Here is a 130,014-nt window from a genome sequence, read left to right on the forward strand (position 1 = left end):
AGGAGATAAACGAAACTGTTAACATTTATTGGGAAGGGGAATAACTGGAAACCTTCAGTTTTCTGCTTTGTATATTTTTACATTGTTTAAAAATAAGCATGGACTATCTTTATAAACATGAAAATCAATAAAGATATTTTCATGATCATTATATTTGCATATTGGTATAAAATCATAACGTGCTGGTAATTTAGCTGACGGCGTTGTTTACAAAGCATAAGCTGTTATTCTCCCTCCCTCTGCTGGCTGACCAACAGGAGCAACGAAGCATCCTTCGTCCCTGCCACATGTTCAAGGAGACTCTGGTGGGGAACGCAGCAAAAGCACCTCCTCATTAGAGGCTGTTGATTGCAGAATCAGGACCGCACTGCCTGTCATTTCTTGGTCTGGAGGCGACCAGGTGACACGGTGGAGATGGTTCTTCCTGGAGAAATCTTAGAGCAAAGGCAATTCAGAATATGTCACCTGATGTTCCCCTAAGTCCCACCAACAGTATCTCATGTATGGCTACCTTTAACCTTCAATTTGATAGATAGATTAATAGCCTCAATTTATCAAGTGACAGAATCTCTGGTCTTTCCTTCTTGTGTCTGCTTGGAATTTTCCAGAAAACAGAGAGTGTGTTGCATGCAATTAGCACCAGTTCATGGGTTGCTTTGTGCCAGCAGATGCTCTGCTTTCAGGAAAGCCATCTGCCCCAGGATTTCCAGCACCTTCAACATGCCCACAGGCATGCTAGACCTATGGGGTGGTGACTCCAGTGTGATCTCCTGGGGCCCCACCTTCCCTCCCAGATGCCAGAGCTCTTCCTTCCAGCCTCCAGGTCCCTGGACTTTAAATGGTGCTGGCTGCCTCAGCTAAGGTATGTCCACGGCCACTCTGATCAGGACCTGGCCTGTGTTACCCTGCAACACCCTTCATGCTCTCATTCATGCTGCCTCCTGCCTAGATCCTGTCTGTCTGCAATACACCTTCTGATCCCCAGCGTTAACTTCTCTCTCTGCTGGTTGGAAAGCATTGCCCTCTCAGTCTGTCCAGTTCTTTCAAAGAGAAGTCCTCACAGCAGAGAAGTAGCCCCAGGGGCAATTCGTTCTGTTCATCTCTTTCCTTCCTAGTGCAGCCTCACAGGTTGGAAAATAAACCACTCAAGCACCATTAAGGAGCCTAACTCCTGGGCAGTTTAATTACTACTGGGAATTTCCCCCAAAGGACCCTTTCATCCCTCCTTGCTATCTGTCTTTCTTCACATCTATACTCATCATCCCTCTTACCCCACTCAGTCCGTCCATTGGCATTTCTGCACTTGACTAAACCCAAATTCTGAAGTGATTTCAAGGTCTTTTGTAGGGATGTTATGCTAATGAGAGCATGTGGCTAATTGCCTTCTAACCTTCTGTGACAGGGAAGCTTTGAGGATGTGTTTGGCAATGTACATAAACACCCTCCAGAAAGATGTCAGCTGTGGTCAGAGGTGGATTTATAGATTTACCGTGTTGTTAATGGACCTTAATCTTTAGGGCCTCTCACTTGCACCCTTTCTGAGGCTAGCTGTGTTCTCCAGGTAACCAGGGAAGAAGTGGCCCTAGCCATGAGCAGTAGGCAGGAAGTACTGCGCAGCCTGGCGATCACCCTCTACAACCTGGGGGTGGTACTGGGATGGCAATGGGACTAGTAGGCTGCCAGGCATACTTCTATATCATCCTGGGCCCCCAGATATAACCTCAGGCTTCCAGATCCTATCTTTGACCCCAAGGAGAAGGGCCAAGGAGATGTCTCCCTGCCTGTGGGCCACTATGCCATGATTCAAGAATATTTTCTGTCCACCGTCTCAGGTACTGCCCAGTGGGAAGACAGGGCAGCAAAGATCTAACCAAAGTGGACCATCTGCTGTGGCAGGGGCCCTCAGGGTCCATACCCAGTGTCAACAGGCTGGACTTTTCCCATGACTTTCCTGATCACTGCCTGAGTACGAAACTCAGATGTGGCATTATGAGTAATGAATGATGAAGTTGCAAGAAAGCTTTCTAGTCACTCAACTTCCATCACTCATGGTAGAGGAAAGATGGGACTACATTTCTAGTCTTTCTAGAGAAAATACGACAAAGTGTTTCATATGAAGAGATAAAGTGTGTTCAGCCCAAAAAGTAGGAAAAAAATTGTTATAGAGGTGTTAGGCAGACCATCATTGTCATTATCACTAATTATTTTTCTAGATTTTGTGATGTTTGTGCTAATGTGCTTTTTAAAGAAATTAAAATTTTTTTGTGATTTATGTCCTCATTCTAAGCAGTTTCATAGCTAATTTTGTATTCATAATTTTGTGTTCTTTGTCTTAAAGAAGGCCCACCCACTGGGCTCTGGTCTGTCCAACACAAGCTGTTGTCTGCTTCCTACTCAGGCTGTGACTTAGCAACGGCTAATCCTGCAGTGACAGATGCAGAAGGCACAAAAGTTTTTAATTTTGATGAAGTTCAAATTAATTAAATCAATTGACCATAAATGTAAGGACTTATGTCTGGATTCTCAAGTCTCTTCCATTGATCTATCTTCCTATTCTTGTGCCAATACCACGTTGTCTTGATTACTATGCCTTTATAGGAAGCTTTGAAATCAGGTAGGATTAGTCCACCAACTTTATTTTTCTTTTTCAAAGTTGTTTTGGCAACTCTAAACACCTTTTGCATTTCCATGTAAATTTTAGGATCAGCTTGTCGATTTCTACAAAAATTCCTACTGGAATTTTGATAGAGATTGCATTGAATTTATAGATCCATTTGGAGATGATCACCATCTCCCAATATCGAGCTTAGATACAATAAATACAAAATACATCTTCATTTATTTAGATATCTTTAATTTCTCTCAAGAATATTTTATAGTTTTCAGTGTACAAGTCTTGCACTTGTTTTATTAAGCTTATTCCTGAGTATTTTATTTTGATGCTAATGTGAATGAAATTATTTTCTAATTTCATGTGTAGAATGTTCATTGTTAGTATACAGAAGTAAGTTGATTTTGTATACTTACCTTGCATCCTCCAACTCTGCAAAACTCACTTATTAGTTCTAGTAGCTTTTTTGTAGATTCCATCTGACTTTCTACGTAAATGGTCATGTCATCTGCAAGTAATGACAATTTTACTTCTTCATTTCCCATCTAGATGCCTTTTATTTCTTTTTCTTGGCTTTTTGTATTGGCGATAAACACCAATACAATGTTAAATAGTAGTGGTGAAAATGGGCATCTTTGTCTTATTCTCAATCTCAGGGGCAAAGCATTTAGTCTTTCACCATTGTGGATGGTATTAGCTTTGAGTTTTTTGAAGATGCCTTTATCAGGTTGAAGGAGTTTGTTTCTCTCCCTAGTTTGTTGAGAGTTTCATCACGAATGGGCGTTGGATTTTGTCAAATGCATTTTCTGAATCTATTAAGATGATCCTGTGGTTTTTTTGCTTTATTCTATTAATATGGAATGTTACATTCACTGCTTTTAAATATTAAACCAACCTTGCATTCCAAGATTATATTTTTAATGTCTATCTTGTTACTCTAGTCTTTCCTAATTTTTTTTTTTAATTAGGATTACTCTTTATGAGCAAGTATAGAGCTAGAGTGACAGGGGTTCCTCCAAAATTGAGACTAAGAGGCATATGCTATGGCATTTGCAGGAATATCTCAGGTCCAGATAGGTAAGTACTGTGCTGCCACAGTGATACAGGGCAGTCATTCTTCCCAAGATGACTTGACAACAGCAAATATTTTATAAGCAGCTCCTCTAGAAGCATTAAACAATGATCCTATCATCCTCCTGAAGATGTAATAGAAATACAGATAAAGTGGGATGGTCTAGTGATTATAAGTATGGTCTTTGCAGGCAGGCTCCCTGGGTTCAAATTCTGGCTCTAGCACCTACTTGCTGTGTGACTTTGGGTAAATTACTTAAACTCTTTGAGCCTTAGATTCCTCCTCTAAAATCCATCTGTGGTAAAATGGGGCAATAATACAACCTATCCCAAAGGGTTGTTGGGAAGATTACCAATAAGTGTAAGTAAAACGTGTAGCCTAGTAGCAGGCATGCAAAACTCAACAAAAGGTAGTAATTATTGGCTAAGATGGTTTTAAAGTTCCCCTCAGCTTGACTGAACTTTAGACAGGTTTCTTCTCCACTATGGGTGCCCCCCACCCCCACATACCTCTTCTTTCATTGCACATTTGCTTCAGAAAACTTGCAATTATAAATTCTTTCTCTGTCCCTTTGAGATGTAAATCTTTTACACCCCAAGAATGTCTTTCTCAAGGACCTGGGAGCCATCCCTTTGAAGCATAATCACCAAGAAAGATAGAGTCCTTATCTCCCAGTCTCTGTGGGAAGGTAGGAGCCTAACCTCAACAGGCACCAACCAGCAAACACAGACGGCCTAACGACATTGACCAACCTCCTCACTAGTGCCCTCCTGTACATTTCCATTAGGTCACCTCGGTGCTTACAAACTCTCCCACCTTTTGTCTCAGTGGAGTTGAGTGCAGTCTCCCTCTCCCTTTGCAAGAGTCCTGAATAACGTCTTTCTTGCCTGTTTAGCCTGCCCAGTGCAATTTTCCTTACATCATGATGGTTATTATAAGGAGAAAGGAGCAGGAGTTCTCCCTCTCGTGGCTTCAGCTGTGGAACTGAAGTCAATACCCACTGAAGAGTGTCTTAATAAAAGGAAACTATTGCTTTGCTGGTTAAAAGGGAGGGACCTAGGGAATGGGTGACAGAATGTTGACGTAAACTAAGAAGGATTGTGGTTCAATTACAGTGTTCTCATTCTTTGTGAGATCCTCTAGTTGTATATTATAATTTAAATGGAGACGACTACTTAGCTTTAGTCCCTTAAAATATTGCTACTGAAAGGCTATTTGTCCTCTCCCTGTTAAGTGCTTTTCCAACAGGCCTCAATAGTTTTAAAGGCATTACGAGGGCAAAGAAGCTAAGCGTCTGAGAGAACTTAGCATAACTGATGATGCAAAGGAAAGCACCACGTATTAAACAATGACTTAAATGCTATTCAATAAATAAAATTGTGCCGCTGTAGGATGTGTTTGCCTGTGTGAGTCTCTCTGTGCTTGTTTCTCCTCAATAATTGCTTCAATAAAAAAGAATGTCTTCCAAATAGTATTGTCATTCTCTAAAAGACAATTACACCATAAAATTTAGATAATTTGAAAATAGTCGTAAGCAAAGAAACAAAAACTAAATAAAAAGTATTGAAAGAAGGTAAAAATTGAGATTTTTTGTTTCCCTCAGTGAACGTAATGTTTATTCTTGCTTTAAGATCTCGATATAAGTGTTTTCCAGTTACTGATTCATCCAAGAAAAAAGAGTCAATTTCTTTTTGCTGTGTTCCATAGAGCTTGAGGAGATTTTTATTTTATTTTATTCTATTTTATTTTTGGTGAGGACGATTCGCCCTGAGCTAACATCTGTTGCCAATCTCCCTCTATTATGTTTGTGGGATGCCTCCACAGTGTGGTTGATGAATAGAGTTGGTCCACGCCCAGGATCCAAACCTGGGAACCTGGGCTGCCGAAGTGGAGTGCATGGAACTTTAACCACTCAGCCATGGGGCCGGCCCTGACATTTTCAGATTCAAAAGAAAAAGAAGAATACAAATGTCATATTGGAATCATTAAGCAGGAGCTATGGTTTTTAAATTTTCTCTTAAATTTCTAAAAAATCTAAAACAATGATTAAAAATAAAAAGGTTAAATCATACTACTTTACAAATCAGGAATAGCTTTGGAAATTAGAAAAGAGTAGACCTTTAACCATTCCTCTTTATTTAGTCAAAAATACCTGGCCTAACTTCACCCTACTTCTCTGAGGCACATTACCAGCAAGTCTTGGACAAGCAAGCCAGCAGAAGGCCTGAGCCGTGAATCTCAGTGACCCTTACACACCTGAGTGTCTCCTCCCATCATGTTTAATCTAAACCAAATATTGTAGCGTACCAAAATAAGACCTGCTTTGTTTTTCTAAATCCCGTATTTCTCTGTCATTGTGTATTGTATTTGGGATTAAAGGTTGCTCCTTATTAGAACTATTTAGGAAGAAAGTTCAGTCTAGAGGACCCCAAATCAAAGCACGCTCTTTGCTGTGAGTGATCAAATTCCTCTCAGAATAACATTCTTCTCCTCCATCTATATTTTGGAAATTACAGAAAGATTAATAGATATTTGTAATGCAGTCAATGCTGAATTATTACCAAGAGGCTAAGTATGCGCTTAGGGCAACACCAAAGCAGACGAACCAGGAATGACTAAGAAAAGTTGAACTGTGATGAATTTATACAGCATTTCAAAACAAGAAAATCTAGAAAAATTAATTTTAATTTCAGTACTTATATGAGTTTTATGACCTTTTGAAAAAATAAATTTTCTTTTGAATTACATACAGGGTTGTCATCACAATTTTTTCAGTATTTGGAGCTTCTAAAATTCTCAGTCCAGCCCTGCATATAAAAACTTTAAACACAGAGACTTAAGGCATCAAAGATGAAAGCTAGTACACTTACAACTATTTATATTGCAAAAGCTTTGCCGTTCTGCAAGAACACGCAGTTTCCCAAACACTGACCTCCCTTTACAGGGTTATGCTTATTAGCTGGGATTTGTAGCTCAATAGCAACACTGTTCATCCTTGGTTCAATTCAGATTGTAATTTCTTTTTAAACTACCTGACCCTTATAATCATATGGTGAGTAGGTGTGATCATTCATCTTCCAGAGGCCAAGTACTTGGCCTGAACACAGAGTCACTTGTGTGTCTGAAGCCTTGCAGCATCATGATGATTGGGGTAAAAACTGTCGATTGAGAAAAGTTTGAAAGAAACCTTTCATACGACGTTTTCATTGTCTTGTTCTTTTCCTGGAACTAAAATTCCTGATTGAAAAAACAAGTCTTCCTAGATACAAGGATGAAGCTTTTAAGCGATTATCTTTGCTTCTAATTAAGTGGGTAAGCTATCAGCTATTTCATTGTCCCCAGTGTCAGAATTTGCTGAATAAGATTCTGCTTGTTCTCAGGGCCCAGCATTTACTGAGCACTCAGCATACTGAATGAATTGAATGAATGACTACCCAACCTCATGTCTATGTGCTGAAGCTGCATAGCTCAGGGCGAATCCTCCTCAGGAAAAGAAAAAAATGTTGCATTAGCGCCCGGCTTCACATCCAGAGCAGTAGAGTTCATGTGTTGCCCAAACTGGATGGGAGGTTGGAGGAGAGTTAAGTCCTGAGCTGATTGCTTAGACTGGGTTTCTGTCTACCCCTGAACCAATCACTGAGGCGAAAGGAACGGGATCAGGCTGACTGATTTACGTGAAGTAGTGCCCACCATCTCTGGAGTTCGGATGGAATCAATTCCACAGCACATGGCCGCTACCCGATAGACAAGAGAGAATATCCCAAAGGAAAGTCTGGGAACATTAAGAACTGATGAGGGTGGCATGGCTGGTAGCCAGCCAAGAAATAGTGACTATGTGATTTCTATTTTCAATATGACTCAATGAAAAACTGATGAGTATAACTTTTATGGTAGAAGTAGTTCCTTATCTCTTAAAATGTAGAAAAATCTCCTTTAAATTGGTTTTAAAAAAACGTAAAAATTTTTAGTTACATTTGACACCATGCTCTTGTTCTTAAGAAAGGGAGCCTAAGATAGAATATCGTCTATTGAGTACTGGAAAGAGTTTTAGATTTTAATTAGACATTGATTAGCTGACTGGCCTTGACTGCTTCTTAAATAGTTAATGCTATCTGGAGAGAGGTTTTAAATAAAAAGTGCTTGATTTTACACAGATTATGGTTAATATCTTCTGCATATTTTCTAAAATATTTTGCTAATTAGGGGTCACAAAAACATTCTTCTAACATTTTCCTTCTAAATTTTTTATGCATGCTTGAGGGAAATGTGCATTCTCCAATTTTTGGGTGCATGATCCTTTACACATTAAATCAATTTTGTTTATTATGTTGTGCTAAATATTTACTTTTTTGCTGCTTGAGCTAATAATTGAAAGGTATATGAAATACAATATAACAGGTTTCTCCATTTTTCTCTGTATTCTATTAATTTCGGATTTTTCCACTTTGTTTAGAACTGTTATCCCTGCCTTATTAGTTGAAATTTTTATTAAGACACTTTTTATCCCTATTAAGGCTTTTCACTTAGTATTTATAAAATTCACTTAGTATTTATAAGGGCTGATATTGATATAGCTACCCTAGCTTGGTAGATTTGCTTGTTACATTATTTCTTCTAATTCTTTTTTTCTTTCTATAACCTCATGCCTTCCCTCTTTGTAAACTGTATATTGGGAGATGGAGCCTTCTTTTGTCCGATGTGGTAGGCCTTTTATATTTATTATAACTTTTGATCTATTATGCCTTCCATTTCTTTGTTTTTTCTATGCTCTTTCTCCATTATTGCATTCTTTGGTCTATCAGAGATGGGATTTTTAAAGAAGGTTTTTTTCTTATTTCAGAATTTTTTTCCTATTGGCTTGGAAGTTATACTCTGTTGTTCTTCAACGGTTATCCTTGAAAATTTACAATGAATACTTAGGTCAACAAAGCCTAAAGTTATTCACTAGCTTAATTTCCATCTTAAAGGGTCTATGGTTCTTGGACCCCTCACAGTGATTTGCAAGTGCTCCCTCCCACCTTCCCTACATACATATTTCCTGGCTTACAGGCCATTTTGCTAGCATTTTAATTATGTTCTTTTTTAACTCCACAAATATTTTTTAATACAGGCAGTTTTTATTTGCATTTCCGACACGTTTGACATGATCACCAGTTTCTTAGCTCATCGTTCCTTCTGGCATCTCAGACCTTCCTTCATTTTTCTCTACCCTAAAATTCATCTTTATTCTTTAAGTGAAAGTCTATTGGCCATAAATTCTTTAAAAAAAAAAAATTTGAGTATGTCTTTATTTTGCCCTTGTTCTTGAAAGATAACTTCACTCATTCCAGGATGACAATTACTTTCACTTAACACCTTAATGATGTTATTCCACTATCTTTTGACTTCAGTTTTTGGTACTGAAAAGTCTTCTGTCAATTTGTCATTCCTCTGTAGGCAGATGTTTAGTTATTCTGGCTGCTTTTAAGATCTCTCTGTCGTTGCTGTTCTGCAGTTTCCTTATAAGGAAACTACATTGGCGTCCTTTTACTTATCCTGCTTGATATAGGTTTTGTTTTTTGTATATGTGGATTCATGTTTTTGATTCGTTCTGGAAATTTCTCAGCAATCATCTCCTTCGTTTTTCCTGCTCTCTGAGACCACAATTACACACATATTAGATCTTGTCATTCTATCCTTCAGCGTCTCATAATCTGTCATTCATATTTGCTGTTTCACTGTCTTTGCTGCATATGTGTTATTTTCTTAGTCAACAAATGATTCCTTTAGTTGTCATTAATCTGCTCTTAAACCATTGAGTTATATATTTCAATTATTATATTTCATACTTTAATTTCTACTTGGTTCTTTTAATATCTGCCTTTTCTTTGTACATATCTCTTATTTCACTTTCATTTAAATTCATAGTTATTTCTTTAAGCATTTTATAATTGGTATTCCACTTCTGCCAATCCTAATATCTGAATTCCTTGAGTGTACAAATCTTCTGTTTCTCAATCAAAATGGCTTATTTCCTTGGGTGTTTGATTAGTTAATCTAGAAGCATTAATTAGAGAGAGTTTCCTTCAGAGAGGATTTTCATTCACTTTTTAGAGTCCACCTACCCGGGGCCACTTTCACATGTTAAAGGATTCCTGGTTTTATGCAGGAGTCAGGTTCAGCTTCGTTACTTTGCCTGGTATCCATAACTTCGTCTCAGAATCACAGCCTTTCCCTGTTTCTCAACTATGGTGAGTTTAACTCACTTTCATTTGTAACAGCCCTTAGTGATTAACTTGCTTTCTAACGTGCAAGGAAATGAACTAAATATTATACGAGTTGTACTTCCTCCAAGAACTAATTTTATTTTAGCAGAAGAATCACCAAGTGTACCTAGTCAGAACACTACAAAAGAGAGAAAGCTATAGATCCATATCCTCCATGAATACAGATACAAAAACACTTAACAAAACATTAGCCAATAGAATTCGGCAATACATAAAGAGAATTACACACCATGACCAAGCAGGGTTTATTCCAGGGACATAAGGCTGGTTTAATATTCAAAAATCAATCAATTTGTAGCTACCATATTAACAGGCTAAAGAAGAAAACACCATAGGATCCTATCAATTGACACAGAAAAAGCATCTGACAAAATTTAATGCCAATTCATGATAAAAACTCTCAGAAAAATAGGAATAAAAGAGAACTTCCTCAACTTGATGAAGAGTATCTATAAGAAAGCTGCAGCTAACATCACACTTAATGGCGAAACACTGCCTCCTTTCCCCCTAAGATTGGGAACAAGGCAAGGATACCTCTTCTCTCTGCTCTTATTCAATAGAGTGTGGAAGGCAAGGAAATAAACAGCCCACAGATCAGAAAGGAAGAAATATAACTATTGCTATTTGAGGATGACACGATTGTCTATGTAAAATATCCCAAGAAATCAACAAAAACCTCCTGAAACCAATAAGTGAATTCAGCATGGTCTCAGGATACAAGATAAACATACAAAAATCAATTGTATGTATACTTGCAATAAACATGAGAATATGGGAATTAAAACACAAGATCATTTACAATCTCGAAAGAAATGAAATGTTTAGGTGTAAATCTAATAAAAGCATGTATAGAAGTTAATATGCTGAAAACTGCACGATACTGACTAAAGAAATCAGAGAAGATCTAAATAAATGAAGAGCCATCCTGTGATCATGCATTGGAAGACTCAACATAGCAAAATGGAAAATCTCCTTAAATTGATATACCAGTTTAACATAATTCTTATCGAAATCCCAGCAAGATATTTGTGTAGATATAGATAAGGTTATTCTAAAACATGTATGGAATGGCAATGAACTAAGGTAGCTAAAACAATTTGGAAGAAGAACAAAGCAGAAGCAAGCAGTCTGTTTGATTTTAAGACTTATTAAAGAGAGTAATCAACACTGCCTGGTATTGGTGGAGGTACAGACACACAGCTCAAAGGGATATGACAGCTAACCCATACAGATGCACACAAATATATCCAATTGATTTTTTTCCCATTAACTCAGTTTTGTCCAACTGGTTTTTGGCAGAGGAGCAAAAGAATTCAATGGAGGAAAGATAGCCTTTACAACAAATATGGTGTTGGAACAACTGGACATCCATATGCAAAAAAATGAACCTATATCTGAGTCTCACATTTCATGCAAAACTAACTCAAAACGGATCATGGACTTAAAAGTAAACTGTAACCCTATAAAACTTTTAGAAAAGAACATAAGGTAAGAGAGAAGAGCTTTGGGATCTAGCGGTAGGCAGAGAGTTCTCGATCCTAAAAGCATGATCCATAAAAGGAAAAAACTGATAAAGTGGACTTCATCAAAATTAAAAACTTCTGCTCTGTGAAAGACCTTGTTAAGAGGAAAAAAAGACAAGCTACAGACTGGGAGAAAGTACTTGAAATCGACTTACATATCCAACCGACGACTAGAATCTAGAATACCTACTGTTAAAGAAAAGCACTCACAACCCCACAGTGAAAAATAAACAGTCCAACTAGAAAAAGGAAGACGGGAAGAAACACGTCACTGAAGAAGAAACACAGTTGCCAAACAAACACGTAAAAAGCCGTTAGTGAAGTATAAATTAAAACCACAATAAGATATCACTAAACACCTATCGGAATAACTAAAATAAAAAATAGGGACACCATCAAATGCTGACAAGGAAGTGAAGAAATGGTATTATTCAAACATCACTGGTGGGAATGTAAAATGGTATAGCCACTCTGGAAAAACAGTTTGGCGAATTCTTAAAAACTAAACATTCAAATACCATATGATCCAGTAATTGCACTACTGGGCATTTATCCCAAAGAAATGAAGACAATGTTCACACAAAAGCTGTACACAAATGTTTATAGCAACTTTAATCATAACAACACCACACTGTCCAGATGTCCTTCAGCAGGTGAATGGTTAGGCAAACCATGCTACACCCACATTGTGGAATTCTACTCAGCACTGAAAAAGGAACTCTTGATACCTTGATATACTCAACAACCTGGACGAACCTCCAGAGAATTACGTGGAATGGAAAAGCTAATCCCAAAAGCTTACACACTATATGATTCCAGTTATATAACATTATTGAACTAATAAAATTTTAAAAATGGAGAATAGATGATTGGTTGCCAAGGGTGGAGGAGGGGTTGGGGAAGGGAGCAAACTGGGTATAGTTATAAAGGGCAACAGGAGGGGTTTTTGTGCTGGGAAATGTTCTCTATGGAAATGGATGGAATGTTCTGTATATTGACTGTATCACTGTCAATATCCTGGTTGTGACATTGTACAATAGTTTTGCAGGATGTTACTATCGGAGAACTGGGTCAAAGGTACGTGAGAGGAGTCTGTTGTTTCTTAGAACTGCACATGAATCTACAGTTATCTCAAAATAAAAGTTTAATTTAAAATACCAACATTAAACATATTTTATACTTTAGGGAGAATGGGTTCTTTCTCTTAAGGGTCCATGCCATTCCAAAGGAGAGCAGTGGTCAATTGCCTCCATTCCAGTTTACCGCAGCATAGAAGACTCCTAATAAAAATATTTGATCATAAATCAGGAAAAGGCAGACAACAGAGTACCCCTAATTTAGAAAAAATAATATCCCATCGCATCTGAGACAGAATTTAAATGATACATGATGGTTACCTTACTAAATTTTGGTATGTACCCCACCACAAAATAATAACGTTAAAATCATAGTAACCTTCAGGGAGATTAACACATTAAATTTGGCACTGCAAAGAGGTCGGATATGGTCAGGTCCACTAAAAATGCCTTTAAATGAACTTAAAATAACACAGAATCTAGGTTTAGAAAAATAATGAAATAAAATCTAATATTCTCCACTAAATTATAATTCGGCGTTTTGTTTCTAGAATCATCACTGACAGACGGTTCAGCTTTAACCTGAAAGTTTTTCATGATCAGGTCTTCAGCTATGCAAGTTACTAAAAGCGGGCATCTTGCTCAGGTTAAACCTTCTGAGGTGTAAATGTGGTTCTCCTATCCGGGTGTGACTAGAGTATTTCAGACCTACCACTAATCATCTGAAAGGAAACTTTCAGAAGGCATTAGAAACTGAAAGTAGTACCAGCAAATTTTCTGCGAGGCTAAACCATTGCATTTCTCAGGTTTCCACCAAGGCTAATAGGTTTTGGAGTCAGAGACTACTGTCTAACAGTACTTACAGTAAACACTTAAAAATTTGTACTTTGGGTTTGCCAAACTGTGAATTAATACCCTTTCAAGTTTATTTAAAGACTCAGCTCCATTCTAGCAGACTCCCTCTACAACAAGCGAGGGTGTTATGCGTGTACCGACGGCACAGGAAGTCTGGTTTTGCTTTCTACCACTTACATTTTAAGCAGAAATGCCATCACTACACAAAACCTACAGGAACCCCACTGTAATTTAAGTGACCAACCTCTTAAAAACCTGCCAGAAGCAACAGTGTCTATAAAAATCTATGCAGTGTGTCAGTTCCTTAGTTCTATTTCTACATTTAAAATCAGGATTATTTGGAGAAAAACATTACATAATTTCCATGTTAACCAAATGACTGCCCAAAAAAGGATTAAAATGGACATATTGACACAGTATTTGAATTATGAGAAAATGGCTTACCACAAGGCATTATGAGGGTGTACTTTATTCCCTTTTGTTACAAAAAAAACTTTGCCAAGGAATAGGATAGGCTTCAAAGCATTCTAAGGTACAGTTTACCAGGAGTGTATGTGATGCACTGGCTTTGAGAGCATTCTGAAGAAATATAGATTACAAATGTCCCTTAACTCCTTTTTCCAATGCTCTGCCCTCTATCGGGAGCAATAATTTTGTGAAAGTCCTATAAATGTCAGTCCTGACTATCAGCACACCCTAGCTCTGAATCCAGACACCGTCATCAAAAGAAGAAAGGCTCCTTTTTGGAGACATTACATACAGATCACCTTTCAGATTAGTAGCTACTCTTTAGCAAACTATCAATTTTCTAGTAGTCTGTAAACTAAAAAAAATCAAATTGAGTTACTAAGGGGGGAAGAGAATAAAGAGAAAGCCAGGCCTTCAGAGTGAACGGTCCCCAGTTCTGAGGTGCCTGGTGGTCCGAAGGGTGTGAATCCCTCCTCACACCCCCCTTTCCTCCTTGTCTCCCCCCTCCTCAGCCACTGGGGGTTTCTTATTCCTAACACATCAAGTGCTTTTTACATAGTGAATGCTGAACTACAAGCTCCCTGCGGGCAGGGACCATGTCCTTTGGGTTCACTCTTATACCCTCAGTGCTCAGGCATGGCGCAGCCTGGCACAAAATAGGTGCCAAATTAAGTTAACCAAGCATTTATTGAGCAACTATGGGGGGCAAACGGGGGTGGGGGGTAGGACTGAGGCCCTGGGGCTCCAGAATGTTCATATATAGAGATTTTGTTCTGGTTGGGAAGAGTGACTTTCCATTTAGAAGCAGTGCTTCTAAGATTTTTCTATCAAAGAGCTCCTACTGGAAGAGAACTTGGTGAGGCTTTCTGCTTCGTGTGGTTTGTGCTCCCTCCACATAGCAGTGTTCACTATTGTGCATGGGCTCAGCATCACTGACCCCTTGTTCTGCAGTGCCCTCTGCATCACAGGGAAGCCAGAAACGACATTTCCCAGAATCTCCTTCGCTCTCCAGTTCTAAGTCACAGTGGACCAAGGAGAGTCTTTTCCATGACCTTGGGAGGTTCCTCACAGGCTGCTGCAACGCAAGTGTGGGCTGGCAGCAGATGTGGGCGTCACAGCACCTTCAAGATCTCTTGCAGATCACCTGCCCCGGTGCAATCAATGGCCGTGGCAGCTCCTCGAGACTCACTGGCGTCAGTGCTGCAGGCTGAGACGACAGGAGCTTCAGGATGTTTCGGGATTCACAGCAGCTCCTGGACCAGCTCCTGAGATCCACCTGAGAGGGTGCTGCAGATTCAGCTCCCTGGCTCACCCCACCCTTCTGATGCTCACGGAAGCTTCTAACTCCCCACACTGAAACCCATTATGCTTCTATCAAGTGGCTGTTTTCCTGGCTGAACCCTGATAGAAATGTTAAAAGTTTAAATTAGCATTAAGGGAAGACAAGTTTCCCACAGGTCTCCTTACCTTCGTGAATGAGATGCTTCTTCACTGAATCTGACTTTGAGAAACCCAGCTGAAATGAAGGAAGATGACCCTGCAGGTTTACATCCAGGCAATTTCTTTCCCGTGTTGCAGTATTTTGAGGACACAAACTCCTAAACGTGGGGAAAATGGTTTTATCTTCACTGGCTTATGAACTCTGTCTGGACAGTTGTTAAGGAGAGATGTCGTGTGTTCTGTCACACAAGTGCACACTGTAATACTCCTAGGCTCCTGCTGGTGTACATTTTGCTAAGTGTTTTCCTTGCTGAGAGGTCAAGCTGCTCAAATCTCAGGGCAGACCGAGGCGGTCTGGGACCCACATGTCAGTTTTTGTCGCGTTAAGTGAATCACGAAAATACACAAACAACTGTTTTGTTTTGTTTTTTCAGGAAACGAAGATGCCTGATGATGTTCTTTACCAGGAAATGAGGAATTTTCATCATATTTAAATGAGCTAAAAATGTCATTCAACTCATAACTTACCCAAACAACTCTCTGTATCCCATTCTGAAATTTAATTTTTACTGCAGCAGCCTGGTCATCTGTAAAAAATACAGCCAATTGTGCCTTTCAAAAAGTAAATGCCAAATAAGTTATCCTGGTGAATCGTTCTTTACTATTAAGGTGGACAATGACTTTTTTTTCTTTACACAGGCTTTATCTTTTATTATGACGTTCTTTTTCCTACACGAAGAAACAAAAATCACACCAACTACAAAAACTATTCTGTGCTTTGCTAAACCACAGACTAATTTTGTGGAACAAGAAGCCTTCAAGTCATTTCTTTTTTCATTATAAATCTGTCTAAAAAACTTCCATATTCAAAACACTATTTTTTGTGTACAAAATTTTACCATTTTTTAACAAAAGCAGTGAAGACGTCGCAAAACCCAGGAGCAACCTCTTCAAGGTGCTGTGTTCCCAGTCCTTGATGTGGAAGCTGCTGCTGGGCATCCAGCGTGTTCACTGGGCCTGACTCCAGACGCGGCACCCATACTTTGCTGTCCTAGATCAAGCTCCACCTGCGCCCAGACCTGTCTTTTTCAGAGTTGATCCCCTGCCTACTAAAAGGCATTATGTTGCAATAGCACCAGTTACTCTTTTACCATCAACCATTGTGCAAAACCAGAACTTTCCATAATATTTAATAAGCAATACAGGGCCAAACACTTCACACCACACTGTCATTCACTTTAAGCACAGAGGCTGGTTAATCTCAATCGGTGTCATTCAAGTACATCTTTGGAGCCACTAAAATGAACAATGTGTCACCTGATAAGGAATCTTCTTCAGTTTAAGACTCAGTTTGACTCAAACAGGTTCAGACACGTTGACAGTCACGAAAACAACTCTAATTTCATTTTCCATGGTGTAAGCTTTGCCTTTCAAAACGATTCTAAAACGGGGCCGGCCCCGTGGCCGAGTGGTTAAGTTCGCGCGCTCCGCTGCAGGCGGCCCAGTGTTTCGTTAGTTCGAATCCTGGGCGCGGACATGGCACTGCTCATCAGACCACGCTGAGGCAGCGTCCCACATGCCACAACTAGAAGGACCCACAACGAAGAATACACAACTATGTACCGGGGGGCTTTGGGGAGAAAAAGGAAAAAAAAATTAAAAAAATTAAAAAAAAAAAACGATTCTAAAACAAACCTAAAGGAAAACTAAGAATTTTTAAAATTTGGCTGTTGTACTTTTTTTTCATTTTATCTTTTCTAATCAAGACTACTCTTTGTGTTCCAAATACTGTGTATAAATTATTCCTGCAAAATTAACGTTTCTTAAAAGAATGCAAGCCACTGAGGTTCCTGTTTTTAACCACTGATCTATGTCCCAGTTAAAATAATTTATAAAATACCACATTTTAAAGTTGCTAAAATCATGCCAAAATATTAAGTGCTTTTGCTGTTATAGGGAACTTACCGTGAAATAAATAGAAGTAAATGCATTTGCCTGTATGAAAATAAAAGTCATCAAGTACAATTATGGCAAAAAATGGAAGTGACTTGTGGAAGCCACTGGGATTTTTATACGGCCATAAGCTACTGGCTCATCACACGAAACAGCTCTTGCTCTGTGCACTTGCAGAGGAAGAACAGGTCCAAGCAGGCCTGCCGGGCTTGCAGTGACTCCAGAACAGCTGGTATCTGTACGACTTCTCCCCGCATCGCCCATTGTGTTCGCAAAAGCAGGCCGACTCTGGTAATACAAAGTCTCTAATCATTCACTCACAAAAACAGTTCCCCATAGTCTCTTCTGTGGAAGAAACTAAGTTTTGCTGACGTGCAAAGCAGCTTCTACCTTTTAGCAGCAACGCCTTTTAACACCGCCAAAATAAAAACTTCTGAGTAAACAGGTCCTCCAGAAAGATGCAGAACGGCTGCCGCATGGCCCCCTCTCCTCTGCTGAGAGTGCAGGCGGCACAGCAGCGAAGGCGTAAGGTGTAAGTGTCAGGCCCACGGAAGAAGAGTCCTCACGAAATAGAACCATCCAGACACTTTTAAAATCACCTTTATTTTGGTTGCAAAGATACAATTTAGTTAGTTACTTAATATTTTATTTGTTCCCATTTGAAGTCTCACAGCTTGCCATGTAAAACATTGCCTTTACTATCAAACCGCTATTTAAGAACATTATAAAATACAAACTATAAACTAAGGTAATCCCCTTTACAGTTTTCAGGTTAGTGCATTAAAACAACATTGATTAAAAAAGGTGAGTGAGTTAATTGGCAAACATTCAATTCCTTTTCTATGAAGGATGGTACAAAACGGTACCCAAGGTAAACGCTAAATTTTAAGGGTTAGGTGCTGAAAAACGATAATTGTGTGAAAGTAACTTCTCAAAAGTAATCTGACCCAAGGATACAAATGTAACCATGATTCTACAGGACATAAGGAAGGTAATTAACTTTCCATCATAACAGCTGTGGAATACACAGCAAATAACAAGCTGGGACCTTCAGAATTCTAACACAACATTGTATTGATTTGTCATACTTTTCCTCCAAATTACATCAGACACTTGCAGTGACTACACGTTCCCCAGCAAACGTCAGACTTACACAGAGCCTATATAGAAACCGTCTACCCTTAGAATTTTACCAGGCAACCTCCAGCAAATGCTTCATATATACACATCAGGAGTATGAGATATACTAGGAAACCATTCACTGATTTCATTCAGAGAAAACAAGTCTTAAGACAAAACCAACAATGAAAGTTAAATAGACAATTTGTGCTGCTATGAACCAGAAAAACAGTACCACAAACAGATATGTTAATTTTTTTAAGTTACTGACAATATTTCCTCTGCTGGCCCAAGTCAAAATTAAATTTGAGATTTTTAGTCTAGGTTAACACAAATCTGGGTGCCTGTTACACTGTGACAGAGAGAGGCACACAGAACACATGTACCTTTAAATTTACTAATTCCGGAAACTAAGTCAAGTGGATAAATAAATTATACATGGGAGGCATACACAATGTGGGCAACAGCCTAACAGTTAGATTGAAAAGTATGGAAGTGATGCCAGCAGTGATACTTAGAAAAACTTTCTCTATTAGAAAACATCAGATCTAATCCAAAGGAAAATTCCCCCCAAATAATAACAAAATATGGGAACCATCGTTTAAAAAAAACAAAAAACCACAACACGATTACAGGCATCTTCCTACATAATTTAGATAATGTAGTGCAATAGTGTGCTCCTTTGTAATTTTAGCGGCTTGCTCCCCATGCGATGAGACTGATAATTACAACTCCGATGACAAGGATAGAAATGATGATGCACAGGGTTTTTCTGGATTTGCGCTGTAGATGCAAAAACCAAAAACATGTTTACAGGTGGAGTGGAGCATCTCCATAGCAACTGAAAATCATCTGGTTCATTTCTAAAGTAAAATCAATGGTAATTTACTGCCCTCAAAATGCTAGCTGTATTTTTTTGCTTCTCAAAAATCTCTTCAATACATATGACACTTTTCTTTTGAAAAATATTCTTCTTGAATTAATGGTATAATTCAGGGAGTAATTATTCAACTTTTGTTGGTAATTTTTCTGGGGGTGTGTTTGGGCTTAAAAAAGAAGACATAGAGAAATAAAAATTACTGACTTAGGCAACAGACTGAGGTTACCTATGTATGAAAACAAAGAATAGATTAAAAGTTTATATATTTTTAAACTTTCATCAAATAGTTGCTCTTCAAAATGAGTTATTTGAAAGTGTCAGAAAGTCTAAGTGTCTGGCAATTTTTCCTAATGTAAATTTACTAGTTTCCAAAATCATTCCCATTCTTTAATATTAATGCAAACTGCATTCAAAATCTCAACACACAAATAAAAAACAAAGTTAAAAAAATATTATAATACAGTCATTTAAAATATAAAGGTTTAGAGTTCTGTTCTAGTCTTCACTCCCACCCAGCTGTAGATTTCTGTAATGGCTTGTGTATCTCACAGCAACACGCAGGAATCCTTTTTCTTACAAACTACAAACATGTGTAAGTATTTCAGTTTCCACATCTCACATCTACATATTTCCCTGGAGCCCAGGTGGTCTCTGCTCGTTACCGTGTGCGATGTACGTTTACGAGCGCTGTGGCTCTCCACCACAGCTTCTCTGTTGCCCAGGGCGCCCTCCCTAGTGGGGAGCAGTGAGGTGCCCGGGTGCTGCAATGAAAGGCATCTCTCACCTTCCTTAACTCTCCGGGTCCACCCAACCCCTTTGGAAGCAGCGTATTTGCAGAGGCATAAGCTTCTATCAAGGCTTCCCCTCCCGGCCCAGGATGGCTCTCTTCTCATCCCTCAGGGCCTGTGGGATCCAGTATGGGGGCAGCTCCAGCTCTGGAGGTGCAGCTTGGGAAGATGTGTTCCTTTCCCCAGGTTGCTCTGGGCTTGCCCTTCCACAAGGAAGAGGAAAAGCAAAACCTGGCGATATGTCTACATCCCTCCAAAATCCAAAAAGCAAAACTAAACAACATGTAAGCCCACTCACTGATGAGTCCTACTCAACACTGTGCTTGAGCAGTTACAACTGTTGGCCTTTACAGATTACTGTGTGTGTGTTTGTGTGTGTGCATTCAACTGCTCTTGAAGGATGCCCACAGTGCCTGACACAGTGACATTAACTCTGATGAGGTGCAGATCTGAATTTCATGCACAAAGATGGTAGACACGAATTACTCCATGGTGAAGACAACTGGCTTGTAACTCAGCACTCTCTACACCACTTCACTGTTCTCTCTGCATCAGTGAATGTATCGTGACTCGTTCAGTGAAAAATGGCATTGAAATTATAGAGAACTTCCAAGGTTAGTGAGAAAAGTGAAACGCAATTTAAATATCTAAGATGATGACAATATCTTAGATATTTTATAAGAAGGTAAGGTCTGAGAAAATAATTATCAACAACAACAACAAAAATGGAGTTTTAAAAGGGAAATCAAATGCTAGGGTGTTTAGGGGTTCCCAGAGAGCTTGGCCTTATCCCTGCTGAGCATCAAAGCACATATGATGAGACACATTAATAGTTTGTGGTCCTACTACTTGTATAGACTTATACACTTTACATTTGACACACACATACGGACTCCCTCTATTAACCTGATTCACTTAAGAAATCCATTCATTCCTGGTGAAGGGTCTGCTGAACGCTGACATAGGACCTACTGGTCAAGGACACTCCAAGAAAATATAATTTCCACAGGACCTAAAGACATCTCTCTAGGACAAGGATCTTTGCCTTAGTCCAGAGTGTCACCAACAAAAAAGAAAGCAGAGAGAGAAGGGAACAGCCAGAAACGGGGGGAGAAGGCTCTCCCAGAGGTTTCTGGGTTGGGATGTCACAGAGACATCGGAGTCTGCAGGAGAGCCTGGAGCTCTCCACTGACCCCTCAGGACTTTAAACACCAGACTTCCAGCCCTGGGGGCCAGGGTTCTGGTTCCGTCCTGAGAGGAGACAGTCTACACTCAGTTTTAAACTGACTGGCATACTTCTGACCTGTCTTCCATGGAATATTAAAATTCAACATCTCCAGCCACTTTAAACCTGGTCACACACGCACAAACACACAGTTAAAGTCTAAGTTATAGGACAATTGATTATGTTCCACATTACCTGATAGTCCGCCGCCCTGGACAGCTGCTGGTTTGCTTGCTGAACGTGCACCTCTGCGTTTTCCACATTGGCTTCTATGCTGTCTTTAAAATAAAACACAGCCACCCACACACACGGGAAACTGTTAAACACGTGTTGATGCTCCAGTAATAGAGCTGCACAGATCACTAGACTGCATTCAAGGTAAGACTAAACATGTTCACTATTCAAAGGTTAATATTAGTGGCAGACGGACAGAGTTGAAATTTTTTTAAGCTGGCCATAATTCTTCCCTATATTATTTCTTGGGTAATCCAAAGATGACATAAAAATCTGAAGAAACGAAACTTGATCATCTTCATTACAAGCCTCGTTCTACCTGGTAACCCCTGAAAAGTACTGTCACCTGGCTTGAGTTCTCTGACAGCATCTCAGCTTTTACTTAGGGTAAATATAGACCCCAAAACCACCCTCACTCTGTGGCCATCATCAACCTACTTCTGTGCTGAGACTCAGCCCTCCTCGAGGACCCATGCAGTCTTCTCAAGTGAGTTTTCCTCCCCACCCTCCTCTGGCCTGGGGTGGAACGGGGGCCGCTTTGCAGCAGCAGAGACCACTCCTCCTTCCCACCGAATCTCAGTTTGAAAGCTCATGCTATCAACCTCACCCAACCCTCCCTGTTGGAGACATCTACAGATCTCACCGTCTGCTCTCCTCATCCAACCCTCCTCGTTGCAGACATCCATAGATCTCACGGTCTTTTCTCTCCTCATCCAACCCTCCTCGTTGCAGACATCTACAGATCTCACGGTCTGCTCTCCTCATCCAACCCTCCTTGTTGCAGACATCCATAGATCTCACGGTCTTCTCTCCTCACCCAACCCTCCTCGTTGCAGACATCTACAGATCTCACGGTCTGCTCTCCTCATCCAGCCCTCCCTGTTGCAAACATCTACAGATCTCACGGTCTGCTCTCCTCATCCAACCATCCCTGTTGCAGACATCCATAGATCTCACGGTCTTCTCTCCTCACCCAACCCTCCTCGTTGCAGACATCTACAGATGTCACCGTCTGCTCTCCTCATCCAGCCCTCCCTGTTGCAAACATCTACAGATCTCACGGTCTGCTCTCCTCATCCAACCCTCCTTGTTGCAGACATCTACAGATCGCATGGTCTTTTCTCTCCTCATCCAACCCTCCTTGTTGCAGACATCTATAGATCTCATGGTCTGCTCTCCTCATCCAACCCTCCTTGTTGCAGACATCTACAGATCTCATGGTCTTCTCTCCTCATCCAACCCTCCTTGTTGCAGACATCTATAGATCTCATGGTCTTCTCTTCTCATCCCTTGAATATTTTACCCGACTTGCTGACATTCTCCTCCACATTTCTATTAAACATATTGGCGACTTCAATCTCTAACTGCTGACCCGCTAATTCCTTGGCCTCTCAATCCCTTGAACACACAGTTTTCAAAGACTTTGCCCGGTACCCTTTCTCAGCCACCTGCCTCCGTGATGACACCCCCACCTGTCACGACCAGTAACTGCAGCTTCTCCATAATCTCAATTTCAGTCTCACTACCTGTTATCCTTACAGTTCACTCCTTCTAAGACCCAACTTCATTGATCTCCACTTCTTCATTGTCCCTCAAATACTTCATGTTCTCTCTTCCCTCCTTACCTGGCTTACATCCCAAGGCAATCATGCATCGTCACTTTCTTGCATTCACCCTCAGCTCCCCTGTCCCCTCTACTTCAGTCATATTTACATGACAAAGCCCTAACCAGTACCCATGCAGCTGAACATGGATGCAACAAAGAATCTCCTAGGCTGACTTACTTCACTTTAAATTCATGACTGCCAAGCAAGCCTACCTCATTTTCCCAGCTCCTGGAAGACCACGTCATTCTTTCTCCTTTCTCTTCACACTTCTCATGACTTCTCACACAGAGTCATTCTCAGCCAGTGACCTTGACTTCCAGGTCACTGAGACAACAGGAACAATCAGAAGACATCTCTACATCCTCCCTCGACCTTATCCACCAACTGCATGCAACAGCACCGGTGCTCTGCCTTCTCTCCTGCTGTCCGGGAGAAACAGTCCACACTCCCAGCAAGAACCCACCTCTCCATCCGTGCACTTTCTCCCATTCCTTGTCTCTTAACACAAGGACCTCCACCCAGCAATTTTCCTCTTTCTCACTCATCAGCAATATTTCTTTCCCTCATGAATCATTCCTAACCATCAATACCTACTATCTTAAAAATGAACCGAAAAACCCCTTTTGTTTATTCCACATCTACTGGCAGCTGTGCCCTCATGCTCTGGTCCACTTTCCAGCTTGACTCCTTCAAAGAGCTGTGAGTACTTGCTGCCTCCAGTCGCTCTCCTCTCATTCTCTCTTCCTCATGCTTTCACCTACACTATTTCACCAACACAGCTCTTGTCCCAGATCACCTACATCCTACACACTATTAAAGTCAGCAGTCAACTCTTGGTCCTCAGCTTACTTAACCTACAGCAGCATTTCCAACAGCTGACCAGCCAGTGCTCTTGAAGCACTTTCTCCACCTCATTCCAGAACAACACACTGACTTGGTTTTCCTCTACATCACTGACTATTCTTTCTCAGTCTTTTTTGTTGGTTCCTCTTAAACCTTCTGGGCTCTAAATCAGGAGTCAACAAACTTTTTCTAGAAAGGGCCAAATAATAAATATTTTAAGATTTGTGCTTCATATAATTTCTGCCATAAATGCTCAACTATGCCTCCGTCGTATGAAAGTTGCCATAGGCACAAACAAATAGATGTAGTTTGCTGACCACACTCTAAATATTTATAGGACGCAGGGTGAAGTCCTGAGAGCCCTTCTCTTCTCTGCCTACACCTGTTTCCAATGTGATCTCACCTAACCCACAGCTTTAAATCCCCCCCCGTGCAGATGATCCCCAGATTTATACCCCTAGCCCGGACTTCTCCCCTGAACTCCATGCTCACCTTCCGATGCCTATTAAACCCTCATTTGGGTGTCAACTGGCCCCTCAGACTTAATATATCCAGGAGTTATCGACTTACACCTAGCCAGACCTGCCCCAGTTAGAAAGCTCCCCATCTCAGAAAACGGCAACACCACAACTTTTGTGGGCCAGGCCAAAACCTTAGAGTCATCCTTGAATTAACTTTCTCACCCCATATGCAGCTGGGCAGTAGATTTTTTTGGCTCTACACTAAAAAAAAATCCAGAATTCCACCACTCGTCATCCACTTCACTGCTGCCATCCTGATCCAAGGTAACACAAGTGCTCACCTGGATTCCTGCAATAACCTTTGAAGTGCTTTCTCTGCCTTTGGTCTTGCCCTCCAGAGTCTGTTCTCAACCTAGCAGCCAAAGTGAGCCTTTGAAAACCTAAGTGAGACTATAACATGCTTTGCTCAAATCCTCCTGTGGCTTCCCATCTATTAATAATGATAAAAGTCCTTGTAACGGCTCAGGATGCTACATGATGCCATCCCATGACCTCTGACACTGTCTCCATCTTCCTCTTGCCTGCATCACTCCCCAACGATGCCAGGCTTCTGCCTGAAGGTCCTGGTGCCTGCTCTTCCTCTCCTGGAACACTTTCTCCTACTTGTTCCCTTACTTCCATGAAGTCTTCACTAAAATGTCACCTATCAGGAAGGCCTCACTTGCCTGCCCTACACAAAGCAGCAACATTCTCCACCACCAGCAGTCCCTTCCCCTGCCCTGGCCTCATCTTCCCCACCACTTATCACCATTTACTTACTTTTCTCTCTCTTTTTTTTAAATTGTCTCTCTCCTCCCATTAGATGATAAGAGCCACAAAGGGAGGGTCTTTTATCTGTTGTTTAATTTCAGCTGAATCTCCAATGTCTAGATTTGTGCTCAGATATAGCAGGCACTCAATAAATATTTGTTGGATGAACGAACGGTTTTTGAAATTTTACCCTGTGGCCTAGTGGGGCTACAGAGCAGGGTAAGAATGGACAAATAAGAGTTATATTAAACTATAAGTCCAAGTATTTCAACTGAACCAAATACAGGAAATATAGTAAATGTATCTTTAGACATAAGCACAGGTATCTTCATATTTCAAAATTACAAACATGATCAGGATCCTGATTAACATTGACAATTATACCTTAAACGAATTACTATTACATTTAAAACTTAAAGGGAGTCTCAGTCACTGACTTTTTCAAAGAATTTTTCTAAAGGAATTTTTATCACCTAAGTAATGCTATTAAATTAATCTACCAAAAAGCTATTAGAATGAATGAGCAGAAAAATGGCTACCTATTCCTTCTAATCTAAAAGACAAGACAACATGCACAATTACAAATAGCACACGTTTCCCCAAAAAGTCCCTGGTGTGATGAGAATTAAACCAGGACAAGACTGAAATCAGAGGTCCCAGAAACAGCCAGAACGATGCTGCACGATGCTCTCCATGATCTCAGCGGCAGGAGGCCCTGACTAAATCTGTGGCTCCTGAAATAAATGAGGGGGTCCTTTCAATTATTAGGAGCCAAAAATGAGATGTGCTTCAGCTAACGCCAAGGATGATGCTTTGCATGTTGTAGAGACTGTGCTCCCAATTCCCGGGGGACCGAAAGAGAGCAGGGGAACAGCCTCTCCTGCTGGAGAAGATGCCACAGGTCAACTGCGTCTAGCTCGCTCCCACCTCACGAAATCTAATCAGCAGGGCTTACCTATCATATCTCCTTGCTCATGAATCATCATTCCCAAATCTTTAAATATTTCATTAATATCCATAATATCAGCCTAAGAGAAAAAGGTACATTTTATTATAATCAGAAATTCAGTCCCCAATCCACAAAAGGGGAAATTTAAAAAAACCCAAACCACCACCCCATACACAGGCAAACAAGCATCCAGACTTCATACACAAATGTTGGAAATACTAGGAAACTATTTAACTATAAACAATCCCAACTAAAGAGACCTTGAAAAACAGTAACTTGTTCTCTAAGATAAGTTTGTGACATTAAAAGTATCAGGAGAGGCAGGATGGAAATGAAGGCTCTATCCTAGAGAGGGGCCCTGGGTCACTGAGTTTTGTCATGCAATCAGATTAGTTTTGTTAGCACAAGCAGTATTTCCTCACAAGAGTATAAAATATTCTTTTTTTTGGAGGAAGATTAGCCCTGAGCTAACTGCTGCCAATCCTCCTCTTTTTGCTGAGGAAGACTGGCCCTGAGCTAACATCCATACCCTTCTTCCTCTACTTTATATATGGGATGCCTACCACAGCATGGCTTTTTGCCAAGCAGTGTCATGTCCAAACCTGGGATCCGAACCAGTGAACCCCGGGCCAGCGAGAAGCAGAACGTGCAAACTTAACCGCTGCACCACTGGGCCTGCCCCTAAAATATTCTTGTTATGATATATTTCTAGTAAAAATTTATACATCAACTTGACAGCTTAAAAGAATAAAATATTAGGTGTAAATTTAAAGTCCCACATTAATAAATTTGAATATGCAATGGAATAGTGACGGATAAAGAAGTTATAAATTTACTTTTCTTCAATATATGATAAATATTATTTTGTCTGATTAAAGAGTAAAGTTTAAATATTTTATTCAGAAGGGGTGGGGCAATTTACATATTCATCCTGTGCCTTAGTTTCCCCATCTGCAATGATTACGACATAGTTAACCACTTCACGGAGGTTTTATGAGAACTAAAGGAGACAGTTGACATAAAGAATTCACCACATAGTGCTTGGCACACGGAAGTCCTCGATACACTGTAGCTGTTGTCAGCTATTATCAGCCCACCTTCTAGGGAACAGGTGGGTTCCGTAAGAACTAAGGCTTACTAAACCCTTCAGATTGCTTTGATGTCATAAAAATACTAGAGAGCAAAAAAATACTTTTAAAGCCCTCGTAAAAAGTCTTATTCACACAGGTGTGATGTGTATCATGTGCCAGGGGAGCCATCCAGACTTGCTGATCAGACAGTTATCTCCAGACTCCTATTTTCTCAATGCTAAGGGGACCTGAGAACAAAAAAATGTTGGGAGTGTAGGGAAGTATGTTCTCTCTTCATAGCACAAATTCTAAAGAGACTGTTTTTTTTTAAGAAAGAGAATAATTCTAATTTATCTAAGAAATGCCACCAAATTGATGTATTTATTTCGTTTTCTTTCTCGATCCCTCTCCGAGTATTATCTAAGCATCTTGAGGACAAACTCACTAAGATCAGAGCAGGGGCCCAACTCTACAATGTCAAGCTTACTTCAAGCTGCCGAATGGAAGACTCTCTCTCGTGAATGAGGCGGAGGTCATCTTCCGTAATTTCTTCATCCTGCACCTGCACTTGAGGTTGAGTTTGGCTAATAAAAAGAACATGAAAAAAAGACTGTTATTAAAACAATGGACTTTCTTCCTATTTAAGAAGTACTTACTGAATAGAATATTTTTTCTTCAAAGTCAGAGAACTGTTCACTTAAATTCCCAGAATATAACAGAAATACTAATCAAATTTCATTCATGTTTCATTTCACTGATATTATTTTTTAGAGTTATTATTTAATTACTGGAAACTCTATTTGGCAGCTAGGTATTTCTTCTCAGTTGACTTAAATCTCACACAGCCAATAATCTATATTAAATAACACTTAAGTCAATAATATTTACCTGAATAAATAATTATCAAGTATTATTGCAATACTGGAATATTTCTATATACTTATATACAATAAATAATTATTTTGAAAAATTTTCAAGTTTATTGTTTTCTATTTATAAATAACTTAGGATAGTCATGACATAACAGACTGAAAGCTTTAATTCTGTCTCAGGGACCACAATGTATAAAACGTATTTGAAAAACTCTCTTCTGATCTGTATAATGTTTTATACTTCTTACCTTTCCCAGGACACAAGATTCTTTTCTTTTGAGCTCTCCTCAGGAAAACCACCCTGAATAATTTAGTAAGAGAACGGACTGAGAAGGGCCAAAGAAAAACACACAGCACTCACATTTTCCCTCATTATAATCTAACCTGATTAATGTATGCACGGCAGTGTTCTGTGTAGAGAAACAGAGAAAAGTTCTTGTTGCAATATTTTAGGCCAACTACTTCAAATAATAATAACATTATATCCTAAGCTGACCAGGAAGCAATTCATTAACTATACTCAAGGGCCAAATAATAAATATTATTTGATTAAAACATAATAGAGTCTTGGAACGTCTACACTAAGGAACAACTTGTAATAGTTTCTAAGGGAATTTAAAATTAGGTTAAGTCAAAATTCACTCTAACTTATCCTTTCGTTGATTTTCTCCAGGTGTACATTGATATGATATATTCACAATGTTCATTTCATCACTGTCACATAAGCAGGAGTAAAGTGCTCTCTAAACTAGCAGACGCAAAGTAACAGCCTCAAGTTCAAGCAAATGTGGGAATACCATTAAAGATTTGACCCTCGATCTCTTCAGACAAAACATTTCTATATTTTTATATAATCTGTAATCCTTTGTTCCAGGACATGGACAAAACAATCACAGTAATACATAACTATTACCCTTAAAAACTGAGAACTTGAAAATAAATATTCAAATACTGATTTCCAAGATACTCACAGATCTTTCATGATTTAAAATACATGCCTAGGTAGTCTTTTCAGGGACCCTTAGAGAGTACTGTTCATTTTTACAATGCCTTTTTAAATACTTACAGATACTCTGGAACTGGCTCTTACTCGAGCAACAAACTCTTTCTCTTTCTCAGCTGCTTGCCTCTGGACCTTCTGAAAGTTTGTCAGCGACGTTGTGAATTCATCTACTAAGCGGTCCTTCTGTATTTTCCTTTGACGCTAGAGAAAAGTGGGGGGAAAACCTACTAGAATCAAGCTGTGAAGTTCCACAGAATTTGCAAAAGCAGGTTCACCACTAGCTGGCTCTTTATTTAATGCTGAAATTTTCACTCACTCTCCAATGACAGGGCCTTACTGAGGAATTCTCAATAACATTCTGACAATATGTTCAAATACTGTGTATCTTTACCTTGAAGCAAAAGGCCCATAACGCTGGATTTTTCACCTGAAATTGTCATCCTAAAAAGTGGGCCCTTATTTTAAAGTAATTCTTTTTTTTTTTTTAGGCAAATAAAACCTTATGCTCTTACCTAAGTAGTAACTTCTGCTTAGTAAGCAAGGAAAGAAATATGCGCCCCTAGGGACCCTCACATCTTGAACTGCGGGCGCCCTGTGTGAGGTCAGTCCTAGAAGGTCAGGAAGCAATCACGCAGGAAGCGCTTTCTCAGCACTGACTTCAGTAGGGGTCAGGGCATTTGCATGGACATAATCTTTGCTTTACTGAACCACCGGATACTACCTGGGCAATTAAGCATAGTTTTGTGTTCTGTGAACTAATCTCAAATAAGAGTTTATCCCCCTAAGTTCCTTTCTGGCCTAACAGTCCAGAGATCCTGCAGCACATCTGCTTTCTCTCACACTCACGGCACCAACAGTGTGTCTCACAGCTCGATACCTGTTCACTGGGGGTGGTGGGCAGGGATCCAAACTCTTTAATGTACTTGTCTGTTTCTTTGGCAAGCTGGTTAGTGTACTGCTGCTTCTGTTGCCTAAAGTGAGAGAAGACACATTATAGACAAAGAACTAAGATATTTCTTTAAGCCACGACTCTGCCACTTGACTCAACCCTGATGAATAATTTTATAAAAATCGCTTTTTTACAGACTGGCTCCAAATTTTCTCTATGAAAATAAAATTTTCCAGGTTCTATTCTTTGATAAATATTGAGCAAAGATTACAGGGAAGGTCCTTTCTCACACGGGGGGTAACCAAGTTTTGAGAAATACATAGCAGCTATTTAGAAAGGAGGACGACTCAAGCCAACTCAAGTTGAGCTTGTGAGGCGTCCGATGTTTGAGACACTGGGGGTGTGGGAGCCTTTATCTACAGCCCACAACGGGGAGCTCAGTGCATAAGTAAAGAGGATTTGCTGCCTTGCACTGTGTCCAGTTCCCAGATCTTTAGGGCACATCCAGCCACTCATATTTCTCTACCTTAGGGGCATTTATAGCTGATAGATACTTAAAAAAAAAAAGAAGAGAGAAAGGAATTGGCAGTAAGTAACAGTACAAATTTACTATTATTTAAGTTTGGTGTGGAAAAACGTAACAGCATTTCTCTGTAAAGGGAACAGAACACAATAAAAGAGGTAAATTACATCGGTATTGGTATCTATATTGCTAGCTAGCTTATAAAGTAAAAAGTAAGATTTCTAACTAAAGAATTTGACACTAAAAAACACCTCGCATTATTAATGTGATGCTTTACAAGTGACAACATCAGTACCTCTCATACACAATCTCTCATTTCAAACACATGCTGCTCACACTTAGGGTTCTTTAAAACAAGCAGATACTATGAAACAGTTTGTTTACATCTGTATTTGACTGATAAGGAAGAATTATAACCTACTTAAATCTACTTACCAAGTGCTCTGTCTTTAATATGCCTCTTTAAATCTTTAGAAAAAGTAATATAATTAAAATTCTAAAAAGACTTTAATGATGTCTACATTTTCAGAATCTCCACTATTAACCTTAGCAAAATATTGTAACTATTAAGAATTATGTGTTTCTATTCCATTTTATTTTAATAAGTCATGGTTTATTATTTAGATTTGGGGCATTTTTACCACTCTGACATGTATCTACTGCAGAAAAATATAATATAGATTAGAAATAACTGTAAATTCTTCAAATTGTACTTCAAAAAAATATGAATTACCATTACCTATCTTTTAATTTCTTCTTCTTTGCAATTTCCCCTTCTACAGCTAACACTGTTTGGCATATCACTTATTACAAATATATTACTTGAAATTTAGAGCTGTAACTAAGACTGAAGATTTAGATTCAGAATGATGGATGAATCATCAGACCCCCAACAGACATGTTTTCCCTACCAGCAAAATGGAAATAGTTCCTTGGATCGCTCTCACTCCAATGCTGTCAAGTTCAGATGAGAAAATGTGTGAAAACACTGTAAAATCTCTAACACTACACAGTATTCTTGATGTTCTTCTAACAGCATATTAATTTACTGAAACGTATTACATAATGTCATTATAAGATTTTTTTTTTTTTAAACAGAGGCTAATGCTTCTGAAATTCAAGGATGCAGGTGTGAGCTTTTCGGAGGATAGTTCCCACTGGATACACAGCGGATCTAAAACAAGGACAAGTCTGGCCACTGTAGGGCCTGCTGGCTGTGGGAAGTAAATCACACCAACAGAGAAGCTTAGAGAACCATTGTTCAGAGCCATCAAAAACAACATACTTAAAAGCTACAAGAAAGCAACTAAAGAAGTTCTGCTTTGACGGAGTAAGCCAGATCTATTTTATTTTAAAATAAAGAAAAACATCTGCCTTAGACTCTGGACAGGGAGAAACCTACACAAAAGCTTGGTACAAATAAGGAAGCAGAAATACTGTATTAATTTTCCACCATTTTCTCCAGTAAACATAACACTACCCACCATCAAGGAACATTACAACAGGTGTTTTTTCTCTTTTTTCTTTTTTGTTTAATTACATACTTACAGCTGTTGCCTCAATTCTGGTGAATCCTGAGGTGTCCCAAGCTGATTCAGAGTCCTCTGTATTTCTGCAGCTATTATGATGGAAAATAAATGTATAATTGTTACAAATGTTAGAGCAACAGAAATTAGTGCAAGCAATTGGGCAGTTAGAAATTAATACAAGCAACTGGGCAGTTAGAAAAAGACAGAAAAACAAAGAGAGAGAGAGGAAACATTACTTGAAAAAGAAGAAAAAAGAAACGATTTAAATCTAGTTAGTGACAATGGATTATTTATTTATTTTTTCCCTGAGGAAGATTCCCTCTGAGCTAACATCCGTGCCAATCTTCCTCTAATTTTTAGTATGTGGGCCGCCAGCACATCATGGCCACTAACACAGCAGTGTAGGTCTGTGTCCGGGAACCAAACCGGGAAGCTGAAGCAGAGTGCACTGAACTTAAGAACTTAACCACTAGGCCACCAGGGCTGGCCCCAACAATGGATTAATTTTCAAGAGGAAATTGTGTGGGGACGTTAACATGAAAAACTGCACTTATGATCCATAAATAGTCACTTCTTCTCTATCCATTAGAACATTTGGTACAAAGGCACATGGACTTTCAGTTAACTCTACTGGCATAAGAATCAGGAGGAAAATAATTCTAACAATTACATAATTCATTGGAATATAAAGTAAATAAATTACAGTTAATAAATGAGGGAGGAATAACAGAATTAGCAATAATCACTTTTCAACTATCTATGTAACAGGTGATTCTAGCAAGGATCCTCAAAGGAGGCTAAAACCACAGGACATTCACACGACCTCCAAGTGTCACCACATGGACGACATTATTATAAGAGTTAACTCTACCACAGACGAATGTGTTGCTTAAAACAAAAGATCCGAGTTAGCGCCACAACGGTACAAAGTCATGAGCACCCTGACATGATGCAACAGCAAAGTCACAAGGTGAGCCAAGCGTTTCTCCTGCCAAAGTATTTAACCTGAATCTAACCCTGGGAAAGAAATCAGACCAACCAAGACTGTGGGATAATCTACATAACAACTGGCTGGGACTTTTTAAAATGTCACTGTAAGAAAGGAAAAAAAAATGAAGGGTGAGGTGTCGTCTAAATTAAGGAAATAAAAAACTCCAAATAGTAAAACACCCAAAAGGCAATGTATGATTTTTGACTGGATTCGGAATCAGAAAAAAGAAAATGCTGTTAACAAAAATTGTGGGGACAGTTGGAGAAGCTTAAGTTTGAGCTGGAGAGAGGGATTAAACAAAGGCTGAACATGCCAACCGCTGGTGAACCCGGTGAAGGGGGTACAAAGAGTGCACTGTCCTACACTTTTACTTTTCTGTAGGTTTAAAACATTTAAAACCACAAGCCAGGGGTTTAGAATTCATGCTAAGCTCAGGATCCAGAAGTCCACGGCCACGGCAGTAAAGAGAGGCTCTTCACCAAAGAGGAGTCTGTAGGTTTGTGCACGTGTGTACACAAACCAAATGCCAGGTGGAAGTAAGCTGAAAATTCACCTCAGGGTAAGGAACTTTCACACTTCCGAGAACTAGAGAAAAACGATCCAACCCATCCACTCGTGTCATTTAAAGTAAGTGGTTTATTTACACAGCTTCAATGCGTTTAAACAGTCATTATTTATTTACAGAATCAAGGGAATGACTGTAACCAAAACACAAGACACCTTCTGCTCATGGACGATATAGTGAACACTGCTGCCATGTCAAAGCTGAGCAATATAAATACTGGAGAGGAATCACGGAGCAAATAGCAACCGTTAACCCTTCTGCTAGTTTCAAAGAATTTCTTTTTGCTTCCTTTTTGATAGTAGATTTTTGTAGGGTGGAGAAATTTTCTTTGCTGTTTTTAACTTATGGCTGCTTGTAATTAGTTATATACTTCCTTCTCAACCTCAACAGATTTTCCTGGACTACCTTACAGGGGTTTAAAGCTTTTATTTTCAAAAAAAGTTTACTGATAAGACAAACTGTGGTGTGGCCCCCTCTAGGACAGAGGCAGGCAGCTAGCTCACCTTAGGAGGGTTCTCGTCAGAAAAAAGTCCTATCAAGGGAGGAAAAAACAGACTTTCAATAAATGACACCAGGAAAACGGACTAACCACTTGGGGGTGAAAGCAGAGAACCGTGTCTTACCTCATACAGCAAAATCAATCTGTGATAAATTATTAACTTAAATACTAAAAGTTGGAACCATTTAACTGCCACAAAAAAGTACACAAATGTATTTATTACATGATCTTATTTACGATCTTTGCGTGAGGTATAAAATGTTATCTAAGTATGATACAAAACTAAAAACATGGGGGAAAATATGACAAACTGACAAAACAAAATTTTTAATGTTCTATGAAAAATATGTATCTATATTACAATTATATATAAATAATGTGTGTTTACTTATACATGGGAGAAAATATCTGCAGCATATGATGACCTAAGGGGTTAATATCCATAATATAGAAAAAACTCCTACAAAACGGTAATAGAAAAATAGTCCAATGAAAAATGGACAGAAGATATCTTGAAATTTACAACAAGCAAATGAACGTATGAGAAATTCAACTTCACTGATAATCAACTTTTCACATATCACCCTGGTAAAAATCAAGAAAAACAAGCAGGTAAGAATACAATCACAATCAAAAGCCCTAAGAAAACAAAAGGTAGAGACAGAGATAAGAAAGAAGGAACAACATCCACATGATGAAGAACTAGAAACAACTGAGAAGAGGTCAGACAAGCCAGTACAAAAGCGGATTGAGAACAGGAACTTTAATAATATTCACTGAAAAAATGAATAGCAATACAAGATTGAAAGTAGGTATCAATCCTGGAAAGGATAACTAACTTCAATGTATGAATGTTCAGCCATGAAAAAGAATTCACTAGAACTGCTTCTGAGAAGCCCAGTGGGAGCATAAACCCACTACGTGGTTATTTCCCTAGTTTGCTAACAGATACACTACCCTCAGCAACCCCACTTTTCATCCTCTCTGAGTAAGGCTCTTACAGAAAGAAGAGACAACGGAAAGCCGCTGGGGCCCTGCACACTAACAGAGCAGTAAACCAGAGCGACACCTACTCCTGTCGCATTGCTCAGAAACACCACCACAGACCTGGCAAGCTGGGAGTGGGGACGCCTCTCCTATTCCCATTTAACTGGCCTGGCTGGAGGCTACAGAAAGCAAATAGTCATGACGGCCATCAGAAGCTTATTCAGATGGTGACTCCAATTGCAATGCTCCTCAGAACGTGATCTGTGTACTGGAACAGATGGCCACAATCTCTGGCACCTTGCATAAACCTGCTGATCCATAAATTCTTTTTGCTCTCTCCTAAAAAACAGAGAGCATGAGACGGAGTTTGCTCTCAATCGGATGGGACAGCAGAGAGCCTTCAGTCTTCTCTCACGGTCCCACACACTCTGTACCTCTGTACCGCAAGTTAGTTCTCAAGGATACCGATCATCTCCTGAGGACATTACCCTAGTCCAACGCCCTGCTTACATCTGCGTTTAGGATCTGAAAAGCAAGAAACAACATGTGCTCTTGGGTGTCTTGAAGGATTGAGCATGCCAGCAGGTAGAAGATAAAGTCCATGAAAATCCAGGGCCCTGCTCCCAGTGAAGAATCGCGGTCCATTCATCTGTATGGACTGTTGACACACTCCTGCAAAGGAAATCACAAATTGCTTTTCTTTGCCGTCTCAAATAGAAACGGGGAACAACGCTTGGTGAAAATTTTATGCTGCTCCAACACATTTTACTGAATGCCCCAAATGTTGCCAGCCCTCGCTGCAACTCCCCAAAAGAAAGGCTATCCAGGAAATTCAAGTGGTGGGACAAGCAGCTCTACAACCTGGCTTTAACAACTGGTTGATGCAACGGTAACTCAAACGCCTGTGTAATATCAGGATGCTGCACAATACCAGTGGTGAGTCCCAAGAGGAAAACCATAGGAGTCCTTAGGAATCTTCGAGCAAAATCATGCTCTCTTTGGCAAACCAATGTTATCCTTTTGGGGAATAGTTCTGGTCTTGCTCTCCAGCCCTAGATAAAAAGTAAACAATGGTGTTCTAGGTAACCTGGTGACCTGAGCTGCCCACTATGAATGAGGTGTTATGTTATCTTGTTGGTGTATCTCTCTCTCTGTTTTGTTCTATGTATGTCATTCAGGCTGCCCCTCACCCCAACTCCTCCAGCACCTGTTCAATGGGATAATAAACTAGCAATGGTTATAGAAATAAAAGCCACACGAAGGCTCACCAACATGGACTTACCCTTTCTCAGATGAACATGATTACTGGCAATGCCATGGTATCAATTTGCAGCAAAAACAATCAAAAGTAAATATAGTCATGCACCACATGATGATGTTTCACTCAATGATAGACTGCATATACGACCTGCTCCCATAAGATCAGTACCACAGAGCCTAGGTGCGTAGTAGGCTATACCGTCTCTTTGCGTAAGTACACTCTATGATATTCACACAAGGACAAAATTGCCTAAGGATGCATTTCTCAGAACACATCCCTGTCTTTAAGCAATGCATGACCGTAATATGGCGCCATTCCTGGGGGTATCAGCCAGCCACCCAGTGGCAAGCTGACTGCACTCCTTCCATCTTGGTGGAGGCAGAACTTCATGTTCACCAAAATAGCAGGACTATGGATCTCATTACGCTTACTCTACTCCCCTCCCCGCATGATTCTACCAGCTTCCAATCCATGTATTAGTCACAATCATGGGATTCCACAGACCAGTGGTTCTGATCAAGATATTCACTTTGCAGAGAAAAATATTAACAGACTTTCCAAGGACAATGGGATTCACTGATCTACCAGAACTCCATTATCTAGAAGCTGCTGCACTGGTGGAATGTTTAATGGCCATGTGAAGACTTGATTACGGTGTCATCTGGGAGATAACATCTTGGGAAGCTGAAGTGCTAGGTCTTTAGGCTCACAAAAAGCCACTGCTCCAGGGTGCCATTTCATCCAAAGTGAGAAAGAAAACTTAGACTGGGGAACTCAGGAGTGCAAGTGAAGAGAGATACTTCACATTTACACCTAATTACCCACTTGCAAATTTTCTTCCATCCCTTGAGCTGATTTAGAGACAATATCCAAGCGAGGATGATAACTGTGTCTCTGCCTGAGAAGCTGAGGCCACATGTGACTACCTGGGGCCAAGATGGGATACGGCGACTGAGCTGACTCTTAGGGGGATGTAGGGGTATGCCCACACCCAGGGGTGGGGGGCGTGTGAATAAAGCTCAGGACATGAGCTGGAGGGAACCAGCTGATACTGTTCAGTCATGAGCGTGAGTACCATATAGCATGTGGCAGGAGCAGCAAGGCCCCAGGGTTGAAAGTCAGGGTGACTCCAAACAGCCGAGATGTTGAGAGAAGGCAGAAGGAACGAGGAGGGGCTACTAAGGAGAAAAGCATTAGTACAGACTCAGCCTTGTTTCCAGCTGCAGAGCGACGACGACGGCACCTGTCAATATTTTCCTCCTTGCTCTGGGATGCATGTATTTAGACAATTTAACTCTTGTCTCCTTCTCTATCCACATCCTTCAGTGCTTTACACAGGGTGTGCTGTTCGTGGTTACCCTTACATGCCGGTCCGCAAGCTAAGGACCCTGTGATTCAGCCTTGCAGACGCTGAGGACTGGGCTGGAAGTCACCCGCGAGCCCTGGCAGTGGGTGCAGGAACTACAGAGGCCTTGGTTTCGCCCCTTTTGTGGAAACAGGAGAGGAGCTCAGGCTCCACGATGGACAGCAGCACTATGTGAGACAGGGGCTTGCTTTCTTTTTCAAGCTCAAGTAAGCAAAAAAGGGAAACATATTCACTGTAGGAAACAAAAAGGATGAACTGTAACAGATGTTTACTTTTGGCCACCTGACACCCAGAACTCTTACTGCACTGGGATCTTCTGGGTCATCACGTCATGACTGCTGGGAAGCACCATCACAGAAGCGGTCGTAGGAGAAAAAGCCGGTTGTTGAAGTAACGACACTACTCCAAGAGTCTGGGAGCCTTGCCTATCCACCGTGAGTAACACAGGTGATTCCCTATGAGTGTCCCGGGCACAACTGCGCAAAGAAAGGCCAGACTCTGAAGCTGGTTATAAGCAAAAGCTAGATTTACTTAGTGCTATTTAGGTTTTATTGATACTGAAGTTCCTTACAAGTCAAATGCTTTAGCTGATAACCTTCTTTTCACTCTGAAACAATTATCTCAATAACACAGTATCTCATAAAGTGAAGTTTCTTAAGAATGGAACCACTATGTGATCGCCTAATAGAATGCATTTAATTAATGAGTGCTGGATGCTTTTCATAAATACGAATGTAAGACAAAGCCCCCTTTACTCAAGCAGCATGTAATCTAGAAAAAAAAAAAAAAGACATCATATAAATCCAGAAAGGAAGCAGTAGCAATAAACGCTATGAAACTGCTTCAAACAAGGACCTGCAAAACAGGTGTTCTATTGGAGGACAATCCAAAAAGCCTTAGTGGAGGTGGCACCGGTATTGGTTTTGAGGTGTAAGAAGCAGGACAATTTACTTTGGAGACTCCAACCTCTGATACCACACTCAGACATAAACTGAAATGATCAGATTACCTACTGGTTTCCTCCACCAGAAGGTAAACTCTGTAAAGGCAAGGACTAGGTCTTGTTCATTACTGCATCTCTAGAACCCACTATACTGTCGACACTCAACGAACATTTTTAAAACTGAACCACAAAAGAGCATTAGAAAGATCAAATCTTATATAAGAGGTGACATGTATTTCTAAGACATAAGGTATACAGAAGGGGAGAGTCAAGAAAGATAGATAGGGGTGCTCATTTATTGTTCATTCATCCACAAACACTTACTGGGCAACTGCTATGAACCCGGCACAGGGGAGCAGTTTCGGACATCAGCACCGATTCATCTGTGTTCCTTGAATTTGTACAGCTCTAAACTTGAGGATCAACAAAGGGTTATCATCTGATCGGGTGACAAAGGGCCCATGGAAACATAAATTTGAAATTATAGAATCAAATTTAGCAAACATATTATACGGCATTAGTTCAATCCTATTTTATAAATGAGGTTGAGAACCAGACAGGATAACTGACTTGTCTGAGAAACCGTACCTATTTACCAGACAAGCTGGGCTTAGAATGCAGATTTCTTGGTTTTCAAACAATATTTTTCTGTGTGCTAAAAGAGCTAAAAGACTTGCAAAAAGATTATTCTATAATCCAGGTGTACGATAGCTGCCAAAGCAAACAAAGGAAAAGTAAGTTCCTAATTTGAAGGAGTAATTTAAAGAAGCTGAGCTGCTCAGACGTACGTTTCAGGGCCCACCAGTGATCAGGAGGACCCTTCTGTTTGGCTGAAACTGATCAGGAAATAACTGCCTGTCCTTTCTTCAGGTCTCATGAACTGGCAAGATTCCAGAGACATTTTACATAGGACTAGCTTTATCCTCTTACACCAGAGGTCAGCAAATGATGGCCTTTAGGGGCCGACAGCCTGGTTCTGTATAGCCCTCCGGTTAAGAACGGTTGTTACATTTTTAAAGAATTAACAAAAAACAAAACAAAAATATCAAAAAAGAAGAATACGCAAGAGACCACATGTGACCTGCAAAACCTAAAATATTTACTATTTGGCTCTTTACAGAAAAAGTTGACTGACCCCTCTCCTAAATTAATAAAAATTACTATAACTTTGTATTTACAAACTCAATTCAGCATGTTACTTGAGTTAGTAAGTACTCATTACATTACTAACTTTATCTTGTACAAAATTTAACAATGTTGCAAATTTTCCACTGAACCTGCAGGCGCACTGAGTTGAATTTCTCCAATATTCAGAAAACATATGTTATCAGTACATCATCCGTGCTGGTGTGTATGGGTTATCAGTTTCAACTGCACCTTTTCTCACTTTAATTTAGAAACAGAATTGTGGTTACTTTTTGATTGTATTGGATGAACATTTTTGTAGAGCAATTGCTGTATTGTTGGTGGTCTGATGGCTAAGATCTAGCCCTCTCACCGGCGAGACCCAGATTCCTTCCCCGCTCAGGAACCCGCACCATCTGTCTGTGGGTTGCCACACTGTGGCGGCTGTACATTGCCGTGATGCTGAAAGCTGTGCCACTAGGATTTCAAATACCAGCAGGGGCTCCCAGGGTAGACAGGTTTCAGCGGAGCTTCCAGACGGAGAAAGACTAGGAAGAAGGACCTGGCCACCTAACTTCAAAAAAGTCTGGCCATGAAAATCCTGTGAATAGCAGTGGAGCATTGTCTGACACAGCATGGAAGGCAATAGATGGCACAAAAAGGGACCGGGCAGGGTTCCCTCTGCTGTCCACAGCAGGGCTAGGGGTTGGAATCCACTCAGCGGCAATAACGACAAACTGCTGTGTTGTTATCACTCTCTTATTTTATTACTCTCCAGTCTGGGGCTACGTCCTAGTTCTTTTTCTTCTGGAAGATCTGAATAGTAGGATAATGGTTCACTGGCTCTTTTGCCATGTCCAAGTTGACTATGTTCAAAAATGTTTAAGAAAAATTAGTTTAGAGAAAGGGAGACAAAGAAAGGTTTCTAAGTAGATGACAAACAGGATGGTGATCTGGAAAAAACGATAATCATTCCTAGTTTCTCCCAAGTCGGTTCTACAGAATTTCATTTCATTATCTGGCCTGGGGTACTGTGAATTTACAGGACAGCCACAGTCAATTTTAACTGGCATACGGCCAACTTTAAAGGACAAAAACCTCATAAAACATGAAAATTAAGGAATGAATTCTTTACATGACCATAAACAGTTTCTTGAAGAAAAGTTCACCTCATATACGGAGATACAATTAAATTAGGATGCACCTTTACAAGAGTATAAAGAACAAATTACTTTTGCATATCTACAATTTAGAACTATTTGCATCATTACTTCTACAGAGGTGACTTTAAAGAATATATTACACTTTTCATAACATAAGGGGGACCTTATTTCCTACACATCCGAAAAGGTGTATTATTATTTCCTCAAAACCAAAACAGCTCGCCTTCTGGTTCTTCATCATCGTCAGTACCAGACACACTTTCTGTTCCACACGGGTCTGCTGCCATCTAGTGGATTACTTAAGAAAGAGTGCTTCATAGCAAAGAGTATTTTTTTTGTCATAAAACCACAGGCGGCCATTGGTATCAGCAGCTACGTAATGAACGGTGCCACCTGTCAGAGCTCACAGGCTGCGGGGGGCACCCTGCACCAGCCCTAATAGGCACACAGAGCACCTTCAAAGAACTGTCTCCAAATAACTGAGAACACAATACAGCTATCTTCTCTTTTAGCACAAAACATCTCTTGCTCAACCCAAAATACCTCAGAGTTGTAATAGCCAATCATAGGGGAAAAAATGGTTAGTAAGATCCCTGGACAAGTGATTTTGAGGTTCTGACTCAGCCCCACCCACATCACACTGAGGAAGACGCAGAGTTTACTGCTGACCAGCAGCAGCCTTGGAGCCAGACAGCCTCATCTGGAAACCTGACCTCACTCTTCCTGGCTGCTGACCGGGGGCAGGTACCTCCTCTCTCCAGGCGGTAACTGTCTCCCAAGTCAAATGGAGAGAAAATCCCCTCTCTCGTTGTCATGAACTTTGACTGAGAACAGTGCCTGTGGGCACCTTGTACTGGACACAGGAAGAGCCCAACAGATGACAGCTGACATGCGAAGTGGTTCTCGTTCTTCTCCAAAGTCAGAGAGAGACGGTGAGAACATTCTTACTGATGTATCTTAACTAACTAATGTGAACCATGCTTTAGGAGGGTACTGAACCTTAATAATCTCAATACAGTTATGAGACTTGCAGAGAGAATGATAAATATCAATTGACACACAATAGTTATAACCCACAATTAGGAGGGAAGAGTCAGCTACTGCCTGACAGTGACAAGCATCTAGCAGTCACATACAAGTCACAGAATTGAAACTGAACAAAAAAACCCACAACTAAATATTAAAAAAAAAACTCTGTTGTAGACTTTACTCTCTCCTCATCTACTGAACCCTCTGTCTGTTTTAAAGGGAGGTTTGGAAGATGACAGGAGGTGACATTTATGAGAACATTCTGGAAATGGCAGAGATCTCTATAGAACACGAGATGCTGTCACTGGTAAGTTGATTGTAATTAGAGTTAGAATCCTTAGCTTAGGTCCATTACAGAGTACAAGGTGTGTAGGATAATGGGTCATGAGAAAATATCTGTATCAGCTAGTTGAAAATAAGTAACAACACAAAAAGGTTCTAAGAAAAAAAATCAAGTGAATTAGTCTATTTCATATATCAAGAAAAAATAAAAGTCTACTAGAATTCTGAAAAGCACATCACAAGTGGAAAAACTCCCAAGAGAATTGGAAAGAAAGCGACTAAAATAACTGTGGGCTTTTTTCCAATACGCTGCCTATCTCATGCTCTGTCTTGTGACCCGAACGAGGAGCTTATCTCCCTTGTGGGAAAGAGCTGCTGTGAGCTGTGGAGAGGAGCCGGGCTGGGCGAAGAAGGGCCTCCTTCCCACAGGAGGAGTCCCGAGAAGCCGGGGGAGCCTGCGCCCCAGGGCCACGCCCACGGCGGGCGCCTCTCCTTCCCCGCGCTCGACACCCGCAGGCCCGTCTGCCTCCACGAAGCAGCCCCAAGCGTGGAACACACGGAATTTCCAAATCTCTCACTGGTTTTCTCCCCAGATACCTCAACCGTAGACAGGCATACAGGTTAACCAAGTGGAAGCTGAGGGCATTTTAAAGCTACTGTAGATTAACAAAGGGGTAAATGTGAAAGCACGGTTCTTAAAAATCAAGTACAGAAACAAATCATTGGAAAACTGCATATAACAATACTTCGGATTTCTAAGACGGGCAAACATCGCTAGCTCTCTCTTAGCAAAGCTGTTCAGTCCTAACATTTATCACAGGACCTGCTGTTTACCTGCTCTGAGAGAGGCCAGAATCAGAGGAAACAAGGCCCAGAGGAAGACGCGGCCCCTTGAGAAGGTGAAGCCAACAGCAAACACAGGCGAGGACTTGCCCACGGGGAAGCTTCCTCCTTCCAGTCCTCACCTTCCTGAGCCCTCCTGGCCCAGCTCCTCGACGAGCTTCTCTCCTCTCACCTACCAGCTGGCCCAGTAATTCTCCTGCTCCAGAGGCAGCTGAGTACAGGCCATGGCATGAGGCTCACCTCCAGTCTACACGGCAGGGATTCTCACACGGTTTCCTCAGCCCCAGTTCCTGATCGGTCCTCTCTGCCAAGACACTGAGACCCAGATGCTGCTAAAACACTGAAAACGGATTGCTGCTGCCTACAGGAACACACTAGAAGTTTGTTTCTGAATCTTCCCTTTTCCTCCTGCCTCAAGCCATATAGAACAAAGAGGGAGGAAAAAAGAAAACCCACAGAAGTCCTATTTTCAGAGAAATTAAGACCAAAAAACCTAAAAAATATGTACATGTGGCCAAAAGCAACAGAGCAGATCCTGAGTGGGAAGCCATATGGCTGGGGTGGGGAATAAGGGGCACTGCAGAGGGGAAGAGGAGGCCGACTCCAAGACGTCAGCAGCAAACACCCACTTGCACAAGAAGATGTTGGCTCCCTGAGTGGGGCCGGGCTGACAGCACCGGGGGCATAGCTCAGAGGTGCAGGCACTCTGCTGGGCGACGCGGGAAGGGGAGGCTGGGACCACACCCAGGGACCCAGAGGCTGCTGATCTCTGAAAGAACCCCTCTCTCCAAGAGGAGGCGGACGCCTCAGAAAGAGGTGCATCCAGGGGCCAATGGAGCAAGTGGGGGACATCAGAATGGAGGGGAAGCCCTTCTACACCAGGCTAGGCTCTGAGAGGTGGGGGGGGGGGGGGGAACAGTGCCTCAGGGCAGGACAGAGAGACAGGAGCTCTCTCCCTTCACAGCAATCCCGCCAGGAAAGTCAAACTCATTCCACTGAACAGCAAAAGAAAAGAGACAGCAACTACACAAAAGACCATAAAAAAGCTGTCAAAAAGAACAGCAAAACTCCCTACAAAGAAAATACAGCAGGAAAAAACGTTGCCACAAAGTGGATCAGGTGGAAATTATAACCCAAAATAGCGCCACAAATTTTTTTTTAAAAAACTCAATGAGGCAATTGCAGTTTTAAAGGAAGATCATGAAAGAACTCATAGATGAGATGGTCAGATTATAGGCACTGGCGAAGAAAAAGTGAGAGGAACTCAGGAAAGAAGGAGAATGACAAATTCAGAAATGAAGACTGAGCGACAAGGAGCACGAGACAGATCAGACACACGGAAGCAGGAGACCCACCATCATGATCCATTGCAGCTGAAGTCGCTTGGGGTCGCTTAGGCCACACCCCCTCTTTCTGATGGTTTTAGCTCCTGGCTCCTGTATCAATTCTTGGTGATTTCAAGACACATCGATGGTCCTTCCACCATCCTGGCCTCAGGTCTTTGCAGACCTCTCCACTGATCTCCTCCTCCATCCTACCTTAGTCACACACTTCAAGATCATACCAAATGCCTTCTCATTATCTATAGCTGTAACTCCTCCAACATCTCAGTTTCATACACGCCACTTACAAATGACCACCTCCTGTATGTTCAGCTCCCTCCCACTGGTACCCTGACTCCACAAGCCTCTGGCCCACCAGGACCTACCACCTTTGGTCCCATGGCTTTGCCATTTCCCCCCATGTCTTCACTTGCCTCCTGACCCAGCATGAACTCCACCGTCAGTCATCGTGTTCACTCTCCTGCAGGTATCCTCAAGCCCCTCTCTCCATTCATCTTAACCACTTGACAGATCCCAAACTCTGGCTGCGCCCAACACCATGCCTCCTCTATTAATGAACGTGCCATACATCATTTAACCAAACCTCTGTTAGTGGACATTTTATCCTCAGATTGTATGTTGTAAAGCTGGGGAACTTACCATTTAGCTGCCTCCACAAATGAATCCTTCTGAGTGCGGGACAGATAGAGTGTGATGCTAACTATATGATACAGTTCTCATATCTCTGCTTCCACACTCCATTTATTTAAAAGCTCAAAACCCTTGTTCGACTCACAGTAAAAGCCTGAGTCCCTACAATGGCTTACAAGGCCCCACCCAACCCAACCCCAGCTCCTCCTCTCTCCTCCCTCTGTGCTCACTGGCCTCCTCACCACTCCTCTAATACCACAGGCATGCTCCCACCTCAGGGGCCTTGTACATGCCATTTCCCCATCTAGAACATTCTTTCCCCAGACACTGAAGGATGCACTCACTTCCTTTAGATATCTGTTCAACTATCCTCTCTTCTGTAAGGCCTAGCCTGGCTCCCCCCGTATCCCATTTACAAATGCAATCCCCTCCAAGGATACCAGACCCACAGTGTATGTTTTTTGTCATTGCTGCTTTTCATAACACTTAACATCTCCTTCCAGTACACTATATAATTTACTTATTTTATGTCTGTGTTCTCTCACTAAAGGTTAACTCCATAAAGGAAGGTATCTTGTTTACTTTATTCACTGACATATCTCCAGCAGCCAGACAGGGCCTAGCACACCATACGTGCTTAATAAATCCTCATGGAATGAACGACTGCACATAGAAGCACAAGAAATGCCCTGGGACAACATGACACAAGACCCAAAAGCACAGTGGTCTGTGACTCAGATCGTCCCAGGTTCAGGTACCAGCCTCCCCACGCAACAGCTGCACCAACAGAGTAAGTGACTTAACACTCAAACCGAAATTTCCTCACCTGACAGGGCAGGCTGGAAGGCCAAATAGCAAGGTACAAAATACAGATACAAAATCCCAATACAAGGCACAGAGGAAACAGTTAATAAAAGAGAGTTAAAAGATACTAACTTACAAACCTTCCAGAAAGAGATGTTTGAATAAGGCAGGGTGGACGGGCAATACTACGCAGGTGAAATCACTGGCTGTGCGGGGCACCCCAACCAGCTCCTCCTGAGCCCCAGCAGGAAGGCAGCGCTCTGGGTAGTCACAAACAAGCGGCCGCGGCTGGATTTTTAGTTAAAGGCTTACACACTCCCCACCAGGAAAATGGCAGTCCACAGGCCTGCAGGAGGTCTTGCTGATGTCTGTGGGCATTCTCTTGGCCTTTAAATGGGATGAAGACCAAATTATCCAGAGAAGTAGGAGGCCATATTCAATATTGATAATATGCTACTGTAACGATCAATGGTTTCTTCTAATAATGACCGTGATATTGATACTCTAACAACAAGGAAGACTGGAAAAAATAAATGTACCAAGACTCACAGAACACTACTTTGGACAACCTTCAGGTTCTTTCAAATAAATTAATAAGCAAATCACTTAATACCTGCTTTAAGGAAAAAACTAATCTGGAATAAGTATAAAAGGCAATCAAAATATTACCAAAAATATTAATCAAATGTATTGCTCAGTAGCTAGTGAAAAACAACAAAAAAAGAGTCAAAGAATGAAGACAACAATTGTCTAGACCATTACAGGAAACAAAAACTAAACCAGCCCAACCTAACTCCTGCTGTCCAGCTCGGACATCAGCACCGGGCAACTGAAATGTGCAGACAGGCAGCATCATCGGGTGGCTGAGCAGCTGTGACACAGTGAACCATGAACTCTATTTTAATGAAAGAGAAGTCACTCTGTAATACAGTTACTAAACATATTAAATATATTTACAGTGAAAAAATCTAGTAATTATAATAATTTCCAAATAGGGTGTGGAAACATAGATATGAGAATTTTCTCATATACTCAGCATCACACTCTATCGATATAGAACTCAGAAGGATTCATCTGTGGAGGCAGCATAAATGGTAAGTTCTCCGACTTTTAAACATGGAATCTTCGGAAAAAATGTCCACTAACCGAGGTTAGTTAAATGATGTACGGCACATTCATATAACAGAAAATTATGCAGCCAATACAGAAGAGAGAAAAAGCAAGCAGCAAAACAATATGTAGAGTATGATCTCATTTTCATAAAAAAATGAAAGAATATAATTATGTGTAAATACTTCTGTAGCCATTCAGATTTATTACTAAACAAAAGAGTATGTAAACTGACTTTAAAGCTGTTTTCCTTATGTTGCCAATGAGTAGAAACACTGTAACAGGCAAGCGATGTTGGTATAAAAGCATTGAAAATTCAACTGATTTCACATTATTAGTCTTGGCTTACCTTTATAATCATTATCAGTAATGGCTTTAAAAAGAAGTAAATGTTATACTGAACGCATGTTTAATACAGGTATTTCTATATTTAACTACTCTTCTTATTAATGTGCTATTTAGCAAATGGAAACATCCTCTGGAATGCTGAGTTTTTCATTAAAGTCCCAAAAGTTAGTATTCTCTCATTCTACATCCTGTGATCAATAACATCTTCCCAAGCACAGTAATGCACATTCCTTTTTGAAATACACTAACTTACAACAAAGTGTAGAATCTCAGGGTTTAAAAGCAAACTTCAGCATCATCTGGGTTTCCCATAACTTTAAATCCCAGGGCAGCAGGCCAGGGGGCACAAGGCTGTGTCAGTTTGTTGGGGCTGCCGCAGCGGAACCCCACAGACCGGGTGGCTGAACCAACAGAATTGGATCTTCTCACAGCTCCGGACGGAGGCTGCAAGTCTAAGGTCAAGGGGCCAACAGGGTGGGCTTTTCCTGAGGCTTCTCTCCTGGGCTTGGCCTCCTTCTTGCTGTGTCCCCACGTGGCTTTTTCCCTGTGCCTGTGCATTCCTGGTATATCTTACTCTTCTTATATAGACAACAGTCCTACTGGATTAGGGCCCTACCCTGATGACCTCTTGTAACCTTAATTACCTCTTTAAAGGCCCTATCCCCAAATACAGTCAGATGGAGTGTTAGGGCTTCAACATGAATTCTGGGGCGGGGGGGGGGGGGGGGCATAATTCAGTCCACAACAAGGACCTTCACAGAGCTTACGTGAGGGGAAAGCGAAAAAAAGTTGTAATGAATAAATTAACATACCTGTCAAGTATGTTCAGTCTAAGCTCAAACACCTCTATGAGTGAGTAACCTAGGCCAGTCCACAGCATCCTCAGACAGCCATGCTGGAAGGACCACTCATGACCGTTCTAACTTCCTTCTGCTGGTCTCCTGTTGTACTCCTCAACGCCACACAGAATGAAAGACCCTCTTCCAGAGGAAGCTGCAATCCTAGCTGCCTGCTAGGTGAAGCGTCCCCAGAACTTTCAAAATGCTGAATGCATCAATGTATCATCATTTGATTTCTTTACTCTTCTCACTCCATCCTTCACTCTTAGTAACTGTTTCTCTTTAAAGACTGAGCTCACAGGCATGCAATGGGCCTTTCCTTTAAGACTCCTTTACATACTTGTTTCTTCTTCATTGACATAATTTTACATTGCAGTCAGGGTATCTGAGGGCTTCCCATTTTATTAAACTGTCTTCCTTCCTTCCAGTGTCACATCTTGGAATCACAACATTCTCTTTTCTGAAATTTTCTGCTCTAACCTTTGTCAACCAACAGTACAGCCTCTGGATGGAAAGCCCTCGAAGAACACAGTTATGCATAAAGACTGATCCCCAGCTAGAGAAGAGATGATAGAGTGGTTAAGGAAAAGAACGTTTGCACTTAGGAAAAAATACAAGGACAAAAGATGAAACACAAAAAAATCCACAAGCCAGCATCTGAATTACCAAATGAGTGAGGAGATGGCTGCCATAAGGTCAAAGGAGAGGAAAGAAATGAACATCTATCTAACGGCTACTACATTTCTAGGCACACTCACCTCTACTTTTCGAAAACAGAGAAACACTGAGTAACCCATGTGGGCTCACTCATTCCACTTTTACTAAGGGCTGACTCACCAGTACAGACAGAGCCGTGAACAAGACACTAAGCCCTTTCTCCCAGGGAGCCGACATTTTAGTAGGGAATGCAGAAAAGAAGTAAATAATTTTAGCAGTTTAATTTACTGATAAGAGGCATTATAAAAACAAAACAAGTTAATGAGAAAAAGAATGAATGGAGGAAGCAAAATGGCCGGTCAGGGAAGACCTCTCTAAGGAAGTAAGCTTTGGGCTGAGACCAAGAAACCAATCACGTGAGGATCTGGGAAGCTGTTTGAAGCAGAAGACTAGCAAGTGCAAAGACCCTCAGGTAAGAATGAGCTCGACTGTTAGAGCAGCAGAAGGAAGGGCAACGCAGCTGGAATGCTGCAGCTGCAAGGGGGAGGGGGCAGGAGACGGCACTGGGGGCAGGGATGGGACCCCGGAGGATGCTGTGGGGCACGGCAGGGGTCTGTACTGGACTGTAAGTGCCACAGGAAACCACTGTAGAGTTTTCAGCCGTGGGATGATGACATGATATGACTCACAGTGTGAAAAGTCCACCCAGGACGGCACGTGGAGAACAGACTGTGGACAGGCAGGAAAGAGGCAGAGAGGACCATCTGGAGGCTGCAGTCACGCAAAGACACCACAGCGGCAGCTTGGACCTGGGTGGTGACAGCAGAGATGGAGAGAAATGGACAAAGGCGGCAGGTGGAACCAATAGGACTTGGACTGAGACTGACCTTGGGGGGTGAAGACTCATAGTCCTGGGGTTTGGGGTTGGGGGTATGGTAAGAAAGGTCACGTTCAGGGCAGAGGCATGCAGATGGTGCACAGCCAGGAGCAGCGGGTGCTACAGCTCCCTGGAGCACCCTGGAACCATATCCTCTGGTTTCAGTTCAGAAAACAGACAGAGTTCACTCACACTCGGTCATAAACAGCACTCACGTTCGGTCATGCAGGGAAAGTCACCAACGAGACGGGAAAGCTGTCGCTCTGTTAAAGCTCCCCTAGACAAGACACCACCTTCCACACTGTCTCTGTCCTATGTCAACACCTTAGGCAGGAAGAAAATCACAACCATGAAACCGAAGCGCCTGAAGTTTTTCTCCTCAAGGGGAAAAAATCCAAGGAAATATTCTCAGATGTGTGAGGTTAGAAGTAGATATCCCAAACAGCATTTTAGGAGAGAGAGGGAAAACACACTCTCAACTCCTTTTACTCTACACACTGCCTTCACATTCAACAATGCCCACCCATGGACCACCTCAGAACAAAAGGAAACATCCTCAATTCCTGAGCTAAGACACAGTTCCAGGAAACTCATTAACTTCTGGCACTGCAGCTGTTTGCAAGCAAAACGTGCCCTGGCACCAAAAAAGAGAAGTGGGTGACATGCGCTTCCCTTTTGTGCAGTCATGCATTCAAACGCAAAAACAAGCGTCCCTCCACCAGACTCTCATTAAGAACGGTATTCATTCTCAAAAGTCACAAAGGGGCCCACCTGTTTATACAGACTTTATTTCATCTCAAAGTCCTAAGAACCTCATGGGGACAAGAGCACTGATCCTTCTTAAGGAACAAGGAAAGTACACACACGGAATGAGAAGCTAATTACAACACAGAGAAACCAGTAACATTCTTTCCAATTCTAAACAAGCCTGTGTTGAACTAACAGCTTTAATCTACCAGAGATAAATGATAAAAAAAAAAGAAAAACCCGAAACAATGAAGATTCAACATAAACATTTTTCAGTCACCTTCTCTTAACCTTTATAACATGGGCTGTTCACACATTTTATGCCTCCCTAGAAAGTCCCGCCTTCCCAAATCTTCTGGGAAACACAGACACACAAGCCCACGTGATAAATTATGCATATTTTAGCAGATACCTTCTGCACTCATAAATTCATATTTATTTATAGCTTATGTTACCAATGGATTTATTTTGTTCATTTTCCAAAGGCTAACCTTTAGCCTCTCTCTATCTTCCTCTTTCAGATTATCCTTTAAAATAAATTCAAATGCCAGAACTCTCATTAGCATTGGTGGTAAGACTTACTGTAATATGCACATATGGGAAAATTTTATCTCAAGGACTATGTTTCACGGTCAGCTGTCATTTCTACTCATCAATTTTCTCCAACTCATAACTTAGTTAATTCTGACATGATTCACACCAGAATCTCTTGTGACTGCACCTCTCCCATCTCCTAATACTTAGAAATAATATGTAAAACTCTCAGTGGAACTTTAGCTGGTCTTGTGAATGACCGTTTCCATTATGAGATTTTAAAGTACGCATTGCAGGTCCAGATATGGCAATTGGTCTCTTAATAACAAAGAAAATAATCCTGCATATGTTAGAACAGCTTGCAGGATTCTTTAAAATTTTGGTTAGAATTATATAGCCTGTTAAAGTTGGAAGAGGCCATAATCCAGCCCACAGAAAATATATATAAGAAAATCATATCCTGGAAAGTGAAACAGCTTACTCAAGGTCACACTGCCATTCAGATCTGATTTTGGGAAATGCACATGCACACATATATGGTTTGCCTAATTAGAAAACTTTTCCTATTGTCTCACTGATTTTCCTAACTCAGCGACGTTCTGAAAAGTCTGATTCTAAAAAGGGAATTGCAATATAAATCACAATGAGATACAACACTGGCTAAAATGGGTAAAATTTAAAAGACTGTAAACGCCAAATGTTGGCAAGGATTTGGAGCCATAAACTCTGATACACTGGCTGGTGGGAGGACAACCTGGTACAAGTACTTGAGGCAACTGTTTAGCTGTACCTACTCCACAGCTGGGCATATACATATCCTGTGACCCAGAAACCCAATTCTTAGGTGCACACATGCAACAAAAGAACGTACAAGAATGTTTAGAGAAGTGTTGTTCATAATAGAAAAAAAACAAAAACAAAGCAAAAATCCAGAAACACTCCAAATGTGCACCAACAGTAGGGAGAATAAACAGACTAGTAGGTGTGCATATGGAATAACACACAGCAATGAAAACAAATGACCTAAACCGCATGCAACAACATGGATGAAGTGCACAAACATAATGGGAGAAAGAAGTCCAACAGAAAACGTGTTACCTGATCCTATGACAGTTAGAACAACTACAACAATTAACCAGGCCACGGGTTATCTCTGGAGAGCACGGAGGGGCTGGAAGCACGGGGAGGGCTTCGCGGGGCTGTGATGTTCTACTTCTTGACACATGTCGTGCTGTGATAGATAACTCATTGAGCAATACATGCAAAATTGGTGTACTACTCAATTATACACTATACTCCTATTTTTTTAAGTTTAAAAAAACCCCAATCTTTAATTATGTGATGGATTTCAATGTATTTATTCTGCTTCTTTCAAGGACATGAGTTCTCTGTGTGTCCTGAATACACTTGTCTATATGGTGTGTTTGTGCAAGGACGAATGGCCCCTGTGAAATATCCTGCTCTGGTTTACCGTATATAAAAAAAAGGCTCAGCTTTTTGAACCCACAGAGGCTTGCCCATCCTTGAACCATACATCACAGGCAGGAGTTTGTCTCAAGGAAAATACAGACAGATGATAAAGGGTCAATGGGTGGATATCTCATTTCCAGATACTGCTGATAAAAATGTTACTTTTGAGCATCTCGATCCAAAGCTTGAGAACTAAATCGGAGCATTTCTTTGAAGCATTAGGACCCTCTGGGGCTGGGATAACAAACAGTTTTATTTGCATGCTAATTCCAGTCTACTGGGAAGGATGGCCTGGAGCACTGGGTTGAGAAAGACTTGATGCCATGTTAGGGACAGTGACAGAGAACACTGTCTACACCACGGGCAAAGGATGGGGCTGTGGAGACACAAATACCCTGCTGTCTGTGACAGAGTCAACAGAACACTCTCTTCCCATGGGATAAAAATACGTTCTCAATCATTTCAAATGCTCCACAGATAAATTCCTAATAAAGTCTTAGTTTGTTATACCTGTTTATTACTTATTCTTAAAAAGTTACATTATTTTCATATAATTCTATGTCTAAGTATTTACGACACAAATATTTTATGTTTAATATAAATTACATGATTGCAATATGGTTTAAGTACTTCACTAGTAAAGCAAATCGGTAAGACTATAGACTATTTTTAACAAAAAGTTTAATGGAAAAAAACACACAAGTTTAAAAACATTTTGTTTCATCTATCCTATTCTTTGCAAAATGGAATTGTCAGAATATAATACTATTTTAGGGCCAGCCCCATGGCGGAGTGGTTAAGTTTACGTGCTCTGCTTCGGCGGCCCAGGGTTTCACCGGTTCGAATCCTGAGCGCAGAAATCGCACCGCTCATCAAACTATGCTGAGGTGACGTCCCACATGCCACGACTGGAAGGACGCACAACTAAAAGTACATAACTGTGTACCAGGGGGCTTTGGGGAAAAAAAGGAAAATTAAAATCTTAAAAAAAAAAAGAACCAAAAATCTTGTTGGTTGCTATTTTCTTTTTTTGTATAAACTAAACCATACAACGCAATATTTACAAATTTTCACTGACCTTAATCAAAACTAATATGGAAATGAACGCTGCCCACTGCAGTGCTCAGGAAGACCGGAGCTTAGCTGAACAGATGCTCATCTTCTAACCACGAGGGTGATACCTTACTCACAGCCATGTTCTCTTTAGATTTCTTTAAAACTAAATAATTTGTACTGACAAAAATTCAAAAGATGTAAATACCGTGTGAAGAGAAGCACCTAAATGTGGTGCAAAGTACCAGCTTATTCACTCATATCCAGTATTATTAGCATTACCGGATGGGAAAAAAGTGAACTGAAATTTCACACTTCTGTCTTTCACATCCACGTGATTTCCACGCAGCCCTCATCAGTAACACACACTGGTGGTAGGTTAGACTTATAACAATAAGTTACTCTGTCTAAATCATTTAGACATCGAATCTGAGAATCAGAAAAAACACATAGTGATGACATTCTACATTCACGACCCAGAATCTCAGATGAGTAGTTAACCTGCCACACAACTCTTCTCCACTTTCCCCGTATGTTCCATTCCCTCGACTGTCAGAACCACAGGTAGTCCATTTTCTCTCCTGTCTATTATGTTTCCGACAGCCTCCCATTCTCTATCCGACGCCCTTGCCTCCTATTTTGTTTAAAAGTAGACCCACTCAGGAACTCTCCCATCTTCACCCACCACACCTACTGTCCGCACCACACTCGCCTCGACTCTGTACAGTGGACGAAGGACGAACCACTCACTAGCGATCCATTCCCCTTCCCCTCTGGCCTCCAAACACATTTTTTGCAACTATACTCTCACTAGAATCTCCCTTTGGTAGTGGAAAAATGCAAGCCCTTCTTTGACCCTCTCTACTTCTTGTAGAATCTGCTAGTTGCCTACTAAATATTGACACCTCCCTTCTCTCACAAATGGAGCATTCCCCAATTTTAGTGAGCACATTGCAGGGCAGCTCAAGGATGCTGTCAGCCTCCCTAGCAGCTGGGTGTGGCCATCTGACTGTGTCTAAATTCTGGTCAGTAACATAAGCAGAGATGACTGGGATTCCAGGCAGTCTCTTTAAATGGAAGGGCTAGGTCTTCCTCCCTTTCTTCCTCCATCTACACTTGGAACATGGATATGAAACCACTCTTTTCAAAGTCACCAGATTGCCAGATCCAATTCTCTGCTTTCATCTTAGTCCCTCGCGGCAGCATTAGACACAGAGGATGCCTCACTCATTCTTGAAACACTCTTGTTTTGATTGCTGGAAATCTACCACATTCTGATTTTCTTCTTACCCCACTGGGCACTCCTTCTCTGACTTTTTATGCTGTTTCTCCTTCCCTTCTTGACTTCATTTTTTAACGCTCCAGCCCTCTTCTCTTCACTCACTCCTTTGTGACTATTTTAGACTTATGGTATTAATACCATTTATACTCCGATGACACTGTGAACTCCAAATTCACATATCTAAATTAGATGTCTGACATCTCTACTTAGATGTTTAAAAGACATTTCAAAATTTACTTGGCCAAAAAAACCCTCCCCACTTCTTCTGAACTACGGTCCTTCCCACCCCAGTTCATCCTTGCTACCACCCACTTGGTAGCTCAATGTGAAAACCACAGATTCATCCTGGCCTCCCCTCTTGGCTCTCATCCCACTCACATTCACCAGCAAGTCCTGCTGGCTCTGCATCCCCAGTATAGCCAGTGCTTCTCTTTGTCTCCAATGCTACCACCCTGGTGCAAGCCAGCATCTCCCTCATCAGACTCCCTTGATGGCCAATGTGTCCCCTTCTATTGCCCCAAAGTCTATCTTCTAAGCAGCGGCCAAAGTAATCTTTTCCAAGTGCAGATCTGGTTGTGTCTTCCCTGTCTCTTAGAATGAAATCTCAACACCCTAGACGGCTTCCAAGGCTCTAGATAACCTATTCGGCCTCCTCTCTCATTTCATCTCCTGCCACTCTTGCCTCAAGTGCTCTGTTTTAACAGCAGCTGCAGCCTCCACCTAAATGCTCTTTCCCAGTATTTTCTCACTACCAGCCCCTTCTCATCCTTGCTCAGGGACCATCAAAGCGAAGGCAGCTTCTCCCCAAGTCACTTGTGCTCACATCACTCTCATTTTATTTTCTTCATAGGAAATTACGTTGTTCATTAATTTTTTCCTTTTTTTTTTTTTTTTTGGTGAGAAGGATTGGCCCTGAGCTAATGTCTGTTGCCAATCCTCTTCTTTTTCCTTGAGGAAGATTGTCACTGGGCTAACATCTGTGCCCACCTTCCTCTATTTTGTATATGGGACGCCGCCACAGCACAGCTTGATAAACAGTGCTAGGGCCACACCTGGGATCCGAACCTGCAAACCCCAGGCCACTGAAGCGAAGCATGCAAACTTAACCACTACGCCACCAGACTGGCCCTTATTTTTTTTTTTACCATCTGTTTCTCCTTACACTATAAACTACAGGAGAACGTAGCCTTGTGGATCTGGTTTACTGCCATATCCCCAGGGTCTGGAACTGTGACTAGCAAGTAGACGCTCAGCAAATTATCTGATGAATGAATACAGACAGAATATCAAAATTAAAGTCACTTTATCTAAGCCATTATTCCAGTGTTTAATACTCTTACTAACAGACCTGAGAAACATCTGACCACCACAAGTGGTCACTTAGGAACAAAGATCGCACTCCTGCTGAGGTACCCAACTCCATCCCTGACCAGCTTGGACGCTTCCAAAGCCCTTATTCCTTCTCAAGTTGACGTCCGATGACTGCAGCTCCTGTTCATTTGTGGAGGCCTTTACGATCACACAGAACACACGTCTCGTTTTACATAAGACAGTGCTTCAAACATCTGAAGGTGATGGCTGTACCCTCTCCTGACTGTCCCAGTCTTCCCAACAACTCGTCCCAAGGCACAGCTGGGGGTCTCACTGCCACCCTCCTACACATTCCAAGACTGCCCCGAACTGCAACGTATTCGCTTACTTAGCTATCGGCTATGCCGCAGATATGCAACACTTGCCCAATTTATCACTTCTCATCTGGCTGGACCAACAGATCTCTTTCTCAGGGAGCATGACCTGACTTAAGCTACCTCCTTCCTCCTTTCGTTTCAAGCTCACACTCAATCGCCAATCCACATCCTTTCGTACCACCAAGAGCCTACTGCTCCATAACCTGAGTGCATTACAGTCATTTCTCATCCTCTTCCCAGAACTCCTGACCCCATTTGGCTTTCCCAACACAGGATACCTGTCCTATTCTCTGTAGGAAGGCCTGCTGACCCCCTTTTTTTTGTATAAAGGTCCTGGTTTTCTACCCATGTAAATTAAAATTATAAATTCTTCTAATTTTCACACAGGCAGCCTGAGGCAGACCAGCACTATTCTAACCAGCAGCAAGGGAGCCATAAAATGAGGCCCTGCTGTGGCCACCATCAGAACAGATCTGAAGCTAGAAGAGCAAGGCAGAGCCAACACTGGTGCTCAGGGACAAACTGGAACACCCTTGCTGTACCCTCATGTACCATCCTTAACGCACCATTCCAGTAGCCCCTGCTGTGGACAACACGAAACCTCCACATCAGTCACTTCCTTGATCCTCTAAGCATAGCTGGAAAAAACAAGAACTACCCCAGATCAGAATAAGCATTATTTTCCAAAGCTGTTCATGGCGGCACCTTTTTACAACTATCTGTTCTCTAATTTTACTCCCTTTGCCTTCAAAACACACTGACATCTCAGTTAAATCTTCTAGGTAGAGTAGTAACTGTGGGGAAGTTAATGATTAGCTAAGGAAACGCAGTTTGGTCGTCTGAAAACATTCTTTACTTCAGCAGTGTGCAAACACATTCGAGTGAAGGAGTAGCCTTAGCAAAGCAGGCTGGCGAATGAAACTCTATGATCTTGCTCTGAAAGAGCCCAGGTAATGGCAGAGGGCCCAGACACCGACAGCAAGATGACCAGAATGATCCCACTATGTGATTAGCTGTGACTGAGGAAGAAAAAAACATCTATAGGCTCAAATCTACTACAGATTTTTTCCTGAGAATTAATAAGCATAAGCATTTTACAGGCCATGGTATTCTGTCTTTGACAGGTGGAGCAAAGGATAATTTGCGGGGAATCTGGTAGTTATCTTCTATATCTGCCCCCGTTAGATTAAAATGTCTCCTCCTTAGTTCTCCCTTGCTCCAGAATACTGTACCATGTATTCACCCTTTACAAAATTAACCTAAACCACATCCAGTCAGACTTTACTTTTAACAAACATACGTCCCATAAGCTCTTGGTAGCGTTCCTCAGTTCCAAACCTACGACATTTTGCCAACAGTCTCATTCGTCTTATTTAGAACCAGATCATTTTAAAGCAATTAAAAGTATCTATCCTTTCAAGTCTTTATCGCATTAATGAAATAATGCACATTACTTACTTTACAGAAAAATGCAGTAAGTGTTATCTCTTCTAATATGTTTCTTATATTCATTCTAAAGAGTTCTAACCTTTATAAATCTCCTCTTGTAGGAATGTCCTCCCTCTTTGCATCACTAGAGTTGTCCTTTTATGCACCTCCACCAAGTTCAGTTACAAATTGAAAACAGGGACCAGCCTGGTGGCGTAGCGGTTGAGTTCGTGTGTTCTGCTTTGGCAGCTCAGGGCTTGCTAGTTTGGATCCTGCAGACCTACACACCGCTTATCAAGCCATGCTGTGGCAGGCATCCCACAGATAAAAAATGGAGGAAGACGAGCAGAGATGTTCGCTCAGGGCCACTCTTCCTCAGCAAGAAGAGGAGGATTGGTGGCGGATGTTAGCTCAGGGCTAATCTTTCTCAAAAAAACAAACTTGAAAACAAACAGTGAAGTCAATTTAAAACTCAACTCACAACATTGTGTGATCTTCTGGATGTTGGATGAGATTCGCTGGGCCAGCTGGGCGGGGTCACCACCTATTCCCGGAGTATAAGACATGGTGGACGTGCTTGTTTGCCAATTTCATCAGATGATGGTGGGCTGTGCAGTTTTCTAAGCAGTCACCTAAATAATATAAAAGAAAAGTCACATAATTGTACTTTAAAAGTTACTGGCTTACATTTTCCAAATTATCAACCTAGGAGGTTATAAGTACAAACCTGATTTACCTAACGGGGTTGAAATCTAGCAAAGGAACACATCAAATAGTAGAACTCTCATGTCTATCAAAAAAACTGAACTTTAAACGACAGAGTTATGCTAAACTTGTTAAACAATTAAAATAAGACTCAAATTGTACATTCTCTTTGAGAACTTCTTTGCTCTCTCTAAGGATGAGGTATTAATTCCCTTTTCTGGGTATAATGTTAATTGCTTATATATTTTCTCCTTAACTCAACCACGAGAAAATACATGGCAAGGCCCAGATGCTATTTATCTCTTTTTCTCCAACACTTAAAGTAATTCCTAGCACAGAATAGGTATCTAAATATTTATTAAATGGAATACAGACCCCAAGCTATCCCCAGAAATTTCATTATATTTAATTTAACACACACTGGAGCACCTCAGGAACATATGACTAATGAGGCCCAAATTTTAATGGGGAAGAAGGTCAAATTTGAGAGAGCAGAACCTACGAAAGAGAAAAAAAGGAATGACCTGTAAAATGCTCATCACACACACCTTCCTGACACAGCAAGAACAACTCCCGTCTGCCAGAAGCCGGTGCTTTATAAGATAGGAAGCAGACTAGTCCTGCTCCAGGAAGCAGGGAAGATGAAATCCTTTTCTTCTTCACTCCACACCGCACCACTCAGGGTTTAGAAAGAAGGATGAAAAGGGGTGTCCCTGCGTCCAGGACCATGCACAGCAAAGATTTCAACTAATCCGACCTCCTCTTCCCACTGAGCGTGCAGTGAATGTTGCAAAGGTATGGGCAGGGAATTTGTAAGCCAACTCTATTCTAAGAGTCTGTGACATGCTCAGCACTCAACTGAGCACTTGGGAGTTGCAAGGAAACAAACAAAACATCAGGGATAAAGGATCTGCTTAAATCGAGTTTGTCATTTAGGACAAAGGCTGAAATTAATAACGTGAGACAACATCACCCTCATCTACGAAGAATTCATGAAACTGAAATGTCAGATCTGGATACCTGGGTATGACTGGTCTAGAAAACAACAGAGGCGAAGACATGAAGCCCAGGACAGGGCAAACGCAGTGTGTCCTTTACCACAGGAAGGGGGGTTCCTGGCCAGCCCCAGGTCAGATGACTCACGGCTAGGACAAGCAGGAGACAACATAGTAAGGGAAAGAGAAGGATGACCTGACATTGATCACACATCTGTGAAATGCAAAGCACTTCAGATGGAATGTCTAATTTTCCCGTTTAAAGCATGGAGTAGCAAATAAACCTTGTTTTAATGATGAGCAAACTGTGGCTTACCAAGATTAAGTAACTGGAAAAGTAACCCAACCCACCCACCAGGTGGAGGTGGGATTCAGTCCCAGGGTTCTGGTTCCAAAGGTACCCCTGCTTGCTGCAAAACTAATGGCATAGAAGGGGCCAGGCCCTGGTAGCCACGTTTAGTTTGAACGTGTCGCAATAAGAAACCACTGGAGATTTCTGGTAGGGGAGAAGAGGCAACAAGGAAATGCGTGTCTTTGTTCTAAGGGTCAGTACCAGCAGGAAGTACAAGAGCTGAACTGTTGAGACAGGTGGAAAAGACCTGGCTCCATGCCTGAAATTCTGATGCATCGTGGAATGTGCCTGGCTACCTGGAATTCCTGGGAGCTTTCAGATGCTCTCCATTCTTTCATTGATCTACTGGTCCAGTTTATCTATTCTGGGCCCTTTGGACCTCAGCAAGTCCTAGAGACAGACCCAAAACTAATTTCATAAATGGGTAAACTCAGACCTCAACTCAGACAGCTGAACGGCGGCAGCAAGGTGGCAGAAATAAACTTCCTTTCAGGTCACCCTGGACTTGGGCCTGCAGCCACCTGAAGAGCTGGGGCCTACACAGAACAAGACTGGACCTGGGGATCCAATGAGACCAACACTATCTCAAACATCCTGCAAATCAGCAATCGGATCTCTAAATGCTGCATTTTTTTTTTTTGGAAGATTAGCCCTGAGCTAACTGCTGCTACCTCCTCTTTTTGCTGAGGAAGACTGGCCCTGAGCTAACACCCATGCCCATCTTCCTCTATTTTATACGTGTGACACCTACCACAGCATGGCTTTTTCCCAAGCAGTGCCATGTCCGTACCTAGGATCCGAACCAGCGAACCCTGGGCCGTCGAGAAGCATGTGAACTTAACCGCTATGCCACCCGGCCGGCCCCCCCCCTTTTTTTTTCATCAAGAGTTTTACTAATTCACATACCATACAACTCACTTATTTAAAGTGTACAACCCAATGGTGTTTTAAAATATTCACAAAGTTGTGCCACCATTGCCACATCACTTTTAGAACATTTCATTATCCCCAAAATAAAGCCCATATGCATTAGCAGTCACTTCTTGTTTCTCTCTAACCTCCCCAGCTGTAGGCAACCACTAATGTACTGTCTGTCTTTTTGGGTTTGCCTGATCTGTACACATCATATCAATGGAATCACACAATCTGTGTTCTTTTGTGGCTGACTTCTTTCTCTTAGCACGTTTTCAGGGTCCATCCATGTAGTAGCATGTATCAATACTTCATTCCTTTTCATTGCCAAATAATATTCCACTAGATGGATAGAGTCAATCTTCTCCTGGCTCAATGGCATCTTTCTTCCTCCTTCCCCTCTATCAACCAGATTTCTAGAAAAACTGGCTCCCAGCCAACACAAACACATTGAATGAGGAAATGTTCCTTTCTCTTATTTATGTACGCTCTTAGGAGGACTCCTCCATCCACATACATAAATATACCTATACACAAATGAGTCTCACACCCAAGTCACACTCAACTCTCTTTAGTGTCTACGTGTCTTCGAAACTACAGGAACCCGCCAACTGCCTTCTCAGCTGCCAATGGAACTGGTAACAGGAAATCTCCACTTTGGGCAAGACACTTAGCACGGAGGCCTGCTGCCAGGATCAAAATGAGATAACCCATGTCCAGGGACGAAGAGCTTTTCCATTGTGCAGAGGAAAGGTACCATCTGCTCTTGTATCTGCAGGGCCAGCATCAACAGACAATGACAACTTGCTTGCATAGAGCAACCACAAAACCACGTTATTCCCCAAGGCCTACTCTCTCCCCAAGACAGGAGATACAAGTGAATCACTGAGTCCTGTCGCCTCGAGCTTGGTATTTCGGCATTTCCCTTAAATCTCAAAACTCACGCCAGCCTAGCCCAAGCCTTCTCACCATTTCCTTTTCAGGCCCCCCTTTTCCCTCTTCAGAGAATCAACCAATTAGCTACAAACACTACCACTTTCCTCATCCCTTTACTCAAGCAACTAAATTTGGGAAAGTTCCTGTTGGTGACATAATTAGGTTTCACACATCCTAAGAGCTGCTGCCGTTGGAGTGGTGAGAATTTCCTTAGAGAAAGGGCACAGCCGTGTTCACCTCAGCTCAGCATCGACTGACGAACGAAAAGAAATTTGCCAACGATGGAAAAGAAAGATACATAAAAACTCAACAACATTAACAATGGCTAACTTACTATTTCCTAAGCATTGGCTTTAGGACTTTTACACCTTTTTCTCAGCTGATTCTTACAACAAGCCTATGAGGTAGGTACAACTATTATTCCGATTTTTCATATAAAGACACAGACATAATGAGAAGAAGTAATTTGCTAAATGTAAGAAAAAAGCTAAAATTTGAAACTATATCTTAGAGCCCATATTTTCAAAACACTAAATCATGTTGCCTCCCTCTGCAACAAAATCAAGGACACGTGAGCCCACTCAATTAGAAAAAACAAATTTACCACCTTTCTGCAGACCCCATATGAAGTTTTGCTAAGCCCACTCCTAAGATGGGGAAACAGGCTTGGGATAAGTACCTGCGTGGATCAAGGTAACATAGCTGAAAAGTTTACTCCTTTTCTCTCTTATTCTGCTAGCAGTGGTATGTAAGGCCAACAGTGGCTGGCTCTTCTGATAATGAGATATGAGAAATAAAGGAGCCAAATGATGAACTTTACTGTAAAAAAATATACATACACGGATAGACAGACACATAGCTAACTATAAATTGACTTAAAAGTTTATCTTTGTGTACAGGCTTAATCAACCAAGTTATTCTGGTGTCTGCTTCCCACATCGGTCCCCAGCACCTGGCCCAGAGCTAATATGCACTAAAGTTCTCTTGCTGAATACTTCTGAAAGCCAATTCAGAATTCCTAGTTTTACTGCTCAGAATAACAGTAACTCATTATCTGTACTGCACTACCACGTGTTCAAATATCACATGTATGGCCAGTGACTTGGACAGCTCACGCATAGACCATTACCATCACAGCAGAAAGTTCTACTAAACAGTGCTCATCTAAACATTTCAATAATTGTGTTCCTATTAGGATATATCAACCCCATAAAGACAAAGGAGGACAGAGAGGATCAAAGTGCAAGACAGTCCTCTGTCGGTGTCTCCAGAAGATTGGTACCAAGATCTGGGGATGCTCAAGTCCCTTATATAAAATAGCACAGTATTTACACATAACCTACACACATCCTCCCATATACCTTAAAATAGCTCTAAATTACCTATAATACCTAGTACAATATAAATGCTATGTAAATAGTTGTTATACTGTAAACTTTAGGGAATAATGACAAGAAAAAAAAGTCTGTACATGTTCACTACAGATGTAAACATCGTAGGCCTTTAGATTCACTGTTGGTTGAACCTGCAAATGTGGAACCATGGATATGAAGGGCCAACTATACTCATAACGAGCATCTTCTCAAGACTGTTTCTAAAGAGAACAAATGAAAGAACAAAGGAAATTTTAATATGGAATCTTGAGTGTCAAACACCACTTCCAGTTACTAGCGGACATGTGCAGAATCTTTAAGAGTCCCATGAAGCATAAACCTCATGCTCTATAAATCTAGCATGGACAAAACAATAGAAACAGTCTTAATTGTGAGTAGCACCGTAAAGCACTAGACTTCCCTCCACGCCGTGCTCCAAAATGTTAGGTTCCCAGAGGGGTAGGGGTTTTTTTCCTCTGTTTTGTGGACTCTCTATTCTTAGTACCTGGCTATATAACAGGTGCTTAACAAATATTTGTAGAATGAATGAATAAATGTACCTATTTCCTAAGAACACACACCTAGTGTGAGGGTAAATATGACCATTTCTAAGACACTGAATTCCAGTGCCTTCTTTCAGATCTTGGATGTTCCAGGCCTACTGCTGCCTTGGGACTTTGCTGGGTGCCATTTCCTATGCCGAGAATGCTCCTCCCATGATTTCTGAGACAGGCTCCTTTTTCCCAGCAAGCTCTCATCACAGGCTAGAGAAGCTCTCTGGGACCACTCCCATGTGAAGTGAGAGGTCACCAACCCTGCCACTCTCTGTTGCTCTGTCTAGCTTACTGCATCATAGTGCTAATCACCACTTACAATGACCCAGTTAGGATACAGTTTATTATCTATCTCTACCTCTGGAAAATAAACATGAGAGAGAGAACCTTGTCACCTTCTGGAATCCACAGATGTTCCATGAATGTCAGCGCCATCGCTCTACAGACATGAGCCTTCTCTATGAACTACACTACCTGCACTCTTTAGCTCAGCTCCTCCATCCATTAACCTATTATACTATTTGGGTTTAGTTCACAATACCAAGGATTTTTCACCCTTTCACATAGTAAACGTTCAAATTAAATGGAATCACAGGCAAACTTTACTCAGACGTACTGCAGGTGTTTTATAGAATTTATTTTTCAAACACCAGCACGTGGCTCAAGTTTGGGATCATAACCAAAATTAGGATGGACCTTGTTATTGGGAGCAGATGCAACATACTTGAAGAAAAATTACATAGATGTTAATGAGTTAATACACTATCGTATTAACTTTCACAGAAACTTTTAAAGTAGACTATAATTCTTAGTCACAAGTCAGACGAACTTCTCAAAGTGGCCTGCAAAGCAGAGGCTTGTCCACATCACGAGACACAGTTTAACACCGCTATCAGTTATTGCTCGGGCCACCCCCCAGAAACGCCCAGCTACAATATTACCAAACAGCGCAGCATTTCCTCATTCCTCGTCCAGATTCCGTGCAAGTTTTACATTATACATATGTATAGTCCGAATACTTTGATCTGAATTAAACAAAAAGGAATGTATGTATATAAGAGCCAAGCAAATCTAAGATACCCGAGAGAAAAAAAATACAGCATCAGACCCAACGCTTTTTTTCTCTTTTGGTCTGAGTTTAAAGAAAGTAACAACCTAAAAAACAAGGGGGGGGGGGCGCCTGGAAACATTTTATGTATTTTTAAAGGTCCTTAGGTAAACCCATAATGAGATGGACTGAGATCAAAGAAAGTTGGCGCGTTGTCACAGCCATCAGGCCCATGGGGAAACGACGCCAGGGCGCCCCGGGACGCAGGCGCGCGCCCCCGCCCGCAGCCCGCATTTTCGGTTCCCGGAGCCGCGCCGGGAAGACGCGTCTCCGCCGGGACTCGGAAAGAGGAAGAGCTCAGCTCGCGCCCCGCGCCCGGCGCCAGCTGGATCCGGAGCTGCCCGAGCGGCCCGGCCGCCGGCCCCACCCGGAGCGCGCGGCCCGCGGGGCAGGCGGGAGGCCGGGCCCTGCTGACCGCGCCGGCCCGGGCCGTGGGCCGTGGGGCGCGGTGCGCTCCCGAGCCGGGGCAGCGCCCGCCGCCGCCGCCGCCGCCGCCGCCTCCCCAGCGCCCGCCGCACAGCGCAGGGCGGCGGCCACCTGACCACGCGCAGCGACACGGAGGCGCGGCAGCCGCGGGGCCACGCGCCCCTGGGCGCAGCGCCCCCCGCCCCTGGCCCCTCTTACCCCGACCTCCTCGGCCGCCGCCACCTCCTCCTCCTCCGGCCGCGGGACCCCCGGCCCCACCGCCCGCAAGCAACGCTCTCAGCTGATGGGCGGTGGCGTCCGGACGCCCACTGCGCATGCCCGCTGTACGGCCTGGGAAGGAGGCGGGCTCGCTCCCCTCCCTTTGGCCCGCGGAGCTGAGTGACAGCGGCCCTGTCCCGCCCCTTCGGGCTCTAAGCTGAGGAATGGCGGTTGGGGGGGACCAGCAAAATTGCCGAGGGGTGTTTGAGGCGTGGCACGCAGATGGTGAACGCCTCGGCCTGCGTGCGAAAAACGAGAGGAGGGAACGGAGGGGGGCTGTCGTCTGTATCCATGGGTGCCCTCCTCCCTAGCCTCGAGTCTTCGGCCCGCCGCATCAGCTCGTGCCTCCTGTTTGCTAACCCTCGGCTCTGCAGGAGAGTATTCGCGGGTCCATTAACAAGTGCGAACGCAAATGCGCAATGCCAGCAGGAACAATGCAGGCATCAGGGAAGTCACCTCCGTGTGCTCACTTGGTAGACGAGTTTTCGTGGCACATACAGGTCATCCTTGAAGGACAGGGCGCAGTTTTCACGGGGTTTGAAGAGAGCAGAGAATGTTCTCGTAATAAATACAGTATTCAAACAGAATGTAAGTGTTAAAACAGCATCAGTTGCTTCAGGTGAAAGAAATGCCTCACCAAATGAGTTAGAAGATAGATTGGCTTGGCTTCTGCCGGTATTAAGGCAACACTGTTTTCTGAAAGGATCATCAGGACATCAAAAGGCCAGATGCACTTAGAAGAAAAAACAAGAGTATTTTGAATTGAGCGAATTCTAGGTTGTTTGGAATTATACATACATATGTACATAAAAGTAAGGTCGGCCAGGGATAAGAAACACAAGGGTCTTTCAGTTTATTTTTCATTTTTCTACTTTTAACAGATAAATGGGAACAAGAAATATTTCTTTCTCATCTTTACTGAAGAAAACTACAGTGCAAGTGTGATAAAAAGCAGCAACTTATACTCTGCCTCTGTGAAGAGGGGGTGATGGAGTGAGGTGGGCATATTGGCCAAGCAGAAGGCACACACCCCATCTGAAGGGGCAGCGTGATTCACCTAGAGCCAATTGTAGACTTTTAGGAATACTGGCCCAATACCCAGTAGTCAAATTTTCTACTTTGTCAAGATACACTGGAAATTCAGATTTTCATGTGAAATCTCTCCTTTCTTCAGTATTCTTAAATTTGTATAATATATTCTGTGATCAGACAAAATATGTGTTTCAACCTCTATAAAAGGCAATAGTGTCAACCACAGAGTATGAAAGCTGGGGAGGCCCTTATGGAAAATCTAGGTCTACTTCCTCGTTTCACAGATTAAAGAAACTAAAACCCAAAGAAACTTCATCAAAATCACATAGGTAATTATAAGCAACACATGTCCAACTGACCTAATTCGGAATCTTGAGATCTTCCTACCATGTCACTCATTCGGCAGCTGTTCATGGAAAATCTGTCATACGTCAGGTATTGTGCCAGGCGCTGCAGGTTCCAAGATGGGTAGGGTATAGTGTTTTCCCTCAAGGAGCTCCAGAAGTGATCCTTGCCACGACACTATAAGAGGAGCTGTGATAAAGATTTGTACGCAGCGCAGTGGCAGCCCAGAGATGCCGACGCCTTACTGTGGGGTCAGGGACCATTCCAAAGGGGAAGTGTACACAGAATCTTGAAAGATGTGTAAAGGTTCACTGGGAAAACAAGATGGGAAAGGACATTTCAGGCAAAAAAAGAAGCACATAAAAATTTATAAAATCATAGGCAAGTGCAAACTCTTAGGGATCTCTATATAAGTTTACTTAGATAGAGCATAGCCGGCGGATTGGCAGGGTATGAGACTGGAAAGGCAAATGGAGTTCATATAACAAAAAGCCTCTATATCACGTTAAATGAGTATCTAATAGGAGTTAAACCATTAAAGAATTTTAAGCAGAGGTGTGATGTGTTGGTAATTCCATGCTATGAAGAAAACTCTGAGAAGTGAGGGAAATTAAAAGGAAAGAACACTGAGACTAGAGGGTGGGAGGGTGAGAAGGAGGGAGAGAGAGGTTGCAACCACTAAGGAGGCTGTTGCAATAGTAGCATCCCCCATCAAGAATCTCCCCAATATCCGAGATATTGAAGGACTAACTAAAGCAAATACATTGGAGAAAAAGAGGTGAGGACAGCTTTGAGAAATATTTAGGAAGACTTGGAAATCAAATAGATATGGAGAATGAAGGAGATGACTCACTCTTAGGACACGTGAAACTGAGCTGAACGTGCTGTAGCCAACTGGGCTCGGAGGTTGCTAATAAAGCAATTGCAGTTTGAAGGTGGAGGTGGTCAAATGAGGGAGCAAAGTGACAATAAGTTGAGCTTTGGACGTGTTGTCTTTAAGATCCTGGGGAAGGGAGATCCAGTTTGAGATGCTCAATGCCCTACAGGTACCTGAAAATGTGAGCTAGTGTTCAGGATAGAGCTCTGGTTGGAACCCTGGGAACAGATGAGCTCACTAACTCTAAGGATGGAATGTCATGGACTTTCTGTGTTTAAGGGAGGGCAGAGAAAGAGAAACTCTGGAAAGGTTTAATCAGAGAGATAGGTAGTAAATCAGGAAAAGGTGAACTAGAGAATGAGGGATAACACTTCCAAAAGAAGCCGTGGTCTATGATATCACATGTCACGGAAAGTTCAAGTAAATTAACAACTGAAAGTTGCGTCTTGGACTTGAGAACTAAGAAGTGGTTGGTGAATTTAGGAAGAGGGATTTCCATCAATCCAAGAACTATCATGCAAAGAACTTACATCTGCATAAGGTCTGCTGCACTTTCCAAACATCCTTCCCTGTTACCTTTGCTAGAACCCTGGGCTGTGGGAGGGGAAGTCACCTGCACCACAGTAGAGCCTGAGGCTAGGTACCTCTCAGGTTATCCTGCTGGTTATTGACCGAACTGGGACCAAACCTCAGCTCTGAATCCTCCTCCTGGGCTCCTTCTTATTTCTCAAGGTTTAAAACACATCATGAGTGGATTCATTCCAGGTCTTTTGAAAATCTAAGAATAAGATTTCACCCCTTTGTAGTCAATTGAAAAAAGATAAGTGTAGTTTAGGTAAACCTACAAAATTTAGAGGCGCAGAAGACAAATGAATTCCAAAAGAATTCATTTATAGCATCCCATCTTTGCATCTGTCTGCTACTTAGTGAAATTCAGCCAGGTGCTTTCAACCCAGGCAGAGCTCAAAAATTCTGCTCATTCAGCAAGTGATCATTTCATTTCTCCCCAAACAAATCCTTTACACTGCAGGAGTTACCTATGTTTGAAGGCTTGTAATTTGGCCTTCCAGAGCCGGTAATTTTGGGGATTTTGGTATTCTTCAAAGGTTTTGAAGGGCAATCAGAAGTCCTTAAGTGATAATTATTAATAATTAAATAAATAATAAAATAAGTAATTAATAATTACTTATTTGTTCAAATTAAAGTAGTTTCAGAATTCCTAACTCATACTCCTGTGAGAAAAAAAATAAAAACTTGAGTACAGTGTTTATGGAGAATTCTTTTTGTCTTTAGCCTTACATTATCGAGTCAAAAGAATGTTTTCCAAAATTAACCAGATCAGTTCTTTTTCCCTACCCCCTTCAGTGGAGTTATGTTATATGTTTGTATTGCATTTAGATTCATTTATCATGTGTCTGCATTCTATCTGGCATTCTCAAAACACATTGGTTGATTTTTTTTAATTTGCATAAAGTTCACTCTGTGGCATGTAGTTCTATAGATTTTTGACAAATGCATGGAGTCATATATCCGTCACCCAAGTATCATACAGGACATTTTCATTCACCCTGAAGATTCTCTTTTGCAGTAACTTTTATCCAACCCCTCCTCCTCCCCCAACTCTTTGCAACCACTCATGTTGTCCATGCCTGTGGTTCTGCCTGCTCCAGCATAGTATACAAAGTGAATCATACAGTATGTAGCCTGTTAGGTCTGACTTCTTTCACTTACTAGAATTTAAGATATTTAAGGCACATCCACAGTGTTGTATGAATCAATAATTTGAGGGTTTTTTTTATGGCTGAGTAGTGTTCCATTGTTTGGATGTAACAGTCTATTTATCCATTCACCTGTTAGTTTTTTCCAATTTTTGGCAATTATGAATAAAGCTTCTATAACTATTTGTGTACAAGGTTTGATAAAAATATAAGTTTTCAATTCACTTGGATAAATATCTACAAGTGAGATTGTTGGGTTGTATATGTTTAATTTTATAAGGAACTACCAAATTGTTTTCCAAAATAGCTGTGACATTTTGCATTCCCATCAGTAATGAATGGGGATTTCTGTTGCTCTAAATCCTTATCGTCATTTAATATTGTTAGATTTTATTTTTTACTTTTAATTCATTCTAATAGATATGTAGTGGTATCTCATTGTAGTTTTAATTTCATTTCCATAATAATATTGAACATCTTTTTATATGCTTATTTGAAATGCATATGTCTTCTTTAGTGAAGTGTCTTTTCAGATCTATTGCTCATTTTTTATTGAGTTGTCCTCCTGTTGTTGAGTTTTAACAGTTTCTTATATATTCTGGTGCCTTACAAACATGCCATTTGCAAATATTTCTCCCATTTTGTAGCTTATCTCTTCATTTTCCTTACAGTGTCTTTCACAGAGCAAAAATTTTTAATTTTGATAAAGTCTAATTTTCCAAATTTTTCTTTTATGGATCATGCTTTTGGTGTTGAATCTCATCACAAAACTCACTACCAAACCCAGAATTACATAGATTTTCTCCTATAATTTCTTCCTAAGGTTTTGGAGTTTTACATTTTACATTTCGGTCTACAATCCATTTTGAGATGATTTTTGTACAATGTATGAGGTATGTACCAAGGTTCTTTCTTTCTTTTTGTGGGGGGGGCGCATATGAATGTCAAGTTATTCCAGCACCATTTGTAGGAAAGACTATCCTTTCTCCATTGAATTGCCTTCGCAATCCATTCAAAAATTTGTTTACTGTATTTACGTGGGTCTATTTCTGCTCTCTTTATTCTGTTTCATTGATCTAGTACATAGACACATAGATCACCAGACTGTCTTAGTTATAGAAGCTCTAGAATAAGTTTTGAAATCAGGTAACTTCTTTTCCAGAATTGTTTTTCCAGAATTGTTTTGGCTATTTCAGTTTCTTGGCCTTTCTTCATAAATTTTAGAAGCATCTAGTCAATATCTATAAAATCTTGCTAAGATTTTGATAGGTATTGAACTGAACCTATAGAATGTATTGGGGAAAATTGACACCCTAATATTTAGATTTTCAATTCATGAACACAGTATATTTCCACATTTATTTTGATTTTCTTTTATTTTTTTATCAGTTTTATAATTTTCAGTATACAGATACTGCAAGTATTTTGTGTTATGTAATTTCTGCATTTATTTTGGTTTTATAATAAGTGTATTTTTTATATTTCAAATTCCATTTGTTTATTGCTGATATATAGGAATGTGATTGGCTTTTCCATATTAACTTTGTCTCCTGTGATCCTAACTAAACTAATTGATTAGTTGTAGGAGTTTTTTTTGTGTATTCTTTGGGATTTCTCTACAAAGACAATGTTATCTGTGAATGGAGGCAGTTTTATTTTTTCTTTTCCAATCTTTCTGCATTTTATTTCTTTTTCTTGCCCTGTCAAACTAGGTAGGACTTCCAATATGATGCTGAGTAATAATAGCGAGAGAGGACATCTATGCTGTGTTTCTGATCTTAGGGGGAAAGCGTGCAGTTTCTCACCATTAAGCAGGACGTTAGCGCTGGGTTTTTGTAGATTCTCTTTATTAAGTTAATCATACACCGGGGGTTTTCTTATTTCTGTGCTTTGCTCATGCATGTCCCTGTAACTAGAATATGTCCTCTCTTCCTCCTCATTTTTTAAGTAAACTATTTCAAAATAATTATAGACTTGCTGAAAAGTCACAAAGATAGTACAGTTTCCTTTCTACTTATAGTTTGCTGAGAATTTTTATAATTAATTTATGTTGAATTTTGCCAAATGCTTTTTCTCCGTCTTTTGAGATAATTGTGAGCTTTACTTATTTAGTCTGTTAATATGGTGAACTATATTAATTGATCTTCCAATATTGAACCAGTCTTGCATTTCTGGGATGGAACTCATTTGGTTGTGATACATTATTCTTTTTATATATTGCTGGATTTGATTTGCTAATATTTTGTTGAGAATTCTTATGTTTGTATTCTTTAGGGCCCTTCTCTATAGTTTTTGTTTGTTTGTTTCTTCTTATAATGTTTTTGTCTGGTTTCAGCATTAGGATTATTCTGGTCTCACACAATGATTTGGGATGTGTTTCCTCCTCTTCTATTTTCTGGAAAAGATTTTGTAGAATTGGTATTATTTCTCTTGAAATGTTTGGTAGAATTCACCAGTGAAACAATATGGGTCTGGAGTTTGGTTTTGTTGGTTTATTTGTTTGTTTTTGAAGGTTTTTAACTATGAATTAAATTTCTTCTGTAGATATAGAACCATTCAAGTTACCTATTTCTTTTTGAGCTTTGATAGTTTCTTTTGATATCTGTCCATTTCATCTAAGTTACTGAATTTATGTGTATAGTGTTTGCAGTATTTCCTCCTTCTCCCTTTAATGTCTCAGAGATCAGTAGTGATGTTCTTCTTTTATTCTTGATATGGGTAATTTGCAACTTCTCCTTCTTTTTCTTTTTTTTTCTTGATCCATAGTGTGAGAAGTTTATCAGTACTACTGCTATTTTGAAATAACAGCTTTTGGTTTTTGTTTAGTTACTTTATTACTTCCCTGTTTTCAATTTCATTGACTTCTGCTTTAATCTTTATTATTTCCTTCCTTATACATGCTTTGAGTTTAATCAGCCTTTTTTCTTGGTTTCTTACGTCATAAGCTTAATTTACTGATTTGAGATCCTACTTCTTTTCTAATGTAAGCATTTACTGCTATAAATTCCCCTCTAAGAACTGCTTTGGCTGCATCACATATTTTGATATGTTGTATTTCCATTTTCATTTAATTTAAAAAATTTTTAAAATATCCTTTGAGAAATCCTCTCTGACCCATGGATTTTTTAGATGTGTTAATTTCCAAATATTTATTAAGTTTCCAGATATTTTCTTTCATTAATTTTTAGTTTAATTCCTTTATGGTCAAAGAACATACCTGGTATGGTTTCTGTTCTTTTAAATGTGTTGAGGTTTGTTTGATAGCCCAGAATATAATCTATGAATATTTCATGAGCCCTAGAAAAGAAAGTGTAAGTGGACTGCTGCTCTTGGGTGAAATATTCTATAAAAGTTAATTTATTCAAGTTTGTTGATAGTGTTTTGGAGATTTAGCTGATTTTCTGTCTACTTGTTTCATCAGTTACAGAGAGAGAAGGGTTGAAGTCTTCAACTGTAACTGTGAATTTGCCTACTTTTGCTTCCAAGTCTATCAGGATTTGTCTCATATATTTTGAAGCTCTGGTGTTCTGCGTCCACAAATTTAGGATTGTTGTGTCTTCTGGGGAATTGAACCCTTTATCATTATGTAATGTCCTTATTTATCCCTGATTATTAAATCCTTGTTCTTAGGTCTACTTTGTCTCAGGTTAATGTAGCTACTTCAACTTTCATTTGATAAAGGTTTACCTGGTATATCTTTCTCCATCATTTTATGTTTACCTCATCTAGGTCTTTCATCTGAAGTGGATATTTGATAGGCAGCATACAGTTGTGTCTTGTTTCTTTATTCTGTCTTAAAATCTTTTCCTTTTAATTGTGATGTACAGATCACTCACATTTAAAGTTATTATTGATATGTTTGAATTAAAATATGCCATCTTGCTTATTGTCTAGTTGTTCTTTCTTTATTCTTTTTCTTTTCTTCTTCCCTGGCTTTAATTAAGAATTTTAAAGTTATCCTATTTTACCTCCTCTTTTGACTTATTATTTACACTTGTTTTAATGATAATTTATACCACTTTTAAAATTAATCTGAATCTCTCTTCAAATAACGTATTTATAAGGACATTATAACAATATATTCCCAATCCTCTCTCTCCTTCCTTGTGCTACTATTGTCATACGTTTCACTTTTACGTATGCTATCAAAACACAATATATTTTTCTGTTTTTGCTGTAAATAGTCATCCACCTTTTAGACCAATTTAAAATGAGAGAAGAAATTTATTTTACCTTCATATATTCCATTTCCAAATCTCTTCATTTCTTTGTATAGATCCAAGTTTATGACCTATATCATATTCCTTCTACCTGGATGATTTTCTTTTCATCTTGGAGTAAAAAAGGCAAGGGAAGCAGAAACGTTAAACAGGATGATTTGTATTTATGACACAACTAGAGGAGGAAAAAAAATTTATCCTCTACTCTCTTACATTCATAGTCTGGGATTTATGAATTAAACTAACAAAAGACAGATTAACAGGAGAAGAAGGTTTATTTTGTACACATATGGGAGCCAACAAAGGAAGTAGCTGGCTTATCAAATGGTTAGAGTTAAAGGCTTATGTATCTAAATTAGTAGGAGAAAGGAAAGGAGGGGAAAATGGTTCTTAAGGGAAAAACAGACAGGTTTCTTCAGGAAAGACAAATGGGTTTTGAGGAGAACAGCTGGGAGATAGGAAAGCTTGTGATAATGTCTGTACGGGTTTGAATGGTCTTAAAACTCCCCTGCAGAAGGGATTTTGGATACGTTTTATATCCGTCCTCCTTTCTGGGAGTAGATCTACCCCAAAGAGAAATTTTTCAGCCGTCTAATTTCCCAGAAGTTGCTTCTTTTAGTCCTATAACAGAAGCTTTGAGAAGGTGTTTTTGTTTATTTGCTTGTTGTTTTGTTTTTTTTTTGTATCTGTTGAATCTCAGATGTCTTCGGCTTAAAAGAATCTTTATGCCAAAGTGGTATATTTTGGGGTGACATAGTCTTATTCCTTTTACACAGAAATTTATAATTTATTCCTTAAAATCATAAACAAAGTGAAAGAGAATGACAAATGAAGAGAAAAAAACACTGAGGACTGTGACCTGGGGCATCTTCCTGGCAGGCCTAGTAGGACCACTGTGCCTTGCAGCGCAATCTGAAGGGATGTGAGTGAAAGCGGGAAAGAGAGAGCTGTTTCCTGTTGCTTCCTTCACTTTCCTTGGCTCTCATGGATTGAAGTTCACCTCATGGGGAGTTAAGTCCCCTACCCTTTCAGGTTGTGTTACCCAGGTTTTCTGGAAAGTCAGATCCCAAACCAGAACTATGCATTGCTTAGGTGGAAAGTGGAGCCATAACTTCTGTGCGTACGATTGGTTTGGAACTGTATGCTGGCCCCACTGTGGCTCACTCAGGGCATACGATGGAGGCTTTGCAGAAACACAAACTCGTGGGAGGGAGGCTGAGAGACCTGGGGTGTTGGACAATAAGGCAATGTCCCTGGTGGCTGGGATCTCCTGGGAACAAATGGCTGAAGTCTTGGAGACCCCTGGGACTGAGCAAATCTGTATGAGAATGAGCAAAAATAGCTAATAATCACATGTGAAAAGCCCACAAAAGTGTGCAAAGAAAAGTGAAACAAAACAAATAGTTTGGTTGTTGTTTTGACCCATCAAATAAGAAACTAACCTGGACTCAGTCAGGACAGACTTTATTGGAAATTTATTGCGATGGGGGGAAGGGACTGTTGTGGGTGGGAGTGCCCTTTGACCACAGATCTGCAAATCTCCCGAGTTAGGAAAAAGGACTTTTACAGAGAGGAGTAAGCAAGACTAGAGACAGTTGAGTGTGAGGACATGGGGTGAATGGGAGTGACAAAATCAGACAGTAGATCAGAAATCCTTTTACTTTCTCCAAGGCCAGTCTCTCCTTAGGAGGGCCATTAAGGAACCGATGGCTCTTTGCTAGCTGAGGCTGAGGGTGGACCAAAGTTCAGGTACCTGGGGGAAGGAAAGAATCTTAAGCAAAGTGTACTTAACAAGCAGTTTGTTCCAAGTGATCTGTAGAGACTAGAAGTTCAACTAATCTTTTATAAGGCCAAAAATGGAAATTTGGCCTTGTTCCGTTTGGCCTTGTTATAGGTAAGTGGGGCGGGGGGGCATCCATGAGTCTTATCTGTGTCATATGAAGAAGGGTGCTTATTTGCAAAAAGCCACCCCCCAGAACGCAAAAGGTATGAGGACTTCTTTAACCATCACTGTTTTCCAGGATGACAAGGCTCAGGTAGAATTCAGCTTTGTCAGACCCGAGAGACTGGCTAGATGACAAACAATGACTGTGATGCGGGCTCGGGAAGCCGAGAAGTCAGGAGAAGGATTTCTTGGATTCTCAAGGTCTGGCAGTAGTGCTCTTTTATTCAGAGAATAGCATGGGACAAGGCCCATGGGCAGTGAAGAGCTGCGGGCATGGGGACAGGACCTATGGGCAGTAAGAGCTGCGGGCATGGGGACAAGGACCAATGGGCAGTAAGAGCTGTGGGCATGGGGACAAGGACCAATGGGCAGTAAGAGCTGTGGGCATGGGGACAAGGACCAATGGGCAGTAAGAGCTGTGGGCATGGGGACAGGAGCCAAGGGCAGTGAAGAGCTGCAAACATGGGTTGAGGGTAGGGCTAAATTTAAGGCATAGGTATGTGAGTTATCTCTTTACAAGACAAAGGAAATATTATGTAAAAAAAAAGTCATTAAAATGGTATCAGTGCAGGTGGGGTCTGATTATTGGGTGGTTCTATAACTTTAGATAAGAATCAGATCAGATCAAGTCAGGATGCCCTATGCTTCCCAGAGGATGATATAGACCGGCATGTAGGGCAGGACACCTTGGGCTTTTCTCCCTGGGGCCGGCTTGATCCTCATCAGTAGTACACAGTGATGACAGGGGTAGGTATATAGCGGAATGGGCCCTTTCTTACAGTGTGGGAATTCTCCAAATTGACACAGCCTTTCTGCAAACTTTGAAATGCAATTTACTAACTCTTCAGCCTGTCAACCTCACCTTTAGAAATCTATACTGAGGAATTGGATGAGTGTACTGAAATGGCATATATTACAGTACTGTTGTAAATGTCAAACGTTTCGGAACAATATAACTATCTGCCAATGGGATTTATGTAGGACATTTGCACACACATAACACTGTGGCATTAACAAAGATAATGGAGAGGCAGAAGGTGGTGTGGTGATTAGGCGTATGCTCTCTGGAGTCAGGCTGCCTGGATTCAAATAGTAGCTCCAGCACTTGTAGATGGGTAATCTCAGGAAACTCACTTAACCTCTCTGTGCCCCAGTTTTCTGACCTGGGAAATAGAGATGTATCTATCTTGTAGCCTTGTTGGGAGGATTAAATGAGTTAATACATGAAAGCACGTAGTGCCCATACTGTTATATAAATGTAATAGTATAGTTAGTATTATTAAATTTATATTATTGACATCCAAGGGTGTCTACCATATATTAAATATGAAACTCTAGTTACAAAACAAAATATGTATTATGATACTGACGTGGATCAAGGCTGCCCCAGGGAGAGAAGCCCAAGGCGTCCTGCCCTACATACCGATCTATATCATCCTCGGGAAGCATAGGACGTCCTGACCTGATTCGACCTGATTCATATCCAAAGTTATAGACCACCCACGGTAACCAGACCCCACCTGCACTGATACCATTTTAACCACTTTTTTTTTTAACATGATCTTTCCTTTGTCTTGTAAAGAAATAACTCACATACCTATGCCTTATAAATTTAGCTCTACCCTCAAACCATTGCAACTCTTCACTGCCCATGGGTCCTGTCCCCATAGCTTGCAGCTCTTCACAGCCCATGAGTCCTGTCCCCATAGTGCAGCTCTTCCCTGCCCCGGGTCCTGGCCCCAGGCTATTCTCTGAATAAAGGAGCACTACTACCAGACCTTGAGAGTCCAAGAAATCTTTCTTTTGACTCTTCAGTTCACTGAGCCCATATCAATACCGTTTTTGAAATACATATAGAGAGAGAGAAAGGGAGAGAGAAACAATAATATCTGGAAGAATATACATGCAGTCTTTAACTTTTACTTTATGTGCTTCTGAACTCTTCAATTTTTTTCTTTTAACACAATCCATGGGGGAAAAACAAAGCTATCTCCTATTTGAATATAAACAAAAGATATGTACATAGTCAGGGAATGGGGTGGGGTGGGAATACCATAGCTCAGGGCTGTATTTGGCCCTGGGGTAATAATTTCTTGGTCTTTGAAGTTGAAGAGAAAATGTTTCCATAGGTTCAATTTGTGGTGAGATTACTCTAGAATGCAGTCTTTAAACGTCTAAATGTCAAACTATTATTACAAAGCTATCATAATCAAAACAGTATAACATTGGCATAAAAACAGACACACAGATGAATGGAACAGAATAGAGAGCCCAGAAATAGACCCACACATATATGGTTAATTAATTTACAACCAAGGAGCCAAGAACATACAATGGGGAAGGGATAGTCTCTTCAACAAATGGAGTTGAAACTGGACAGCTACATGCAAAAGACTGAATGTAAAATCTGAAACCATAAAACTCCTAGGAGAAAACATAGGAGGTAAGCACCTTGACATCAGCCTTGGCAATGATTTTTTGGATTTGACACCAAAAGCAAAGGCAAGAAAAGCAAAAATAAACAAGTGGGACTACATCAAACTAAAAACTTCTGTACAGCAAAGGAAATCATCAATAAAATGAAAAAGCAACCTCTGAAATGGGAGAAAATATTTGCAAATCATGTATCTGATAAGGGGTTAATATCCAAAAAATATATAAAAATTCCTACAACTTGGTCAGCCCAGTGGTGTAGTGGTTAAGTTTGCATGTTCCACTTCAGTGGCCCAGGGTTCACTGGTTCAGATCCCAGGAGTAAACCTGTGCACTGCTTGTCAAACCATGCTGCAGGTGTCCCACAAATAAAGTAGAGGAAGGTGGGCACGGATGTTAGCTCAGGGCCAGTCTTCCTCAGCAAAAAGAGGAGGGTTGGAGGCAGATGTTAGCTCAAGGCTAATCTTCCTCAAAGAAAAAATATTCCTACAACTCAATGAAAAAAAAAACTCCATCTAATTAAAAAAATGGGCAGAAGATCTGAATAGACATTTTGCCAAAGAACACATACAAATGGCCAACAGGGACATGAAAAGGTACTCAATATCACTAATCATTAGGGAAATCCAAGTCAAAACCATAATCAGATATCACCTCACATCTATTTGAATGGCTATGATCAAAAAGATGAGAAATATTAAGTGTTGGTGAGGATGTGGAGAAAAGGGAACCCTTGTGCACTGTTGGTGGGAATGTAAGTTGGTGCAGCGACTATGGAAAATAGGATGGAGGTTCCTCAAAAAGTTAAAAATAGAACTACCATAGATCCAGAATTCCACTTCTTGGTACTTATCTGAAGAAAACAAAATGACTCTCTCAAAAAGACATCTGCACCCCCATGTTCATTGTACTATTATTTACAATAGCTAAGACATGTAAATGATCTAAGTTTCCATCAACAAATGAATGGATACGGAAAATGTGGTATGTATACACAGTGGGATATTATTCAGCCACAAAAAAAAGAAGGAAATCCTGCCATTTGTAATAGCATTGATGGAATTTAAGAGCATTCTTAAATTCACAGATATATTGAATTATTAATTTCTTTCATATAGTAAGTGAAATAAATCAGACAAAGACAAATATTATATGATCTCACTTGTATGTAGAATCTAAAAAAAACATCTCATAGGTACGGAGAACTGATTGATGGATGCCAGAAGTGGGGGTGGGGGTGGGTGAAATGGGTGAAGGTGGTCAAAAGGTACAAACTTCTAGTTATGAGATAAATAAGTCCCTAGGGATGTAATGTACAGCATGCTATTGTTGACAACACTGTATTGTATATTTGAAAGTTGCTGAGAGTAAATCTTAAAAGTTCTCATCACAAGAAAAAAAAACTGTACCTATGTCTGGTGATGGATGTTAACTAAACTTATTCTGGTAATCATTTCACAATATATACATGTATGAAGTCATTACATTGTATACCTAAAACTAATATAGTGTTACATGTCAATTATATCTCAACTTAAAAAATCTAGTGTTAATTGGAGTTAAAGATGATTGATGATTGTAAAAAGAAGTTCAAATGTTAACAATATTGAAGAGCTTCCTCTAAACAGCTAATCAGCTAATCTACAATTTAGGAGATATTCAGAGAGCTTTGGCTTTGAATATTTCTAGTTATGTCTTCCAGTTGATATTCTCTGTAGGGGAAGAAGACATTTCCTCTACCCACTCTGGGTCCTTCTGGCCAGACAGCAAGTTAAACTCACATGAGACAGAACAACAGGAGAAAATTAAACAAAGCTTTATAACATGTATACATGGGAGAGGCTCAGGAAAACTGAGCAACTCAACAAAATGGCGGAAGCTCTCACCTTAAATACCACCCTCAGCTAAAGACAAAGGAGGATGTTGGGGGTTGGGGGAATCGGTTATGGGAGATTACCAGAAAAGCACAGCAAATAAGAGTAAGGTTATTATGCAGATTTAAGTCCTTGCCTTCTGCATTGATGAGAGTTTCTAGAGATAAGGTCATCCCCCACTTCTTCCTGGTACAGAGAGGGAAACACCTTTACAGATGGAGATTTCCTTTACAAATGTAAATGTCTCTTACAAAGGGTAACTTCTGCTTTTCAGAGTTTCTCTCATGTCTGCAGTTTTTAAAAGTAACCAGCCCCAAATAATTCTCATGCCAAAGAGAGGAATCTTGGGGTGGCCAATTCCCATCCCCCACACCTCAAAAGTCATCAATGTAATTTTGGTGCCTCATTTTTCACAGGGCACTCAATTGAGGAGGATAGATAACGGACTAAAAAGCTCCCATCTTCAGATAGCCTACAGGAAGAACAGAAGACAAAGGTTCAATGGAATCTTCGTTCTGTCACTTATTCTCTGTGAATTCAGGTCAGTTTCTCCAAGTCTGTACCTCAGTTTTCACACGTCAAGTAGAAATTATCATATTACCTCGTAGGACTGTGACGAGTAAATGAGTTAACAATGTAAAACATTTGTGAGAGGACCTAGCACAGCGTTCGTGTCAGTTCTCACTATTACTGCAGCCTCGGGTGAGGTAGAAACACCCTTCAGGGATGTGACCTTACTTCAGGAAGGAGGCGTTCTTGGTGCTGGGCTGTGAAAGAGGAAGGATTGCTGAACCATGGAGGTGGGGGGGTTGGGGGGGTGTGTGGGAATCACTTCTCTTTCTCAGTTTCCCTGTCTCTTCCTTCGTCTTTCTATCCTTTTCCTTTCTCTCTATCTCTGTCAGTCCCATCTGCCCTCATCTCGCATTATCTCACCCTATTTTCCATTTGGTCTTTTCTTGGATTTAACTGAAATTCCACGATCAATGACAAGACAAAACAAAAATGCATTACAGATTTCTGTCTGGTCTGATTATTGTGAAATCACCAATGACACTCCATGTGCTGTTGGGCTCTAAGCTGTTTTCGAAGGAAGAATAGCACATTGCTCTTCATTAACGTCTAGCATCGCATAGAGAAATAGGACCACGAAACCTTAGGTGGGAGCTATTTGGCGTGGGTGAAGGGCATCTTGGGGTCAGTTGTTTCACCCATCGCAAACACTGTAACCGCCGCAAATGGTAAACACACTGCCAAGTAAAAGTGAAACGAACCAGAGACAGCCAAACAGTTACAAATCCACGTAGACATAACCTGTCTTTTTCTTATAGGGGTAATAAGTCCAAGTTCAGACAGTTTGAAGATGTGTGCGGAGTCACAGAAATTAGAAGCCTGAATGCCATTTGTCCTTACTAACTCAGTTCGCAGTCTCTCTGACTGAAGAAGTTTCTCCAGTAAATACCATCAATCTGGCTCCGCTGAGGGCCATCTCCTCCAGCCCTCCCCTCCACCTCCTCCTTGCTCCCTGCAGTGTACCTCTCCCTCCTCCCAGAGTTCTTATCTCAGAGCCCTTTCATCGTTTACTTGGCCTCTCCCACACTCGACTCTGAACTTACTTAGGCTGGGGATCGTGGCTTTATCTGCATTCTTAGCACCCAGCATGGATGCCTGGCACTAGAAGGTGCTTAGCATGTGTGGGTGGAATGAAAGGACCCGCTTTTTCTCACTCCGAGTTCAGAGTTCTTTCATTATAACAGTGCTACTTCCCCAGACGCAGTGGTCTGTAGAATGCTGGAATCACTGGGGTGCTTGATTTCAAAAGCATATTTCAGTCCTGAAGATGAGAACTTCTGGGTGTGGGGGCTGGAACTCTTAAGGACCTTGTGTGATTCTAATGAACACAAAAGTTCAAAAGCCTTTCTTTGAGTTGTCTCTGTGGAGGGGTGGCTTGGAGTGGAGGGAGTCCATAGCTACCTAACTGGTATGCTTTCAAAGTGTTTGCTGTGGGGCTCATTTTTGCAGGGAGAATGTGCTCATTTTGAAACAGACACTCCCCCTTTTGGGCATTTCCCTGTTTAGTGTTTGTTTGGTCAGCCCAGTATTGTTCAGAGTGACCGCTAAGGGGCAGCAGATTACAGGAAATAGGAGAGGGTCATCAACCAGAATGGAGACATTGCGACCTTTGAAACAGTTCAGTAAGAAAGACACGCCAAGAAACGATGAGTTCATGCCCCAATCCTCCTCACATGTTTACCTACTATTTTAGGAATCTTTTTTTCAAGCACCATAATTTATATTATTGTTAAGTAAATGATTTCTAGATTATTGTTCATTGAACATTAAGAAAATGGTGTTTAGAAATACGTTTTTTCTTAAAAATCAAAGAAACTATCCCAACTGAAGATATGTAATGGCATTGATAAGGCAGAAGTGGAAATTTAAAAAAATTTTTTAAAAACCCCATTGTATCATTTAAATTATGTGATGGAGAATATTGTATCAGTAAGAATTTGCTCAAGAAACAACCCAATAACTTGTTATATCTAACTTGTTCCATGCTTTATAAAACAAATCTGACATCTTGGACAATTTTATTCAGGTCATAGTGTGGAATTGTAAAGTCATTATTGACTTGCATGTGACCTTAGAGAAGCAATTTCACTGTGTTACAGTGACACTTGGTAGATTCCTGACACAGTAGATTTATAATGAATAGTCATTCCCTTAACGCTGTGAGTTCTCTGGGTGATGGATGATGACATCTGATCATGGCCCCCAAACAACTTTCTCTAGACTTTTTAGCTCTGCACAGATCTATCCATTTGTCCACTGGACAGTTCCCAATTTGATTGTCCACAGGCATCTCAACTTCAACATGTCCCAAGAGCAAATCCTCTCTCCTCCCCACTTCCTACCCAAACTTTCTCCTCCACAGTGTTATCTAGGGAGAAAGCAAGAAATCATCCTGAAATTCTCATTCTTTTCCCTTTATAACATTGAATCCATTATAAGGTTATTTCATGCAGAAATTTAACTCATCAGAAAGGTTTAGGGTAGATTCCAAAGTCTACAGGAAGCAGGAAGGCAGGAGGGCCAGGTTCAGAGAGGAACCAAAGGAAGATTCCACCACAGAGTGCTTTCCTTAGAAACCCGCCACAGGAACTTCATTCTTAGCTAACCTCTGTCACCATGAACACGGGACAGCATCACCACAGCTCCTCCCACTCCCCTGCAGCTCTGTGAAGAGTCTCAGACTCAAGTTCTGAGTGGACATGTCCATCCATGCTTTGGACATTGTGGAGGGACGGTGCAGGGAGAGGGCCAGAACACGGGTCCTGATTTGCCCTCACTTGGTATTCTTCACAACAGGAAGAATATTTGAATATTGGGCACTCAAATTAATACAGGTCTCCTACAGACAACACACTCTTTTCCCCATACTTACATTTCAAAGTGTTTCTTTTTCTCGTCACATAATATTCCTTATATAACTCAAAACACATTCAAATCTCACCCAAGTGGCAGCTGAGCCTTCCCAATCATTGCCTCCTGCTCCAAGTGCATGACTTCTGGGTGGCATATGATCTTCTCTCAATATTAAATAACGTATGAACTAAATTATAAAGATAACCACAACTAACACACCCTATACAAAGTAGTGAAATAGAGGGAGGTAACCAAAATGGAAAAAGAAATTATACTATACAAATTTAAAAATTACAAAATTGGGAAAATTAGGTGAAATGAAGCAATGCCCTTTCCTGCAATCGGTCGTGGAGTTACAGTGATTTTTGTCTTTTCTTGCACACTGCCTAGTCCATCTTCCTTTCACCTTCAGCCAGCACCTCTGTGCTGAGGCTTCTCGACTCAGTGGGGCGCTTCATTTCTGAGAAAATTGAACCTTTAGAAGTCCTACCTTTATAGGGTTGTTAAGTTTTTCCGCTGACATTTACCACTAGTCAAGGGGTCCAGCCGTATCCTTTTCTGCACTCGCTGCACGGCAACACCCAGGATTATTGCCGCAGCATCAAAAATCCTAACTGACCCTTTTATGCCCATTTTCTCAGTAGCATTGGGAGCCCAAAATGGCAAGATAGAAATTTCAGCTTCAAATTCAATGAAATTATTGGTCAGATTTGTTGGAATTAACATGGAAGCATTCTTCTATTGGACAGTAAATCTTTAAACCATCAGAGGCCACAGTTGTTATTATGGGAAGGAGAAATTTTCCAGGAGTTAGTTATGGGAAGTACTTCCCACATCAGATGCTTGATAATAAGACAGATTCTCAGGCTCGAGTCTCCCGAGTTTCTTAGGTAGAAACTAATAAATAGTTGTGATTCTTTTCTCAACTTTATGTACATAACTAGTTTTATTTTTGTAATTTTATACTCCTAAGGAAGGTCCTCTCCATGAATGTTCCATGTAGCTCTTTACCCCTTTGAACCTCATGTCTGCCTTCTTCATGTATTCTGTTCTGTAGTGTCCCAATTTTTATAGACATTAAAATGCCATTTGATGGATTTCTAGCAATTGCTGATGACTTTCACTATATGTTCACTAAATAGGCCAATAACACCTGGGCTCCTTACCTGAGGTTCTGGTTCTGTAGCTGGAGGATTATATTCTAGGCAGCCCCCACTTCAGAGTTACTTTTGGGTGGGGGCACAGTCACCATCTCCCTTTCTCTGGCTTCCTAAGTTCCTCCGTGATTCTCAGCTCAGCCTGAGGCACGTGATGGCACACGAGTCTGACACAGCAGGAGGGTCTCAGCGCAGACCTCTGGCTTCTGTGACATTCTTCCGCTGGCCCCTCCTCATTTCCCCCAGCTGCTCCTCCAGCGCCTTCTACCGACACTGCCCTCCTTGTCTCTCTCACCGTGTGGTCCTTCTGCTGTAGATCTGCCCTTGCCTTTCTGACTTACTCTCAGCTGGAACTTGTTGCTCGCCCTGCAGGCTCTTCCTGGTCACTACTCCAGCAGATTCTTCCAAGCTCCAAGTGAGCCCCCAGGGCCAAGCTGCAGGTTGCACGCTGCACAGGAATGGGGGCAGACAAATTTAACTGGTTCTGACTTAAACTTCTTTTCAAAAAGAATTAATGTGAGGTTTGCAATACTTTGATAAAATTCAACTGTCATTAAATGAGAAGAACAGAAAAAGAGTTTGGAAATATATTCTTTCTTTCTCTCAGTATTTACTTTTGATCTATATATACATGTAGCCTGTGTGTGTACGTGTAGGTGGTGTGTCCGTCTTTTTGAGCGTGTGTGCACATACTAATTACTCACCAGGACTGAGCTTCATTCACAGACTGAAGTTCTTCCCCTCCCCGGAGTTTTAGGACAATACTTATTGCCTCAATGAATTCTCCTTTCTTTGTCCTTTTGTCTTTCTCTTCTTTCTCCTGCCCCGTCAACTTATTTCACCAAATTTTGTCCTTTACAATCTTCTTTTCATCCTTCACGTTATCTCTTTGTCTCTCTAATCCACTGGTCCTCAACCAGGGATGTTTTCGCCCCTTGGCAATGTCTGGAGACGCTTTTGGTGTCACGTCGGGGAGGGAGTACTACTGACATCTAGAGAGTAGAGGCTAGGGATGTTGCTAAACATCCGACGACGGCAAACAGCTTCCACAAGAAAGGCCCATCAGGCCCCAACCTTCAGCAGTGTTATCTAACCTCACAGCTTCAGTAACTACCTCTATGTAGATTGCTCTCAAATATTTTTACCTTCAGCCCTATCATTACCCCCAAATTTGAGTTTCTTGTTTCTTATTACCACTGGAGTATCTTATTGGATGCTCCAGCAAGATCTTAAACTCAACATATCTAGTATTTTCCTCCTAGGCCCACCCCACCGCCCCAAATCTGTGTCTTCTGACTCCTGCTTTGTACTAGGGTTGAGTGTGTTGGGTCCTCATCAAGACTATCAGCTTCTTATGTATGAGACTATGTCCTTGTGTTACTCATCTTTGCATCCCACAGTGCTCGGCATGGTGCTTCTCCCATAAAAATCTCTGAACACATTCACTGGATAACTAAAACACAGAAACTTTGAGGAAAATGGGAGAGAGCTACTCAAATTCACGGTATAACAAAGGATGTTGGACAACAGGGACTCCTGTCCTCGAGAGGGAAGATGAAGGAAAGAGTTTATTTGTACAGAAGAAATTTAACTGAATTTAATCCCTGTTCTAACGGGCTTTGGTCACATGTGCACAACCTTGTGCTGGGGAACTTGGGGACAGGCCAGCAGAGGCACACAGTAGAAAATGACTCACTGACTCAGAAGTCTTTGCAGCAGTCAGAATGAGCTTCATGCTCATATGTGAACTTCCTGAGGATGGACCTGAGGTCTTCTCTTCCCTTTCCCAACGCCTCAATAGGGCAAGTGTCTTATAGAAAGGTCTGGTCATGGAGAAATGTTGTTCACTATCCTGTGTATGGCCAGATTGGGAAATTTTTAAGTAGGGATGTTCCATAGAAGGACTCTTCCAGCCCAGTAGAACATACTCACAAACTTAGAATCTGTTTACACGTGGATGGAGTAATTCATTCATCAATCTTTGCTTATTTTTGCAGGAAGTAAGGTTGCTTTTCATCACAAGAACCTTAAGGCACTGGTAGATTACAAAGAGAAAACTTGTTACCATTACCATAGGTTTTACTGTTAGGAATATTTTATTAAAGCAATTCTTGTAGTAACATCAGAATATTTGGTTAAAAAACTCCCTCTGTTCTCTGACCTGGCCAAAGGACATCACACCTCTGGGTAGGACATCTAATCCTAGTATTTCTGATGTGCATATACATACATCCTAAACGTTTTTATGAACACCTTTGCTTTTTCTTTTGAAACTAACCAGTCTTTCCATTGGGAAACTACTCATTACTCCAAACACATTTAGTAACATCTCTGATTCAGTTAGGAATTCCCAATAATCTCTTACCCTCTTGATCTGTGTGTTCTGTTGAACATTTATAGCTTCTCAAGGTCAGTACTTGTAATTTGATAATCTGAATGTACTGTATATAGGTCCTGAGATGTTTCAGAAAATTACATTATCACAGGACAGTATTTGAAATCAAAATTGGATTTTAAGATGTTTGAGAGAGTATCGGTTTACTCTCTTCTGATTGCAGTAATGTAATTCCGCAGGAGCAGACTGCCTCGGCCCCTCATCCTGAAGGCAATATTCAGAGACTCAGGCACTCCTTCCTTTTGAAGGATCAAAGGAGCAGGCTCAGGCATCAGGCCAAGTTAGACCTCCTTGCAGGGCCTGATGGGGCAGTAGACCGCCTCATGATGGCAGGGGCATCTTACAATTGGCCTTCATGATGACCCTGGCTTCCTCGTTGGGAACTCAGCAAAGACATCTGGACTGTGAAATCTGAGGGACCGATCAAGAAGTGCAGCCATCCATTCAGCACATCTCCACTTCCTCACTCGATCCTCAGAATAACATGAAATGTGTTACTGATATCAAGGAGCTGGGGTCTGAGGACATGGGGTGGTTGTTTTTGGAGACCAGCACTTCCTTTCGCCCAGCAGGAGCAGAGCTCAACAGAGGAGGAGTGAAGGAGCAGGTGGAGCTTCTGCTGCAGTCATAACCATTCCTGACCTCAATGAAGGACTTCTGTAACTTACAAAGGGTTTCCACAAACATCAGCTCAATCGTTTCTCAAAACAGCTCCACATGCTCTTCCCAGGCTGGTCCAAGGAAAAGTGGACCATCCCATCCTGATTCCTAACCCAGTGCTCTGCTTCCCAGGACTCATCCAGGTTGCACAGAGCAGCCGTTATCTCAGGCGGATGGTGACTGCCAGGGATGCTGTGCTCTCTGCCTGGAAAGAAACTCAGTCCAACAAACACTTACTGAGCATTGACTCTGTGTCAGTGCTGCTCTGAGTGCTTGTGCTTCAGAGATGGATGAAACTGGGGTCCTGGCCTCAAGGGATTTATGGTTTAATAGGAGAGACCATAGCCACTCGATTACACTGCAGGAAGCTAGGGGGTATGGAGGAGGGAAAATTCGCCTGGCTTGGGGGTCAGAGAAGACTGCTTGCCTTTTAGGCCAAAGGAAAGTGTCATCAGGTTAAGTAAGGACCAACTTCCAACTGCTTGAAGTGGGCCTCCAAAGTCAGAGCTTGTAGAGGAGTCTGGCACTGTTGCCTCCGGCCAGCTGCTGCCTCAGTGGGTCCTTCCCCAGGAGTTTGGTGGTAGTGTCAGCAGACAGGAGGGACGCCAGGCTGGAAGCTGGCAGGTACCCTGTCTGTCCACCCCTGAGTCTGCCTGCAAACACCTGCAGAACGATGCTGCACCTGCATTTCTGCTTTCCAGATCTGCCCAAAGTTCCTCTGACTTGGAATCACACCCACAAAGGGATTCTGGAAACGCAGTTCTCAGCTTAGGTTGGCAGAGCACCATTCATCACAGGAAACGAAACAAGCTAAAGAAACTGCAGGGTATTTGTGTGAGAATAGAATCAGGTCAGCCGCACAATGTGGGGTGTCAGGAGGGGACTGGGAGCACCTTGAGTGCCTGGTTACGAGGCTTGATTTCTCCATCAGGTGAGAGGGAGGCGCTGAAACAGACTGCAATCTCCAATACTAGATTGGAACCGTCTCCTCCCTGCCAAATGATAATGTTTTGGTTTTAATAGTCGTATGAATGAAGAGATGCAAATTAAGCAAATCCAGTCTAAATATAATGATTAATATAATACTACCTCTCCTGGATTATTACTGAGCTAGAAAGTGGCTTCCTATAACCCATGTTAGGTGCTTCAGTCTCTCATTACACACTAATAAAAATGATCCATGTGGGCTCTGGAATGGCCTTTGGGATGACAGACATGGCTTGTTTAGAGGAAGGAGAATGGAAGAAAAGATGTAGGAAGAGGAACTGGCACCCCTGGACGGTCCTCCTAGTGGTCTCACTTCAGGACACATTGTGGGATCCACTTCATGGACACAGCCCAGACTGGCCCTGAAGTCTGTGCTGAACAGGAAACGCTTACTTTTTAATCTCCGTTATTTTAGAGATAACAGTGAATGCAAACGATATTTGAACCTCCAGTTCTCAGGACAAATAACTTCTTGTGTTTGCCCTCTGCTCCTCAGTCCATCAGCTCAAAACCACGCTTTCAAAACCAATCTTGCTTCTTCTCACTGATCTCTCCTCCTGTTCTTGCCCAATTAGCAAGGACCTGGGGTAATCAGCAGAAGCTATTTGTGGACAAGAGGAATGACACTGTTGTGAAGATGGGAAGGTGGTTATTCAAGGCTTGCATCCTTTTGAGGTATAACATAGTAGAGAGGGCTGGGTTGGGGAGCAAATTATTGTATGTTTGGGCCAGTTACTCAGTGAGAGACCTTGGGCGACCACTTTAGCTTCACTTCCTAATCTGTGAGACAAGAACAGTAATCCCTGCTCTTTTGCTGTGCGGATCAATGGGCTTTGCAAACAAGAAACATTCGATAAATTCTTATCAGTATTAATTTCTTCTCTTAAAGATTTTTAAAAGCCATTTCTTTAAGAGGAGAGATTTTCCCACAGATCCTATTAAGGGTGGAATAAAAATTGTAAAGATCAAGTAGTTTTTCTAAAACAGGTAACAAGTGATTAACTAATAGATGCTTTCAAATATGAGTTTTGTTAAAATTTATTTTTATTTCCATTCAGAAAGTATGCTAATAGCTTTTTTTCAAAAAGGAATATTAGCCTTGAGCTAACATCCATGCCCATCTTCCTCTACTTTACATGTGGGACGCCTACCACAGCATGGCTTGATGAGTGGTGTGTAGGTCCATGCCTGGGATCCAAAATGGCAAACCCCAGGCCTGGGAAGCAGAACTTAACTGCCACGCCACTGGGCTGGCCCCTGCTAACAGATTTTACCACATTCAAATGTTATTTACATTTCTAATTGGAAATGTAAAATCTCTGTGAATGGTTGAAAAGACTGATATGGGGAAATTGAGAACTATTCTGGCCTAATTGTTCTCAAAGGCAGGCAAAGACTGTCCATAGACAGCAGGCTAGAACAAGGAGTTTCCAATCCTGTGGTGGGTGTGCCAGTGTGAGCTTTTGCTAATAACACTTCCAGCCAGCTTCATAAGTTCAGGTTATCGTAATCAATGCAGAGTCTCATTATAATTGACTGATGTTGGAGGAAATATGAAAACAAATTTGGTTTCTAAAATTCAATAGTGGCATTACTGGTCATAAATGATAGTAAAGTAATAATCCTTAATATCGTATGAAATCCTTATAGAAAATATAATGTGCCCAAACATACAACGGTGTGTTCAAACTTAGGAGGAGCTGTGATATTTGGATATCACGTGACTCCATTTTGGGCCTGTTGTTCCTTTCTTTAACAGGTTGTAGTGGTAAATAAGGCACAGTCCTTCATCCCATGAAGGTGATGCTTAGTGGGGACACAGGAAGTAAAGGGGAAACCACAGGCCAGTGGCTCCAGAGCTGCCACAAAAGAAGGGAATACAGAGTGTTAAAGACGCGTGTGGGTGGAACACACGACCGAGTCTTTGGAGAGCGGAGAGGAATCACTCGCAGGAAAGTGCAGTCAGTAGAGGCTCTGCAAGGTGCACTGGGGAGACTCGTGGGAGATAAAATGTTCCTGTATTCATGATGTTTATCAGCACACTAAACACATGGATCCCTCAAGAGCCGTTTAAAAAGCAACATGAAAAAAGAAATTTACAAAATAAGGAAATATCCAAAATAGGGTACATCAAGTCAGAGAGAATACAAAATAAAAGAGATAGGAGAAATGAACTGATATTGTGTCCACTGTGTTCCAGATGAGCAGTATGAGTTATTTTATTTAATCTTCTTAACACTTCCTATAGTGTCGAGGCTAGAACCCCTGTTCCTCCAAGAGGTTGGGCAAGCTTTCCAAAGATCACAACATTCCAGACTAGGTCTGTCCTCTGTACAGCCCGTGCTCTTTGCCTTGTCTACTGCAGACTAGCGTCTCCCTTTTCATCTACACTGAATTGATGTTGATTGGATTCCAGAGGTGCTACTAAAAGCAGAAGTCTTGTCCTCCCTAAACAGATCGGGAATTGCTGCTTTATCTTTAAGAGAATTGCTTTTACTATTCTTTCTGTTAAAAAAAAAATCCTCATTCTCTCCGCCCTTAATCATCAATGGTGGTTGCTGTTTCAGATTGCAAATGTGGACAGAGGCAATTCTCAATTAGGAACTGACTGCCTGTCTCTCCCACACACCGCGGAGGAGATGTGGTTCCTGCAGGGACTTCAGGTAGATTTTTCTTTTTGTAGAATATCTCCCAGTAGCCATTCTCTCTTCTTGACCAACACTTACAACTTATTGTGAGGACGCCTGACACTGCTCTTCACCTGGAAGGCATTAACATTCCTGTCTTGCAGCCGAGCCTGGTAGTTTCAGTGTTGTGGAGTAGCAAGACGAACTGTTAGAATAGAATCCTAAATCTCAACAACACTTTTGACGACCTGATTAATATTTCACTCACCCTTATTTCCCATTTCTAAAATACACAACCACTTTGGGGAAAGCTGTGGAAATGGAGCATTAATGGATCCCGAGGTAAACAAGAAAATGTAGAAGATCCAAATCCAGTTACTTTTGCTCCTACTTGTTGTGTAACTGGAATGTATTTCTAAAAGTCAGTGGGAGAGGAGATAAGAGCCCTAACTTGGGAAGGCTAACAGAGGATCTGGACTAGAGATCCATTCACACTCTTGTCTGCCCAACTTGGCTTTCTCTGTGACAGCAACTGTTCTTAACACCTTATGAATTTTAGCTCATTAATCTTCATGACAAAATTGTGGTGTGGGTATTGTATTATATCAATTAACAGATGAGAAAACTGGGCACAGAGGGTTAGGTAATCTCTGACACAGAGATCACCCAACCAGAAATAGTCTTCATAAAATTCTCCATCTCCAGATATATTTGCGATTGAACATTGCAATTCAGGTTTGATCTAATATATCCCAGAACCAAAAAGCCTTTTTGAGAGTTTCATTCTTCAGGGCTTATTCCAGCTGTAAGACATTTGTTCCTATTTTTTACAGATTCTCAGTCAGATTAGCTTTAGAGCTGTGGGACATCCTGGCTGACTGCACATGGATTATGACCTGTAAAATAAGGGGTATCATGGTATGGGGTCATGCAGGATCCTTCCTAGTATGATTGAGGTCTGGAGTCAGAAATCTATTTCCACCCACATGGGCTTCATACAAGAAGGCAGGTTTGCACCAGTCTCCACTGGGGTTAGCCTGGGCTCTTTGGAGGAGGTGGAGGTGCATGCTGACCTCTTTCATCTTTTTTTCACCTCCCCACCTTTTCCCACAGGCTCTGCTGGCATATGCAATCTATTGCCATCTTTAGATTTCTGTTCTTTGCAGCACCAGTTTGAATCATATTGCGGAAAAATTTCTCCAAGCCCGTGAAGAGGTGTTCCATCTTCTGGAGGTTTGGTACCAAGAATCAGAGAGAGCAGACTATGGTTGAATGTATTATTTTCCTCAATAACATCCCTGTGAGGTGAAGACACATGAGTCTACTTGTAGATGCTCTCACAAGTGGGGAGATGAAGGGAGGAAGAGGATAAGTGATGGTTAGGAAGTGGAGGAACAAGAATCTAACTCTCCTGTGTCCAGGTGAACTGTTTCATCTACTGTGATTCCTTTAACTAGCACACCATGAGGAATCTAATGTGGGGGCCACAAACCAAAGGGCTGATGATCGATTATTCTCAACTATTTCTCATGTTGAGAGAAATGTACACAAATTATCCTAAGGCAGCAGGGATATATGGAACTCACTAAAAACAAAACTTAGAAAGATAATATCAATCCAGTGTCTTTGATTTTCATCTCTAATTAATTGGCAGGATAAATGATCCTGTACTGAGAAAGAACCTTAAATTACTAAGACTTGTGAACAGTGCGAATTAGGTCCCTTGGCGCTCCTTCAGCACTCATCTGCATGACATGCCACCTGGAGGAGTAGTTTCCATCTGGAGTATAAAATCATTAACTGATGGCACATCTGTCATCTTTGCTGATGGAACAGGATTCTACATACCTATGTCCACCTGTGCCAAGAAGGACTTCTTAAGAAGTGATTCTGATTCTTCTGTCTGTAAGTAGCCTAGAATTCTTGAGTTTAATTTATTCAAACTCATTTAAAATTTCATAGACTAGTGTTCAGACAGATAAACTACTTTTTCCTATCAGATAGTTCTTCGGAGATGTACAAACACTGGGTGTTGTCTTTAGAAATTGCACAGTAGGTGAAACTGAAATAGGGCAGTTCTCTATTCTTTTAATTATGTGTATGCTGAATTCTTTGCTTGGGAAGAGTTGACATGTAATTAAAAAGCTTAATCTGCTGATTTCATTGTCAAGTTATTTAAATCTTGAGGGGACAAGCCAGAAGTTACTCCTTCCCCAGGCAATGATTTGTTGACTAGAATTAATTCTTCATTTGGTTAGACCCATAATGTAAATCTCACTTATATTTGACAACAGGTAACTTATCCAGATGGAGCAGATAATCTCTCAATAATTGCATGCTACCTACTGTGACATAGCCAGCTTTTTCTTTGAGGAAACATTTAGCTTACATCCTTCTTCTCTTTCTTAAGGATATTGTCTTCATTCATTTCCAAAGTGCTAGAAAGGAGCACTGTTTGTCCTGGTTTCAGACAAAACAGGAGTAGCAGAAGGAACTCTCATGAGACCTGGAATCCCATGCTGCATTTGACTCTCAGGTGCCTTTGATTCAGTTCCAGGGAGATCGTAGCCGGTTCCAAACCGCCCTTCAGTTCCTCCTCTAGGTCTCACTTTCTAATCGTTTAGCAGATAAAGAAAAAGATTTTTTTTTGATGAGACAGATTGCTGGTTCCCAGAGAGAGGAAGAGTAGAACCATAAATGAGTGCTGTCCTTGACCGAGGTGCTGAAGGACACCCTGCGGCGTTCTGCTACCAGGGGAATGGGTCTTGCCCCAGGAGGGTCCATCCACTGGGCATCCAGTTGGTGATCTACCTGGCTTGTGCAGCAGGCATGCTGATTACAGTCCTAGGAAATTTGTTTGTGGTGCTTGCTGTGGCCTACTTCAAGGCACTTCACACTCCCACCAACCTCTTGTTGCTTTCTCTGGCCCTGGCTGACCTGTTGCTGGGTCTGCTGGTGCTGCCCTTCAGCATCATTCGCTCCGTGGAGAGCTGCTGGTTCTTCGGAGACTTCCTCTGCCGCCTGCATACCTATCTGGACACCCTCTTCTGTCTCGCCTCCGTCTTCCATCTCTGTTTCATTTCCATTGACCGCCACTGTGCCATCTGTGAGCCTCTGCTCTACCCCTCCAAGTTCACAGTCAGGGTGGCCCTCAGGTACATCCTGGCAGGGTGGGGGGTGCCAGCAGCTTACACTGCCTTATTCCTCTACACAGATGTGGTCGAGAGAGGGCTCAGCCAGTGGCTGGAAGAGATGCCTTGTGTGGGCAGTTGCCAGCTGCTGTTCAACAAGTTTTGGGGCTGGTTAAACTTCCCTGTGTTCTTTTTCCCCTGCCTCATCATGATCAGCTTGTATGGGAAGATCTTCCTGGTTGCTACCAGGCAGGCTCAGAAGATCAGCACCTTGAGCAGAAGCCTGGCTGGGGCTGCCAATCATGAAAGAAAAGCTGCCAAGACCCTGGGCATTGCCGTGGGCATATACCTCTTGTGCTGGCTTCCCTTCACCATTGACACGATGGTTGACAGCCTCCTTAACTTTATCACACCACCACTGGTCTTCGACATATTTAGCTGGTTTGCTTACTTCAACTCAGCCTGCAACCCCATCATCTATGTCTTTTCCTACTGGTGGTTCAGGAAGGCGCTCAAACTCTTCCTGAGTCGGGAGATCTTCTCACCGCGGACACCCACTACTGATTTGTACCAAGAATGACTCTTTGAACTGGATGCAGGCAACCAGTAGGGGCGTGCAGGAAGCACGAGTGATGATGTGGCAGGGGGCTGTAGTGGTGTCACGAGTCTGTGGGCATGCTTCCAGGGCAGCATGCTTTAAGTGGAGATGAAAACCAACTTCTTAATTTGGAAAGAGAAACAGCACTGCCTTCATTCAATGTTTCTATTGCAGAACGTAGGAAAAGGAGAGAGTGAAGTCATCTGAATATTTATTGGATAAGTCAAAACTCTGTGTAAATATTTGGCTCCTCATTCATTACTTCCTTGAGACAACAAAGATACAGAGTTGGAGGGAAAAGGGCACTGAGGTCAGGATTTCTGAGTTCTTGTCCCAGGTCTGCCACCTGGCAGGGCCAGGTCAGACTCTGGAGATATTTGGATGCCCCCTCCCCTCTTCACTGCTTCCTCACCTAGAAAATAGGGAGTTGATGTTGTTTGTTCTCTAAGGTGTTCATAAGTTCAAATATTGTATAAACTAACTTAGGAAACATTGTTTGAATCCTAATTTCATATCACTTTTTATAATCATGGCAACTCTGTGGAGTGTCTCTTTTTCAAAATATTTCTTTGGAATATTCCTTTGTCTCCTTGGAACCCCACTGCTAAAAAAGTTTGTAAGCCATTGTCCATTTCACTGATCACCAAGTAAATGTATTACATTCTTGATGGAATATTTTCTTCCATTTCTTTAATAATTGAAACTTGAAAATATATGGAATATGTTGTAAAATGATAACAATTCGTGTCTCACCATTTTGATATTTCCTCCTTCCTTTAATCAGACAAGGTAGACCTACGATCTTTCCAGGGACACCAGTATATAATTTTTTTTGGACAAAAAAGTACCTATGCCACCTGCTTGCTCAGAACTGAACCAAATGTTTCTCAGGAGCTGTTACTTGTAAAGCTACTGACACCCTTTATGTGCATCTTGCTTCTGTCTTCTTCCTCAATCTTTTCCTACAGGGCTCTAGTCACTCGATTTCCACATTTCTTTCTGAATTTTTTTCAGATTAATAATGCTTTTCTAGAAAACTTATTTGCAAAGTAACTTGAAGCCTCTGGAGTACAGATCTAGAGATAGATGTAGATATAGATACAGATACAGGCATAGATATTCCATCTCAATAAATAAATAAATAAGTAAAGTCATAGTTTGTCAATGAAGTTGGCTGAAATTGATTTATTCCATTTCTTCTTCTTCTTTTGGCTGGAGACATAACCTCTATTGACCTTGTTCTATTCCCTAATGTTTTTACAAATTATTTTTCTATGTATTTTTTAATGTTTAATTTTTCTTTGGAAATCATTATTTTTTCTTTTTCATTTAACTCTTAAGCATTATCAGATAATTAAATTACAAATGAATTATAGGTTAAATTTTTTCCTATATATATGTAAATATATATACGTATATATATATATATATACAGTCATCTTTTTCCTCTTTTTTTTTTTTAAAGATTGGCACCTGAGTTAACATCTGTTGCCAATCTTCTTTTTTTTCCTTTCTTTTCTTCTTCTTCTCCCCAAAGCTCTCAGTACATAGTTGTATATTCTAGTTGCAGGTCCTTCCAGTTGTGCTGTGTGGGACGCCGCCTCAGCATGGTCTGATGAGCGGTGCCATGTCTGCACCCAGGATCCGAACTGGCAAAACCCTGGGCCACCGAAGAGGAGTATGCAAACTTAACCACTTGGCCACAGAGCCAGCCTTGTATACATGGTTCTGAGACATAAAGGAACTAGAAACTTCATGCCTTAGATATAGCAATAAGTATAATTTGTAAAGTATAAGTTAGTCATTACTTTAAAAAACCACATTTTCCTCTTACCTTTCTAGAAATAAATTCACACCCCTTTCCAATACACTGTGCACATGGCACTGTCTGCCCTGGAAGGATGGACACTCAGCTACGTCACAAGGTGGGATGCTGAGAGTCAGCCTCTTTCACAGAAGCAGGAAATGACCCTGCTTCTTCACATCTCACTGTTTTCTGTTAGGTGGAAAAGGCTGCATCAGCCAGGACAGGCTCCAGGGCGAAGAGAAGGGGGAGGCTGGAGAGAAAGGGAACTAACATTCACCCAGAAGCTGTGGTGTCTGAATCTCACTTTCTGCCCACAACCCTGCAGGGCGGACACTATCGACCTTGTGCCCCAGATGAGGCTCACAGAGGTTTGCTACTTTACTCTCCACTTGCTTGAAACCCTAAGCCACCTACTACATCTCTGAGATAATAGAGGAGACTGGACAGCGAATAAACCTGTGAGTAAGACTAAAATTCAACTCAGATAGGAGAGTTCAGGTGCTAGAGAAGCAGAGAAGCTGTGGAACTCGAGTGTCATGGCCCAACGTTAAATCACCAGTGCCCCGGGGTGGAATGAGAACAGGAATCACACCTGGGGGGCCACAAGGGGAGCCCGAGCCGATGGTTAACAGGTGAGCTCCTGGCCCAGGACTTGAAGTCCAGCTCCTTCAGCCTCTTTGATATGAGGACAGGATGTAAGGAGAAAAACTGTTGATCCAGAAAATCTGTTTAGGCCCTTGGACAAATGAAAACCGGTGTTCAATGATATTTCCCTTGAGGAATGAGTGGACTGTCCATGGTAACGTGGAACTTCACTGTTCCGGAATAACCTTTACTCTCTCTCTCCTGCTGAGTGGGAATTAACGAGAGGCACGTGTTGTTAATTTTTTCTGCCATGAGCTCCTTTGGCACTTGGTTAATGACCATGGAGCCTGCCTCAGAATAAGACTTCATTTATTTATTTATTTTAAAGACAGGCACCTGAGCTAAGAACTGCTGAGAATCTTCTTGTTTTCCTTCTTCTCCCCAAATCCCCCCAGTACGTAGTTGTATTTCTAGCTGTGAGTGCCTCTGGTTGTGCTGTGTGGGACGCTGCCTCAGCATGGCCTGACGAGTGGTGCCGTGTCTGCACCCAGGATCCGAATCGGCAAAACCCTGGGCCGTTGATGCGGAGTGAGCAAACCTAACCACTTGGCCACGGGGCGGGCCCCAGAATAAGACTTTAAAGTGGATAAATGTTTTTTAAAAAAATGGAGACTTCTAAAGGAATACAATTATGTTGAAATACAATTCTCAAAATATCTTTTAAATAGCCAAGTTTGTAATATAATCATATATGTGTTTCTTTACGAAAGCATTGAATAACCAGATCTGAGGCAGGTGCAATAGCTTCTGTAATGTCAGAGTAGCGATGAGCACAGATGAAATCTCACCATATCTGCAACAACCAGCCTGCAACGCAAAATACCAATTTCTCCCGGTGACAAAAATCAGAGGCAGTGCTGATGTTACTGTGGTTTTTGCCTACAGTCAAAATGGAAGGAAATGCTAAATTTCAAGGTGAGATTAGTGAATATAAAGACATAATATTTTATAAGTTCGTGGGCACCCTGGCTAAGGAATCTCCTCTAACTGTGAACAGCAGGCCACTCCTCGGAGCATGATGGCTCTGTGCTCAAAGGTGGCAGAGGGCGGGGCAAGCAGACCTCACCCTGACTGCCCATAGCCCGCAGCCTGTGACACGCTCATCTCCACCAAGAGCGTTCCCCTGGGAAATAGCTCAAAGAGCACAGTCGTTTCTGGATGCTTTTGACCTAGCTTAGAATTATTTTATCTTTTTTTAAACTTCCTGTTCCACAAAACGTATCAGTGTGGTTTCAAATTCCAGAACGGATCTTTCTTGTTTTTATGACCCTGACCATTATTTTTTCTCCAAACATCTCCCAACTGAATTATATTGCTTTCTTACAACTTACTCAAACCAAGTTGCAGCTCGCCCAAGCCAGCAGCATGGGTGAATATATAACACACCTGAATATATATGAGTATAAGTCTATGAGTATAAATATGTGAGCTATATGCCATTTTATGATCAAGGGTTTTGAGTAGTGCAATTTCCACAGCAAGACGTGACACTATGGTGGTTCACAAAGCGTGTGAGAGAATCAGGCCCCCTCCCCTACACAGAGTCTCATAGTTTGCAGAGCCTTTCTCTGGAACTTGGGTGGCTGCAAAGTTGGAACTGTGGGGAAGGCATTGATAATCAAAGAGAAGGGCTTCACATCCGTGGTCCTGGCCCTTGGAACCTATCACATGATGCCACTGAGATTTTGTCTTCCACGCATCCCATCTCTGCTTTATGCTCCTTTCTCACTGTAGACTGCCCTGCTGCCTATTCCACTGGAAGGAGCAAATGGTCCAGACCTTTGATGTTGGGCTCAGCCATGTGACTTGTTTTGGTCAATGCAATATGGGCCAGTGTGGCCCTCACCATGTTCAAACAGAGGCTTAAATGTAATTGTGTGGTCCAGGCAGCACTTGAATGTCTGCCCTCTGCCACGAGAACAGATTGTGTCAATAGGCCCTGCCCCTTCAGCCTGGGCCCCAGAATGAGAAGACACAAAGAACAGACCTGTGGCTGGCCTTCAGTTGAGAGCAGAGCTGCTGACGGCCTGCAGTCCTGGTGTGACATGAGCCAAAAGCAAAAGCTTATTGTTGTAAACCTCTGAAGGTTTACTATGGTGGAAAATTGTCTAATATACACAGAGTTCCCGCCACTCTCTCATGCTGCCCTCATTCTGTCCCACTCTTAACTCGAGATTGACGTACCTGCCAGTCTTGAAAGTGACCTTTCTCTCTTTCCACATTTGACCTCAGCTAAGTGTCTTCCAAGCTCTAACACCACTCATCTTGGAATCGTTTGGAGTCACAGGGAAGCTTTCCTAAAAACAAGTATTTGTCCTGCATACCAACTTCAGTTCTCCCCGCTCAGGAGAGCTGAGACTCCCCCGTGGGGGTGGGTCCTGAGCAGAAAGCCCGGATTGTTCCGAGGGCCTTACTTATGCCGCTGAAGGTCCGAAGTGTGTAACCCTGACCCACCTCTCTCGGGACGGAGGTTCAGAAGACTGCAGCATCACTTCAAACGCTTCAAATTCGGTGCTTTATTCAGCCTCTCAACCGATGTTTCTTGAGAACCTGCTACGTGGAGAATGTGATGCTAAACTCCGTTGGATCCAAAGTTCCTGAAATGTCATCATTGCCCTCAAAAAACTACGAGCCCCAAGGCACAAAAATACCTACAAATAAGAACAACTAAGGCAGAATAAAAATTAATTCCCAATGAATTTACAACCAAGATCCACAGAACACAGAAGAGGGAGCCACCACTTATTTCTGGAGGGATCAGTATTCAAAGGCAAGGGTAAAGGTCGGAAGGGCCTCACCAGACTGAGGTTTGACCCTCCCTGCCCTGTCATCCTGGTCATTATTTACCTCCCAAGCCTCAGTTTCCCACCTGTACAATGGAGGTGATAATCCCTGTGCCCCAGTGCAGTGAAGAACAGGGGAGATGACCTCGTAAATAGAGTGATTGTCACAGCGCCTGACACCTGGGCAGCGCTCTATAAGTCGTCACAGGCACAAAGAGGAAGTGGCATCTGAGCTGAGCTTTAAAGACGTGCAGCTTCTCAGCAGGTAGAAAAGGGAAGGAGGTGCATTCTAAGCAGAAGGAGCCGTATAAAATTAATAGTTACGATTTAAAGACATCTACCTTTAGTGAGCTTGACTACTTAGAAAATCTCGACAAAGGGAGAGGTTTCAGCTGGGCTAAGAATGTCGTCCTAGGTCCCAAAGGTAGCAGGGAGCAGAGCTGAGAGCTGAGCCACCTCTGCCCTTCCACAGTGCCGACGCCTCTTCCAGGAGCGAAATCTGAAGGCTCCTCCGGGTCGGGTCCGTTAGTTCATGGTAAGGTATACAGAGCCGGGTAATTCAGTGTGCTTGAGGCCATACAGATGACGTGTCCTTTCACTTTTTTATTGTTCTTTTAAAAAATAAGTTCTTTGTAATTGAAAATAATATCATTCATTACAGAAAAATTTGGAAAATACCAAGAAGCACAGAAAAGGAAAAAAACCCACTCTAGGGAAAACTGGTGTTAACATTTTATCTATTTTTCTAGTCTTTTCACTCAGTGTACTACTTTGAAATACAGTATTGTGATTTATCTGTCAATATTTACTTTGTTCTGGGCTCATGGTAGTTTGTGAATCTGATATCCCTGTTCTTGATATCCAGAGAGGGTGGTGCTGAAGGCCCGACAGGGATTCCAGAAGTCTCACCATGTCAGGGATGGAAGCGGGACAGACTTTACCGACATCCCAGCTGAAGGAGGGCCTGCAGCAAAGGCACTGTGTTAATTTCCTATTGCTGCAGGAACAATTCACCACAAACCTAGTGGTTTTAAAATGGAACAAGTTTATGATCACACGGTTCCAGAGGTCAGAGTCTGAAACGGGTTTTCTAGGGTTGAAATCGAGGTGTCAGCAGGGCTGTGTTTCTTCTAAAGCTCAAGGTGGGCACCCATTCCGTATCTTTTCCAGCTCTGGAGGCTGCCCACATTCCTGGGCTCGTGGCGCATCACTCTGCCCTCCGCCTCCTTCGTCACATCTCCTCTGACGGACTCTCCTGCCTCCCTCTTTCCCTCATGAGGACCCTGTGATTACACCGAGCCCATGGAGATAATCCCGGAGAATCTCCCCTTCTCCAGATCACATCAGCAAAGTCCCCTTTGTCATGCAAGGTAACATGTTCACAGTTTCTGGGAAGTATGGCAAGGACATTTTGGGGGCTATTGTTGTGCCAACCACAGGCACTTAAGATTCCCTTCTCTTCTGCTTAACCCAAGACCTTATGGTTTCACCATCAGCAACATTAAAGGCTGTGCTGAGGCCACATTCCCAGATGCCTGTGACTGAACAATGACGGAATTTCCTTGACCTTTAGCTACATATTTTCAATTCTAGATCGAAACAATGTGAGTTTAGCTTGAAAGCACAGCACACCTAGTAACCAGCACTAAAGAGATCAGAATCCGAGCAGGGAGGCATTTCACTGGTCGAGAGTATAAGCCCATTTCCTGGATAACCCCGCCTCAGGACCAATGGGTGCTGAGATGACAATTCTAGAGGGTTTATTCTCGTTCAACACAGTTTAGTAACGGGGCTTCATTTCACTGGTTCGCCCCTCCCCAAAAGCAGTCCAGGGACTATTTCTGTGTGTTCCTTTAACGTAGGGAAAGGCTTTAGGAGGTAAACACTGCCCAGGGCCTACCACTGTTCTTTTCTGTGGATCCAGGTAGCTCCTGTTCTATTCCTCTGTGGCGTTGGCCACCGGGGACTCTGACATGTGTTTCTACTCCTACCACAGCCCTGTCTGCTCTCCTTCTCTGCCCCAGTTCTCAGACTGCCCCACTTCCTACTCAGTGAGACACCCCGCACAGGGCGGCAGCTCACAGCTCACCATAGGTCCTCTGGTTCCTCATTTCTAGCCTTTGATGGTGGCTTTTGCACGTTTATATATTAAATTCTCAAGGGATAGAAGAATTCTCTGTACAGCTCCACTGTCTGTTATATTCTGATCCTTTTAGATTTTCCTGAACCCATTCCTTCCAGGCCCTCCCTGACCTTTCACCCATCCTCTTTCAGGTGAATTCTCTGCCTGCTTGGAGCACATTCTCCATCATTTCTTCCTCTTAGGATAACTTTTTCTCCTCTTTTAGTTTTGTTTTGTTTTTGTTTGTTTGTTTCAGTCTTAACTCTGATGATTAAGGCCGTGACTTTCAGCCCACAAGTCAGCTTCATTATCTTTCAAGTAAGTTGTGTTATCATCCAAATGGGCTCCCCAAAGCTCGCCTTGGCATCCAGAACGCTCACTGTGGGCACACAGAAAAGGCCTCCGTGTTACTCCCGTGCACCTTGTATTACAATTTCTAAAACTGCGAGAACTTTACAGGCCATTGATTGGAGTCCTGTCATTTCACACTGGGGGCCATCAAAGTGAACTCATTTGTCCAAAGTCACACAAACTGTGAGTGACAGAGCCAGAACTCAGGACCCAGATTTCTAAGGTCCACCGTCACCTCAGGCTGCTTCAACGGAGGGTAGCACAGCAGGTGAAACAGGACCTTTATAGCGAGATGGACCTGGCACCCAGTCCCAGTCTGCCCTCCCCAGCACTGTGTTCTGGGCCTGCTGCCTGACCTGTCCAGGCTTCCACGGCCTCCCCGGTAAGGAGGCAATGTGGTCAACGTTTAGAAGTTTGATTTGAAGAATGATTAACAAGCAAAGATAATGTTCAATTGTGATGAAAATAAACTCATGAATAGTTCAGCTCTCAAATATTTTCCCATAAGCTCTTTAGAAAGATTTCTTTATCTTAGAGAGATAGTCTTTTGAGACAATATTCCATGGTCTTTACTGATTGAGTCCTGAGGGTGACAAGCCTTGCTGAACACCGAAAGTTCAATGGTTCAAGGGCACCTTCAACAGTAGTCTTTAGACTGGGCCGACTTAGCTGTGGTATTCCTTCAAAGAAAAGGCATTTATGTGCATTCTCCCAAAGCTGGGGCATGGACTTCTATTGTATTTATCCTCTCATTTATTCACTCAACTGACTAAAACAAAACAATGCAGGAACAAAGAAACAAAACAACAGCAACTCCTGTCTGCTTTACTGCCAGTGGAACTTAAGGAGCTCACATGGCATTGGGAGAGACAGACAGACAAAATACAAGTCAATAAACAGACGTGATTAAAACAAGTTCTGATAAGTTCAGTTAAGGTAGGTAAACCAAAGGATAAAACAGAGACACTGACATTAGCTGACAGGGCGATTTTTCTGCGTTGGGGATGTCAAAGCTGAGGCCTGAGGACGACGAGGAGCCGGTTCTAGGCGCCCTCCAAACCTCTGCAGAGTCAGTTTTGGGTGGAGGCACGGTCACCATCTCCCTTTCTCTGAGTCTTCCTAAGTTCCTCCGTGATTCTCAGCTCAGCCTGAGGCACGTGATGGCACACGAGTCTGACACAGCAGGAGGGTCTCAGCGCAGACCTCTGGCTTCTGTGACATTCTTCCGCTGGCCCCTCCTCATTTCCCCCAGCTGCTCCTCCAGCGCCTTCTACCGACACTGCCTTCCTTGTCTCTCTCACCGTGTGGTCCTTCTGCTGTAGATCTGCCCTTGCCTTTCTGACTTACTCTCAGCTGGAACTTGTTGCTCGCCCTGCAGGCTCTTTCTGGTCACTACTCCAGCAGATTCTTCCAAGCTCCAAGTGAGCCCCCAGGGCCAAGCTGCAGGTTGCACACTGCACCAGAGCGGGGACAGACCAATTCTCTGCGAGCAGTTTCTCTTTGATATGACCCAAATGTCTGCTTAATCCCTTCCCTATGTCACCTTTTCTCATCTGGAGGAAATGAGGAAGCAGTGACAAGAAGGTTGCTTGGGTCCCACAAAATCCAAGAAAAGAAAAAGGTGGTGGATGGCACAAAGCAGTAGTCTGCAGTCATATTGTCCTTGAATTGTTTGCTCTTTCAGCTAGTTACTATGATCTTTTTCAACATATCTTTTGAACGATTTTAATTTATTTGTTTGTGTTTAAAGTTTTATCTTTCATTGCATCCTTTCTGAATATGACTAATTGGATTAGCAGATATGTGGGTGGTAATTTGGGAAAAATTCCATATCCAGAAAGGAAGGCAATCTAGACTGAAGAATAAGTGTGTGGGATAGAGCTGAGCACAGGGCCTGGCTGTGTGATCCTGGATAACTGAGGAAACTCACAAAAGGAAAGAATGAACAAGATGAATAAACAGGGCAACTGACCCAAGAAAGAACACAAATAATGTAGTGAACATAAGACATCTGTAAACAATTCTTATTGGTAGTCATAGAGAGATTCAAGCATGAGTTGCAAAGATAGGACAAGTCTAGGCTGCAATCATAAAGATACAATCAAGGCACCAGAGAAAGTGCTCTGAAACGTAACCTATCACTGCCATGCTTCTGTTTATTACTGGGTAAGAGCCAAGAGATCTGACCCTTTCACATAAAATAACTCTAGATTTTGGACATAATCAAAAGGTAGCTGTGAAGGCTCTGGAGGCTGAACATAAGCAAACAGATTTTGGTGGGAAGAACATGCTTAGAGGAAGGCAGGTGTGCAAAATGTAGGTTCCCATTTTCATGGTGTTTAGTCTAGGGCCAAGTTTAGCATGACACTTGGGTTGTCAGGGGAACTCGTAGGAAAACACAATCTTTCTGGCCTGGAGAAACAGAAAACTGGATCCAGGGTAACTGTGGCCATTGGGGAAAGTGTGGGAATCTCAGAAAGGAAACAGCCAGATTGGGGGATCCCTAAATTCTGTCTGCCTTCAGCTCTGGTTGACACTTGGTGGACACATGCATCAAACAGATGAAAACATCTTAGGTAAAGACAATGGATCTGAATTAAGAGAAGCTACCACTATGGATAATACTCATCAGAGAAAATAACAGAATTTGGAATCTCCACAACTTAATATTCATAATGTCCAGAAGGCAATTCAAAACTATCCAACATACAGAGAGCCAGGGAGAGACAGCCTTGATGGTCTAGCAGTTAAAGTTCAGTACATTCCACTTCGGAGGTCCAGGTTTGGTTTCCGGGCATGGAACTACACCGCTCGTCTGTCAGTAGCCATGCTGTGGAGATGGCTCACACAGAAGAACCAGAAGAACTTACAACTATAAACAACTATGTCCCGGGGCTTGTGGGGGGGTGGTGGTGGAGGGGTGCAGCAGAATGGATGGAGGAAAAAAGGAGGATGACAGGCAACAGATGTTAGCTTAGGGAGACTCTTCCCCTAAAAAAAAAGAGAGAGAGAGAGAGAAGAGCCAGAGAAATGGGACACATTCTCAAGAAAAAAGAAAATCAGTTGAGACCAACCCTGAGATGACAAACATGAGCTAGGTGATAAGGATTTTAAAGCAGTTGCTAATAACTCTATCCTCAATGTAGTAGAACAAAATATCCCAGCAAAAGATAAAACATGGAATCTCAGCAGAGAATTGAAAGCAATAAAAACAGAAAGTGAAAATTCTAGAACTCAAAAAAATATAATATTTGAAATAAAATATTGCTATATGGACTTAGCCAAATGAAAGTTACAGATAATGAAGTTGAAGCTAAAGATAGCTCCTTAGAAATGATCCAATATTAAGAACAGTTTGGGGAAAAAAGATTGAAAAACAAGAACATAGCCTCAGAGAGTAGTTAGATAACATCCAATGGTTTCATCTTGTGTAATTGCAGCCCTAGGAAGAAAGGAGAAAGATTATAGAGCAGAAAATAATGAGAAAAAATAAAGGCCAAGTGTTTCTCCCCGTGCCACATTTAGGATTTCTGAATTTCTACAAGTTAAGGCTCTGAGTAATTAAGTATCTTATCACACAGGAGACAGAGCTATGATTTCACTATGAGTTTCCCTAGATTTGAGGTCGATGCTCTTAATTACCCCACTATTCTGCCTTAATAATAGGTGTGTATTAAATAAACAAGTAAAAGAAACTCCGAAAAGCAAAACAATATAATCAATGGTATTTTCAGTGCAATGAATCAAGTTTTACAAGACAAAAAATCACCTAAATCAAGTTTGTGTGATGAAATTGAACTCTTGAAATTAGATCAAAGTGCTATGATAGGTTTATTTTATTTTATCCCTTTAGTGTAGACCTAACCTGTCCAATACATAGCAACTAGCCACATTTTAACTTAAATTAGTTAACAGTAAACTTAAAAATCAGTTTCCCACTCCCACTGACCACATTTCAAGTGTTCAATAAGCACATGTGGCTGGTGGCTATCGTATTGAACAGCGCAGATAATAGGATGTTTCTTTCCTCACAGAAAGTTTTATTGGATAGCTCTGTTCTAGAATACTTGTGATTCAGTGAACTTTCTCTTTTCCCAGAGCCCTGAATCAACAAGGACACCACATTTTGTTTCCTCTGCTCTGAATCTTAAAAAATTGTCTAAGAATATTACAGAGAATCATTAAGATTTTTAAGCAAATGTTTAAAAAGAAGTTTAATAGCACAGACCCAACACTCGGCAGATGATTTCCTTGGTGACCCTCCTCTTAGGGTCGCACTGTGTTCTACTGCTGGCCTCCCACTGCTCTGTGTCCTCGGCTGCCTGACACACTCCTGACTTTTCGGACCCTTCCGTTGTACCAGGACCATCGCCAGTCCTCCCTTCACTCAGTCCAGTGCTCTGTGCCAGGCAAGAATGGATTGACTACGGGTATAATATGATACGAGATATGAGAAATATCTACAACTCCTCACAGTTAAAAGACACTTTCCAGAGAGCTCTTAAAGATGAACTTTGGCTAAGAATTTCCAGCCTCGTGGAAAGTCAAAGAGTGCATAAAGGAGCTGTTCGTCACATCTTGCCAAGGAGGACTGGTGGTATTCCTAAGTCTATGCTCTTCCCAATTAATCACTTACGTCTAGAGCAAATAATTCTATTGCATTGATTAAACGCTAATTCAAAATTTTTTTCGTAAACATAAATGTACCGGATAGTACCAAGTCCCATTTTTAAATTTCACTAGACCAGGGTTCTTGCATTCTATCATATCCTGCTTTTCTTTGTGTTAAAGAATTCATGGGGAGATGTTATTAGGGCAGAAATAGGTTTAGCAACTATTCTGACTTGTCAAATGGTCTCAGAGAGTGGGCTGGTTTGGGGTGGGGATGTGATAGGCAGATGTAAGTATCTTTGCAGATGTTCAATGGATAGCCCTGCTTAAAGGTGGACTGCCACAGTTTTTGTAATGTTTTTCTTTCTTTTTCTCCCCCAAGCCCCCCAGTACATAGTTGTATATTCTAGCTCTGCTATGTATGATGCCACCTCAGCAAGGCTTGATGAGTGGTGCTAGGTCCAAGCCCAGGAACCAAACCGGTGAAACCCTGGGCTGCCAAAGTGGAGCGTGCGAACTTAACCACTTGGCCACGGGGCCGGCCCCAGTGTTTGTAATCTTGATGACTAGAAGTATTTGGAGACCAGAAGCAGACATTGGCTTAAAATACAGAATTCGTTTCCTGTCTCAGGAACCAGAGAATCTTTGGGGCAAATGGGTCTTCATTTTTGAGTGAAAATAAGTAGAACAACAACTATAATTAGCCACTCAGATATACTGTCATCTTATGTTCTCTGTTATTCCCAGAAAAATCCTGAAGTCACCAGATATACAAATGTAGACAGTAAGTGTCATGCTTTGGGAGTGTAAATGGTAGCATCACGTTAAATGGGCCTGCATCAGGAGACCGTTTGCACTGGGAGCCACGATGGAGGGGGAAGGGAGAGGTTGATGGGGCTGGGAACCTGACCTGCTGCTGTGGAGACAGTTCATTCAGCTGACGGGGTGGGGTTTGAGAGGGGCTTGCACAGATGATGAGCGGAAATGCATACACGAAAGCTCCAATATTTCTTTTTGCGTTTTATTATTTTTTTAATTGCAGTAACATTGGATTATAACAATATATAGCTTTCAGACGTACATTGTAATATATTTCGAATTCTGTGTAAATTAAATTACTTCTTGTAAAACATTGGGTCTCTCTTTCCATATTCATCTCTGTGTGAGTATAATTTTTTTCCGAACCGTCTGAGAATACATTGAATACATCATGGCCATTTAGCCCTACATATTTCACTAATTTAACGTCATACTACACTTTGACCAACTGCCATTTTGTCGATTGACCCAGGAATATATTCTATTCCAGGATCACATAGTTCTTTTAGTTGTTTCGCCCTTTAGTCTCATTTCGTCAGTCTTTTAAGACACAGACATTTTTGAAGAATATAGTCTTCCCTTCTCCCACTGTTTGAAAACATAGTGTTTCTCAACTTGGCTTTGTCCGACCTTTCTTCATGATGAGACCCCGTTTATGCCTTCCTGACTGGACCACTATCCACATCATCTTGTGTGCTTCTCAGGGTACCTACCTGGAGGCACCTTTGGCCAGAGGCTGCTGAGGGTGATGTTAATTGTGATCCCCTGGTAAGGTCTTGTTTGATTTCTCCACTCTAGAGCTGCTAGTTTTTCTTTTGCAATTAATAAGCAATCTCTGGGAGATGATGCTTTAAACCACATAAATACCTGGTTATCATCAAAATTCCCCTCCTTTCCCACTAGATTTAGCATCAATTGACGATTCTTGCCTGAATCAATATTAATGTGATGTTTCCAAAATTATGATGTTCCAACTCTAGCACTCTGTCCATGTGTATCAGTCTGCCCTTGGGATTCTACTGGAAGGAAGAGCCCTCCTTTATCTGTCTGTTTGTCTATCTATCACATATTTATCTACCTACCTATGATCTATCATCTATCTATCTATCAATCGATCTATCTTGCTATCATCTTCCATCTATCAATATCTATCATTAATATGGCCTCATGAATTCCCTTTCTTTCAATGGCTTATAATTTTTCACTCTCCCTAATTATTCTGGCACTCAAATTGCCCCTAATTTGACCAGTGGGAATCCGCTCATGTTGGCAACAATGTTCTTACGAAATGCTCCAAAATTTTTTTAATCTCTTCCTTCATTTCTGATATAAAAATATGTTCCAGTTTCTTTCTGTACCTTCCCCGTCCCATCGCCTGGATGAACCATTTCTTTGCGAAGCCCTAGACCCTTTACTGGTGAAGAGCATTAAGCACCAAGGTGTGGGTCTCAGGGGTGCTCATTACCGACAAGTGTCTTTGCTTCTCGGGAAGGGCACGTTTTTAGACATCCATAAGACTGAAGGCTGCTCTTTTAGGGCCAGAGTATGAAGACCCGAGGAAGGGGTCACTCTCCTTTTGACAAGAGCAGCATTACTTGGGCACCAGTGGACTGGGGAGTTCTAAAGCTTGAGGAGACAGCATCCTTTACATAGACACTCAGACTCTCAGGTGGGGCACCATCTTCGGTGGCAATGGTGCAATTCCTTTAGCCAGCTTGAGAGTAACGCAAAAGATGTGGTGGAATTATGAGGAGAGCTGGGGCAGAAGAAGAAAATATGAGCAGGTATCAAACAGTGATTTTATTGGGGAGACTGATGTGTGAGCACATGGATGCTCCCATCTGGGACATTCCAGGAGTAACTGGGAGACATTTACAAAGAGGAGACTTAAGTTTATGCCATCCAACCAGGGAGGGCTTAAGGAAGTATAACTGGGAAGCAAAATAAAAAATGAATTGACTTAAAACTTGCAGAATAGTGAAGCTTGCAAACACCACAGGTGTATACACACACCCCACACATACACAAACCTTTAAAATTTGTAGACTAGGGAAGACTATTACCTGGAGAGTACAGACATATCAATAAAGGATTTCCACGTGCACCCACAATCTTTTTCTAGGATCCTGCACTTTCAACAGAGGCCAGATGTGTGGTGTGTGATAAATGGCAATAAAAGTAGTCCAGTCTGTAGTTGAAAGATTAAGATTTAGGTCCAAGGTTGCATCTTTTTCATACTTAAATGAAGTAAAGATTAATTATTCACTATTCTGTGGTGAACTCTGTGAACCATCTTAAGATTGTGTGCCTCAGTATAAAAAGAAACCTCAAGTACCTACAGAAGCCAATTTGATCCCTGTTTGAACCCTGGATGACTTGGCAGGAATCATTTCCTTCCAGAAACGTGGTTAATCGAGAAACTCCCCTCCAGACCATCCCAGGTGTCGCCTACTCCTCTGAGGGAGTTTTAAAACTAGACCATTTTTTAAGGATGGGATGATAAGGGGCTCGGTGAGTTGCTGCTTATTCTAATCCATCTTATTGATTTTAGACAACTCAAACTGGCCATTAGCGTGGAATATACGTACACGCTGATTATATTAGCATCAATTTGACAACAATAGTTCTTCAAATCACCCCAAGCTGTCCAAACCTGGAATGAATATAAAAAGAAAAAACAGAAACTCCTAAAAGATCCGCAATATAAGAAATATGCTCCCCAATTAAGTTTCTCAAGCTGTTATAAGTAAATGTTTCCTCGGTCTTCACACTCTATACTATAGGGATTTTTGAGGTTATAATTTGAAGGAGATATAATTTATTTCTTCCTTCTTGAAAAAAATGAAGTACAGTTTGTCACTGCTGTCAAAGCAGCTGCTCAAGGGAGAGTACTTGGTACATAAAGCTCAGTCTTAGGTGGCCTAATTAGTTCTCGACTTGGGTGGTTACAGGTGAGGTTTCAGAAGGTAAAGAAACACAAAAAAGGAATTTTCTAACGATTAGCCAATTACATTCTATAACATAGATAATGATAATATAAATGATTGGACTAAGTGTATTGCCAGCCATTTATTTGGTACTAAATTTGACTATAATTTTAATGGCTTTCTGCCACAAGTTCCCACTCTAAATATATTAAAAACTTGGGAATCCTTTTTGGAAAGACCAAGGTGTTATAAGTTTATGCCAAAAAATAAAAGGTAGAAAATTTCCTGACTTTCATTTTAACCAGAGATTTTTTTCTCTTCCAGAAACCTTTGAAATCGCCATCTCTTTCTTGTTTTGAATTGCCGCAATAGGGAATTTGAGAATTTTAAAATAATCAGTCAAGAAGGCGATGGCGGACACTTTCTCCCAAGCTGCAGCTGTGGAGCTCTGCTACGAGAACGTGAATGGATCCTGCGTGAAAACCCCTTACTCGCCAGGGCCCCGAGCAGTTCTGTACGCCGTCCTCGGTGTGGGGGCCCTGCTGGCCGTGCTGGGAAACTTACTGGTCATTATTGCCATCCTCCACTTCAAACAGCTGCACACACCTACCAACTTCCTGATCGCGTCCCTGGCCTGCGCTGACTTCTTGGTGGGGGTGACAGTGATGCCCTTCAGCGCCGTGAGGTCTGTGGAGAGCTGCTGGTACTTTGGGGAGAGCTACTGTACATTTCACACGTGCTTTGATACTTCCTTCTGCTTTGCTTCTTTGTTTCACTTATGCTGCATCTCTGTCGATAGATACATTGCTGTTACTGAGCCTCTGACCTATCCAGCCAGGTTTACTGTCTCCGTGTCGGGAATATGCATTATTCTCTCTTGGTTCTGTTCGCTCACATACAGCTTCTCTGTCTTTTACACGGGGGCCAATGGAGAAGGCATCGAGGAGCTAGTAGCTGCTCTCACCTGTGTAGGGGGCTGTCAGGCTCCACTGAATCAAAACTGGGTGCTCCTGTGTTTCCTTCTCTTCTTTACGCCCACCGTTGCCATGGTGCTTATATATGGTAAGATATTTTTGGTGGCTAAACATCAGGCTAGGAAGATAGAAAGTGCAGCCAGCCAAGCTCAGTCGTCTTCCGAGAGTTACAAGGAAAGAGTCGCAAAGAGAGAGAGAAAAGCTGCTAAGACGTTGGGTATTGCTATGGCAGCGTTTCTTGTCTCTTGGCTACCGTACATTATTGATGCCATGATTGATGCTTATATGAACTTTATAACTCCTCCCTATGTTTATGAGATTTTAGTGTGGTGTGTTTATTATAATTCTGCTATGAACCCCTTGATATATGCTTTCTTTTACCCGTGGTTTCGGAAGGCAGTAAAACTTATTGTAACTGGCAAAGTCTTAAGGAGTGATTCATCAATTATTAATCTGTTTTCTGAGGAAGCAGATATAGATTGAGAAGATTACTGCAGGGATTTCAAAACCAACGTGGAATGAAGGTCAAGCTCAACATTGACCACTTGGCTCTAGAGGGTCAAGTGTCATCATTTGCCAACTCGGAGGATGTTTGATCTGAAGCATTGGTCATCTACATCTATCTTGGCACTTTTTCAAATTTAGTGAGTGATAAATAAGATTTGCTGATTATTTCCCATTTAGTATTCTTCTATGTTTTTTTGATTCTCTACCTTTTTCTCTGAAATTTCTCCTTGTTTCTTCAAATAATTTTAAGTTTTGTACTTTCTTCCGTATTTGTTACCAATATTCAGTTGTTCAAAATACACAGGGGGGGAAATGCTCCTGTGTAACTTGTAAGTTAGATTCTTTGGGGACAAAAATCCTCTTTAAGGTATGTTTTGTTTGAGAGGTAAGCACAAGATTATAAATTCTTGCAAATTTTTTTAATCTAAAGGACTTTATAGAGAGCTGTCATGTGGAACTTCCCTCAGCTTATAGATTGGAGAACACTGGCGCTCTTGTGGTTTTGAACACTAGCAATGCTTCCTCTCCATCTCATAGTCACTGTTTCACAAGGAACACGTATGGTGATTACACGGTTACACACTATGTCTACTTTTGGAGAACATAATTTATTATGGTCAAATGAGCATGTAGACAGAAAGATGGCTTCTGTATTCCTTTTTAGTAATTTGAAATAAAATAAGAATTTTATAAAAAGGTTAATTCGAATTCACATTTTTTAACTTTTGAATTCTTTCTTTGTACTGTACTGTATTTGGCATTTGAAACATAAAGTCGAGTGACTCCAACATAGCCAAGGACTATTTCAAAATAGCAATTACTCAAAGTCGTGTTATATACTCTAGAAATAGTTTCAGTTTTCTCATCTGATGACAGTTCTTACTCACATGAATTTTAATTCATTTTAATTAAAAATATATGTTGAGTGTTTTAAGATAGAGTAAACATTTGAAAAAGATACTAATAATAGGGTGATTTGCCTTCTCAAATCTTGGAAGCATAGCCTTAAATCTCTGTTTAGCTGGCTCATTTTAGACTATTCTATGACAAGCTTGTTTCACAAAATGTAAAGAAGAGGTAAATGGAGTTACATAAATGTTACATGTTACATATTTTATATGTGAACCAGTTTGGAAAGATTTTATTTCCAAAGCTTAAGCTGTTTCATATTTGTACATTAATGCCTTCATTGAGAATATTTAGGAGAAAAAATGTTGAAGATAAAAGAGAATGAAAGGAATCTAAAAGTCTTCGTAGCAGAATGCGTGTTTGTGATTCATGTCAAGGAACAGGTCTGCGAACCACCTTACAAATGTCACAATCAAGGTCCCCCACTCTCACTCCGGGAGAAGAGCTCAAAGCCTGTGTCCCTTTGACAGTGAGGCAGCAGTGTTGCCATCACAGAAGTGTGCGTTCCTTCCCTCATTCGCAGGTGTGAACTTATGCTGACAATCATAAATAATGAGGAAATCATTCAGGGGACTTAAAAAATATACATACTATTCTGCTACCTTGCACTGTGTAGGGTGTAATCTTTAGATGAATTGACTGCAGAGATAAATCCTGTCCAGAGATGTATGCGAGCTCTCTTTCACATCAGTAAGTGCAGAATGCACTTCACATTTACTCTTTCTTATTTATTTTTCTATTCTCCTTGCAGTCCTTCATAAAGGAAGCCTTTTGATAAAAAAAAAAACTTGTTTATTTTCCCCAAAACTAACTAGACGATGACTATAGCACCACGCCTCTCTTCTGCATCTCATGTTTATACAAATTTTCTGTTAACTCCTTGGCTAGCTGCACATCAAACTGCTGTGTACTTTTTATTTGCTGGTAACTGTTTGTCCACGTTGTTTCAATACCTAGGACAGTGCTGTGCACTTAGTAAATCCCTAAGATAGTTTTTAAGCAAATAAATGAGTAATTCTTCTTTATTTTCACCCATCAAATAACTGTTAGTCTTTTACATTAAGAAAAAACAAGCTGCCTTGGGGCCAGGCTGTGGCCTAGTGGTGAAGTTCAGTGGGCTCTGCTTCAGCAGCCTGGGCTCAGCGCTGGTGCAGGCCTACACCACTCGTCAGCAGCCATGCTCTGGCAGCGACCCACTTATAAAATAGAGGAAGATTGACACAGATGTTAGCTCGGGGTGAACCTTCCTCAGCAAAGAAAAGAAAAGCCTGCCTCATTCGTCATTTGGTTTTCTAAAATAGAAAAGTTCTAATAATCACTGTTTAGGAGAAAATCCAGCTTTAGGCTATGGACAGGGTTTGTCTAACCCAATCACTAAAAAGTAATTTTATATTTAATGAGAAAAAGTGCTGGAACACGTAAACTTTTGTAATATTGAGTCTCTTTACCTGAAGAGAGTGCACACGAGGTGACACATCAGAGACTTCCTGCAAGGACTGTAAGTGTCAAGTTCCTTTTGGAAACACGCACCTTCTTTCATCCGCAGAGGCTACACCGTGTCCAAGTCCAGACTGAGGTCCCAGAGCCAGGCCATCCGGGTTTGAATCCCGTCTCTACCGTTGACTAGCTTCCACCGTGGTCAAGTCCTTACCCTTTGTCTAGCTCGGCTGCTCACCTGTAACGTGGAAATGACAGCAGCATTCTCACTGAGGTTCTGTGCAAGACAACAGTGACTCAAAACAGGTCTGTGGGTTTTGGAGCCCAGAGAGCTGATAAATAAACCACCAGATCACAGAATACTGTTTGCTTCACACTTTGTAAATGTTCGCAGTAGAAGGAAAATTATTAGGATGTTTTGTTTGAGACACTTTCACAACATGCCTTTATCAGGTGGATTCTGTGAAGTCGCACCATCTAGCCTTTTATCCAAAAGGGCCACTTGGCTGTTGTACACAGAGTTGGAAAAACATGTTATTTCATAATTAGAACTTAGAGTTCAGGAAGAGCTGCAGGGTTCTGTGGGAAGAGGCGCTCAGCTGATTCAGAAAGCGACATGAGTTCAAAAGTCAATCTCTGCGCTAATCATTTCACAGTACACAGAAGTCAAACCATTGTGCTGTCCGCCTTAGACTTATGCAGTGACGTGTGTCAGTTATTTCTAAATAAACTGGAAAAAAAAGTAAGTCCTTCCTGGAGTGGTAATAACTCTAAGTTTCCATAAGTGGAAGAGACAGCAGAAATCCAGTTATACAAACTAAAAATTACATATATCTACATAAATAAAAGGACATTTGAATAAACCTGCCTGTGCTACATTCTTATATGTGGATTTTCAGAATTAATGTTTGTTTTTCTTATTGTTACTATTAATTGTAGGAATTATTGATGAGGAAACAAGCTCCAGAGAGACTGCGTGCGCCACATGCTGGGGTTGCATGTTTAGACCCATGTCCGTCTGTCTTCAAAGCCAATGCTTTACTGCCATTGTGGACCAGTCAGAAACCAACAAAAATGAAAATGCATGGTCTATCTTCCCAGTCTGACATAGGAGCTGACACTTATACTTTGTTCGCACACACTCACACACACTTACACACACATGTTAACGGTTGTAGGAATAAGCACTCAATTGTGTCTAATGGCAAAAGGCAATGTTGCACCAGTTTCTAAGGGCAATTTCAGTCTGAGGACTACAGACCACTTTAAAGATGAGACTATACAAGGCTCCTGTTATGACTTATCTTGGTTAAATTTATGAGGCATGCAAAATCCACCTGGGACTCCTCACCTGCCCTGTCTCTACTTTCTCCCCTCTCCTAGGAGCTCCTTGGCATCACTGGCTGTGGTCAACTTACTTGCGCTGTGTCCTTTCCCACCTTTACTATGAACTGCTAAACAATAACTATTGGAGGAATGAGTTAAATTGTTCGTATGGACACATTAACAATAAAGCTCACCCATCTCAGAGGGTTTCCCTTTGACTTGGTAGTAAATGAAGGCATTAGAGAAATTTTAGGGGAAATTCCAAAAGAAGTACTTTACAAAAAGAATAAAATACTAAGAGTGAACTTTCTAGAAAGCAAGATTTCTTCAGGTGGGATAAGTTCCTAGTGCCATTCAATTAGTACCAGTTAGACAAAACCAAAGGTTCACCTTGTACATCAATTATACTTCAATAAAAAAAATGTTTAAAACACCAAAGTTCCTCCTATTGGGAAGATTTTCCCTCTCCACTCTCATCCAAGGCCAATACTGAGGAAGTTGGTAACGCAACTGCTGCCCATTTTTGGTTTGAACCCACACACGGAGACAGCCTATCTGAAAGTCAGGCTAGAGCTTTTCCTCCTCTTCAGGTTGCTGAAGTGTGAGATGGAGGGTGCTGGTGCAACTGTGGTGGGTAATGGGCTCTGGGCTCATGCCCTCTGCCCTGGCTCAGGCTTGGTCCCAGGTGCATCATTTCCATTTTGCAAGGAATTCTGCTGGACCCACCCAACTTTAAGACTTGGAAAATCCAACAAGACCCACTTCATGATGGGCAGTTAAAGACACATGATCACTTGATGTCACATGGGCAAATTGTCCATCATGACCTGGGCTCAGTAGCACACAAAAAGCCATCTTCAAAAGGCGTTTTATCCTCCACTGTGAATCGCATGGCCTTGCTCCAGAATCCTGAGGAGTGCATTGTGTTTCTCCCACCGAAGCCTCCCGTTGTATCTACACTGCATCTTTTTCCTCTACTAACAGCTCCAGCACCCCAAGGTCACTAAATTTATGGCAATTATACTGCAGCCCAGACCCATTGCAGAGCCTTCTCCTGCTCCAAGCCCCAACAAAACTGGCAGACTTCTTTGTTACCCAGTAAATGGACCAGAGCAGCATTCCTGAGTGTGGAGTGTGTTGTTTCCGGCTCCTGAACAATCTACCAGGTATTGTGCTTCCTTCTTTGCCATACAGGATACAAGATGTCATCAATTGTCTTGGACTGGGATGAGACATCCCTGATTACTTTAATGAAACAGAGGGTCCCTGAGTCTTCCTAGGCCTTATCTCCAAACTTCTAGGAAGCATGTATCTGACCAAGGCTAGGGACCAGGTGTCTACTGTGCTAGGTACCACTCGCTCATCCTGCCCGATCAATATTAGGCCATCAATGTAATGAATCATGTGATCTTCCATAGGATGCCCAGCTGGTCCTGACCCCTTTCTTGAAGGAGGAGCCAAGCAGTATCTTTCTGGATCTGTGCAAAGACGCAGTAAAGAATAAGGGTATCATTTTGAAGGTGGTAATAAATCATATCAAGGTAGAGAACAGATTTTGGTTGAGAACATATAAAACTTATTGAAAATGTTGGTCCAAATCTGGGGGGCCATCAGGCTGCCGTATGAGGCAGAGTTTCCCCAATGGCATGATAATGTGTTGCAAACGTGGTTAAGCTGCCTGCAGACACTGATCCATTCAGCAACCATAGGGTGTTATTCAGTCCATGGTAACGGGACATAGAAAACAAGTACACCTGTGCACCTGTACACCTGTGCACCTGTGCACCTGTGCACCTGTACACCTGTGCACCATTCAGCACTCAGGGAAGTCAGTGGGCCCAAGGTGGCCGATGCTGTTTGGCCAGTAGACTCAGGCCACAAGCAGCTTCACCAAGGCTCTTCTGATGTTGGCCAAACTGAGTGGCGTCTACAGTGTGCTGTCTACAGGTGGCAAGTACCATGAACAACACCCAGCACTTTCCCCACTCCCACATCTTACTGAGAAAGGCTAATTTCTTAACCTGTTGTGTGGCTGGCTGAGTGTTTGGATTATTCATCCCTCCATCACACCCCTTGCTATGTGACTTTGCTGCTCTTCCCACTTGAGGCAAAGGGAGAGCAGGAGTGACGGTGTGCCGGTTCTAAGTCTGGGCCTTAAGAGGCCTTACCATTCCTGCTTGCTCTCTTGGACCTCTGCTGTCACCATGAGGACGCGCTCTGGGAGCCCACTGCTCAAGGCAGCCAGAGACACATGAAGCCTTGCTGCACAGAACCAGACCCCATTCCCCTTCCCCAGCTGCTGCAGCCTGAGGTGCAGTCAGCCCAGCACAACCTCAAGAGGCGTGAGAAAGAAATGCTTCATGTCGTATGCAGTTGAGAATTTGTGGGTGCTTGTTACACGCAACAGGTAACGGGTGAACACTGTTCTGTATTCTTATTACACCAAAGCGAAGAATGGCAGCAGACACAGTTCCGCAGTTGAGGCAGACTTGCCTCAAGACTGTTGCAGTAGAGAGAGGCCAGAACTCAGCCTGTGTCCAACTCCACTGACACAAAGGGCGGGAGGGTTTTTATCTGCTGCGGGGAATGGAGGGAGGGTTTGTAGCCCACCTTTGTTTGCTAACTGGCCTTACCCAAAGGAGAAGGACACTTCCTCATATCTTCATGACAGGAGGCAGTTCTATAACTTGGAATAAGGCAGCTCTGAAGCTGGGCTCCCACCCTTCCACATTTCAGAGACGGCTCTCTGGTCCTTGAGATAGGCAGGCCTGGGTTGCAAAACTGGCAAGAAGTTTTCAAAAGACATATCTCAAAGGGGCAGAGAAAGAACTTCCAAGTTTTCTGAAGTTAATGCTCTCAGAAAAGGGAGCTGAGGGGCCTAGAGTCAGGAGGAAGCCTGTCCACAGTTTAGTCAAGCTGAGGGGACAGTTAAGGCATCTTGGTCAGTTGTAATGAATACATAATGCAAAGCAAAGGTGTCATTTTCACTAAGGTCCTGTATTGACATCCCAGGTCACCTCCAGCTTACCCCGTTGTGAAATGTCTTAGTCAGCTCAGGCTGCCGCAAAATCTACCATGGACTGGGTGGCTTACAAACAACAGAAATTTGTTGCTCACGGTTCTGGAGGTTGGGAAGACCACGATCAAGATGCCAGCAGATTTGGGTCTGGCAAGGGGCTACTTCCTGGTTCATAAATAGCTATCTTTCTTTTTTTTTTTAAAGATTGGCACCTGAGCTAACATCTGTTGCCAACTTTTTTTTTTTTTCTTCTTCTTCTTCTTCTCCCCAAAGCTCCCCAGTGCATAGTTGTATATTCCAGTTGTAGGTCCTTCTGGTTGTGCTGTTTGGGACTCCGCCTCAGCATGGCTTGATGAGCAGTGCCATGTCCACGCCCAGGATCCGAACCAGCAAAACCCTGGACCACCAAAGTGGAGGGCGTGAACTTAACCACTGGGCCATGGGGTCAGCCCCCATAAACAGCTATCTTTTGCTTTGTGCTCACATGGCAGAAGGGCAGGGGACCTCCCAGGGCCTCTTCTATAACGGCACCAGTCTCATTCATGAGGGCTTCACCCTCAGGATCTAATCACCTTCTAAAGGCCCTGCCTCTAAATACCATCATATTGGAGATTAGGTCTCAACATAAGAAATTTGAGGGGATACAAACATTCAGTGTATTGCAATAGGTCACCATGTGTAATGAAGTGAAAAAGACTGGGGAGCACAGACTCCAACCTAGGAGGGAATAATTCCTTTCCCAGAAGGAAATAACAGGCTCTGGTGTGGAGGTGTCCACACATCCCATAGTGATTCAAAGGCTTACTCTCTTCATCATGTGATGAGGTTGGAGGTTGGGTTTACATACACGTCTGCCATCAGCAACTGCTGTCTTCTCACTGAACTTGTCAGTGGAGCAAACTTCTTTGTTTATGGGCTGACATTTCTGGCCATAATTGAACCAGGAAGTAGAGTTAAGAGGTGATTTAGAAGGAAGATAGTTTACAATAGAAAAAAGGCAAATAACGTGAAAGATCATCTACTAGCTCCCAACTCAATAAATTTTGTTTATAGCCTTCTATACATTTCGTATTGAATTGAATATTCTAATAGAAAACACAAAAGAAGTAAATACTGCTTCCTATTGCATCATCTATTGTTATCAGTGCCTGAATCACTTGTTGGTGCCCATTAGAGACCCAGATTCCAGACTTCCACCCAGGACCTCCCATCACCATCTGCCGATAAATAAGCATTTGAGCAGAAGATTTGAACAGAAAGGACACCAAAAGTTGTACTTGTCTTTGTCAAAGTACTCTATAAAATTATTTCTTCTGGAATATTTCATTCTTCAGTTGTTGATTTTATTGGCTGTATTTTAATGTCATATTATGTCATAGGTTTTAGATTTTTGTTGAGCCTTCTTACTTTGGAAAGGGTGGATTTGTTTAGTTTGTATTTCTTTCTCTTTTATCCTCCCCCAACCAAAAACACACATTATGTGCCTGGGAGTTCTGAGCTGTCTCCATCCAGCCCTAAAGATCTCCAGACACAATCACGCTCCACGCTAGTGCTTTGGGTTCCTGCTGTGCTGTCAGATGGGAAATGTCACTGGTCCAGGCCGTTAGCCATGGGCAGCTCAGCTGAGTTCCTGGATGTGAATCCATATCTGTGTCCTTGTTTCCCCCGAGGCTAGCAGCTTTCTAAAAGCCAAAGTCCCAGGTGGAATTGGGACAAAGTCATTTAGTTTCAGCATCCTTGCACGTGTGCTTCGAGGCGAGGAGCCTCACCCCAGCCCCTGGCCTCACGCCGTGAGCTGTGCACGAGTTCCTGTGTGCAGTGAGCACTTTTAGTCCCCTTTACAGGAGTCAAGCCCTGGATTCCAGTGCTGCTTCCGGACCTGGGAGCCTCTAGGTCCTCCTTGTAGCCCTGCTCGCATTTGGCCTTCCTGTCTCTTTCTTCGTGCACAGAGAAGATCATCTCCCTTATGAACTTTGCTCTATCTCCTCCCCATTAATAAATATCCTGCCCTGTCCATGGGTTTGGAGCACAGGGGTTGAGGAAGGAACTAACTGAGCCATCTTGACTGAAAGTCCCAACGAAATCTTCATCTTGTCTGGAAGTAAAGGTGGAAGAGATAAAATGTGTTTTATCGAATTGCATGTATTTTCTAATCTTACTGTTTTACTTGAGCAAGATTTTTGGTCTGAAAAGGTAAGAACCTGGAGGTTTTGTTTCCAGTTTGTCTCTCCAGACAAGCGGTGCTCTTCCTTCTAACTTTACAGATCTGCTGGCACCACGATTTGGAGGCAGGCACCTCACAGCAGCAGCAGGAGCAGCGGGACCCCATCCTCCACGGATCACACTTCAGCAGAAGTAGGTAGATGCTTGTGGTGGGCAGAATAACGGCCCCCCAATGATGTCCACGTGCTAATACCCAGAACCTGTGAATCTGTTACCCTCCCTGGCAAAAGGGACTTTGCAGGTGTGGCTCAATTAAGGATCTTGAGATGGGAGAGTAGCCTGGATTACCCAGGTGTGCCCAATGTAATCACAAGGCTCAGTAAAAGCGGAAGAGAGGGGGCAAGCCCCGTGGCCGAGTGGTTAAGTTCGCACACTCTGCTTCGGCCCAGGGTTTCGCTGGTTCAGATCCTGGGCGCGAACTTGGTGCCGCCCATCAGGCCACGTTGAGGCGGCGTCCCATATGCCACGACTAGAAGGACCTGCAACTAAGATATACAACTATGTACCAGGGGGGATTTGGGGAGATAAAGCAGGAAAAAAAAAAAAAAAAGCTGAAGAGGGAGAGGAGAGAGTCAGGGTCAGAGTCAGAGAGCTATGAGGATGCTGTGCTGTGGGTTATACACGTGGAGGAAGGGACTGCGAGCTAAGGAATGCAGGTGGCCTCTGGGAGTGGGAAAAGGCAGGAAACAGTCTCCAAAAGAGCCTCCCGAGGGATGGCAGCCGTGTCGCTGCCTTGCTGTGAGTCACTGAGACCCACGCAGTTTCTGACCTCCAGAAGTGTGAGATAATGAATCTGTGCTGCTTTAAGCCACTGTTTGTGGCAATGTGTTACAGCAGCAACAGGAAACTAATACAATGTCATGATCCCAAGGTAGGCCCCCCACCTCTGACTGCGGACACCTCAGTCAGCCGGGGCTCAGCCGTCGAATGACCCCAGAGACCGTTACCCACTCAGCAGCACTCAGAGACTTTGCTTTCCTAACACAGGGCTGCTCAAGGCCCTTTGGCTTTAAGAAAGCCTCCCTATTTCTACTCACTGGAACCTAATCTCCCAGAGCCAAGAGCTGTGCTCATCTGCTTCCCTGCGTGGTGGTAAAACCTTTCCAACCAGAGCTCAGTCTTTCGTCTCATATTCTCCATTGCTTTTCCTTTAGCATTCCAGAATAAAATCATTAATAAACCAAATCAAAACAAAACAAAAAACGGCAACGTGCTCGTTCCCCGATTCCAAGTCTCCCGCTTAAGGCTGCATGCCTCTTTTCCTCTTTACAGTTGGCTTATTAAATACCAGTCTTTGCCCATGGTCTCTTCTGCCTTCCCTACCCATTCCCAGTCATTCTCAATCCACTGCAACTGCATTCTCTCTCCAACATCCCGACAGAAGAAGTGCAATCATGCTCATCAGTGATTTAGCTGTTAATGCCAACAAGCAATTCTCAGTTTACTTAACTTGACCCATCGTCAACATCTGACACTCCTGGGATGCCTCCTTCATGAACCTCTTTCATCCCATGGGGCCTGGGGGACCACGCTTTCCTGGTTTTTCCATCTGCGTTTCTGTCTACTCTTCCCTTTGCAGGCATGACTTTGAAGATGGTGCACCTCCAGTTCCTTCTATGTTCACTGTACCCTCTCTATTCCAGTGAACACATACTGAGTGAGCATCTGACCCATTGTAGGCATTCCGGCAGGTGTGCACCAGGCAATCACATTCACTCCTACAGCCTCAAAACACCAGTCACTCAGGATCCCAGATGATTATATCCGGCACAATTTCTTTCCGGAACTGAAAATTTATGGGCTGAACTACCCACTGCAGAGTTCCAGTTTCATGTCCCTCTGACCAACCCTAACCTAACCCATCATCTTTCCTTCCCAAATGTACTCTTTCTCCCATATACCTTATCTTTCTTGTTGGCAAGCTAAAAACCTGGGAAGCATCCTCGATTCCGGGCTCCATCATGCAGCCCTAAACCTCTACATCCTTTCAGTCTTTAAACCGTGTATTTCATATTTTCAGAAAATAGGGAGGCAAGGCTACTGAGTAAGAGTGGGGTGAAATCATGTTAGCTCTGAGAATTTAGAGAAGAGAAGACAGCATTACCCAGAAGAATCTGGGAGATGATCAATTGAATAACTATTTTCTTGGCACCTTTCATATCTGTTCTACTTACGTTCCAACGTGTCCAATATGTTTTCAGTATCTTTATCCTAAACGACAGCTCCCGTTGCTATTCTGCAGTCCTGAATGTGTTGTGGAGGAAAATGTCTTCATCATTTCTCACGTGCTTTATAGGATCACAGGTGCCATTGTCCTCAGAGCTGAAATTCTTTCAATAGCGCTCTCTGTATCTAATTTGCCCCCCTAACTCCCGTTACTATCGCAAGGACTAGGCTGAGACAGGAGAGGCTGGCCCTGTCAGAACTGCCTGGCCCTTGCCTCCCACACCTTCCCATCTGGCAGATTTGCAGTTAGCTCCGCTTGAATTCCTTTCTGCATCATTTAGTTGCTGTTGCAAAGAGATAATTTAATCTCTGAAATGAAACCGCCAGGGCCCCTGGCTGGGCTTGTGACTAGTCCAGCAGCACAGAAGCTGCTCCCGGCATTTGAGCTTGTAGTTGTAGTTGTGAAACTCTCACTGATTTTATCTTTGAGTCTGTTTCGTGTGTGTGGAGCCTGAAGGGACAGTGGGGCGTGTACGGGGCCTGGAATGTGGAATCCCGGGACGGGTGATTGGCCTGCATCCCCTCCTCCCCTCCTCGCTGGGATGGACGCTCAGCTGTCTCCACCCCCTGGCACCTTGGGCCCAGTCCAGGTCCCCACTCCCCACCTGGACCTATACCCTGGCCGCCTCTCCCCGCCGCGTCCGAGGACCCAATTGATACAGGGAGGGTTGCGTCCGGCACGCATTCCGCAGTCCAGGGCGAGGGTGGCGGTTGTCACCCCACCGCAGGCTGCTGGGGCCACAACATCTTCAAGGAGCAACTCAGGGGACCAAGCCTCTCACCCACCCCCAATCCAGGTGCCGAGTGGGTCCCGATGTGGACGTCGCAACCCCTAGGGGCTCGCCCTTCTGCCTGTGGTTGAGGAGGCCGACCCAGGATGGGGTAGATGCCTGCTCAGCTTCCTCACCTGCAGCCTGGGCCACACATGTCGTCTCAGTGGTTGGCGGGAGGGAACCCGGTGGCGGGTGGGCCAGGCGTGCTGCGGTGCAGGGCCGGGTCTCCAGGCACCTGTGAGGGTCTCCACTTGCCCTCAAACATCTCCCAGCGCAGGGGGTGGGACGTTCCCCCACGAAATGCAACACCAGGCAGGTCAGAGAGACCAAGGAGGGGAGGAAAAAGCTTTAACCCGAGGGCACTTTTTTCCGTGTTCTTGAACAACGATCTCTGCATTTTTATTTGCCCTGGGCCCTGAACATCTTGTAGCCAATCTGGTAAATAGGCAGTAAGTAACATAACTCTCAACCACTGGGCAAGGCTATTTCAGGACAGTGAACTTACAGAAATCTGCTGGCTATGAAAATTACAAGTATTTCCACAGAGTAACAGAGCAGGGAAATAACGTTGTAGAACTTATTAATTATAACTATCAAAAGAAAGTTTCCTTGCAGGATTCACACCTTACTCTGTAGGGACTCTTGTGAGGACTTTATAAGGAGGGAAGTTTATTGGCTGCTTCCGACAACATCCTAGGGGCTACCTTCTCCTTCAACGTGAAGGGGGGGGGGTGTCTATTAAAAGGTGACCTTTCAAATATGCAGTTATATTATATGTGATTATCCTTTGTGAGGACAGAAGAGCTTCATGTGTGGAAAGAACCAGGTATTTAAATGAAATTTCTTCCATTGGTGAGATAATGCGAATTCTGGCCTGGTGAAAATTCTTAGTAGATTTGCATGGAGTTAACTATTGATGAGGCTTAGATGTAGTTACAGAAATAATTACATAAATTAAAGACAGAAAGGATAAATTTCTGAGTTTTTGAAATTCTTTAATGTCTCCTTATAATTAAAATGGAAAAAGGAAGGACGTGAGGCAGTATGTAAAAGCACTTGCTCAAATATGCAGTGTGACTTTTTTTTAATTTTCAGCATTGAAAACTATTGTTCTGACCACAAGGCAGGGCTGAAACACACCACCACCTGCAGATCATGAGCCGCGGTCTTTCCACACCTGCCGTGGTGCAGCTCTGCTACGAGGGCGTGAACGGGTCTTGTATTAAAACTCCCTACTTGCCGGGAGCCCGGGTGCTTCTGTACGCAGCGTTTGGCTTGGGCGCTGTGCTGGCTGTGTTTGGAAACCTCCTGGTGGTGACTGCCATTCTTCACTTCAAGCAGCTGCACTCTCCCGCCAACTTTCTCCTCGCCTCTCTGGCCTGCGCTGACTTCCTGGTGGGGGTCACTGTGATGCCCTTCAGCATGGTCAGGTCCGTGGAGAGCTGCTGGTACTTTGGAGCCAGATTCTGTGCCCTCCACAGTTGCTGTGATGCGGCATTTTGTTACTCTTCTCTCTTCCACTTGTGCTGCATCTCCATCGACAGGTACATTGCTGTCACTGACCCTCTGGTCTATCCCGCCAAGTTCACAGCATCTGTGTCTGGGATGTGCGTCAGCATCTCCTGGATCCTGCCCCTTGTCTACAGCGGTGCTGTGTTCTACACAGGTGTCAGTAACGATGGGATGGAGGAATTAGTAAGTGCCCTCAACTGTATAGGTGGTTGTCAAATTGTTGTAAATCAAGACTGGGTGTTGATAGACTTTCTGTTATTCTTCATACCTACACTTGTCATGATAATTCTTTACAGTAAGATTTTTCTTGTAGTTAAACAACAAGCTATAAAAATTGAGCACACTGGTGGCAAAGCAGAGTCATCCTCGGAGAGTTATAAAGCCGGAGTGGCCAAGAGAGAGAGAAAAGCAGCTAAAACCCTGGGCGTCACAGTGGTAGCATTTCTGATTTCATGGTTACCGTATACAATTGACACGCTTGTTGATGCCTTCATGGGCTTCGTAACCCCTGCCTATATTTATGAGATCTGCTGTTGGGGGGCCTATTATAACTCAGCCGTGAACCCTCTGATTTATGCTTTATTTTATCCTTGGTTTAGGAAAGCCATAAGGGTTATTGTGAGTGGGGAAGTTTTGAAGGATAGCTCATCAACCATTAGTTTATTTTCAGAATAAATGCAAGCACTAAGTGGAGAAAATTAAGGATATTTTCAAAACTACAAATTTATGATGAAATTAGGTATAAGAAATGAACAAAACCTTTCAAAACTAGAGAAATATAGTCTTTTTTCAAATTCGCCAAGAATGAACTCCCAAGAATGTGTCTCCATTATAACATTGTGAAGATATTTACTGCACTAAATAATAATTGATAAACTGGTTTCCATGTGTCACCTGTCTCAATGTTCTGTACATGTCCTTACCACCTACACTTGTTTCTTCCAGCATCACTGAATTCTGAATCTCATCTCTGGCTGTGAAATCTCAAATTATTTTCCTATTTATGCTCAACTCCCGTTTGTCGTCAAATGGTCTTTCTCTCCCTGACTTTCCGACGCTGTGTTGGTGTATGAGGCCATTATCGCGATGCTCCGCAGACTGCACGGCTTAAACTACAGACATTTATTTTCTCATGATTTTAGAAGTTAAAACTCCAAAATCAAGGTGTTATCAGGGTTGGTTTCTTCTGAGGTCCCCCTTTGTCTTGTCAATGGCTGTCTTCTCTGTGCTCACACGGTGTCTCTGTGTTTCTGTGTCCTCATCTCCTCTTCTTATAAGGGCACAGCTCATATGGGATTCGGGCTCAACCTTAAAAACCTCATTTTAGCTTAATTACCCTTTAAGACCTTGTCTCCAAATATCGTACACTCTGCAGTCCTGGGAGTTAGGACTTCCACATAGGAACCTTGGGGGACACGACTCAGCCCATCACAGACACTGTCCAGATTTGATGACACCACCCAGAGATCTGTCTGTTTGCTGCTCCTCTGTGATTCTTTCTTCTTGTTCCTTTACTGTCTGTACCTTCCAGGAGTTTTTGTGGCAGCAGCTAGGTCTCTCCTGCTTAATGGCTGGGAGCATCTTGGAATGTTCCCCGTGATATTGTGGGACCAGTAATCCAGCCTTGTGATCATGGACCAACTACAGACATTGCCCAGAAGTGAAAAACGTCAAGTGGAAACATTTCCTAGGAAAGGGTGGCACAATGGTCGTTAGCAAATGGGAATTCTGCAAGTGAGAGAATCATCAATTATCACCAGCAGCGGCCATTTCTACTCCAACTTTTCTTACTTGAAATTAGTGGGTAGTTCACTTCTCCAATTTTTCTCAGCTGCTTTCTCACCTGAATATAGTGTGTATTTCTCTTTCCCCAAATGTTGTGGGGTCAAAAATTCTATGTTAATACTGCAAAAATTTTTATTAAAAATCATATAAACAGTGTATGCTATAATTTTACCTTTTACTCTCTGGAATATTTTATAGTGTTGATTCAATAAGAGTCTTTTTGGAATGCGTATCTAGAGTATTTTGTATAATGGAACTGAAAGGTGGTAGATAGTGGTATGTAAACCTTTTCCCTTTTTTTTTTTGGTTTTCTTTTTTCTTTTTGGTTCATCTGTGGAATCTCTCAATTAAAATGATTGAAGCGTTTTTTTCTCATCAGTTTTCACTAAGACTTTTCATTGTTTTCAAACAAATATTGAGCATTAATTATATGCAAGCGTCTGTATCAGGAATGGCTAAGGATAATAAATGTATTTTATATAGCATTTTCCTTAAGAAAATAGTTTTGCAGGTAATATGGACAATACATTTTAAATGATATTGTTGAGGGCCAAAAGTATGTCGGAGATGCTAAGTCCATTGACGACTAACTGCCACCCAAGGCTGGTACTTGGTGTTGGTCATTCCATTGCTATAACACTGTCTTCTCACCCACATGTGGTCCCATGGCCTGAGGGGTTAAAAAATTGTTAAAGGAGACTTTATTTTTTGAGTAGAAAGGACTTTTACTTTTTTTTTTTTGAGGAAGATCAGCCCTGAGCTAACATCTGCTGTCAATCCTCCTTTTTTTGCTGAGGAAGACTGGTCCTGAGCTAACAGCTGTGCCCATCTTCCTCTACCTTTTTTTTTTTCTTGTATGTGGGACGCCTACCACAGCATGGCTTGCCAAGCAGTGCCATGTCTGCACCTGGGGTCCGAACCGGCAAACCCTGGGCCACCAAAGAGGAAAGTGTGCACTTAACCACTGCGCCACCGGGCTGGCCCTAGAAAGGACTTTTGATGGGTCTTCAAGTGCATTTGGACTTGGTAAGCAGACAGGAGAGTGGACAGCTTTTTTTGACAAGAGGATTAATTTCCGTAAATGGAGAATTGGACTTGGGAAACTGGAAGACAATGACTAGATTGGTAGCATGATAAGAATCAATAAATAAAGTTTCACGCTATCACTTACTCTACTCCATAGATCAGATTAGCTGTAACAGAGTTAAAAAATGACACCGTGTTCCCCAGTTTTAGAGTATAGAGGACAAACACAGAAAAAATTTAGTGAAAGAGTTGAATAATTGCTCCATGAAATAAATATCTCATAGAATTGCACTGTTAAATTATAGATAACGAATATGATGGAAGTTCAAAGGTAAATTAAAGATTTTTGAAATTTATCCTATGGGCAAGTGAAATAGTGTTATGAATGATGTCAAACCTTCAATACAATTCTAAATATGGAAATTCTTTTGGACACGTAGAGGGTATGTGGAACATCACAAAGGAGAAGGAAGGTGTGAGATTAGATTCTTCCATATACTTCATGATAGTCTTTCCTAAGTACGACTACCCTAGGTACGCTGCGCATGGCTCTCTAATTATACCAGCACATAATGCCTTTATTGTTCTACGTGAAACCCCCTCAGTCATAGTGGACTGAATCAGAGTTGAAAACATGATTCCAGGAAAGCTCAGCAATAGCTTGGGCTGAATCCATCTTATTACCAATCAAGAGAATATGAAATAACACACCAGATCATGTTAATACTGAGCATCAGAATGAAGGTTTCTGGATCTTGCCTAGGTTCTATTTCTATAAGTTCTAATTGCTTATTATTTCCTTCATTAATATAAGAAATATATTTATGACCAAAATTCAGCACATAGCTAGAGGTGAAATTTTAGCAGCATTCTCTTTCGGGTCCAGATAAAGACAAGATGGTCCAATACCATCACATTGTATAAACATTGCTTTAGAAGTACTAGTTAATACAGTTAGGCAAGAGACATAAATAGATGTAGAAATTCAAAAATAGGAAGTTAAAATTTCATATTTTTGCAGATGATGACTAAAAATAAATTCGTCTAAGTCTGCCTTGATACCCTTGAAAACTAGTTCCAGATACCAATAACTCTTTTCCTGACATAGAAACAGAGTTTACAAATACATATTTCCCATAATTATTTAGTTAAGATTTCAATGTGCTCAGCGGCCTCGGGTTGTAGCACATGTGTCACCTAAGGCAACGTTCCTATTATGTTTATTAACCCTTCTGATGTGGGGCATCTGCTTGTAGGAACG

General features: G+C 41.9%; 4 protein-coding genes and 1 long non-coding RNA gene across 9 annotated transcripts; 3 read left to right on the plus strand and 2 right to left on the minus strand.

Moving 5' to 3' along the window:
- Positions 1-12,059: 12,059 nt before the first annotated feature.
- LOC139073416 (uncharacterized) lies at positions 12,060-16,990 on the minus strand. Of its 2 annotated transcripts, none has more exons than XR_011522139.1 (3): positions 15,840-16,101; positions 15,339-15,469; positions 12,060-15,078 (listed from the first exon to the last, which is right to left on the minus strand). It is a non-coding gene; the product is annotated as an uncharacterized lncRNA (long non-coding RNA). The 2 variants fall into 2 exon arrangements; XR_011522138.1 differs by having other exon boundaries at positions 13,855-15,147; positions 15,840-16,990.
- An 858-nt stretch (positions 16,991-17,848) lies between these two features.
- On the minus strand, positions 17,849-65,640 carry STX7 (syntaxin 7). 4 transcript variants are annotated; one of them, XM_070557180.1, is made up of 11 exons: positions 65,490-65,623; positions 58,412-58,562; positions 35,619-35,780; positions 32,086-32,155; positions 30,003-30,096; positions 29,189-29,326; positions 28,371-28,423; positions 27,738-27,834; positions 26,187-26,259; positions 21,472-21,554; positions 17,849-19,166 (listed from the first exon to the last, which is right to left on the minus strand). In XM_070557180.1, the coding sequence occupies exons 3-11, from the start codon at positions 35,755-35,757 to the stop codon at positions 19,074-19,076; spliced, it is 840 nt and encodes a 279-aa protein (XP_070413281.1). In that variant the 5' UTR covers positions 35,758-35,780; positions 58,412-58,562; positions 65,490-65,623; the 3' UTR covers positions 17,849-19,073. The 4 variants fall into 4 exon arrangements, with proteins under 4 accessions (XP_070413281.1, XP_070413279.1, XP_070413280.1 ...); XM_070557178.1 differs by lacking the exon at positions 35,619-35,780 and having other exon boundaries at positions 65,490-65,640; XM_070557179.1 differs by lacking the exons at positions 35,619-35,780; positions 65,490-65,623 and adding an exon at positions 59,656-59,781.
- A 28,299-nt stretch (positions 65,641-93,939) lies between these two features.
- LOC103540895 (trace amine-associated receptor 5) lies at positions 93,940-94,953 on the plus strand. The gene has a single exon (XM_008507574.2). It carries the CDS (start codon positions 93,940-93,942, stop codon positions 94,951-94,953), a length of 1,014 nt encoding a protein of 337 aa, XP_008505796.2.
- Positions 94,954-103,496: 8,543 nt separating this feature from the next.
- On the plus strand, positions 103,497-115,169 carry LOC139073417 (trace amine-associated receptor 9). Its single transcript, XM_070557182.1, has one exon. The coding sequence runs from the start codon at positions 111,447-111,449 to the stop codon at positions 112,491-112,493; it is 1,047 nt and encodes a 348-aa protein (XP_070413283.1). The 5' UTR covers positions 103,497-111,446; the 3' UTR covers positions 112,494-115,169.
- Positions 115,170-125,585: 10,416 nt separating this feature from the next.
- Positions 125,586-126,617, plus strand: LOC103541593 (trace amine-associated receptor 8-like). Its single transcript, XM_008508432.2, has one exon. It carries the CDS (start codon positions 125,586-125,588, stop codon positions 126,615-126,617), a length of 1,032 nt encoding a protein of 343 aa, XP_008506654.2.
- The last annotated feature ends 3,397 nt before the right edge of the window (positions 126,618-130,014 follow it).

Source organism: Equus przewalskii, chromosome 9 (genome assembly GCF_037783145.1).
Source record: "Equus przewalskii isolate Varuska chromosome 9, EquPr2, whole genome shotgun sequence".
Lineage (NCBI taxonomy): Eukaryota > Metazoa > Chordata > Mammalia > Perissodactyla > Equidae > Equus > Equus przewalskii.

Coding starts and splice junctions, on each gene's coding strand:
- STX7 (XM_070557180.1), bottom strand. CDS start 35,757: ATGAATGGACCGCGATTCTTCACTGGGAGCAGGGCCCTGGATTTTCAT. Junction 30,097..32,085: donor CCAGAATTGAGGCAACAGCT/GTAAGTATGTAA, acceptor CTCTCACTTTAG/GCAACAGAAGCAGCAGTACA. Junction 26,260..27,737: donor CTTCCATTCGGCAGCTTGAA/GTAAGCTTGACA, acceptor TTTTTCTCTTAG/GCTGATATTATGGATATTAA.
- LOC103540895 (XM_008507574.2), top strand. CDS start 93,940: ATGAGTGCTGTCCTTGACCGAGGTGCTGAAGGACACCCTGCGGCGTTC.
- LOC139073417 (XM_070557182.1), top strand. CDS start 111,447: ATGGCGGACACTTTCTCCCAAGCTGCAGCTGTGGAGCTCTGCTACGAG.
- LOC103541593 (XM_008508432.2), top strand. CDS start 125,586: ATGAGCCGCGGTCTTTCCACACCTGCCGTGGTGCAGCTCTGCTACGAG.